This window comes from Macrotis lagotis, chromosome 5, assembly GCF_037893015.1.
Source record: "Macrotis lagotis isolate mMagLag1 chromosome 5, bilby.v1.9.chrom.fasta, whole genome shotgun sequence".
In the NCBI taxonomy this organism is placed as follows: Eukaryota; Metazoa; Chordata; class Mammalia; order Peramelemorphia; family Peramelidae; genus Macrotis; species Macrotis lagotis.
Genome location: NC_133662.1, coordinates 185,694,609 through 185,838,787, shown reverse-complemented (window position 1 = coordinate 185,838,787; position 144,179 = coordinate 185,694,609). Strand labels below are relative to the sequence as shown.

Below are 144,179 nucleotides of genomic sequence, written 5' to 3'. Positions count from 1 at the left end.
CAATTCAGTGTCTTGCCCATGTAGTCTAGACTGGACTTTGTCTATGACAGATGCAGGAGTCTAACTCTCCAAATCCTCTGTATAAGTCATTTAACCACTGTTTGCCTCAGTTTCCTATTCTGTAAAATAAAGATAAAAAGGGTTATTGTGAGGAGCAAATAAGACATTAATCATAAAACACTTGGCATAGGGTCTGGCACTGGAGACACTATATAAACATTAGCTACTACTACTATTACTATTTTTAACTATCATTAATACAATAAGATTTGCCAACAGCCAAGGCAAACAAGATCTTATCCCAAGGAAATAAATTTAGTCTTGATGGGAAGGGACACAAGAGGAATAGGGTAGTTAAGCTAGGGAAAAGGAATAGCATTGGCTGTTAGGAAGACATACTCAGCTAGGGAAATCTGAGAACTGGTGAAGGAAGTGTGTTCAAGATTCAACAGAGGAAAAGACTCAGCCTCGTATCCAAGACTCTATCTCCTGCCATTGTACTAACTCTTCCATATATTTGGAATGCTCTGCATCTTCTACATGAAGTCTTTCTTGATTTATTCACTCCAGTTGCTAGTATTCTCTCCACAATTCCCCCAAATGACCTTATATTTATTTTATATATATATCCAATTATATATTTGTCTCCCCCAGTAGAATGAAGTTGCTTGGAAGCAGAAACTATTTCATTTTAGTTTTTTATTCCCAGAATCAAGCACAAAGCATGCCTAGAACATACTTTAAATAAATTCTTACTCATTGATTAATTGTTTGATTGAAAAAAATCTGAAACAACATGGAAGTGGAAGTACACTGCAGACACCCATTCAGCATGAGATCTCAAGTTTTGAAAGAGATTCTGAGACAATATGCAAACAACTCTATCCAAATAAGCTGTGACTGCCCTGCCCCACCACTGCTTCCTAAGGTCACGTTCTTCTAGACATCACCATCTGCTTTGAATTCATGCCCAGCAGTACTCTGGCACTGCCATCTGACCTGCTTATGTAACCTACGACCCCCAAAATCTTGTCATCCTTCATGTTGCCGCACTTTTATTTAACATGACTAGGCTTTCTTTCCATCTGTCCTGCAGCTAGATTTTTTTCTTTTATGTATTGTCTTCTACAAGTGGTGTGAGTTTCTTAAAAGGAGAAAACGACTCAGGTTTCTTATTTATAGCTTCATTGATTATCACAGAGTCTGACACACATTTAATAAATAAGGGGAAGGGAATAATCATTTATATAGTTAGTACCTACTATTTGGCAAGATTTTGTGGCACTCCTTTTACAAATCATATTTGCTCCTCACAATAACCCTAAGAGGTAAGAACTGTTATCATTTTTATTGTTGAAGAAACTGAGGCAAACAGAGATTAAGTGACTTGCCCAAGGTCACACAGTTAATAAAAATGTCTGAGATGGATTTGAATTCAGGTCTTCTTGATGTCAGGCCCAGCACTGATTAATAACCACCATCTGCTTCTGAATGCTTTTTTTATTCATTCATTCATTAAGCAACTTTTTCAAGGTTACTCTGTCCTTAAGTGTCTGAGAATGGAGTAGGAACCCAGGTCTCTTGATTCCAAAACTAATATGTTCTCCATTTTGCAACAATGCTTCCCAAACAAAAGTAAATCTTTGGAAAGTTATCTAAGAGCAGACTCTTCCATTTGTTCTGGAAACTTTTCTCCCAAAGAGTTATTCCATTTCTCCTTGGTAGAAGACACTGTGCCAGGAGATTTGGCAGAAGGGCCACAAAAATATGTTAAGACAGAGTTTGTGCCTCCACGTAACTTGTAGTATAACTGGGAAGAATCACATCTTCATATGAAGAATGATGGTGGAGTAAATGAAGAATACCCAGTAGTGCAGCCCTTGGTTTCAAAGGAATTCAGTTGATTCTTATGCTTTATTTTTTCAGACTTGTTCATGAACATAGTATTCAAAAATAGCTTTGTTTGCATACCCTATACATAGATATTGGCTATCTTGCCCACTTCAGTATGAAACCCCACAATCTTCTAACTCCATAGTTCAATCACTATTAGGGCTATTCTCTCTCTCTCTCTCTCTCTCTCTCTCTCTCTCTCTCTCTCTCTCTCTCTCTCTCTCTCTCTCTCTCTCTCCCTCTCTTTCTCTCTCTTTCTCCTTCTCTATCTCACTTCTACTTCTCAATATGTTTTCAGTCTTCCTGTTTTTGTCTTTCCTCCTGTCTCTCAATCTCTGTGTATTTTCTGTCTCTCTCTGTCTCTCAATCTTTGTTTCTTCTCCTCTGTTTCTCTCTCAATCTCTGTCTCTGAATCTCTTCTCTCTCTTTATCTCTCTCTCTCTCTCTCTGTCTTGTCTTTGTCTCTGTCTCTATCTCTCTCTCTGTCTCTGTCTCTCTGTCTCTGTCTGTCTCTCTATCTCTGTGTTTCTGCATCTCTGTCTCCCTTCTTGGCTGATTTTTTGGGTTCATTCTCATGTGCATCTGTTTTCCCAGGGCTGATAGGAACCAAATGGTTGTCAGGGAAACAGCTGCACTTGCATTCTCATGTCCTCTTGTGTATGAGAAAGCATGCCCATGAAGTTTGTATATTTTTCAGTAAATATTGTGGTTAGCTTAAGGAGGCCACATCATGGTTTCTTGAAACCCCAGAATTACCCAAATAACACAAAAAGTTGAACAATAAAAAAACAATACAATGGCTGTCATGAGATAATATATGCTTTATGGTAAAAGTGTGCCTTAACCTAGAGGTATTCAAAGTTAGGACAAGGTGACCTCAGAGTGTATGTGATTAGTAGTCAGTGGATGGGATCCTAGTAATGCCCACTCCTGGGACTTACCTGCAATGTCACCACATATATCCTTTATACCTTATCACTCTGACCCCTCTCAATATTGTGCATGCTTCTAAAATCCCCTTTTTGCATCAGGTCTCAGGCCCTGAGGGAAGAGGAAGTTATGACCTAATTGCAACCCGGGTACCTATATCTGTGGCTAATCAAGTATCAGTAGGAAAATTAAACACATCCTATCTCTGACACACCTGCTTCCACCTTCCAGAATACTTCTAGCCTCAGAAGGTACCCATCATTGAGTTGGTCCTGTGCTCCAAGACAATGGCTAGTGAACAACTCTCATCTCCCCACTTTTAATGTAAGGGAAGACAGAGTGATAAATACAGAATGGTGAGGTCTCATGAACTTATCCCCCATCCCCAATCCATCACTCTTCCATACTTTCCTATCTCTCTTAAGAGCAACCACCATTCTTCGGCTCACTAAAATTTGCAACCTTGCTGCCATCCTCAACAACTTGTTATCTTTCACTTCACATAGTCAATCATTTGCAAAATCTTGTCACTCCTACCTGCATATTTTTTGTAGCAATTACTTTTCTCCACTCACCCAGGTACCACCCTATTTAGCGTCATCTTCACTTTTCACCTGGACTATGGCAATATCTCTTAATTGGTCTCTCAACCTCTAGTCTTTCCCCACTGCAATCTATTTTTCATATTCTTAACATGATGAGTTTTCAAAAACCAAAGTCTGACCAGATTTTCTTCCGGCTCAATAAATCCCAGTGTCTCCCTATGGATTCCTCTTTGGGCATTTAAAACCTTTTGTCATTTGATTCCAATCTACCTTTGCTTCCTTATTATTCCTCTCAACTCTTCAATCCATTCCAAGTTGCTCTATTTGCTATTCCCATGCTCAAAAACAGAACTAAAACATCTATATACGAAGAGGAAATTCAGATATGGAAACCATTCATTAAGCAGAATCACATAGAAAAAAGAATGGACTTACACTGAAAACTTTTTGCTGAATTGAAATCAGGACCAATTTATTTTTGCTTGCTTTTTGCATTTCATATGAATATCTATATTACTCTTAATGAAGAGCTGTCACCTTTACTGACATGAAATATTGTTATTTTATTGTTATCTTTCAAGATTCAGCTACTTGATTATTTACACTCCTCAAATTAATTGATTGAATAATTGCTAACAAACAATTAGTTTTTATCACTGTCTTTTCCTTAGGGCTTATTATTAATACTTTAACAATGTATTATTAATAATTTATATTAATTGACTAATAAGAACTTGTATTAATCATTTTAACAAGAACAGAGAGGTCATTGTGCTCTCAACAGACAGATTTAAAAACTTCTTGAAACTATATTTCATCTTTATATCATCCTTTTATTTCCTTTTTTGCATATGTTTTTAATATATGATATATGAGCATAGCAGTATGTACATGTAACAGACAAATATGCATACTGTGGCAACACATACTCAAAATTTTTAACAAACAAGGGTGTGCAAATCAAAAAAGTTTATAGACTACTGACTTAGACCATCTAAGAATTCAGAAAATATTTTAATTCACTTAACTGAGGACACCATATTAAAAAAAATTTTATAACGTATATGTCTCAGTTTGATCTAGTTTATAATAAAGATTTGATTTGGTTTGTACCTTCATGTCACACTGGCCCACATTCTACCTGCCTGCCTCCTGAAGGACATGGTATAAATAAGGTATACATAGATAAGCATAAACTTAAATACCACTCTAGTGGTAAAATGTGGTGGCATCTTTTAGGTTTCTACTGTTGGTGAGTGCAAGACTTTTCTGCTGCATTTTGATAAGAAGTCTAACTCACCATTTTTTAAATGCTTCAATGAATCTCCGATTTCACTAATATGAATATTTTTCAGTGGTACAGATTGAAACCTACTCAAGTTGTCTTATCCTTTGGAACAATTGGTAATGCAAACCAAAAAAAGTTTTCCACTTGGGAACCATTGCTTTAGATATTTTGACTTTGCATGGTTAGCAAATATTGACTGTATTGATTCTCTCTGTCTCTCTGTGTCTCTGTCTCTGTCACTCTCTCTCTCTCTCTCTCTCTCTCTCTCTCTCTCTCTCTCTCTCTCTCTCTCCCCCACACACACACGATCAATGCACCTCCTTGTCCTAATCATATCTCTTGTCATTCTTCTATGTAGTCCATCACTGATAATATGTTGCAGCCTACTGTTACACAATAGATGGATTGTTTGACTTGGAGTCAGGAAGAATCATCTTCCTGAGTTCAATCTGATCTCAGACATTTATTAACTCTGCAACCCTGGGAAAGTCACTAAACTCTGTTTGCCTCAGTTCCTCATCTGTAAAATGAGTTGGAGAAGGAAATGGCAAACCACTACAGTATCTGTTAAAAAAAAAAACCCAAATGGGGTCATGAAGACTCAAACATGACTGAACAACAACAGTAAAAACACATGCTTATCCTGAATCCCTCCACTGCCTTTTGTAGGACTTATACCTCCAATTCCTCAGTGACTGGTATACTATGATTTACAACCATATAGCATCCATCAAATATTTGAGTTAAGTAAAATTTTTTTTAGGGAGAAACATAGTATAACTAAAAGTACTAAGCAATTTCTACTGACAATCTAATTCACTCCCCTCCTATTCAATTCTGGGCCACCTTAATTACTTATCAATAGTTATCTGTTTAGCACATATGTGATCACATATGGCATTAGAAGACTTGTCAGTATCCTCAGGCTTGAGGAAATCAGTACAATATTTTCTGCAAAAAATATTTGCAGGACTTTGTGATGGACATGCTTCGTGAAAATAGAAAATATCATTGATAAGCATATGCACCATTGTTTTAAGCTTCAATTGGAATTTGAATTAAATTGAAATTGAATTAATTGGCAAATAAATTAATTTAGATTCTAAGCTTCTTGTGGGCAAGGTCTTTATTTTGCCTCTTTTTGTATCCCCACAAATCATAACAGTGCATTGCACATAGTAGATACTTAATAAATATTTATTGAATTGAATTTATAATCAAAAGATCATCTAACAAGTTTATGATATTATATGTCATCTATGCCAAGAAAACCATTTAGCAAAAGCAGTGATTTTTAGCTATAGACAAGCATCTACTAGTATGAAATGGAATAGCCATACAATTTTCTTTTCTTTCTGAAACCCTCAATTATAAATATTTGTTTGATATTTGCAAAATCCACAGATGAAGATGTGGAAGAAAAAAATCTTTTGATTTGCAGCTGCAAAGAGCTGGTATCCTCAGTTATTAATAATGTGAGGTTAAAGTCATAGACTGAGTGAGTCTTTGTATTCCCAGACCTCCCACTGACTTATTGCACTCCTTAGTGACCCAAATTGCCTAAACTTTCTATGCTTCTATTTTCCATCTGTGTGTGAATGCAAAAGTCATTTGGGTGCTACAGAATGAACATTTACTCATGAAATGGCTTTAAAGACACAGCCATGGAGTAAGCAAGATGGAGTAGGTAGTCAATTGAATGCTCAATCAATCAAGAAAAATTCATTAAAAGCACCTACTATGGGCCTGGCACTTCCTTAGTCATTGGAGGTACAAAAACAGAAAAATGAGATAATCATTGCTCTCAAGAAGCTTGCATTCCACTCAAGTAGATAGTAATTATATACATGCATGCATACATACAACCATGCACATATGTGTATATGTGTGTTTATACATGTGTATGTATAGATATATAGATATACACACACACACATTCCCCATAAACTTAAAAACAAAATAAATTCCAGGTAAGGAAGAAAGGAGGACAATGGAAGTTGTTGGGGTTAGGGGTGGGGCTTTAACAATGGTTTTATATGGAAGGCGGTACTTCAGCTTAGTCTTGAAAATCAGGAATTCTGTGAGACAGCAGCAAGGAGAGAGTTCTTGAGTATTTTGACTATTTCAGAGGTAAATATTCAGATGTGTGAGAAATAGGGAGAAAACCAGTTTAGCTGGACCGTTTGATAATAATAGAAAGGTAGGGTCAGGTAGTAAAGAAGTTTTTATGTGTGTGTTATGTCTAGTTTACATATATACATATATATATATTTATGTATTTGTGAAAAATATATGTATATATGCATACATATATATATATATATATATATATATATATGAGTATGTGTGTGAGTTCATAACTCACCTCCAAGGCAAGCACTTTTCCCTTCCTTTTTATGGTTCTGTGTTAATGCCTTTCATTTTACCAGAACCAGAAGGGATTACCTTAAGGATCACCTGACTGAATTTCTTCATTTTACAAATGGGGCCACTGATGGATGTTCAGAGACATGAGGAAAGTCGTCCAGGGTCAAACAGATTGTAAATGAGAGAAAAAAGACTAAAATTCAATTCCCAATCCTGTATTCCTTCCACAATAATATGATGTTTCTTCCAGAGATTCCACACCATCATTACCACAAGGTTATTCATTTTCCAAACTACTTTTTCTAGGAAAGACACTAAGTGGATGACTCTGAGCATTGAGTTCCTGGAAAGAAGTCACCAACAAGGAAGGAAAAGATACTGGAGAAGGAGTTTGGGAAAGGTTGTCAATAATCACCCTCTACCCTTTGGGCTAGTACAGACTCTGAAATGAAAACTGATTCATTCATTCTAGGTTCTGATCTTTCCTGCTGCTCTTGTTCTAATAAGATATTATCTGACCTATTGCCACCTTTCTAATTTGTGCTGCCCACTCAATAATTTTCCGTGGCTGCCTCACCACTTCTTTCTTCTGTTCCCTAGCAATTACTGCTTTCCTCTTTCAGATAACCCAAAATTTGCTTGGTATATATCTTATATTTATTTATATGTCTCCTTCATTCCAATGCATGCTTCTTTTGCCTATTTTGAATTCCTTTTGTTCAGCACAACTCAAACACATAAAGGAATGATCACTGATCAATTGCCTTCCTCTTAATTTTATTTGTTCTAATCTAATATACTGCACAGCTCTTCCTCTTTTTTTCATTATCTTCCTTCCTTTGGTTAACACCTTCTCCCTTTAATACATCTCTTTCTCTATTTTTTTTCATTATATTCCTTTTTTTCCATTACCTTCCTTCCTTCCTTCCTTTGGTTAACACCTTCTCTCCTATAACCATTTATTACTATATCTGAAAATAAATATTAAGAAAAAAGTAAAGAAAGTATATACTTTTAAAAACAAAGTTGTCCAATAGCTCTGACTTAGAATTTTGATGATGGTCCTTTGTAAACTTAGAGACTGTATCACCACTAATATTGTGACAGGAAAAGAAGTTGTGACCTGGACCCATGATTTTATCAGAGAGAAGGAATTCCCAGCTTAAAAATTCCCTCCAATGATATAGCTCTATACTCTACTGTTCCATTTTAAATGAATACAATTATAGCTTTTTCTTTGACATTAGAAAATTAGCTATTCTACATGTAAATTTTTCAAATAACTGAAGTTCCCCTTTTTAAGAGTTGAAACTAATGCTTTTGTAGATATTGTTTTAGTGAAAAGGGCTTTATCAAGGTGTATACACTAGAGTAGTTTTACAATTAATTTTCCCAACCTGATGTGAGTTTTGAATGCCAACATTTTTTAGTTTTTACTTCTTTCCTACTTCATGATCAGATTGTCAGATGTTAATCTAGTTCTGATCAATAAGTCTTGTCCCCATATTCCATTTCATTTGACACCTCTAATCAGTTATTGGTCATGGTACTTAAGAAATCAATCTTATTAGAATTGTTTCCCAGGAAAGAATCAATAGATTCTGTGTCAGGGTCTGAGGCTGTTACTTCCTTGAAGTGAATAAAGTATGAGTCTCAGGACATGAACAATGTCCCACCTATTTTTCCTCTGCAGATAACATGCTTTTAAAAACGTGTTCCCCGTCCCCTTTCCTACTATTTTTGGGGTTATCTTTCAGGAGTTGAAGTTTAAAGTATCCCTGTGATGAGTGAGATGTTTATATTTGGGATATTGGAAAAATAAAGTGAAAACATATGATTTTATGATGTCAGATACCATATCTAGTTTTTTCTCCCAAAATCAATTCACTCCAATGCATCAGGCAGCTATTGTCTTTTATGATCCAAATATTGTTCTAGCCTCAAGAGATTCTCACATAAGAAAAAACAATTTCTACCCTCAAGAAGCTTATACCTATGCTGGAGGTGTGGGGGAAACAACTAACACAAGATTTATCCCATGTTATTGTCACTAAAAGTTTATTAAAGGAAATAAATAAAAGATATAAATGTATGCTAGCCTTGGAAGTTGTCAAACACTCACTAGAGTAAGTAACTGTGTGTTACACAGCTGCTAAGGGACCCAACTGCTCCCTGAAAACCTAATGTGAAAATGTACTCCTATCTATTCAATTTGGTTATACTCCCTTTTACTTTTTACAAATATAGAATGCTGGTAACTGAATGATAAACTATAATGCTTAGTTCCAAAAAATGAGATCATCCCAGATGTCAGGCTTGAATGTTGGAACATAAGACCCCTCAGGAACTAGGTTTAAACGCTAAAATAATTCTTGGGTCATAGCTGCACCAGATCACCTTTGAGGCCATTCTGTAAACTTTCTAAATAAATTAAATAAGTAGCTGAAGTAACACAATGGCCATTAATGTCTCTCTAATCTTATTTATTGAAATGATTAAACTAAACTACCCATTTTTTTTGCTGCTTATTTCAGACACTTGCAAACCTTTGAGTTGATGAATTATGTTTTCTTCCATTTCAGTGGGGAGATGGAGTCTGCCATCCTAAGCATTTCTTTTTTCCAGACCTTGTAAAATTATAGCTGTATGAGTTCTCTTCAGGAGGAACAGTAACCATTTATATAGATTTATTATTACCTATGGCTATAGCACCATAGTTCCTGGGAGAAGTGAAAAGAATTCTGAACTTTAAGTCAGAAAAGACTTGGGTTTCAATCCCACTTTCAGAATTTCCTAATTTCATAAAATTGAACAAGCAATTTATCCTCATGAGCCTCAGTTTCATTAACTGTAAAGTGGAGATACTAATTGCCTATCAGAGAGGATTATTATGTGTCTAAAATAAGATGATATAAATATAGCACTGCAAACCTCAACGCACAATAAAAATGTCCATTGTTGCTGATATATTTATATATTCTCTACTATTCTCTTTTCCAGTCTACATGTCAATTCCTTCACTGCTTTTTACTATTTTTCCACATGCTATTTCATTGTTTCTGCCATTCTAACAAATTTTCATTCTTCCACAACTTGCAGCTACCACTGTGAGACTCAGGATTGTATTCAGCTTTCCTGCATTTTCTTTCTGTCTGCTTTCTGCTAGTTCCCATCTCATTCCTCTTTGAAAACTCAACCCCACTTCTGTGACTTTCCACACTTAGCCCCACTTTGAATGATCATTTCTTTATCCCACATCCCTCAACATCACTATTTTATCAAAAAATATAATTATAAAGTAATGAAACTGTATATGTGCCCCATGGACTAGTTTTTACTAATTTTTCATCATATCACAAATATATACAGATATCCATATATATATATATACATACAAACATACAAAATTGTCCTCTATGTTAATTATTTCTTTATAAATTTTCTTATTTATAAAATTCTTAAATCTAATTTAGATGCTTGATAACATGGGCCACATGTAATTTTAGATTCCTAGAATGTGGAGCCTCCAAAGAGTCTTGACTAAAGCATATAATGACAGAATCACTAGATTTGAGAGTCAGAATAAACTCCAATGGTCACCTAACCCAATCCATTTTTGAAAAAAAATCAAAAAACCCTCCCTGTGACATGCCTGTCAAGTAGTTAGCCAGCTATTACTTGAGGACTTCCAGGGATTGGAAACCCATTACCTCTCAAGGGAATTCATTTCACTTTTGAATAGCAAACTTAGTGATAATTTATTCCAAATTAATTTTATAAGGTGGAAAAGGTCAAGTGACTTACCAGTTGATGAGCAAGAAAGTCGTAATTGGAATCTGAGTCTTTTGCTTCCCAATTCAGTATTCTATCTATAACATGCTGTCACTTTGGTGATAGATGGATAGGTAGATAGATAGATAGATAGATAGATAGATAGATAGATAGATAGACAGACAGACAGAGAGATACATGGATAGGTAGACAGACATAGCTATAGATAGAAATATAAACATATATATATATACATACATATCCTTTATCATAAATATATACACAAAAATATAGAGATAGAGAGATATATGCATATAAATATCACCCTCCCTAAAAATGCCTAATAATAGACTAGATAATAAAGATCACTGGATGACTGATATATTTCAAGTTACAAATTTGCATGATATATTTTGCCCCCAAAATGAAGATTTTAGAATAATATAGTCCAAAAACTGTCCCATGAGGAAAAAGGAGTAAAGAAGTACTACTTACCAATAAAGAATACAATCTTTAAGTCTGTAACTTGCTTCCACAGAGATCTTCTTTTAAAATTTCAGATTTTTCTCAAACAGTGTTAACATAATAATAACTGTTTTTTTAGCTAATTAAACTTTTACATTGATGCTAGGAAAGTAATAACTTTACTTGGGACATTCTGGGGCTCCTTTCTCACCTAAAGCTTCATGTGATTTCTCTCTCATTTTTACACCCAGAAAACAAGATAGTGTGGTGAACTACCTCACCACAAGTTTTATTCCTTCAAGTCTCATACCTCTGATCATAAAAAGGTAACAAATAAGGTGGGGGAGGAAAAGATAGACATGTAACTAGGTCAACTTCACAATTTCAATTTCAGATGCAAATATTTTTCATCTTAATATTTCATTTCAGTTTGAGGGATAGGTCTTGATTCTTCTTGGAAGTCATATGTCAAATAAAATGATTCTAAAATTCTTTGAAAAGCTTCCTATATTACTTAGTGACAATGATTATTACAGTCTGCTCATCTTCTTAATGTTAGGGAACACAAATAACTCAATTCTTCTGTGCGCAAATATTCTTAAAATAGTAGGTCCATTCAATTCAATTCAACAAAAATTTGAGAATAGGTGGTACGAGCCATTGAGGAAGCTAAAATAAGAATGAATGATTAGTAAAGAGAAAGGGGAACGAGGGAGTAGGCACATTAAAGCAAGATGGGAAGTAAGTCATTGAAGTGTAACTGAATGATCATTGACTTTAATTTCAGAAGATTTGGGTTCAAATCTTGTCTCTGTCACATGTCCTTTTATGATTGTAGACAAGACTTTTAGCCATGTTGTACTTTCCTCAGTTTCTTCATGTATAAAATGAGCTGGAGAAGGAAATACCCAAGAATCCTAGTATCTTTGCCAAGAAAACCTCAAATGAGATGACAAAGTATCAGATCTGACTGAAACAACTCAACAACAACAAAATTGTGTCAAAGTTCTTGACAGCTACATATTAAGTGCTACATAAATAACAGTTATTATTCTTGTTTTTGTTCTTACTACCTTTATAAATCTGAAACCAGAATTCTCCCAAGTTTTATGATAAGTGGGACTGGAATAAGGAGGCTAACCTCTTAGAACATCCTCAGATGGGGGAATTCAGGAATATATATATCCCCACAATCTGATTCTCTTTACCCTATCCTCCAGTCAATCAACAAATATTTATTAATCACTTACTATTTGTCAGACCTTCTTATATTATCTGATAATACAAAGACAAAAGTGAAACAATTCTTTCCTTCAAGGTCCATAATTTTATTGATAGAGAATTCATTCATACTTCATCAGCTCTTATCTGAAGATGAAGAGCATTTTTCATCATAAGTTCTTCAGAGTTGTCTTGAATCATTGTAATGCTGAGAAAAAATGAATTTATTTATAATTGATCATCATACAATATTGCTATTGTTATGTACACTATTGTCCTGGGTGTGCACATTTCACTTTGCATAAGTTCATGTAAGTTTTTTCAGTTTCTTCAGAGAGTATCATTTCTTATAGTACAATATTATTCCATCCCAATCATATCCCACAATGTGTACATTCATTTCCCAATTGATGAGCATCCCCTTAATTTCCAAGTATTTGCCACTACTAAAAGAGCTGATATAAATTATTTTTGTACATACAAGTTCTTTTCCTCTTTGTTTTTCATCTCTTTGGGATATAGGCCTAGTAGTAATATTGCTGGAATAAAGGGTAAGGCACTGTTTTATGGCCCCTTGGGTATAGTTTCAAATTGCTCTCCAGAATGGTTGAATTAGTTCAGTAGTCCATTAGTGTCCCAATTTTCCCACTTCCTCTCAACATTTGTCATTTTCTTTTTCTGTCATACTGGCCAATCTGATATGTATGAAGTGGTATCTCAGAGGCATTTTAATTTGATTTCTCTAATCAATAGTGATTTAGAGAATTTTTTCATATGATTATAGATAATTTTTGATTAGGTCATCTGAAAACTTTCTGTTCATATTTTTGACTACTCATCAACTGGAAAATGATTCTTATTTTTATAAATTTGACTTGGTTCTTTTCTATTTTAGAATTGAGGCTTTATCAGAGAAGCTGTAAAATTCTTTTAAAAATTATGTTTAATGTGTATTTCCATCCTCTTTTCCCCATTTATTCTTCTGTCACTTTCCTGTCTCTGCCCCTCTGTCTCTCCCTTTCTCTGCTTATCTCTCTCTCTCTCTCTCTCTCCCTCTCTCTTCTTTTACCCTATCTATCCTTAAAAGTGTTTTGTTTCTGGCTATCACCTCCTCCAATCTACCTTCCCATTTTTTATCCACTTCCTCTTCTACTTTTCCATAGGGCAAGATAGAGTACTATCCTCAAGTGTGTATGTTATTCCCTCTTTGAGCCTATTCCAATAAGTAAGGTTCAAGTGCTCCTTCCCATATCCCCCATCTACCCGGGCCGCTGTAAAACCGCTTTTGTGCTTCTTTTATATAAGATAATTTGCCTCATTCTACCTCTCCTCTTTTCCCAGTGCACTCCTAAATGTTATCAATATATTTGTACATCATTCCATCATATTTAATTTAAACCTGTGCCTTTTGTCTCATAATGAGAAAATTCTTAGGAGTTATAAATATCATTTTTCCAAGTAGAAATGTAAATAGTTTAACTTTATTGAACTCCTTATATTTCTTTTTCCTTTTACATTTTTATACTTTCTCTTTAGTTTTGTATTTGAAAGTCAAATTTTCTATTCTACTCTGGTCTTTTCATCAGGACTGGTCAGAAGTGCTCTGTTTCATTAAATATCTATTTTCTCCTGAAAGATAAAACTTAATTTTGTTGTATAGATGATTCTTAGTTTTACTCTTAGCTCCTTTACCCTCCATAATATCTTATTCTAATTCCTCTGATTCTTTAATGTAGAAGCTATAAAATCTTGTGTTATCCTAATTGTGACTCCACAATATTAAATTGTTTCTTTCTGACTGTTTACCATATTTTCTCTTTGACATGAAAGCACTGGAATTTGATTAGAATATTCCTGGGAGTTTTCATCTGAGGATCTCTTTCAGAGAATAGTAGATTCTTTCAATTTCTATTTTAGCCACTGATTCTAGAGTATCAGGTCAGTTTTCCTTGATGATATCTGGACTCTTTTGTTGAATTTCACTATTCAAACATTTCAATAATTCTTGAAATATCTCTCCTCCATCTATTTTGTGGGACAGTTGTTTTTTTAATGAGATATTTCATATTTTCTTTATTTTTTTTAGTCTTTTGATTTATTGTTTCTTGAAGTCTTATAGAATCAAGAATTTTTATTCTAATTTTTAAGAAATTAGAATTTTCTTCAGTAAGCTTTCACATATCTTTTCCCATTTAACCAATTATGTTTTTTAAGAGTTCTTTACTTCAATGGATTTTTGTAATTCTATAACCATTTGGTCTATTCTGGTTTTTAAGGTATTATTTTCTCTGGTATTTATGTATCTCTTTTACCAAGTTGTTGACTCTTTCCATGATTTTCTTGCCTCATTCTCATTTCTTTTCCCAATTTTCCCTCTAACTCTCTTATTTGGTTTTTAAAATCCTTTTTAATATCTTCCAAAAAGTCTTTTTAGGCCTAAGATCAGTTTACATTTTTTTCAAAACTTTGGATATAGTTGTTTTGACTTTATAGTCTTTTGAATTTCTGTTTTCATGTTCTGTTATATAATAACTTTCTATGGTCAAGTTCTTTTTATTGTTTTTTCATTTTCCAGTCTTTTTCTTGATTTTAAATGATGTTAAAGCTGGGTTCTGCTCCTGAGATGGAGGGGAAATGATTCAGTTATTTGTAGAGATAACTATGAGAGTTTTTAGGTCTTCCTCTGCCCTGAAGTGGTGATCACAGTCCTGCTGCCCTGAAAACTCTGGTATGCATCTCCTAGCCAAGGACTATAATGCGTAATATGACCCAAATCTGCATAGGGACAATGCAACAGAGTTCTGTGCCAAAGGAACTCCTGTAATCGTAATCTTCTGACCAGTTCCCCCTTACTATCTGTGGAATGAGAGGTCTGATAGCTGCTACAGCTAAATTAATCATCCCTACAGACTATTGCTGGTTTCTGGGACCCAACCTGTGCTGGACTGCACCCCATTCTAAGCCAGCAGTATCATGGTCACAGCTCCAGGGCAGAAAGGGGTATTTATGGTCACTCACAGAACACAGACCAGGAGAGTGATAATATCATATTGGAAGAACTAAAAATTCCCATAACTAGCTCTAACAGCATTCTAAGTTGTCTGGGTTAGAAACTGTTTTACCCACCCTTTTGTAGGTAGGTTTTACAACTTCAGAATTCATTTTGAGTCATTGTTTAAAGTTGTTTGGAGGAGAATTTAGAACTCAAGCAAATCCCTGCCTTTTCTCTACCATTTTATCTCTGCCTTCTTGAGTTGATTCTTTTTTTTTTTTCTTTTCCTTTTTTGGCGGGGAGGTACAAGACTATTGTCTTAACTGACTTGCCCAAGGTCACACAGCTAGATAAAAGTGTCTCACTGGATTTGAACTCAGGTCCTCCTGACACCAGGGCCAGTGCTCTTGCCCCTCTTGAGTTGATTCTTAAAAGAAATAAGGGATTCTAAGAGGCAAAGGAGAGAAAGAAGAGACTTACAGGGATGAGAACACTTTTAGATGTTTATGATGGCTTTGGAGGAATAAGGATAATGATGATAGTGATATAATGATGATGAAGATGATTCATATGTACATGGACCTTATTAAGTATACAAATCAGTATAATATCTTTGTTATTTGGAGAATTAGGAAACTAGAATCAAAATCCAGAGAGTGACAGAATCTCAGTTAGAAGGATCTTAAGAAGTGATCAAGTCAAATCCATGCTATCAATAGAGTCACAATTTTGTTGTTCAATTGTTTTTAGCTGTATCCAACTCTTTGTGACTCCTTTTGGGGTTTTTCTTGGAAAAGATAAAGAGGTGGTTTACCATTTCCTTCTCCAGATCACTTTACAGATGAGGAAACTGAATCAGACAGAGCTAAATGATTTGCCCAGAATCTACTAGTAAGTTCTGCCTAGACCAGATTTGAACTCAGAAAAATAAGTCTCCTAGAAGAGCTTTAATGGGTTAAATCTTCAATAAGACTTGAAATATCCTATATAGTTAATGTTATAAACCCAAGTTTAGGACATTATAATTTTTGCTATTATGTTTAATCTTATGAGAGTTGACTCACATTTCTGGTCTTTTGAGATCTCTGTGAATTTGAAATCTACCATTCAACACATTAGCTTTCTTTGCTAACTCTATGTTACCTACAAATTTGATACATGACACCCATATTTTCATATAATTCATTGATAAAACAATGTTGGATACAAGACATAAAGCCATTCTTCTAGAGACTTCCCTTCCAGGTTAGCATCAATCTGTTAGTAACTGTTCTTTGGGTCCAGTCATTCAAGCAGATCAACTTTTCTTGGTCTCATTTCCTCATCTAAAAAAATGACAGATTTTACAGAAGGAGGTTGGACAAGATGCTCTTTAAGGTCCCTTCTCCTTCTAAATCTGTCATTCTATGAAATTCTCCAACTAGCTGATTATCTATTTCCATATTTCCATCTTGTCTATGGGGATAGCAGGAGAGATAGTTAAATACTTTGTAACACCCAGAAATACAATATCCACCATATTCCTACCAGTCTAGCAACTCTGCCCCACCCCCCCAAAAAAAGGAAATGAGGTTAGTCTAGCACAACCTGTTCTTGATGAAACCCTGTTTAACTGGGTCTTGGTGATTACCACTTCCTTTTCTAAATATTCACAAACCATCATGTGAATGATAGGTTTTAGAATTTTGCCAGGAATCAAAGTCAAGTTTATTGCCTAATGGTCTAAAGCAGAAGTGACAAACACAGGGCTCACAATACCTCCAAATGTGTCCAAAAGCAGATTAAAATGTAATTGGAAAATATTTAACAAAATAAATAAATAGTCAATAAAACATAGATACTATCACATTTTAAACTAAGTCAAGCTGTGGCCTACAGGGATTCTTATCTACAGTTTAGTGAACCTCATTTCTTTTTGAATTTGACATCATTGGTCTGAAGAATCTACTGTTATTCTTCTCAACCTCTTCCTTTTTTGTTTATTTTGGGTTTTTTTGTTTTGTTTTGTTTTAGGGGGTTTTTGGAAAAATTCACATAACATTTCTTTCTCTCATTCACACATCCAATTCTCCTTTTCCTTCTTAGGAATCATAACTACTATTTTATTTGCAAGAAACCTGGACTTGGAATACAAACACCTTATAGCTTCAAATCCTTGTTTCAACATTTTCCATCTTCTCCTTGGATAAGTTATTCACCTCATTAAGCCTCACTTTCCCCAGCTGTTAAAAAAAAGGCATAAACATCCCTGGGCTATCCCCTTCACAGGGTGATTGGGAGGCAAGTACTTTGTAAAATGGAAAGCATTTATAAACAGGAGTTTGGTGTTATTTTTACCCTAGGATCATTCAGACCATTCCCTCCCTTACCATTTTTTGCTCTAGTCTTCCATTATGAAGATGATTTTTCCTTGGTGGAGAAAAGAGAAACAAAAAAGGGTTAATTTGTTCTGCCTTCTCTCTAGCATCTTATCATTCTTTCATCTACCCTGAAATCTGTGCTATCTATAGTTGGATCTTCTTTTTGACCCCATTACAAGTGTTTAAAAAAACCACTTGTTGTGATTCGTGGCATTCATTGCCAGGTTTCCGAGCTTTGTTACTCCTAGACCTAGTTGCACAGGACCACACTGTTTTGCACTTGATTATGATATCTTTAAATGGGCTTTTAAAATTCTGTTAGTGAATAATTTTCCTGTATATCTGGTCAACATCTTGAAATTCCATCTTTTTTCTTCTTCTGACACTTGCCAGCTCTGTGGTAAGAATAACAACATTGATGATGACAATAAAAATAACAGCTTTAAATTTTGCAAAGCACTTTACAAATATTATCTCATTTGATCCACAACAAACCCTGAGATAATAAGTATTATTATTATAATTATTATTTTTCCCATTTTAGAGATGAGAAAATAGAGGCAGCAAGATATAAAGTGGCTTACCCAGGACACAATGTTGCTCTCTGAATCTAAATTTTATATCAGGTCTTCCTGAACAAGGTCCAGTGCTCTGTCCATTTTGCCACTTATCCATCTCAAGTCACTGAACCCCTCCAAGCCTCAGCTTTATCATATATGAAATTGGAATCGTGATGTCTATGAATCTCAAATGAGATAAAGGATATAAACTTTTCAAATTGATAGATGTGTATGTATATGTGTGTGTATAAAAAACATTGTTATTCCTCAGAATCAATTGTGCCACTATAAGTTCATTCTTAAAATGACATAAATTTAATACATCTATAAATATAAGATAAAAATTTTAAAGGAATTCATTCTTAAGAACAAATCATCCATTGTATATACTATAGAATGTTAGAGCATGGGATTTTGTCTGTTCTTTCTGTGAAAACTTAGAAATCTGCCCTTTACCTAAATCTAGAGCAGTTATCAAATGATACTCAGATTTCACCTCTTTTGTCATAAATTCTAAAATAAAGTGGTTACTTCCTCCCAAGACACTCATCATTTCTCCTTCAGTTCCTCTTTATTTGTCACAATCAGAAATGGAATGGAAATTTCCTTTTTTTAACTGCTTTACCTCTGGAAGAATGAATTTATTATTATAGAAAGTCAAGAATTTACCAACTGTTCTACACACACACACACACACACACACACACACACACACACTCACACACACACACACACACACACACAATCAGATATAAACAAATTCTGGAAACAATAGGATGAAAAGTAGGCATAGACACGTTCTTTCTCAGAAGGCATTATACTCAATTTACTATAAATTTTGTGAACAAATCACTCATTTTAATGACTTCTGCAAATGCTAGTTTGTCATTGTTGGAAAAGTAGTAATAACCAAACCAGAGAACTAAGAATGAAAGTCAACCAAAGTGTTAAGTGGGTTGTCTTTCTAAAATCATTCATGTGTGCCTCTCAAGGTCTGTGGTGGGAAATTTCAGATTCATTGTCAACAAGGCATGACTATGGCAAAGTGTACTTATTAGGAGAAAATGAATGTTTAATAAGATAAATGAAAAAATATATTTTTGGTTTTTTGCAAGGCAGTGGGGTTAAGTGACCTGTTCAAGGTCACACAAAATAAGTGTCTGAGGCAAAAATAATAAATTTTTAAAATATTCATCCAACTCATTCTTTCACTTTTCATTCACATATAAAAGTATGTCAGAGTTTTGAGTGACCTTTTTAACCATCCCATTTCTGAAAAGGAATCTTCAACAAAACCTGACAAGTGACTATCCAGTGAACTTCTCTGTGGTGGGGAGGAAATATAGTACTTCTTGCAAAATGAAGACTGACAGTAAATAGCCTAAAAGATTCCTGTGAAATTTTACAGGGAAAATTATTTGATTCCCTTTTTTCCTGCTACATGTGGCACATCTGGAATTTTCTGGGATAGTTTCAATTCATTTAATAATTGATAATAATATAATGAGTATTTGTAAAATGAACATCCCTCTTCAGTGTGTTTTAAGTATTTTAACAGTAAAATGAAGAAATTAAACTAGATGATTTTTAGTATCTTTCCCAGTTCTAAATCTTATGATCTAATGCTTCATTTAGGGATTCTGATAATACAGTCTACATATGTATACATCAATTCTTTTATTAAAAAAAAGCAACATGCTCTTTTTAAAATGAGAATCTCATTCTTATTGTCATCTCTGAAGTATTTGATCCTGCTGATCACCTTCTCCTTGATAACACTCTCTTCTCTAGATTTTCCTGACACTTCTCTCCCTTGGTTCTCCTATCTCCCCCTTCCTCTCCCCGCCTCCCCAATATGTCCACTCCTTCTCAATTTCCTTTTGTTGAATCTTCACACAGGTTACTTCTACCAACCCTGAGCATCACACTAGTCTCTGTCCTGGGGTTTCTTCCCTTTTCCCTCTATACTATTTCACTTGCTTATCTCATCAATCCCCTTGGATTTAATTATCAGCTCTATGATGATTCTCTAACCTGTTTATCCAACCCTAATGTCTCTTCTGACCTCCAGTCTCACATCTCCAACCGCCTTTCAGATATCGCAAACTGGAAGTCCCACTTATATCTTCAACCCAACATGTCCAAAACTGAACTTTTTCTGTTTCCCCTCAGACCTTCATCATTTCCTAATTACTATACTGCTGTTGAGGGCATTCTTTCAAACCATCATCTTAAGTCTTATTCTCAATTTTTTACTTTCACTTCCCCATCATCACGTCCAATCTATTATAAAGGTCTGTCCACTTTAAACTACATAACATCTCTCACATATTCTCCCTTTTCTCCCCAACACTAACCCTCCCTCAATGTCAACTCTCTTTACCTCTCCTCTAAATTATTGAAATAACCTTCCGGTTGGACTCCCAACCACAAATCTTGTCCCACCTCAGTCCAAACTCAGTGTTCTGCCTAAAATAGAAAACTAACCATTTCACTCTTCTATTAAATCACCTCCAGTAGCTCCCTATAAACTCCATTATCAAATACTAAATCTCTGATTGGCATTCAGAGTCCTTTATAGACTTTCCCTCCCTACCTTTTCAGTCTTCCTCTACCTCACCTCACCTCTCAATAATCAACCTACATAATCTCCAATCCAGGGGCAGCTAGGTGATGCAGTGGATAGAGTACTGACCTTGGAGTCAGGAAGTTTGAATCTGGTCTCAGACATTTGACTCAATAGCTATGTGACCTTGGCAAGTCATTTAACCCTTATTGTCTCACATCCAGGACCATCTCAACTCATCCCAATTCATATCTGGTCAATGGACTAGATGGCTCTAGAAGAGAAAGTGAGGCTAGTGACTTAACCCAACATCCCCTCACTCAAATCCACTTCATTTGCTTGTCATGGCCTTGGTGTCATGGTCTTCTTTGAGAATGAAGGACAAACCTCAATCTCCAATCATATAACACTGGCCTTTCTTTATAAGCTCCTCAAACTTCATCTACTTGACTTGGTTCATTTTCACTGACTTTCCTCCATTTCTGGAATTCTCTACCTTCTTATCTCCACCTTCTTGTTTTCCTGACTTTCTTCAAATCTCAACTAAGATCTTATCTTCTACTGGAAGCCTTCCATAACTCCTCTTAATTCTGGAGCTTCCCTCTTTTGATTATTTACAATTTATCCTGTACATAACTTGCTTGTACATAGTTATCACCCTCATTAAACTGTGAGCTCCTGGAGTAAATGGATTGCTCTTTACTTTTCTTTGTATCATCAGAGCTTAGCACAATGTCCAATGTTTTGTAGGTGCTTAATGCATGTTAATTGATGAATTGTGAAATGGAGAGTTATTTACCAGGAAAATGTATGTCTGTAGATGGAACATTTTTCTAATTCAAACTTGACTCAGATTTTTAAAAATTTCCTTTTGAGAATAATGATTTTTGAAATGAAAAAAGGAAGCCAGACTTTATCACCAGATTTGATATTTGAGTAAAAAACAGCATGAGGTCAAGTGTTAGAACCAAAATGAAAAAGAGAGCTGTGATATTCTTACTTTTAATTTTTTTAAATATTCTTATGGGAGCTATCAATTACTAGGTGCATTTGAACTCACTGAGTTGAGAATTGTTTTCCCAAGCACCCATTCTACTTGCTTTTAGTAATCAGGATTAGTCTTGACAATTCTTCTATAATGTGCAATAAGCTAATCTTTTTTGGACTATTACTATTCTGGCATCCATTAATTGACACTGAAATTTCAGAATTTGTAAAAAGAATTGATATTCCAATGTTAGAACATGAATTTATTATATTACTCACTCTTAATCCTTTTCCTTGAATTTATTTAATGAATGATCCTGACAGACAATGATTAGGTAAGTTTTGAAATAATCAATAATTAGGAATATATTATTCCAATCTAAATATTCCATTTCATATTTTAACTTGTAGGAAAATCTCATAAATCTATTACATTAAGCCATCTACATAATTGTTGTCGCTTTTGGCTTATTTAAAAGTTTTGTCTTTGAACCAAGGAAAACCAATCAAAAAAACTGTAGGGTTGAAAAAGTTTTCCTGAATATTAGTTTTACTTTAATAACATTGGATTGTCTTCAGAAAGAATGTGAATAATGACATGGAGGTTGGATATGTTGGGCCATGTTCTCAAACTACCAAGTATTTTCATTTGTTTGCCACATTTGCTACATAAAGGGAAACAATGGGAGAAAAGTCTGAAAAGGCAGATGTAGGTTAAATTGTAAAATTTGTCAGTTAGAGAAGATTATATTTTTTTCAATGGGAAGAGGAAGTGATCAAAATTTTTGAGAACTGGAATGAAAGATTCATTGACTTATGGACTTAAATCTTTGGCAGCAAGAATACGTTTAGACTAATAGACCAAAAAAATGACCATACCAAGTAGGTTAAATCCCTAAGCTTATGATAGTAAAGAGTTATAGAAAATCAGAATTGAGAGCAACTTTTGAGACAATTTCTGTCTGAAGCAGAAATCTTTCATACAAATTAACCTGACAAGATTTGTATGTATGTCTGACCATGTTTCACTTTCCTCTGCTTTATTACTATAAAATTTTTAATTAATTTTTCTTCAATCAACAGGCAGTTATTTCCTTTCTCTCCCCCTTTAATTAAATGGAAAAAAAATAAAGGGGAGCTACATGGTTCAGTTGTTAGAATACCAACCCTGGAGTCAGGAGAATCTGAGTTCAAATTTGGCCTCAGATACTTAATACTTACTTATTTGTGTGATCTTGGGCAAGTCCCTAACCCCATTGCCTTGCCCCCCCCCCCCAAAAAAAAGGAAAAAGGAAGAAAAATCAAACTCTCATACCAAATATGCAAAGTCAAACAAAGAAATCTACTGCCTTGTCCATTCACACAAATATGTCTCATTCTGCATCTCAAGTCCTTAACCTCTGTCAGAGGGTAAATAGCAAGCTTCATCTTCATTTTTCTAGAACTGTGGCTTATCATTGCACTATTTAGTCAATAATATTTATATTTATTTATATCCCCACCCTCAAGGAGCTCACAATCAGTCTAATGGGAGAAGAGAACACATAAAAAGTGTAATAAATAGGCTAGAGTAAAGAGTGGACAATGTTGAAGGGGCTTGATAATAAAGTCAGAGGATCACAGCAGAAAGGGAAATTCCCTGGGGATCTTCTTTTAAGCAGGAAGAGTTCAAAGCTGCTCACCCTCCACCCTCTTCAAGGAGAAGAAGAGAAGAATCACAGGGGTTCTAAAGAGGTGTGAGTTCCAGAAGAGCATGAGGAGATGACTATGAAGTCAAAAAGTGCTCCAGAATTCTCAAGTCTTTCAAAGTTTTTCTTCATGTTGTTGTGATGTAAGTTGCTCTCCTGGTTCTACTTATTTCACTTTGCATCAGATCATATAGGTCTTCCTAATTTTCTCTGAAACTATTCATTTCTTAGGGTACAGTTTATAGTCATAATTTCCATAATTTGTTCAGCCTTTTTCCCAAAGTTTTCAAGGTTTTTTTTTTTTTTTTGATGCTGCTATATTTTTGTAAAGATGGATCCTTTTCCTCTTTTAGCTCTTTGGAGTATAGGTCTACTAATAAAATTATGGTGCCAAAGACTTGTATAGTTTAATAAATTCCAAGTTTCTTAACAGAGTGGATGGACTGATTCACAGTTTTGTCACCAAAGAATTCAAAGATGGCATGGACATTTGTCTCCAGAATTCCCATTATTTATTCTTTATCAGTTAGCAGCAAAAATTTTCTTTAAAGCACAGATTGTGACCCCTGCTCACCTACGATAACTCTGTTTAGTTTTCTAAAGCATTATACAAGCTGGCCCCAACCTATCTTTTCAGCTTCTTGGGCATGACTCCCCTGTTCTCTCCATTCTTGACATATGACAGACCCTCTCCTGAGGACGCCTCACCTGTCTAGATGGTACTTCCTTCTTACCTTCACTTCAGAGTCATCTTCCTTTAAGATGCCACCCAAGATCTATATTCTACATGGAGACTTTGCTCCATCTCTTCAAAACTCCTTTGTATTATAATTCTTTGAATGTACAGTCCCAAAAGGCTAAGTGAAGTTTTGAGCCAGTAAGATTTAAATACACTGACTTTCTAGACACCTTGTATTTATACTTATTCACTTTGCATTTATGGGGGGTATATACATCATTTCATATATATTTATCTCCATCATTAGAATATGCAGGTAAGTGGCACAGTGGTTAGAGTACTGGACCTGGAGTTGGGAAGATTCATCTTCCTGAGTTCAAATCCAGTCTCAGTCATTTACTGTGTGACCCTGGGCAAGTCACTAAACCCTGTTTGCCTCAGTTTCCTCATCTTTAAAAATGAACTGGAGAAGCAAATGGCAAACAAAACCTCAAAGTTACAAAGAATTAGAGTGAAATAACTAAATAACAAATATCAGAATATAACTCATTGTGCATAGGAATTCTTTGTACTTTCATCTCCAGCACATAGAAAAGTATCCACCACATAATAGGTTCTTTTGTTAACTGACTGATTACTCTATCATGATGCAAAGTCAGGTTCTGAATCTGTTTCCTGAATTCTTCATCCAGTTCTTCCTTCTGTTTCAGTAGTCTGCCAGATCTGGGCCATATCAAAATGCTCTCCTACCATAGTTAGAGGCAATGCTTCACAGCTGTTAGTGGTATACTCAAAAGTAGGGTTTGTGCATTTAATTTATTTTAAACTTATTGTCTGTGTCATCGTGGGCAAATTACCTCAGGGACTCAGTTTCCTTTTCTATAAAAATGGGTCAATAATGTTTAATATATTGGATACTATTTCCCACATTGATTCTTTTTTTTATTTATTATTAAAAAGAGATGGTTTATTAGTCTGAAGAAAATGTCCTCCTGTGGCCTGGAGTGTTGGCAAGGAAAAGTTGGCAGGAGATATCTGAAAATGAAGAGGATATTAACAAGGCATATTTTTAAAGTTTTAAAGAGAAAATAAAAAAGAAAAATAACCATTCAACAGTCTTGTTTTGTTGATCCATAATTATGTTCATTTTCTTTTACATTGAGGTTTGATTTTTTTTTCCATTTTTTTTTTCCTCATCACATTCTAGCATTTCTTGCTGGGGCAATAAACCATAAAATAGAAACTGAGTATTTTGATTGGAACCAGTCATGGGACACAACTAGAGACAGTCATTAAAATAGTCATTCTTTATTTCTCCATCTCAGACATCAAGAACAAATGCCTAACAAGAATTTGTGAAGTATTCAGGGGGGGATTCAATGCTTACAAATGAAGATTTAGGATTCAGTTTCATAGGGCTGTTATTGGCAGTGTGGTATAGTAAAAGATGTGAGTCAAAGATATGGGTTCAAATTCTGTTTTAATACTTTCTGTATGACCTTTGCTACATCACTGTACCCCATGTGGGCCATAGATTGCTCATCTTAAAAATGAGAAGGTTAGACTCATTGGTGTATAAGATCTTGTCTAGTCTAGGTCTGTAATGTTTTTGACAGCAGAGTAGCTGGTGATTTCTCTGAAAGAAAAAGAGTGTCGAGTGAGAAAAGACTTGGTAAATTTATTCAGTGACTAAAAATTAGTAGGAAAAAAAGCTTCACATTATTTTGTTTAGTCTAGTAGAGATAAAAACAAAATTTCCCGGTCTGAATATGTAGGTTGATAAACGTGTTTCACTTCAAGATTCAATGATAAAATGTCTCCATGCTCCAGTTTTCAGCACAATAAATTACCTTTTGATTAGAAATGTTTCAGTGGAGTGTTTTTTTGGTGGCAAGGTACTCTATAATATAAAAATATTTTTAGCATTAGAGCCATACAATGATGAGCTTAGGGTGTGTCTACTCCGCTCTTTTTAGAAGGGAGCTTCTGTCTTTATAAAAACTTGATTTTAAAATAAATTACCAAGAAAACTATATAATAAGGTTTTCATGGACCCATGTGAGGCATATGCATGTGACCCATATCGAGGAAGAAAGATTTAGAATAATTCAGAGAAGAGGTCCTTCTGTATTTGTTGATTGTCTACTCTTCAGATATTCCAGGCATTCCCCCTCTATCTACTTTATTGTCATATGTGCAATTCTTAGCTAATTTCATATCTTCAACCATAAGAAGAAGGTAACCACACTATTATTGCTCACAATTCTTTCATAAGAAGTATTATGATTTAAAATATTGAACTGGGCAAAGCTGAAATAACTATCTAAATTTAGATTATTATTGTAGTCCACTCAACCACTGGAATTACCATTCTGTACAGTGATTTAATCAATAGGTCAAAGAGTAAATTTTCTCTTATCAATAGTACTAGGAACATTATTCATCAGATGTTCCAAGAAAAAGATTTATACCATGAAGGCTTTACCTCATGCCTACACTACTCATAGTCATTCAACATACTAGAAACATATAAAACTTCATTTTCAGAGAGTTTTTAACACCATTCTATAGCAGATACACAGAAGTTAGAATATTTCAAGCAACCTGCTTTCACACCACAGTAATATACGTCCAAAAAAAAATTTATCTTGGATCAGAACTCTGTTTCCATGTATTTTATGTGAGAGAAAGTCCTTTATAGAAGTCTCTGATCATAATAAAAATAAAATAGAGAAAAGAGAGAATTTTCAAAGAAATGATATATAAATAATTTTAATAGAAGCAGTAGATAAAATTGATAAAATAGATAATTCTCATAAAATCAATAATTTTAAGGATGATTTTCTCTGCTATTCATTGAAGTTTAAATAGCTATTTTTAATAGCAATTCGTTGTGTTAACACAAATAAAACAGAATGGAATCTTGATACTGTCTTTACATTTCATAAAGTCCTGGTTTTTGAAACCTCAGATAGAATAACTTTCTCAAAATTAATTACTAAATATTAAAAATAGAAAAAGTAAAATAATACTCACTTTGTATTAAATATGCAAAATAAATCAAAATTATAATTTAAGAAAGCTAATTTAGATAGAACTTATGCTTTGATTATTGACACACAAACTTAAAAATATTTTCATATTAAAGATGGTACTATATCTTTTTTGCATTGTTTTTATAATACCAGTAATCATACACAAAATATCAAATGTACAAATGAAAATATCTCAGTCTACATACAAACTTTCCATCTTCTAAGTTAATATTTTATATAAGGCATTGTCCTACACAATATGATGAGCTAGTTCATGTGAGCCCTGCAATTTACTAACAATTTATCCCTTTTTTAAATGGGAGAAGTTTAAAATTTAAGTATGCTATAATTATAATAATAGGATTGATAATAATAATAATCAACATCTATATGGTGCTTATGACGCTTGGCAGGAATGGCTTTACAATTATCAACTCCTTTGATCCTCACAATAGCTCTGGGGGAGAGGTTCTATTATTATCCCCATCTTACGGTGGAGAAAACTGAGGCAAATAGGGTTAAGGTCACACAACTAATAAGCATCTCAGGGCAAATTTGAACTTAGATCTTTCTGACTTCAGGTCCAGTCCTCTATCTACTGTACCACCTACTACCTATATTATTGTAGTATTTTTAAAGCAACAAATAGTAATTTATTTTGTGAATTATTAAAAAAATTTAATCAGTGTGACACAGAAACTTTGGTAAGCAAATTTAGGGCATAAAATTATTAACTATATAGAGAGCATCCTATTAATATCAATATATAAAAACTAAAATTTTCAAATTGCACTGCAATATATTTTGTGTCAAAAAGTATACAAAAGATGTACAGGGACGGCTAGGTGGCATAGTGGATAAAGCACTGGCCTTGGAGTCAGGAGTACCTGGGTTCAAATCCGGTCTCAGACACTTAATAATTACCTAGCTGCGTGGCCCTGGGCAAGCCACTTAACCCCGTTTGCCTTGCAAAAATCTAAAAAAAAAGATGTACAAAAGAAAAAATTCAGCACTAATGTTTTTATATTCACTTCAGAAAACCAGCACATTATTGTCAATAATGTTCACACAACCAAGATTGCACTGAGGATTATTAGAAGCAGTGATCACAGTGCATTTCTTTTATAAAGTTCCATGTTTAACAGTGGCTAAGGTTCTTGGTTACACATTATATATATTATACATGTTAATGTGCATTTATGGTATTATTAAATCAGTCATCCAAAACAATGTATACAGTCAATAATACAAGTTGTATTTTCAAGTGAGTCATGACACTTAACAATATATTAAATTTACAAGCACTTGGTAATTCAGTGCAAATGTAGGGCAAAAAAATTTTCCAAAGGAAATTGCTTTGGGCAACAGCAGTATATTTTCTGGGACTCTTTGTTAAATCAGGATCCAGGACTAATGTAATAGGAAACTCTCTACTCTAATCTAGAATAATTGGTTAGTTTAAGAGTGCTGTCATTGCTATATTCCATACAACATATCCCATATAAATAAGGTAACATTTACTTGGTTATTCAAATCATTCATAAATTTTATTATTTTTCACATGTCATTTTTATATTAATAATTTTTGCACCTTTAATGAGAGTTGTCTTCCAAAGTCTAGGATTCCATAAAGATTAGAGCTCAAAGGAAGGGTTCTATTTGTCCAAATTTAAGATTGGTATTGCTCCCTTTCATTACCATTGCCTTCCCACACTGCCTGGTCATACAAGTTGACTTTCTCATTGTGAGTCCATAAGTCATAATAGTGTAATGTCTTAGCCAGGAATAGCATAGGTTAGACCCAGGAAAAGCTGACTGTGGTCTAGACCAGGGGAAATTTAGAAAGAGAGGCTGACATTATAAACTAGAAGCATTCAAGTTGAGTAAAATCATTTTATATGCATCTTTTTTCATACTTTTTTAAAATTTTGAAGTTTTCTACTCATTCTATATAAGAACTTTTGCTAAAAATTGTTTTCCATAAAGGCAGTAGTGAATTTTCAGGACATTTTCTATTCCCCTCACCACCACCAATTAAACAATAAATCACAGTCTAAGCTATTTTGTTCTGTTGTTATCAAATTAGATTGGAATGGTCAAATATTTTTTTATTCCCCATAAACCTATAGCTTACAAACAGTTACAGGAATGATTTCATTATTTTCATTAAAATTCTACCAGGGGTATGACAATATTAATTTCAGTGATTTAATATTGATATTTCTTCATAAAGTAGTCTCTTTATCCCTTTTGAGTAATCCCCAGGTTTTATAACCTGATGGCAGTAAAAAAGGGAGTAGGTACAAGATTTAGACCTGACTTGAACCTGATAACTCTCTTTGGTGAGCTTTTTGTTGTCTCCACTTGAAGCTGAGCCTTCTGGGTTCTTTTTTTTCCCCTCAATATCCGGAACCCCAATGTAGACAATGAAGCAGCAGACTGTCTCTGGTCATTCTGATTCATTTTTCCAACCTACATAGCTCTGAACAACACTCCTTTCTCCATAGGACAGCTGAGGTCCTCTGGCACCACATCCCTGAATCCAAACATATGTCTTACAGAATTTCAGTTCTGGGAACTCCAATCAGATACCATGAGAACAGGAGCCAGATGACAAACCCCTATAAATAAATAAAATGTAAAAAGTAGATATTATCAGGTGAATTCTCAATTCGTAAAACAACTGTACAAAATCAATACTCATTAATGGAGCTCTCTCTGTTAGGTGGCACAGTGGATAGAGTACGGTACTTGAAGTCAAGAAAACATCTTCCTGAGTTCAAATCCAGTCTCAGAGACTTACTAGCTGTGTGACCTGGGAAAGTCACTTAATCCTGTTTGCCTCAGTTTCCTCATCTGTAAAATGAGCTAAGGAAGGAAATCGCAAACAAGATGGTTCTTTATGTGGCACATTTACATGAAGTTTTATTTACAGTTGCGTGACTTCTCTTCAAACTTCTCCTTATTCTAGACCACATTTGATTATTTTGAAATCTACCTACAAGCTTTGGTGACTCTCCAGTATCTCTGTCAAGAAAACCTCAAATTGGGGTCACAAAGTGTCAGACTTTACTGAAAAACAACTGAACAAGAGCTATTGGTCTGTCAATAAATACTTACCAAGTTTACCTATTATGTCAGACACTGTTAAGTACTGAAGTTCCCAAAAAAGGAAAAGAGATGGTCCCCCTGCCCTTCAGGAACTCAGTTTTAATGGGGAAGATAAAACTGCATGCAATTATGCACAAAGAAGATTCCATCTTCCATGAATGTAGCCACGACGTACAATTTTCAAAGACACACCAGATCCAAAGAACCTTGTTTCCAGGAAAAATTATTAGTTTGCCTTATAACTACAAAGTAGCCTAGCCAAATGCCAGCCCAGTGAAAAATCATCCTTGCTGTTGCAGAATACATGGAAAGGAATCACCTCTACCATAAGAACAAATCTATCAGGTGGAGTCAAGATGGCGGAGTAAAGGAAGAATGAATCTGTCAGGGTCACTGTGGTTCAGAGCTGGGAAATTTAAACAATGGGGCCTTGGATTTCCTAAAAGTTCTTAAGAAAAAAAAACCTGAAGAAAGGATGTTGATTAGAATAACAAGTGTGCCTCTGAAACTCTCTTTGCAATCATCCTTCGAGGATTTATTGCATTTCCCTTTAAAGACTCAGAAAGAAGGCCCAGAATTAAAGACTACAAATTTTGAGCAGTCTCAATTATTAATGAAAACAATTGCAAGGAAGATGAAATATGATGGGGTGGGGAGATAGGGAAAATGTTGTTTGATTTTTGTTTTGTAACCACAGAACTGAGCTCTGATATTAACTTTTAGTTGATGAATAGAGGCAAGTACATATCTGGGGCAAACCAATTGTGGAACTTATCATCTTAAAGCTTGAAAAGGGGAAGAGGTTTTTAGACTTGAAAGAAAAAACAAACAAGATGGTTCTTGCTGTGGAACACTTATATGAAGTTTTATTAACAGCTGGGTGACTTCCTCTCAAACTTCTCCTTATTCTAGACCACATTTGAGTATGTTTGAAATTTAGCTACAAGCTTTGATGACTATCCAAATTTCTTGTTTAAGAAAAACAGCCTCTTAATTTGATTGGCAAATACAATTCCATGTTTGAAGATGAGGCGGCCCCCTGATCAGCAAAAGAACTAAAATATTTAAAGGGAAGCTATTTCACATTATTTAAAAGTAAAAGCTTCACCAACAATAAGATTTTAAAAAATAAGATTCTTAAAGATATGTGAAGACAGAGTGCAAGGAGAGCTGTCAGGCAATGATTTAGAAGAAGAAAAAAACATGGTTTACTAAAGCAGGAAGAGAAGTATATTAGAGTTAGAAGGAATCTTAGAAAACATCTGGTTCAATTTTCTCATTTCATTGATGGAGAAAATAAGACACATTTTTTTTTTCCACTTCCTGTGGTGATGTGGCTTGCCCAAGGGACTTGAATTCAGGTTTCTTGAATACAAGTCTGGTGCTCCTTCCACTAGAACAATCTGCTTTTCTCTAATCTCACAAAATAACCATACATAATATGTCTTGAAAGTAATGTCCTTCATATACTAAAGACCTTCCTTACCAAATTCCCTTTGTGAACGGATTCAGTGGTTAACCTGAACACTAGTAAATTACGTTGCCTAAAGAACCAGCTTTGTAAGTGGAAAAGATGGAGACCTCTTTCACAGATTACTTCTAGACACTTTCCTAATATGACTGCCTTAGGCAATATCTCCATTTCAATGAAAATTCCAGGTTAAATGTTCTAAATGATCTCAAAGAGATAACTGACCAGAAATCAGTTCTAAAAAAAAAAAAGAATAGAAGACAACTATTTGGAAAACAATTCATCATGCCCTCCAAGTATATATAAACTTGTAATTTTTGTCTCAATTGCATTTATATGTGGGATTGTATCCATATAAAGGCAGAAAGATGGTGAAGTGGATAGAGCTTTAGACCTAGAATCAGCAAGATGTGAGCTCAAATCCAATCTCAGATATTTACTGTGTGTCCCTATTTGCCTCAATTTCCTCATCTGTAAAATAAACTAGAGAAGGAAATACCAAACTACTCCAAAATCTTTCTCAAGAAAACCCCAGATTGGATCAGTCAGACATAATGAAATGACAAAACAACAAAATGTCTATATTTATTCTTGTCACGTATATAAATATATATATATATACATACATATAGAAATATGTATAAATGCATGTTGAAATTTATTTCAGATACTTTACATTCTACAATTGGAATCTCCAAATGTAGAATGTAGGTTCTGGGTGATAAAATTTAAGTCAAAATAAGCAAAACATTAACCACAAAAAGAGATGTGGCTTCTCATCTTTAATTTGATTGGCAAATACAATTATATGTTTGAAGATGTCATGTCACCTGGAAGAAAAATTGGCTAACTGGGGAGGCTTCTATATTTCTGTTATTTAAATATATATTCACACCACATATCAGAGCACAACATATCATCCTCTAGAATGTGCAGGATGATGGTGGTAACAACAGCATTTATATAGGTTTTTCAAGTCTCTTCTGAGGAGGAAGATTAAAAATTAGAAAACCATGTCATGTAATTGAAGCAATTCAATTTTGATCCACAAGTTTTTGAAATCAGTTTTTAGTCTATGCAAAATGTATACAAAATAAAACACAGTCAGAAATGATGATAATTCCATATAGAAGTTTGATTGATATAAATCAGTTGTATAACAAGAACAGGAGAGCCTCCCCGCAAAGAAAACTCAGACAGGAGATACCTTGTCAGGAATTTCTTCAAAGTTCAGTCCAAGAACTATATCTTTTTTTTTGCAAGGCAAATGGGGTTAAGTGGCTTGCCCAAGGCCACACAGCTAGGTAATTATTAAGTGTCTGAGACCGGATTTGAACCCAGGTACTCCTGACTCCAGGACTTTATCCACTGTGCCACCTAGCCGCCCTTAAGAACTATATCTTATAGAGGAGAAACTCCCCAACAGAAACATGGTTTGTGCTTAATTTCTATACCAATATTGCCTTCCACTCTCCATTGAGAGCATTAACTCCATGAGAGTAGGAAATGGGTCATTTTTATCCTTATGTTTCAAAGTATGGCACAAAAGAGTAGGTACTTGAGCAAATTCTTGTTCCATAAATAAAGGGGGGGGGGGAAACATAAATAATGGAACAAACCATTCAAATATGTCACTATGTAGTAGGAAGAAGCATAGAATTTTAGACTTGGAAGAGATCTTAGTCCAATCATTTTATAAATTAGGAAAATGAAATGAAATTAATTGTCTCACTCAAGTTCAGTTTATAACCCTCCAAGGCAGAATCTGGGTCCATGTTCTCTACTCAAGACTCTGGCTGTCCCAAGTGGATTGGCTCATGTTCACTAGTATACCTTTCAATTCATTCTGTTTGTTGAGGCATAACTGTGTTCAGAAGATGTCCACATCTACAGCAAAAGAGTTTTGCAGGAATACATGTAAAATGGGTAGGAGGCTCCAGGCTGCCTTTCCCAGGCTCCTTGGAAGAAATGGAAATCAGTCTCTCTCATCACAATCAATTTGAATCAATGTACACCATGGAAACAAGACTGACAGATTGCGTAAGATTTGGGGAAAATTGTAAAACTCAAGTAAAATCTTTAATTTTTTAAAAAAAGGAAATTAGTTCTCTCAAAGTAGAATAGACTTTCTGGGGTTAGTGAGTTCTAAGTCTGAAAGCAAAAGCTTCACTTTTCAGGGATAATGTAGAGGAGATCTCCATTCAGGGAGGGGTTGGACCAATTTACAATTCAATAAATGCAAAGAAGGATGAAACATTTTTTTAAAAAAAAAAATGTCCATTGGAGTCAACATCTAAAACAACACTGAAGACCTTGGAGAGAGGTTTCACTTGAGTGATGAAATTGCAGGCCAGATTGCTAAGGGTTGAGGAGAGGAACAAAAATCATTTTTTCAACAATTTGTTCTGGAAATGTGTCATAAATCAAAACCTAATTCACCAGCCTATACTTTCCAAGCTACAATCCTTTCTTAAAAAAAAAAAAAACAAAAACAGTGCATGCATGCATGCATGGGGGGAGGATAATTATATTTCATTTTCATTTTTTCCCAAGATCTTTCAGAAATCAATAACAGCAGCTGAGCAATCATAGATATTAGCTCTTCAGTCCCCTAGGATGTCCAGATTATTTGAATTTGTTGAAGGCAATTTGGCTCTATCTCCACACTTATGAATTTCAACACTTCATTTTTGTTTTATCTGGGTTGGTCCCATTTCAAAAATAATTCTCCTTGGGATAGAAAGAGAAATAAATGGAAGTTTCTCACTGATTTATCATTACCATTGCCTCCATTCCAAAAAGTAGTACTCTCTCTCTTTCTTTCTCCCTGCCCCCACATTTTTGGGGTATCTTTTTTGTTATTTTTGATATTCATAACTGAAGTAATTTAATTCTGATTTTAGCATTCTTATATTATTCTTAATTTTTTTTACTTAAAAATTTTTTTTATTTTAGGCAATAGGGTTAAGTGACTTACCCAAGGTCACATAGCTAGGCAATCATTAAATGTCTGAGGTCACATTTGAACTCAGATCATCCTACCTCCAGGGCCAGTGCTCTATCCACTGCCCAGCTGCCCCCATTCCTATATTTTTTGTTTTAGGTTTTCTGCAAGGCAATAGGGTTAAGTGGCTTGTCCAAGGCCACACAGCCAGGTAATTATTACGTGTCTGAGGCCAGATTTGAACTCAGGTCCTCCTGACTCCAGGCCAGTGCTCTATCCACTGTGCCACCTAGCTGCCCCCCTCCTATATTATTCTTAAAAGATTTTGACACTCTTTTTCTGGTCAACTAGTTATCTGTTTCTCCAGAGCTTCCATATATGCATTTCAAAAATCTAAGTTAAAAGATTTTCAAAAATACAAGCTAGATGGGGAGGTTCCCATGAATCCATACTATTCCTTTAGAAAATTTCCCATTTTTTTCCTCAATGGGATTATTTCTGTTTGCATTTTCGGAATTTTGGTTCTGAGAACTTCTTTGAGACCTAACACTTCCCCCCCACCCCCAATACAATTTTATGTCTTGGTATCTCATTTACCTTTCCCACTGAAACCTTTGAAATACATTCTTCCCAATTCAGGATGCATAAAAAGCAGCACTAAAAAACCTCAGATAAGTGGTCAGTCCACCCCAGGCTCCCATCACCTCTATTTCAACAACCATTCTTTCCTTCTTAGTCAATATCAAACATAGAATAATAGTTCCTCTTGTTAATTCCTTCATGTTTTTGAGAATGAAAATTATCACTAAAATAAACCAAGAATTTTCAGTTGGTATGTTTTTCTTGGCAGAAAGAAAACTATAATAGTAGCCCACTTAGCTGAAGTCCTACATGATTTCTATAGCACATCTTTGTGACAGGTCTATGATATTTCCCCATAACTATTCATTTATGTTTTCCTTCTGTTCAGGTGATCTATAGTATATTCCCATGACAATATTTCTCAGTTGAGCTTCACTCAAAGGCTTTCAACCATGACTTTTTTTTATTATGAGGATCTGTTCTAAATATGCAAAGATACTCTTCCTCCCCAAACCCTTTTGAATATGGTATACCTATATGATCACGGGTTGGCTGGCAAGCATTTAGCAACCAGCATGGTGAGTGGGGTGAAAATGGTGCCTGGGACAAGTTTTTAAATATATTTTGCATTTATGAACATTTCCCCATCATTTTCTGAAGTTTAAATAATCAATAAAACAAGAAATCAAGAAATTCGAAGCACTGAAATATTAAGGTTTTTTTAAATCTTAGGTGTAAATGCTCATACTGAAATTTGAACCTCTTACCATGGTACAAGCTCATTCCAGAACAGCAACACAAAATGCCATATTCCAGTCCATAACCCTTAACCTCCAAGCTTCAGCTCACTATTTATAAAGTAAAATTGCCTTTGTGTTTCAGGAGCTTAGTTTTTTTTAATATCTATATTTCAGAGAGAAGAGAGGAGAGAGAGAGAGAAGACTTTTTTTGTTTTATTTAGCAGAAATATTTAGGTAGTTTTCTGCCTGCCTCTCACTTTTCCACTTAAAGACACTTTGGTTAGATTTGCAAGACTCCAGGAAAAAAATATTTTCCCTTGCCTTCATTAGGTGATCTGGTAGATAGGTGTAATGGATCAGAATTCAAATCCCATTCCATCTTCCATCCTAGCTGCCCACTTCCCAAATCCACCTTTACCTACTGAATCCCCTCCCTTCTAATCTCTGAGGAGATAACAGCAGCAGGTTCAATTTGAAGAGAGCTGGCATTTGGTTGGGATGAGTGATTGTCTCTTCAATCATAAAGGAATAGTAGAACATTCAGCTTCCTCTGGTATAACCACAGCACTTATATTGCTCTCTTCTCATTGGATGATTATCATTGTTTTTGTTATTATTGTTGTTATATTCTTGAGTTCTGGGGCTGATAATGATTATTCAAAAAGCATATGAGTAGAGACACATACTCTGAACATTAACCCATTCACTGGAAGTTCCCAACAGACAATACAAATTAGTGAGGCACAAGGTTACTGTATAAAATGGGAGCATGCAAAGAGGTCTCTAGAATTCCTCTTTCCCCCATTCTTTGCCTTTGGAAAATACATCTGGTAGGTCTTTCCAGTTGAAATGGAGCAAAGGGATATGGGTCTGAAAAGAGATCCAACCTGAGAGCCACAAAGATAATTAGGGACTCACATGCAAAAAGGTAGGTCCAGACTGGGGTGGAAAGCTAGGCCTGCAGCTGAAAACATCAGATGTAAGGATAATAGATTAAATTACCTCCTCACCTCATCCCTAATTATTAGTTACTGTTTTACTAGGTCCTTTAATTCTTGTAGAGCCAATCCCAAGCCTGAGAGCTGCACAGGTCCCAGAACCCAATCCCATGCCTACATCTTTCCCTGGGGGGGGAAGTTGAATATATAGTCTGAAATACGGTCTGCATTTATGAACATTTTTCCATCTCTTTCTGAAGTCTAGGTAATTAATAAAGCAATAAATTCAAAGAACTGAAATATGAAGTTTTTTTATTCTGAGGTGTAAATACTCATACTGAAATTTCAACAGTCACCTCTTAAGATGGTATACCTGGGGGCGGCTAGATGGTGTAGTGGATAGAGCACCGGCCCTGGAGTCAGGAGCACCTGAGTTCAAATCCAGTCTCAGACACTTAATAATTACCTAGCTGTGTGGCCTTGGGCAAGCCACTTAACCCCATTGCCTTGCAAAAAAAAAAATAAAAGAAAGAAAGAAAAGATGGTATAACTGAGGGGCAAGAGAGGATAGATAATAAAAAGGATTGGGGGTGAGTTAGAAATTGTCCCTAAACTCACTGGGAGAAAATGCTGAGAAGAGGCCTTAGTCTCTTTGAGTTGCTGATGAGAAAACACTCAGGAAGGGGGTGATTTAACGTTTTCTTAGCAATTTAACTAGCTTTAATGACACCTAAGTGGTACAGTTTATAGAGGGCAGGGCCTAGAGCAGGAAGGCTCATCTTCCTAGGTTTGAATCTGGCCTCAGATACTTACCAGCTGTGTGACTTTGGGAAAGTCACTTTAACCCTGTTTGTCTGTTTCCTCGTCTGTAAAATAGCAAACCATCTCAGTATCTTTGCTAAGAAAACCCCAAATGGGGAAGAGTCAGCTGTGACTGACCAATAACTAAATAAACTAGGTGGCTACAAAAACTAAATAGAGAGGGTCAAGATCAAATCAAGATATTTCCTAGATGGGTAGGAAGAATGAAGACTCTGAAGCCCAGGCATTTCTTTTGTTGTGATTATGAGTCTGTGAAAGTTTCTTTTAGGTCCAGCCCTTGTGAAATGATACAGCTAAGTGTGATGTGGGGTTTGTACATATGAGTACATAAGTTCTTTTACTTATGTAACATAATGTGACAAAAGATGGTGCCAATGGACTAGTGTCTTGAATATATCCCCACCTGGTGAGAAAATTATGTATTACACTTCCCTCTGGTGAATTCATTGTAAAGGTTCATCCAGTCTTATTGGGAGCTCAAAATAAGAAGGGCACAAAAAGAGGGAGATAATGCTGATCTGGAAGGTCCTCAAGCATATGGGACATTCTGACCACAGTCACATGTGGACTATAGCTATGCAAAAGCATGGAAAAGTATGTCCAAAGTAGAGAAATTAACCACATTTGAATTTGAAATATGTGTTGGTTGCAACTATGTGAAGATTATGCTTGATCAGAACTTCAGATTAATATACAATCTTCTTTTCTATTTTATATTGAAATGTTGATGTTTAATGGATTATAGACTTTGAGGGATAGAAGAGACCTCAGCAAACCTCTGGTTACATCTAAGCAACTGTTACATACCTCACAGACCTCTGCCTTGTAATCTATTAGAACTAGAGAACCCATCACCTTAAGAGGTGGAACATTTGCCTCTTGGTAGTAATGATTCAATAGATAGAACACTGGGCCTGGAATCAAGAAGACCTGAGTTCACATATGATCTCAGACACTTTAGTTAAGTGACCCTATTTGCTATGTGACCCTATTTGCCTTAGCTTCCCGAACTCTAAAATGAAGATAATAGTAACACCTACCTCACAGAGGTGTTGGAAAAGTGCCTATCATTAGTGCCTGACCCATAATCAATGCTATATAAATGATTATTTCCTTGTTCTCATCTCCTTCTTGGATAGCTCCATTTGTTAGGAAGTTTTTGCCAACATTGAGCTTAAATATGGTACTTTGCCATTTTCACCCATTGTTCTAAGTTTTGCTTCTTGGGAGTTAAACTGAACAAGTCTATTTTCTCCTCTCCTGAACTGTCTTTCCCCACCTGCACCCCAATCTTCCTTCTTCCATCTCCTTTACACAATCTTCATCTGTCATGGACTGAAGAACCTTATGGTTGACCTCATCTCAGCATTCTCCATATTATCAGTATTCTCAAATTGTAGTCTCCAGAAATGAAGACCATACTCCAGAGAAGACCTAACTAGGGCAACATGTAGTGGGCTTATCACCTCCCTATTACTGGAAGATATACCTCTCTTAGTGCAAACCAAGATAACATTATTTTTCTTGGTTGCCACATCCTAGTGCTGATTCATTGAACCTTCAGTTCAGTAAAACCCCCAGATCCTTTATCTGATGTCTAACAATGCCTTCTTTATCCGACATCTGTGAGACTGAGTCCCAACTTGACAGTTATTCCTACTGAATTTCATGACATTAGAGTCAATCCAATGCTAGTCTGTCAGGATCTACTTGGATCCTGATTCCTTCTTCCATTGTGACTAAATGTATAATAAAATGTATAATGTATGACTAAATGTATAATAAATGTATGATAAATGACTAAACATATAATAAATGGGGTTTTTAAAGTTACATGGCTGCTTTTAATTTTAATTTTTATTATTTTTTATATCTTTTTAGTATTAAACTGATTAAGTATATTAAAAGAAAAGTTATTACTACAAACAATGAGGCTTTTTTACTTCCTTTTTTGTGCTTGGCAATTGCTCCATGGGCAAATAAATACACGGGAACTACAAAACTTGAAAGAAAAAGGTAAATAAATTCCTTCAAATAAGTATTTTTTAGTTTCATTCTTGTGAAGCTCTCTTCATTAGTAAATGTTACATTTCTCGTTCTTGAACAGTTTACAAAATCAAACATCAGTCTTGTGTCTTGAGATACTGTGAGGTGTACCTTTTAAAACAAAAATGGAGGAACTACCACCTATGCTTTTGATGGAATGAAAAAGATGTAAGTTCAAATCCTGCCTCAGAAATTTACTAGCTATAAGAGATTAGACAAATCACTTAATACCTCTCAAGGGGAAGCTTCCTTATCTGCAAAAGGGAAATAAGAGTAGCATCTACCTCCCAGGGCTGTTGTAGGCACCAAGTGAATCAATATTCATAAAGTGCTTTCGCAATACAATTGCTAGCTATTCTCATTATTCATGTCAAGAAGCAAATGATCAATTTTCCCAAGTCTTCAAGTCAACAACAATTTGCTTTGATAAGGGCTGGGGATACAAAGAAAGATAAAAAAACAAACCAAACCTGTCCTTGCAGGAGACAACATGCAAGCAACAGTGTATGCACAAGGTACATACAGGATAAATTGGAGGTGATCTCAGAGGGAAGGAACTAGAATTAAGGGGCTTCCTATACAAAGTGAGCTGGGACATGACAGAAACTGGAGAATCCAGGAGGTGGAGATGAGGAGGGTGAGAATTTTAGGCATGGTGGGGACAGTGAAAATGCAATTGAATCTTGAGATGGAGCATCTTGTGTGAGGAATAGCAGCGAGCCCCATGTCTCTGGATCACAGACTATATGGAGGAGGGGAGTGAAGGGGAAGAATGGAAAGATGGAAGGAGTCAGATTAGGAAGTTTTAAAAATTCCAAATAGAGAATTTTACATTTAGTCCTGGAGATAATAGAGTTCATTGATTGAGGAGGTGGGGAGGGGAGAGAGACTTGTTCAGATTTTTGATTTAAAAGATCAATCTGACAACTGAGTAAGAAAGTGGACTGACTTGGGAAGAAGACCAACTAAGACTATGCTAAGAGTTGAGGTGTGAGAGGTAAAGGGCAAGCTCCAGAGTAGTGGCAGAGTCAGGAGACAGATTGGGGAGTGTATGAGAGATGTGACCAAAGTAGAAACGAGACAGAGAGACAGAGGGAGGAAGAAACAAAGAGAGAGAGAGAGAGAGAGAGAGAGAGAGAGAGAGAGAGAGAGAGAGAGAGAGAGAGTAGTGAGGAGTGAGGGTGGGGAGGGAGAGGGAGGGAGAGCAGTTGAGGATGATGTCCAAGTTGAAAGCCTGGGTGACTGGAAGTGTTTTCTTCAGCATATATCAAGGTAGATGTCTCTCCAGGAAATATATTTTGTGTAAGGCGACAGCTACAGAAATGAGAGCCCACAATTGGAAACTTTTTAAGCTGACTAAAAAAGATGCTACAACCCAAAGAGGACATGAAACTCTGACCTTTAGATCTCACTACAGAGGAAGACTGGGATTCCCCATGTTTCCAGACAGACAAAAAAAAATGAAGAAAAGTAAATGTACCAACTCTACAAAATCAAGATGGAAATAATTGTTGGATGTCTGTGTTCGTGGATTCATGTATTATATTCATCATTGGTTCTGGTCATCATTTCCAACTTTGTAATGACTAAAGTATTGTAATTTTATTTTTCCCATTCCATAGTTCTATTGCTTATTTTTGTCCTCTCCCCCAAAATATGTTAGACAACAGAATTTCTCCACATTCTTCCCAAAACCTACTATTCTTTTTTAAGTCTTCTCTAAGTCTTCCATGATCTTAAATAGAAGAGGCAAGAGTCCAAGTATCTGACTGGTAATGAGAGGGCTGGGTAATTAGTGGTGCAGCAGACAGCCTACTGGGTCTGTAGTCATCTTCCTAAGTCCAAATTCGGCCTCAGACACTTATCCACTGTGTGATCCTAGACAAGTCACTTAACCCTATTTGCCTCAGTTTCCTCAACTGCAAAATGAGCTAGAGAAGGAAATGGCAAACCATTCAAGTATTTTTGCCAAGAAAACCTCAAATAGGGTCAAGAAGAATTGGACTTGATTGAATAAATAAGGAGAGGCTAATAGGGAAAGGAAATGGCAAGAGTGCCATTTCATTTTCTCTTCTGGCAGAGTTGTTAGACTGCTTAGACACAGTGATGTAAAGTCTAGTGCCAGGTTTGGGAATTAGGAAGATCTGTGTTAAAAATCCTGCCTCTGGCACTTCCTCAGCTATGTAGCTATGAACTTCAACCAGCTCTCTATGAGGATCTGCAAAAGGATAATATACTGTAGTCTGCATTGGTGGATGGAAATTCCTTATATGCTAATTAATGACAGATGGAGAAAGGTATGACCAGGACTAGCAAAGGATTTGATAAAGTGCCCCATGATATCACTGCAGATAAGATAGAGATGTGGCCTGAATAATAATATGGTGGATTTGGAATTACCTGAATGAGCAGATCCAGTCTAGATGTTCAATGTCAAGTTGGAGAACAAGATCCTGTGAAGCCCTAGTTTTGTTCTTTCTAATTAAGCATTTGAAGAACACAAGTGGTGTGCTTAATGAGTCTGAGGCTGATACAAAGTTGGGAAGTATAGCTAATATAATGGACAATAATCAGGATCTAAAATCATCTTGCCAGGTTAAAGACTGTCCAAGACTAATAAAATGAAAATTCAATAGGCATGAGGGCAAAGTTCTACCCATTTGCTCATGTGAAAAAGATCTGGAGGTTTTAGTGAACCATAAACTCAATGAGATCAGCAGCATGGCCTACTTCTTGGGTTTGTGATATTGATCCCTCCACTGGCACAGATTGCAAACTATTCATATGTTCTCATCTGGTGATGCGGATTCCTTGAGAGCAAGAGCTGAATTTTTGCCTTTCTTTGAATCTCCAGTACTTAGAAGGTGATTGATAAGTAATTATTGACTGATTGTTGCTATTTTATCTATGTTTCCCCCCACTCCATTATTCTTCAATAATGGAATTAACTTGTCCGAAGTCTTCCTCTAGGTCAAGGGTTCTTAACTTGTGTCATGAACCCTTTGGCAGTCTGGTGAACCTTCTTAGAATGAAATTTTTAAATGCATAAAATAAAATACAAAGAGCCTGAAAGGAAAATAATTTTATTGAAATCCAATCGATAAAAAAAAGAAAAAAGTCATCAAAAAAAATTTTTGTTCATAGACTCCAAGCTTAGAATTCCTGTTTTAAGTTTTAACATGTAACCACTGCCTCATTCAGGCTGTTCCATCATTTCTCAATTTCTCTGTATGGTAGACCACCTCATTTTCCAATTAATTATTTCTTCTTAATATTTATCATGCCCAAATGGTGCAGTGGATAGAGTGCCGGTCCCGAAATCAGGAAGATCTGAGTTCAAATCTGACCTCAGCCACTTACTAGCTGTGGGACCTTGGGCAAGTCACTTAACCCTGATTCTTTGCATCCAGGACCATCTCCAGTCCTCCTGATTCCTATCTGGCCCCTGGACCCAGATGCTCCGGAGGAGAAAGTAAGGCTAGTGACTCAGCACAGCCCCACCTCACTCAAATTCATGTGCTTGTTGTGGCATCACCTCCCTGATGTCATGGTCTTCATTGAAAATGAAAGATTTCAAACATCATCATCACAAGTCAGTGGGGTTAACATGTTGTAGACTAATGTCTTAGGCCAGGAACAGGCTGACCCCAAATTCAAGTTTACTTACCTGGGTCAATGAAGCAACTAATAATGATTTTTTAAAAAACCTTTTTGCTAAATATAAATATAATAATGAATCTAAAACTACATATATTGCTAAAAATAAATTCTATCTATCTAAATCTAAAAATAAAGATCTATGACAGCATTTGCCAAGTATCCACAGATGCAGCTCTCCAGGATTCTCTCTGCCCATTGGGACCCCTAAGGATCAATTGACTCAGTTCAGTAATAACCACAACCTTCAGAGAAATAAAGTTTGTCAAATATGGAGACCTAAAACCCTTCTAGATATTGGTTTATATAAGATATCACTCTACTTCTTAATATAAGATTCCCAAAAAAGGGCAGGATTGAGTGCATTTAACTTATCCTATTCAGGATCTCCATGATGGACAATATATGTTTTATTATTATCTTGGAATCTAATCTGCCTAAGGCCTGAGCAGAAGGAATATACTTATATTCCACATTCTTGAATTCTGCAAGGAATATAAATGAAACTCGCCACATTTGGCAAACTCTTCTTTTCCCTTTTCAGGATATTTACTTTGGTCCTTCACTTGTATTCTTCCCTTTCTCAACAACTATGGATGATCATGGATAGTCTCAGTAATCATATCAGTAAGTTTTTCTTTTTTCTAGAAGCTTTGGATATGGCATAGAAAATTACAAACATCAAAGGAAGCAAGATATAGGAGGTGGAGGTAGACAAGGGGAGGTAGGGAGAGGAGGGGTCTATGTGAAAGTTCTTGGCAACATTTTACTTTTTTTTTGTTGTTTTTAGGCTTTGGATTAGGTGACCTCTAAGGTCCCTTCTAACTCAATTTCTATATTTATTTCTTATTTCTTCTTTAACTTCCTTTTGCCTGTTATTGTTGAAATTAAAGGGATTGTTCTTCTTGACAAAGAATAGTTGTTCCTTCTCTCTACTGTGAATTATAATCCGATCTGCTCTGAGCTATGACCTGTACATTCTTCAATTCTCTTATTCTGAACATAGCTTTAAAAAGTACTTTCTCTTGTCCTTGGGATTCAGAAGATTAAAGACCTTAGTTTTGGTATTTGCTCAGGGAAGACATACTTTTTTCAGAGTTCCCTTGCTTCCAGTCAAATTGTTTCAGTAAAATGTGTTACTTCTTGTACATAAAATTTCATCTCCCACCTCTGTCCCTTTGCACAAACTATTCCATGTGGTTTTCACTTTTCACTCTTGTTTTCCAACAGAAGATAGTACAACACCAATACTTGTTGGTGGAGCTGTGAACTCATCCAACCTTTCTGGAGAGCAGTCTGGAACTATGCCCAAAGGGCAACAAAAAATGTGCATACCCTTTGATCCAGCCATGCCACTACTGGGTCTATACCCTGAAGAGATGATGAAAAAGGGTAAAAACAATCACTTACACAAAAGTATTCCTAGCAGCCCTGTTTGTGGTGGCAAAGAATTGGAAATCAAGTAAATGTCCTTCAATTGGGGAATGGCTTAGCAAACTGTGGTACATGTATGTCATGGAACACTATTGTTCTATTAGCAACCAGGAGGGATGGGAATTCAGGGAAGCCTGGAGGGATTTGCATGAACTGATGCTGAGTGAGATGAGCAGAACCAGAAAAACACTGTACACCCTAACAGCACCATGGGGATGATGATCAACCCTGATGGACTTACTCATTCCATCAGTGCAATAATCTAGGACTATTTGGGGCTATGTGTAATGGAGAATACCACCTGTATCCAGAGAAAGAACTGTGGAGTTTGAACAAAGACAAAGAAGTTATTACCTTTAATTTAGAAAAAAACCTGATATCTATTGTCTGATCTTGCTATCTCTTTTACTTTGTTTCTTCCTTAAGAATGTGATTTCTCTCTCAATAGATTTGGATCAATGTATATCATAGAAACAATGTAGAGACTGGCAGATTGCCTTCTGTGGGGGGTGGGGGGAGGGAAGTAGGATTGGGGGAAAATTGTAAAACTCAAAATGAATAAAATCTTAAAGAAAGCAGTCCAAATTGCCATTCCTGTTTCCCCAAGGGTCATTGACCTCCTACCACATGTAAATAAAATTTTGTATGTTTTTCCTTGTTCATGAATAGAATTTGTTGTCATTTTCTAATAAGGATGGAGATTTTTCTCAACTTGTATTTGCATCTTTAATACCTTACATGTCTGATATTTATAAATGTCTGTTATCATTGATTTGCTCCAATGACTTGAATTTGTCAAGGGTGTTGGGTAAGAAGCAGTATGGTAGACATGGAGGACATCATCCCTCTAGAGTTAGAAGATCTGAGTTCAACTGCTGTCTCTGATAAATTGTTTTTTTTTTTATGTCTTCAGAATTTCATGAGAATTTTGCTTACTTCTAAGGTGACTTCCTGTCTAGAATTTCACACCATGAGATCCTATCTTTTACTGCACCCATTGGAATACTTTCTTAAAATCTTAAAGGCATATTGGACTAAGCCTCATTTTTATTTCCTCTAGCACAAATGTTAAGATTAGCTATCACTTTTCTCCAAAATTTCTATTTTAGCCTTTAGTTCCTTCTCAGTAGTCAGAATCAGGACCAGAACAGGAGTTTCCCTTTGTTACTTCCTCCAAACTTTATTTCAAACATGTTAGGGGTTACCCCTAGGCCATAACACAAACATCTAATATATATTTAGGAAATGAGGGAAACGTAGCATGGAAAGTCAATAATCTGAAGTAATATATATCAAATCTTAAGTTGCAGACCTGCCAATGTAGAAACCAAAAACATAACTTCATTTAATACTTCAGATATAATATTGTATGATATAAATTCCCTGTTCTTTGCTTGCAAGGTTTATCATTATTACCATCGTTATTTTAATTTCTTAACAAGTTTTTAAAACAATTCCTATTACCAACAATTTTTTTTGAGCTCAGTCAGAAAGATCCAAATTCTGGGTCTACCAATTCAAAAATGCCTTTAAATAGTAATTTTTAGAATTCTCTTGAGTGCTATGTCCCATTTTTTAAATTTATTAAACCAATCTTTATGGTGATTATATTATTCATATTTTAAAGGACATGAATTAGCTGGAGTGGAGGAAGTTCTAGTAGGTCTTATTTTTTTTAAAAGGTCAAAGAAGAAATCAGAATCACAATCTCAGAGATGAAAGTGTCTTCACAGATTATCTAATCTAGCATATATCTAAACAAGAAACAATTTTAGAACATACTTAAAAGTGGTTATCTAGTCATAGCTTAAAGACCTCTAATGTCTTTTGATGCAATCTAGTCTACTTTTGGAAAGCTCTAAGAGTTGGGTTTTTTTTTTAATAAAAGGAAGGTTAAGGATTGATTTCACAACTATCTACAAATTCATGTGTTTATAGGCCGAGTATATCATTATTACTACCAAATATTAGAGTTCTGTAGAATAGATTCTAAAGATCTCTGAAATTCCTCCAAAGGTTCCAATTCACAATTGTTCTAAAAGATTTCATGGAAAATAGAAAAACTTCAAGGGATAAGTGTACTGAAACAGTATTACAGATAGAAAACTGGAACCTGAGTCAGGAACTAATTAGAATCTTGAATCTGTTACTATGTAACACCTTAAATCTCTTTGGGACTCAATTTCCTTATTTTTAAAATGAGAGGGTTGGATTACATTATTTATATTACTTCTTTGTGATCCTCTGATCTCCATTAATAAAGACTACCTTGTTCATCTGTTTTAAGTGTCCAATTATTCATATAATCAAGGAAGGCTTACTTATTTTTCATCACAATTCAATCTTATTTCCTCTTCTGTTTGGAGGTTTTTACAACATACACTGGTAACTCCTCACTCCTTGAAGCCTTAATGAAATGAGATTAATAAAAAAATTGGAGAACCAGTGATGTTAACTAATAGTGTCAGGCACTGATATTTTTCCATCATTCTTAAAGACCACCACATCAGGGAGGTGATACCGTATGAATCTGAGTGAGTGTGGGCTGTGCCAAGTCATCAGCCTTCCTCTTCTGCAGCCATCTGGGTCCAGTGGCAAGAAATAAATCAGGACTGGAGATGGTCATGGATGCAAGGCAATCTGGATTAAGTGACTTGCCCAAGGTCATACAGCTAGTAGGTGTCTGAGGTTGGATTTGAACTCTTATCCTCTATTCACCTAATGTCATTATGAATGGGGTAAAGGAAATTGTCCTCAGTATAATATTTGTTGCAACTCTGATTGATTTCTTGTTGGCTGATCATTGTAAGACTATGATGGGCTCTATTTCAAAATGGGACCCCTTAGGTTCTCAGAGCTATTTTTGATAAGGAAACATTATTTTTAATTGCTACCAGAATATTGGGACATTATCCCTACTGATAGATTACCAAATTTTTTCATTTCATTTCTCACCAATGAAGAACTATTCTTATCATTCTTTTATGCTGTACAGTTTTTATCCCTTATGGTAAAATTATGATTTACTTGTCTGCATTTCACCTGAGAAGAAAGTAACGAAGACTCCACCCCCCCCCCAAAAAATAACTCTTCGGTATTAGTTTTCAAAAAAGCAATTTCTAACATTGTTTGGAGTTCATCCATCTTCAGTCCAATTTCCTATGTCTTCTGCATCTATAACACTATGCAATAATTAATTCTAATAATAAAAAATTCTATGGTGCTGAAGAACCATAAGATCATGCATGAGTCCTTAAAGAAACAAGAACCATCATTAAAAAGAAAAGCAAATTACTCAAATATCCCATTGCTCAATTAATTTGGTTAAGTGAAATTTTACTCTGGAGTCTGGCCTAAGGGAAAAATGACAAGACAAACATATTTGGAGAGTAATCTCAATTATATAACTATACACTCTGTCAGGATACACGTTATTTCTAAAACCACAACTAACAAACCACAGTGGAAAATTCAGCTACTAGGGAGAGAGAATTGGTAAGATAATATTCTGCAAGGTTTCCTATTCTGCTATGCATGCTCAAGTGGCCTATATTTGTAATGCCTTTTTAAGGTCTAAAGCTATGAAAGAGAAGCTCATTCTTTGGGCAAAAGTGCTAGCATCATATTAAGCAGAAAATGTAGGAATATTTGTGTATAGATTTTATGCAAAAATGTAGAACAGGAAATGTTGATATCTGGAATAAAAATCTAATTTTGAATCTTTGATCCATCAATATCTCCTAAAGACCTTAGACCACTTATGTAGAGACCAGTGTATATTTTCTGTTGACATTAAAGGGAGCTTTCTGATCTTGTGGAATAAAAATTGTACATTTCATTCTTTCTGTAGTTTCACACATCAAATTTTTCCTTAAGGATGATAGGAATTTCATTAAGAGCTGTATCTTCTAGAACTTGGCTAGACTGGCCTTCTGACGATAGGATCATACTTGAAGCCTCTCCAACTTCATACGAACTTCCATCAGCCTGACCTCTCTTAGTTTGCCCTGTGAAAACTTATGGCTTACTACCACTGCATCATGAGACAAGTCTTATTTAATTAAAGGAAAATAGCAATTAGAATAGAAAATAGTCCTGAGACATTCTAAGAATCTAATAGGTCTGATTTCTTTATATTTTTTAATACAAATGTCTGCCATCCTATCTTTACAAATTCTGTGCTCACCTCTGGAATAGCTTTCCTCATACCCACCTCCTGGTATCCTTCAAAGCTTATCTCAGGTACTTTCTAAATGAGCATTCTGAGTTGCTACTCACTCTACCCCACCTTCTATGTATGGCTGTATCACTCCAGTGGAATGGAAGATTCTTGAGAGCACAAACTTTCATTTTTGTCTTTATATTCCCAACCTAGTTCTTTAAATGTAGTAGGGACTAAATCAAGACTTGTTGAATTTAAAGGAGAAATTATAATCAGTGAAAACTTATTCTGATGAACAGGGACCAAGTGAACTTAATTCAAAAACTTTCTAACAGTCTATACATATTTTATATATTCTCACTAGACTATGGTCTGCATGAGGACAGGTATTTAATAGTTCCTATCTATTCTTTATAACTTTTCCCGTTTATTAACATAGCACTCTTCTGTATAATTCAGATGTCTAATGACTTGCTTATTTTTATCAAAAAGTTTAGCTTCATTTACACACTCATCTCAGAACCTAGCTTCCTGCTTCTTTCTTATTTCTTCTATCTTTTTTGTTGTCTCATTGTCCTCTTCCCTTTCATTTTTCACTTTCCTCCAAATCTCTTTTCCTTTCCCCCAAATGATTTTTCTACCTCAAATGGTAATATGGATGATATATTTCAATTTCTGTTTCAATAAAATTTTGTCCCACTTTTTTTTTAAGTTAAAACATTTTTTCCTCCTTAAAAACTCTTGTCTTGGCCGGCTAGGTGGCATAGTGGATAAAGCACCAGCCCTGGAGTCAGGAGTACCTGGGTTCAAATCCGGTCTCGGACACTTAATAATTGCCTTAGCTGTGTGGCCTTGGGCAAGCCACTTAACCCCGTTTGCCTTGCAAAAAAAAAACAAAACTAAAAAAACCCCTCCTTTATTTGGCCACAACCCACACCTGACATTTGTGTGTGTGTATATATCACAATGGCTTTTGTTTGAAAAAAAAAAAATTTCCCTACCCTTGTCTCCAGTGATACATTGTCAAATGGTTTATAAACCCAAGGCAATGATGCCTTTTTTTTTTTAAGTGGCAATAGCAGCAGATAAACTGTCCCCATTACTTGTGTGGCATATCTTTAGAAAAGCTGAAATGAGTAAATGACCTAATTTCATCTGTTGCTATCTCTCTAGTATATTCTTTGTTAAGAAATGTTATTCAAATAACTAAATACAATTTCCCCCCCAAAAGCAGTCACCTTTGTTTTGATCAGAAGAACGCTTTAAGCATTTTGTGTTATCTAAAGTTTAAAAGAATCATAGCTCTAAATTTTCAGTAGCTTCTTGAAAAGTAACTGCTTGTACTTTGGACAAGAACTATTTGTGTGCCTTCCTAGTTTTCTAGATTCTTTGCCCCAAAGAAACTGATGTTTTCTTGGGGGAATCTAATTGGTCAACTTGGAAAGCTCATTTCCCCTGCCTTACACAGCTTAGTTTGCATTTCCAAGTAACAAAATATACAGGTTTAGCCATTTAAAGTACATTCTTCTAGGTAGGATAGATCCGAATTAGCCAATTGAACCCATATAAGATGGTACCTAAGAGATTATCTAGTTCAAATCTCCCATTTAACAGAGGAGAAAACAGAGGCTCAGGGAAATCATTTCCCAAAATCACACAACTGTTTAGTGTCAGTTAGGACTAGAAGTCCAGTCTCCTGATTCAAGAGTTATTTACTTATACTGGTGTCCAGGGAAGTTAGCTGGCACAGTATTCAAAGTGCCAGACCTGGAATTTGAGTTTTTCATGATTTGAGAACAGGGGACTAATATGAGGAAAGTGAACTCTTGAGAAAACCAGTATTTTGTCCTGTGCAAGAAGATTCCCAGTATCAGCTGAGAGACCATGTTCTGGAAGCTTTGAAAATCTTGCCAGGTGCCAAACGGCCATAATTAGTGAGTGAGTAAATGTTAATTAATAAATCCAAGATCAGGGGCGGCTAGGTGACACGGTGGATAAGAGCACTGGTCTTGGAGTCGGGAGTACCTGAGTTCAAATCCGGCCTCAGACACTTAATAATTACCTAGCTGTGTGGCATTGGGCAAGCCACTTAACCCCGATGCCTTGAAAAATCTAAATAATAATAATAAAAATAATCATAAATCCAAGATAAACCCTTCATTTGAAATTTAAAGCCATTCATAATCTGCCACTCTCCCACCTTTGTTGTTCAGTCTTACCTGTTTTCCTATTTGGAATTTTCTTGGCAAAGATACTGGAATGGTTTGCCATTTCCTTCTTCAACTCATTTCACAGGTGAAGAAACTGAGGCAAACAAGGTTAAGTGACTTGCCCAGGGTCATACAGTGAGTTAAGTGTCTGAGGTCAAATTTGAAATCAGGTTTTCCTGACTTAGCCATCTAGTTTTTTTACATCCTAGAGATACAGACAATGACATAATTTCTGATTCTTGTTTTTTCCCAGTAATTTCTTTTCTAGAATATCTATTAAATACTAACCAAAACATTTAGGCTTTTTGAAAATTTACTACAAACTTACTACACTACTCTTTCCCCCTTCCAACTTCTGAACCATGTCTCATATTTTACTATTTGATGTAAAGCTTCCCTTTTTCTTTCCTTCTTTTCATCTTAAAGCTCCTTTACATTATCTCCCTCTTCTTTTTAATTATAGTCTCTGATGAAAAATTGTCCTTCTCCAGATCAATACTAATCCCTGTCTTACCCTCTTTTTATTCCTTTCTTTTTTTTGTCTTCTCCAGAAGATTGTCTCCAAAAACCATACCCTCTTTCTTAATATTCAGTCTCTCTCCATATCACTTGGTTCATTCCCTGCTGCCTACATACTCAGGGAACATTCATTTTTCAAAAAACAATAAAATCTTCTCATTTGGCACTAGTATCCTCTCAAACAATCATTAAACTTCTAAAACAGGAGTTCTTAACTTTTTTTTTGTGTCAGTGGCAACCTTAGGAAACCTATGAACCCCTTCTCAGAACAATGGTTTCAAATACATAAAAAATAAATAGGTTACAAATGAAACCAATTATTATTTTATTGAAACACATATTAATATGAATATAAGTAATATAATTATATGTAATATATATTAATATATTCATATTCACAAGTTATTTGAAATTCAAATGAAACCAATTATAAGTTATTGAAATTCATATATATAATATACATATATTTTAAGTAAACAAAAAATGGGTTCCAAGTTAAGCACCCCATCCTATCATTTACATATTAGTGTTCTATCATATTCATATTGCCCAAATTATATAGTCAGATGAATGACCCAACATAGAAATGTAGGTCAAGAATTGGGGAGTAGGCTAGGTTGCAACTGGAAAAAATCTCAGTGCTTTCAATAATCTTAAATGCCACCCTTAACACACAAAAAGTTTTATCTTCTGTATACTCTTTTAGAGAAAACAACAAGGTGGTACAATGGGTAGAAAGTCAGACCTGGTGTCAGGAAACTCATCTTCCTGAGTTCAGATCTGGCCTCAGACTAGTTGTGTGACACTGGGCAAGTCACTTCAATCTTTTTCAGTTTCTTCATCTCTAAAATGATTTGGAGAAGGAAATGGCAAAACACTCCAGTGTCTTTGCCAAGAAACACCCCCAAACAGGATCATGAAGAGTCAGATACAACTGAACAAAATTCTCTTAGTGATTAGAGAACAGCCATGGTGTCTAACAGTGGTATCAAATTCAAATATAAAAAGGGATTTCAGCAGTCAACTTCATATTGAGTTAGAAAACCACGAATTAACATTTTCTATGTTGTACCAAATTTTTATTAATTTAAATATCTCCTAGTTAAATTTTAATTTGGTTCTGGCCTCCAGAATTTTCCAACAGCTTATGGCAGTGAACTAGGAGTATGACACCTCTGATGCAGTGGATAGACAGCTTTTGAGAATCTCTAGGTCAGCAAATAGGCTCCCATATATTATCAAAAATGAGCATAAAAGCTATCAAGATCATGTCTGATCACAAAACAAAGTAAGCCAAAACTGTCTCACTTTTGTCCTAGTCTTCTCAACACAAAACTTTGCTTTTAGGGAGGGTTTAATAAAGGCTTGTTAGAATAGTGATCAAAGCCAATTCCAAAAGACTTGTGATGGAAAATGCCAATCACACATTCAGAGAAAGAACGATGGAGTCTGAATAGACCAAGGCACATTATTTTCATTTTTAAAATGTTTTTTTCTTTCTTGTGGTTTTTTCCCTTTTGCTCTGATTTTCACAATATGACTAATAGAAATGTTTTTTTTAAAAAATGCTTGCTAATAGATCAACTGATAATGTGAAGGACTGTTGGACAATCTGAACTGGATAGAATGTTAAAAGACCTACGAGGTTCCTAGAACTTTGGGTATATTAGGACATGTCAAGAATCAAACAGATTTAAGAAGACCCATATGTTTTGCTGTTTCCACATTATGCCATCCACTCTTGGGTCATCAGATCGTCTCCCTCACACCTCATCAGAGATGTCCAAGCTACTTTCCATAAGTCTCTTTACTCTACTGATGTTGTTCACCTTTATATATTTCCCCTCCCCAATCCCCTTCTTTTCCACCCCACCCCTACTTGAGGACAGGTACTGTCTTGCTTGCTGTTATTTATATACCTGATGATGCCATTCCCAGTTGGTATTAATATCCCAGTGAAGAATATCTGGCAAACAGCAAGTTCTTCATAAATGCTCATCTATCCATTTATTTATCTCTGCATAAAGTAACCAAATTGTTGAGATCTTTGCTAAACAAATGTGTTGAATTTTATAAGTCAATTACGACATCTGAACTTTCCCTCTTCATCAATATTAATATCATCAATAACTCAATAGTAATGTTTGGATATCTATGACTGTGAGAGAGGCGGGGATGGATAGAATTGTTATGAGAACTACTACTGATGGTAGTAAAAGCAGATAAGCCTCAGAATATTTTTGAAAGTACTAATGATTAATTGAACTCTAAAGAATGCTAATATGAAAAAAATTCACTATTTCAGAAGACTGGTGATTTCACTGAAGTGAACAGTCCCTTCCACTGCTACAGAGATAGTTTTATGAGTTGCTAAAACTAAAAAGTTATCAAGTTAGATAAGGTGGCAGTCTGGTTAAAGATACCCATCTTGTTGCAAAACTCATAAAAGCTTTTCCAACTTTGTAAGGCCTTTACAGGCTTTGTACTTTGCTGGCATAATCTTCTAAAACTCAAGGTCACTTCAAAGCTATCATAAAACAGTAGATTTTAGTGAAAGGAGTCTAATAATGCTGAAGAAAGATGAAAATTAGGGAATCAGCTAAAAACATGTACTGGGTGAAAGTGGGTGAACTTAAAAGGTGTTTGAAATTTCTGAGTATATTCTAAAGGTCTAGCTTGGAATCGGTAGCTCTGCTATGACTCTACCTTTGATAGAATTTACCTAAAAACAAAAATTAAAAAAAAAATCTAAGTTGAAATATAGAAACCCAGAACATGTGGTTTGGATGTAGCAACATCCAGGGTAAAGACCAATCAAGATAAGGAAGTTAGAATGTTTATGGAACCACAAGGCCATTATTTATAGTAAGATTCTTAGATCAAATGTCTGGAGGGATGAGGTTAATTAGGATGGAAAGTCCCAAGGTACCCAACTAAATAGTGGGGAATGATTCTCAGATTTTGTCCAAGGGAAGAGTCAGGCAATTCTTCAATAAGAAAGTAAAGAACGAGACACCAGGCCTTCTTAACTGATGAAATATAAATTAATGTAAAACATACAAGGGAGAAAACACAAACTTCCTAACTTTACTACCAACAGCATGTCCCATGAAAAGTTCTTTATTACCAAACATAGATTTCTGAATTTTCCTGTTTTGGATGCAGCCATTCCCCAAAATAAAGTGAAGCACATTGGTTGGGCTCCTTGCAGTAAATTTTTGGGAGGCAAAGAAGAGAATCACACAATTTGGTCAGGCACAGTTGGGCTGTAATCTGCATCACTGTAAGAAATTCCTGAATCAGTAAGATAAAATTCACTTGAGTATTTGAGAGTAAAAATCTATTTTTCATTTTATTTCTTTAAAAATCATCTAAACATGGTCTAAATGGTTCTTAAGTGAAGTCTCAAAGCTACAATTTGAAATTCTGACACTAGATAAAGAAACCAATATATGTGATACAACAACAGCTCCAAAAAATAAAACCTGCTACAGGAAAATATGCCTGAAAATACCCCATTTCTCCTATATTCGAAATGAAAAAATTAAAATTAGGATATAAAATTTAAAAACACTGTAATAAAAATACTTTTAAATCTTCATTGAATTAAATTGAACTTCAAATTGAAACCAAATCCCAGGTGGAATTTTATAAGGAAGTTTATTCACAAGGCCAGAAGAAGCATTTTGATATCATAATGGAGTTAATGACTAATTCTGCCCATTCTCATCAAGTATATGCAGAGCAATCTCATGAAGAAGCTGTTTCTTCCTTATCAGTTTCAGTGATATATGAGATCTGCTATCTGAAATTCATTGAGAATAAAATTTTCATTGTCAGTGATCATAATGGGCCTGGAAAATATATAAAATTATTTAGTTGTCTACAAAGACCTAACCCAAACTCACATACCCATACCCAATTAGTTCCAAAGTCTTGCAATTTCTACCTTCTTAACACATCTCCCATTTATAGCCCCTTTTCTAGCCTGATATTGCCACTTTCCTGATACAGACAAATCATTATCATCACTTCATGCCTGACTATTGCAAAGATTTTAGTCAACATGCCTTAAAGTAGGGGTCTCCCCAGTCCAATTCATCCTCTTAATCAAATACCAAAGTGATTTTACTAAAGCAGATGTCTGACCACTTTACCCCCTCCTTTCCATTAAATAAATTCCACTGGCTCTAATTTATCTCCAGGATAAAATATAAAGTCTTGTTTGGCTTTGAAAGCTCTTCAAAAAAGACTGTTTTTGCAGTTATCTTCTTCCCCTCATCTGCTATTACTCAGGAACACTGGGAATTTTGTTGCTCTGCTCTTAAGATGCTCCATTTTCCAACTCCAAGCATTTTTCATATGCTCCTTTTTCCAACTCCAAGCATTTTTCATACCTCCCATACCTGAAATGTTTTTCTTCTTGGGTTCTTTTACTGGTTTCCCTGACTTCCAAGTCTTAGCAAAAAGTCTGCCTTCTGATGCCTTCCTTGGTCCTTTCTAATGCCAGTGCCTTCTCTACATTATTGCCAATTTATTCTTCTTTGTCTGTACTTAGTTCTGCACAAGTCTGTGAGCCCCTTGAGAGCAGAGGCTTTTTTTTTTCTTTGAAATTTCTTTGTAATTTTCATGGTAATCTCAATGCTTTAGTAATGCCTTGAATTTGACAGGGAGAACAAGGAGCTCAACATTCATGAGACACAAATGGCTTAAGTGATACTGCTTTATTTAACATTTTGTCTACTGATAAATGGAGTTATCACAGGAAGGGTGTGACTCAGACAGCCTACTGATAAAAGTAATGGACTCTGATGTAGAGCATGGTATCTCTTATCTTCATTGATGTTTATACTGTTTGATGCCCCCTGAAATTTCTTCTAAAACCAAAATCAGTTCATATACCTGTATAAAATCTGACCTTCCATCATTACTAGTTCCACAGTGATTTATACTGGCCCCTGAACCACAAGCCCTACCTCATATAGGTACCCATGATTCATACAGGAGAGGAAGCTTTTCACCAAGGGAGTGTCCCACAGTCTGCACTTGAATTGGCCTTTCACTTGTAGACCATTCTCAAACATACTCTCAAGGCTCACCTTCCACAGTCACCTCTTCTTATTCATTCTGTTGTTCTCATGTCCACTGCACACCTAAAACAGAAAATCATAACTACTGTCACATTCACAGCAACTATGCTATTTCTCAAATTCTTTAAAGCAACAAGTAGGGACAGATAGGTAATGCAATGGCTAGATCACCAGCCCTGGAGGCACGAGGACCTGGATTCAAATGCAACCTCAGATACTTAATAATTAACTAGCTGTGTGACCTTGGGCAAGTCACTTAACCCCACTGCCTTGCAAAAACAACAAAAAAATAGAATCTCAAAAATAAAATGCTATTGTCTTGGAGTTCAGCCTCATTAAAAAAAAAAGTACCAGGTTTTTACTATTTCCCAAAGTTCCTAAATGCTCTTCCAACAAACTGCAAACATTGTTCCTCCCAATTGCAGGCATGATCAACAAGAGATAGAGAAATCCTTTGCTGAATCACGGTCCTTAAATCTTTCTTTCCTGCAGTATCTCAAATACCAGGGATGTTTTCCACACTCTCTTGGTCTGCTTTGGGCCTCCAAGCCTATAACCCAGAAAATAATTTTGGGGTCTACCCCGACCCAAAGCTAGTCAATTTTGGACAAGCCTGGAAACATGAGGCTTTTGACTTAAAACTGTCCTGACTGAGGCCTTGAATAAGCAGAAGACGTTTTAAAAATATATCATCCTCAAATGCTGAGACACAATCCATTCCACAGCACAAGTCAGAGGATAATACTCATCTGGTCACACAAGGCTAAGAGCAGCATTAGAGCCACCAAATTCCTTACTAAGATTTGTTGTGGAAAAACAAAAGCCTGACTTCATTACCCAGGACATTTGAGGGGATTAAAAAAAACTCAGGAGAAAGAGGTTAAAGAGTATCCATGGACTGAACCAGAGACTACATTACTGGGTTTAAACTCCAATAAAGCTATTGATAAAAAGAAAGTCCTTCTATACATCAAAATATTTAGAACAATTTTTTTGTGATAGCAAATAATTGAAAACAAAGTTGATATCCATCAGTTGGAGAAAGACTAAACAAACTGTGGTATGTCAATATAATGGAACATTATTGTGCTATTAAGATAATATGGATATATGATGAATATGGAGAAGCATGGAAAGATCTAAAGGAACTGATGCAGATTTGGGCAAGCAGAGTCAAGAAGATACACATAATAACTTCAACAATGTAAATGATAAAAAAACAACCACATATCAAGAGTCAAGTAGAGCAGCTAGGTGGGGCAGTGAAGAGGGCACCAGTTCTAGAGTCAGAAGGACCTGAGTCCAAATTTGGCCTCAGACACTTAATAATTACCTAGCTGTTCGACCTTAGGCAGGTCACTTAAACCCATTGCCTTGCCAAAAAAAAAAATGTTAAGTCAAAGTATGTATCAATTGTAAATACCAAACATGACTTAAGATGAAGAGATGTAAGATGACAGACAGAAGCAAGATGGAGGGGTACAATATTCCCTAATGAACAACTTTAAAATAGTTTGTCAAATCAAATTTTAGAGTAGCTCAAACAAAAGGTGAGAGTGAGACATTTTTCTGGAACTAGATAATACAAGATTTTCAGAAGGAGAAACCTGTGACACTGAGGTGGGGATCACTCCCACCCCAGTGCAAAAGCACCATCAGCTGTGGGCACTATTTGATAACTCCACTTCTAATTACCCAGCTCCAGGTTGTGATTCCAGGACAGAGAGAAGTGTTTTCAGGAGCATGAGAGCTACTTCTCAGTGAGGAGCGAAAAACCAAGAGTAGAGTGATCACATTTTTCCTGGTTCACAGACGCCTTTTGGAAGCAGTGAAAATTTAAAGAGTCCCAGAATCAGCTATGAAAACAGCAATGGGGAAAAAACTTGAAGCTTCAGTCAGTGCCCCACAATGAAGAAATAAGGGGGTAAACAAGCAAACAAAAAAGAACTGATCATAAAAATTTACTATGTTCACCAGGAAGATCCAGGGACAAATTCAGAAGATGACAATAATGTGGAAATATTTTACAAGCTAAGTCTCAAAGCAAAAAGTTGGCATAAGTCAAACAAGATTTCCTGGAAAAGCTAAAGAAAGTTATTCTAAAAAAAATTATTTTTAAATCTAATAACAGTGAAAGAGGAAGAATTGGAGAAAAAAAACCCTGAAAACAAGACACAATAGTAAAAGAAGTAAAGAAGGTACCAAAAAAAATTGTGAAGAAAATAACAGACCAACTGGTAAAAAAAGGCACAAAAATCCACTGAAGAGAAAAATTCCTTTAAAAAGGGATGGCTAAGTGGCGCAGTGGGTAGAGCACTGCCTTGCAAAAAAAAAAGCAAAAAAAAACCTCAAAAAAAAGTACAATTGGCCAACTGGAAATCTAGGAACAAAAGCTCACTAAAGAAAATAATTTTTTTAAAAATTAGAATTGGGGACAGCTAGATGGTACAGTGGATACAGCACTGGCCCTGGAGTCAAGAGTACCTGAGTTCAGATCTGGACTCAGACAATAATTATCTAGCTGTGTGACCTTGGGCAAGTCACTTAACCCCATCTGCCTTGCACACAAAAAAAAACCCCTAAAAAAACTAGAATTGATTAAGTGGTACCTAATGAGTCTATAAGACATCAAGAAATAAGAAAGTCAAAAGAATGAAAAATAAAGGGGAAAAAGTTCAAAAGTTCAAAAAGAAAAACAACTAACTTGGAAAATCAATTGGGAAGAGATAATTTAAGAATTATTAGACTACCTGAAAAACATGACCAAAAAAAGAGCCTTAAGATTTTGATCACTAAACCCACTGAGGGCAAAAATAGAGAAAGAAAATTACAGCCCAATTTCCCTAGTCAATATTAATGAAAACTCTTTTGAATAAAATACTAGTAAGGAGACTACCTTCTGACTATCATGCACAATGATGAAGAATGGAGAACTGGTTCATTATCTGGAAAACTATAAAGACAATTGACCATATCAATAAGAAAAATAAAGAAATCATGAGTATAACAGAGGCAGAAAAAGCTTTTGACCAAATACAATTATTCCAATTAAAAAAAATTGACAAAAAATAGGAATATGGAGCACAGTGGACAGAACACTGGCCCTGGAGTCAGGAGGACCTGAGTTCAATTGTGGCCTCAGATATTTACTTAGCTGTGTGACTTTGGGCAAGCCACTTAACTCCTTTCAAAAATAAAAATGAAATCAGGGGAAAAAAAAAGGCACAAATGGAGGTTTTCTCAAAAGAAAAGTACAAGAGCAAGAGGCACACATATATATATATATTATATATAATATATATTATATATAATATATACATATATACACACACATATATATGTAAGGGATAAACTAGATGTCCATTATTTGCTATTCAATACTGTATTATAAATGCTACCTAAAGCAATAACTCAAGAAAAAAATTACTATTTGCAAATGATATACTTAAGGGTACCTTAAAGAATCAACTAAAAACTAATTGAAAACTAGCAAACTTTAAGGATATAAAACAAAACCACATAAATCACAAGTATTTCTATAAATTACCAGCAAAACCCAACAGCAAGAAACAGAAATAGAATTCCACTCAAAAAAAATATTAAATACTTGAAAGTCTACCAGTCAAGATAAACCCAGGAACTATATGAACCCAAGTACAAAGCATTTTTCACACAAAAATAGAAATGGAGAAACGGTCATAGCTCATGAGTAGACCAAGCTAATATGATAAAAATTATTCTGCCTAAATTTACTTATTCAGTGCCATACCAGACTACTAAAAAATTGTTTTATAAAGGTTTAAAAAATAACCATTCATCTAAGTACAAAAGATCAAGGAAATCAATGAAAAAAATGTGAAAGAAGATGGCATTGAAGTACCAGATTTCAAACTATATTACAATGTGGTAATCATCAAAACAATCTGGTACTGGCTAAGAAACAGCAAACTGGTTCATTGCAAAAGATCATAGTAGAAAATGATCACAGTAATTTAGTGGGTAAGAAACCCAGAAATCCAAGCTTTTAGGGCAAGAACTCAGCATTTGAAAAAAAAAAATTGCTGTGAAAACTGGAAAGCAATTTGGAAGGGCAGAGCACTTAAAACATTCCAAGCACAGCACTAACGTTTTTTTTATTTCAAACAAAGATTGTCTCATTTGCTCCTCACAAACCTGGGAAGCAGGTAATATTATGTCATTTTACAAATAAAGGAAATGAGGTAGGTTAACTATTGACTTGCTAAGATCCTAATAAAGGGTCTGAGACCAGATCTGAGCTCAAGTCTTCCTGACTTTCAAAATAGTCCTCTATCCACTGCCCCACCACCTGCCTCTTCTGTTACAGCAGATAACCCCTTAATTTCTCTTTAAACATCAATTTAAATCCTATAAAGTATAAATATATCTTAAAAATGACTAAATAATTCAAAGAATCTTTTAAAAATCATACATCTGCAGAGAAAATTCTCTCCCCAAAATGCAAAAATTTAGTGATTTATAAATGTAAACTACATGAACATATTAGCTGCTGCAAATAGAAATGTTCTAGGGTCAAGCACAACATACAGCACAGCCCCAGGAGAAGAACAACTTACCAACTGGAGCCAGGCAGAGGTACTGACCAGGGACTTTTGTATGGATTAACTTTGTGCACATGAGTACCTGATTCACTCTTTCTTCTTTGTTCCCAAATGCTCCAGCTCTGAGGTTGTGGCTTCAAAGCAATTCAACATCTCCCAGCCCCAATTTCAATGACTCTCATGTGGATTTCTTTTTGCTCCTAAGAAAATCAAAACATGAAGTGGGGGGAAGATCTTATCATAGTCCTACTGTAGTGCATTTTGCTGATGGTGGTGGCAAAGGAAAAGAAACAGCATCTAAATATACTGTCACTGATAACAGTCACATGCTGCCACTACCTCTAAGAAGGTAGGGGTACTGGCAATATCTGGTTCTAGTTTATGAGCAACCAAGGTCTGGGTGCCTCCATGGCCTTTCCCAGCAACGTTCTCACATTCTTGCTGGCATCAGCCTTTTTTTAGATCCTCAGATATTCAAGGATAATGTGTGGTGCTTCCCTAGGACTTGCCTCAGGAGCAAGAGCTTTATCAATGGAGGTAAGATGGAAGCCATGATCAGGTAGTGATGAGATGGACAATATTAAATATTCTTCTACCTGAAAATTTCAGTACTAGAGGAAAGAAAAACAAGAGATGAGAGGATGAAAGGAAGGTATACTGGTACAACAGACAATAGAATATTGTATTAGGGAATAGATGACCCAAATTCAATGATCAAATCACCTTTTTTTTTTGGACAGATTCCTCAACTGTAAAATGATAAAATTGGAAGATCCCCAAGATCCTTTTCTAGGCTTTCAATCTAGGATCATATGGTGGAAGCATTCAAACATACAAAATAAGCAGAATAACATTATTTTCTGGAATCTAACCCAGGGTCCAGCAGAATACTTTGCATAAAAGTTGCACTAGAAAAAAAGAGATCTGATTCTTTGTCTTCCTTCTTAAAAGTAAAATGCAAGTGTTAATAGCACATTGGAACAATCTCATCTACATAAATAGCTACTATGAATGCAAGGAGCCATGAATTTTGCCTAGTGTAGTAGTTTTTAGTTTGGTTTTACAGGAAATATGATCAGGATGGGAAGGGGAGTGTTACTTGTTCATGAAAGGAGAGAAATATGTGAAATACAGTCTTAATTCAGTTATGTAAAAATTGTTTAATATAAAGGACAGATATGTCTACACTCTCTACCTTTGTCTGATGGGTAAATATGATTGTACATACCCAATTAGTGACATAACTGTAAAGTATAAAGATGAGAGAACATGAAGTAAAGAAGAAAAAAGCATTTTTATTTTTTTTGTCAATTAATGAAGGACCTGAAATATGAAAACTTCCACTGCAGAATACTGGTTTCACTCCATAAAAATATATTCCAAAAAGTATGTTACCTGGGATAATATTTTTATATACATGCATCTAATTAAAAAACCCCCTTCACACTCAAAATCTTTTGGCCTTCTACCATTCTAAACTTTAAAGCTTAATAATTATTTAGATTAGCAAATCTATTTCAAAACAGGGTGAATGACTCCATCTAGCACCATACTTTATCATATAATTAAATTTTTTTAACTTACTAACTTACTTTTTGAGGCCTAAACGCATACAGTACAAGCATCATAAAACAATCTTATATCTGGTATTTTTCTACCACATTTTCCCAAATATCACCTGAAATTCAGATTCTCTGATAGAAAAATATCACATTTCAGATGCTACTATTCAACAATTTATAATTGGTTTTGGAATTTTTATAACGGTCACATTCTGCAATTTAAAATTTTAGAACATTTCATTGAAATCTCATTACCTTCAATAAGGGTTAAAAATACATTTGATACAATTCACAGGTGGGCAAAACAAAAATGTTACACTTTACAACAGCCATTTTAAATTTCACATTGTTTCATGGATGTTACACAAAGTCTAAAAGGCATTTTGTAATAAGTAACTTGTACAGTTTTTTGCAGTAGAGTACTTCTTCATACAAGATGTTCTTTACTATTTAAAGGTCCTCATGACAGGAGTCAAATACACAAAAATATAAAGGCCTTCACTATCTTGAGAAACTGCTTTATAAATCTAGAGCAGACCTGAACATCATCAGTGGTTCCCCCCCCCCCCTTTTAATTTCTTCTTGATATTCTTGCTTGGCTTTATTTTCAGTTAATCAAAAAAGGATCAATTCCAAATATTAATATTGTGAAAAGTCCTTAAGTATTTATCACCTATACTAAAAACCCAACAAATTATTACTTTGAAATATTTGGGTCAATATAAGAGTACCAGTTAGTTTTATGTAAACTATGTATTATCTCCTCTTTTCATTATGTTAATGAATTTGGTTTAGCATGCTGCTTCTACTAAGGTGACAAAATTAATCATAACTTAATTGAAATAAAAAAAGTATAAAAAGTTAACATAAATGTATAGCTACTTATATTTACCTGAATTTATCATTTCCAATTATTTTTAACAATGTTCAAGTGTAATTTAAAAGGCTTTAGTATTACAAATGTCAATGATCTATAAATAGCAGCATTATGCATGACAGTATAAATGAAACTGTCAGCATTTCCATTATTGACCCTGTTTTTATAGAGTTATAATGAAAATATGCAGAGTTTAAGCTTCTGTCTGAAACTGAGTATTCATGTGGTCTTAGGCCATCACTAATTTTTTTCCAATTTGGATTTAAACTTAGATGTCAACTTACAGGTCTGAAGCAAAAGAGAAAGACTGTTTAGTGGTTTCAGACTTGTTTGGGTATCTAAGAAGGCAAATTTTTAAAAATGCAATTGTAGTGAACATTTTTCTGTTTATAAATCAAAGATTCTCACACTGACAAGAACTCATCAACAGTAACTTGACTGTGATACTGTCCATCTCTAGGAACTCCCAAGTTTCAACCACTTATTAGATGTCTATAAAATAAAATTAATTAGCAGACAGAAGAGTAATTTAAGGTAACCTTAATGGTCTAACGAACCTTCCAAAAGGAAGGAAATATAAAGTTAAAGCTGATATACCAAACTTAACTTATACTGATGAATCTCAGTACTAAAGATTTATCATCACATAACTCTTAACTAATCTCAGAATAACTTCACCAATTACAAAGTATAACTGAGTGGATAAGCCTTAACTCCAGATGTCCTTGCTTTTTGAGGCCTAAAGCCATGATTTGAAAAGTATCATAATGCCACACACACTCATTCATACACGATTTTGTGTGAAGGTATAGATTTGCTGACTTCTTCTATTATATTCTTCTTAACACTGGTAATTAATTCCATGTGTCCACTGCCTGCAATGGACGAGTGCTGAGAAAATCCAACTTCCACAGTGAAAGGTATATTTTAACCAAATGAAGAATAAATAGTAAATCCTCCACACAGGCTCAAATTGGAACTATTTCATTTAGTATAATGCTGTGAAATGATCAGTTTTCTTTTTTATCTGCAGTCTTTTTGAAACACAAGGCACAAACAGGAAGCAGACATTCCAAAGAGTGATTGTCTGAAAGAAATGTAACTGTTCAGAGTCCTTAGTCCATTTTTATTAGAATATCTCCTTTTTTTCATGTCTATGCAACATCTTCTAGGTAATCTGCAACATCACTAAGTTGAGAAACAGTAAGGTCCTGTGTGAGTTCTTCAAGCTTTTTGCAGAAAGAAAGAGGAAACAAATAATCAGTTATCTAATACAACTGTAATACATTAAAATTATTATCATTTACAAAATGCTTAATAAAGCCCATTCAAATGCATTTCATCATTTGATTTTTTACAATTCTAAAAACTTATTAGCTATTTGATAGATGAAAAAATGTGAGGCTGAAAAATTTGGCTCAGGTTCACATGGTTCCTAAGAAGCTAAGCTGAGAGTAAAAAAATTGATCAGTTTCAAATAAACTTCAAGTGAAAAATCTAGGAAAATTTGGCTAAGCATTACTTTAATAAGATGAACAAAAAGAGAAAATGGTCCCCAAAATATTGTAAATTGGTATTATTTTTATCTATTGTATACTTTACTTGGTATAAACACATCTTTCTGATCCTCTACCGGTAGCCTAAATTTTACTGAAACTTATTAAAATCAGGGGAAAAGTGGACATTTTAAAACTTCTATGAATGATTTAAGATCAAAGAATCTAAGAATTAAGAAACCTAAGAAGTTATCTAATCAGTCAATAAGAATTATTTTTTGAATTGTTCAATCCATACCTTAAACAAGAATCCCCTTTAAAGTGGGCATCTAGATTTTGTGGGACAAACCTCCAGTGATGGCAAGATCAAAGTCAAAATTGAACCTAAGGAATCTTTATCTAGAAACTTTTGTAGTTATCAAATATAGTCAAAAAAATTAAATCCAGAGTCATACAAAAGAAAATATGATTGTCTAAGTGAAACAGAACCATTCATAATATCCCCATTTCCAAATCATTTTATCTGTACTCTGGTTATTGTCTTCCTAAGGGGAACCTTAAATCTGGAACTTCAGAGACAGAGCCAAGATAGCAGCATCAAGTTAGCATGCTCCTGGAACTATGCCTTACAAAACTTCACATGAACCCTCTACACAGACATTAAAGCTACAGATTCCACCAAAAGAAGAGCAAAACAAATTCTCAATTTAAGATTTCATGGGGGGGGGGGGGGGGGCAGCTAGGTGGTGCAGTGGATAGAGCACTGGCCCTGGAGTCAGGAGTACCCGAGTTCAAATCTAACTTCAGACACTTAATAAATTGCCTGTGTGTCCCTGGGCAAGTCACAACCCCACTGCCTAAAATTAAAAAAAAAAATGAAAAAGAAAGATTTCATGGAATATCTTCAGTAAAGATCTGTCTCTTCAGGGATAAAGGGGAAGCAAAGCCCTTAGGCAAGAGAGCAAGAAATATGCTAAAATTCGAAACCTCACATAAGAGTTTAAAAAGAAATTTTAAAAACCAAGAAAAAGAGGAAGATAAAAAAGAATAAAAGAAATGAGAGCTATGCAGAACTATGAAAAATTGACTAAAGAAATTAACTTCTTTAAAAGTAAAAATGACCAAGGGAACCTAGACTCACCTCTGCCTCTGAGACCCAGGGCTCTGATAAAGTGAATTTTCATCTTATCTTTTTTGAAGCCATGATACCATGCCACTTTTTGGTAATTTTTAAACAAGACAACCTGGTATTTAGCCATTCTCTTATCTCCCTCCTAACATAACCCAAACTCGGTCGCTTCTGCCTTTCTCTGTCCCCACTGTACTACTCTTTCTCCATTAGATAATTTCCTGGAGGGCAGGGATGGTCCCCAGCACTTACCACACAATGTCTGGCATAGAGCAATGCGAATTCATTCATGTAAGATAGGACAACATCTCTTAGATGTCATGATTAACTTTTTCTTCAGACATCATTGGAGTATGCTAAGATTAACATGATTATACTTTACCAAATAAAAAGTCTCACATATTTGGAATAGTACATAATGAAGACAACAGAAGATTTTGGGTGATCAAGAAGGAACTGTGTTTTTATACAAGTAGAAAACAAAGATCCAAGAGAAGAATAAGGCAACAAGCAAAACAATATAAGGGAAGAGATATAGAAGTTCACAAATGAGATGTGGCATCAAGAAATACTAGGTGGTAAAAATAAGTTCAGAAAAATGTTAATAAATGATATTTGAAGAGGTTGCTTAAATGGGAAATTTTTTGAACTAGAATTCAAAGTGTATACTTGAAACTGAAATTAGTTAGAATGCAACAAAAAGAGTCAACCTATCTTCAGAAAATAAAATGAGTTTGTTCACAAATTGAATGTGTAAGATGTTCAGAATATATAACACATATAGTTTGTATTGTATTTCTAAATTTAACTAGCTTCATTATTGAAGTACTCCATAAATATTTAACCTTTGAACTACATTATATAATCTCCCTGACAGAGGTATTCATCTATTTTGTTTATATTTTCCTCAGTAAATAATGCATGCTTTACAAAACTGACCCTGAAAAAAGTTGCCAGATCATATGCCCCTCAGAAGTATCTTCTAGGGGCAGCTAGGTGGCGCAGTGGATAAAGCACCGGCCCTGGAGTCAGGAGTACCTGGGTTCAAATCCGGTCTCAGAAACTTACTAATTACCAAGCCACTTAACCCCATTGCCTTGCAAAAACCTAAAAAAAAAAAAAATCTTCTAAAAATTGATTGATATATACAGTACAGGACAAACACATTGGTTTAAAGTATTTCCGTGGTATTTCCTCCTCCATTCAAGTCCTATTCTGATAGGACTGTTAATATGAAATGATCTTTTTTGTGTGTTCTCAAATATACCAAAAAAAAAAAAAAAACCCCAAAAACCAAACATGGCAAGAACAGAGGTTTATCTATCAAGGACCAGTTCAAATGCCATTTTTTTCTATTAGAGCTTATAGGATTCCCATTGTCCAAAGTCATCTCTTTTCCCTTGAATACTTTAGCACCCTGAATCCCTCAAACTGTGCTTTTATATGCCATTTCATGACAATTTATACTCAGATCAGATCATAAGTTTCTACAGGACATGGACCATGTTTTATTCTTTCACCCTGAACCCCTCAATAACTGCTATAGTTAGGCCCTTGAACACAGTGTGTTTGTATACACACAAACATACAGTCACATCTAATTTAATGAATGGAATGACTGCTTCAACTAGGTTGGTCAAAGAAAAGTCCAGGATTCTATACAATGGACATATCTGGAGATGGAGTATTCTATTATTCTAAAAGGATAGTACATGAAGAAACATTCTGTGAGTATGTATGTGTGTGTGTATACATATACACACACACACATATATGTATGTCCTCACACATAAATTACCAGATGACCTCTGGACCATTTATGAACTATGAATTTGTTAAGGAAATAGTCCATTTCCATTAAGTAATCATGTTTTCCATAATTCTATTATAAAATATTCTTTTTAAGTTCTATTGAGATTGTTCTGTAATTCTTAAAAGTTAGAAAATCCTGGAGGCAGCTAGGTGGTGCATTGAATAAAGCACCAGTCCTGGAGTCAGGAAGATCCGAGTTCAAATCCAGTCTCAGACAAATAATAATTACCTAGCTGTCTAACCTTGGGCAAGCCACTTAACCCCAGAGCCTTGTAAAAAAAATGCCTCAAAAGTTAGAAAATCCTTAGGATTCTTCAAGTACAAATTGTATTGCAAAAAGAAATCCCCTCTACAGTCATTTATTCTCTGGTCAAAGAGATCCAATGACCGAGACCTAACTTAAGCTATAATAAACATATAATTAACAGTCACAAACATTTGCCCTAATTCTGGAAAATAACACTACCTAAACAATTTTTATTGTTCTAGTTCAGATTGAAAAAAACAACAAAACAAAACCCAGTATAGGCATGTTTTAGAATCAAAGTCATCCCCTAAAGTTGCACTTTTGAACAGAACCATCCATCCAGACCAGATTCTCAGTCATGGCTCCTGTTTTCTATTTAGATTCTAGTCTCTGCCTGATCTAAATCTTTGAACTAATTACTGTATACCTAATTAGACTTAATGTGTTTTCCTGCTCAGGGTGGATATCTCTATAGACTGACCTCAAATTGCCTTCTTGAATTTCACACCAGACCTATGTAGCTCAACACTCTACAACACTCAGCAAAGTACACTATACTATATGCCTTTCTATCCTAGAGGGATGGAAGGAATAGAGAAAGGGATTGGACTTGGGATTTTATTGGTACAAGAAACTCTCTAGATTAAGGAAACCCCTTAAGAATGCCACCCAAAATCTTCTCTTTAATTTTAGTCCTTAAAGTGCTGCCTAATGCAGGGAAGTCTGGAAGGAATGGCATGAACTGATGCTGAGTGAGATGAGCAGAACCAGAGGAACATTGTACTCCCTAATGGTAACATGGGGGTGATGATCAACCTTGATGGACTTGCTCATTCCATCAGTGAACAATCAGGGACAATGTTGGGCTATCTGCGATGGAGAATTCCACCTGTTTCCATGTTACTGGATTCAAATCCAAAGTCCAATGCTTACCAGCTGTGCTCACAGACAACCATCTTGAGCTGAACTTTAATCAGAAGCTGTAAAATGTTAACACGAGCATTTTTTACTTTACAATATTGCTGTGGGACTAGGCTTTGTAAACTCTAAAGTATAACACGAATGGAATTCATGAATGGCAATGTCATCCATGACTTCAACTATCAATCACTAAGCAATTATTAAGCTTCTACTATGTGCAAGGAGTTTAGGGATAAATAAAAAGACAGAAGTGAGAAAATTACTGTTCCCAATAACCTTAACTTGAGTAGAGAGTTAAATCATGTTCTAGTACATAAACACACAAAAATATGTAAAAAATAAATTCACAATGAAGGGGAGGGGTACACTACAAACTGTGGGAATCCCAAAAGGGCTCTTGAAGGAGGCTGGCATTTAAGCTGAACACTACTAGCTCTCAAAAAAGGTGAAAATGAGAATGTCTCCTCAAGGCCCAAAGATGGGAGAACAAACATCCTCAAGTTACACAGAGGATAAACCAGCTGACTAAAAGACACATATGTGAGCATCTACACTGGGGTCTTCTGGTGTGACAAAGCAAATGGAATGAATCTATAATACATCAAGAAACAAAGGAGAGAGGCAGCTAGGTGGCACAGTGGATAGAGCACTGGGTCCTGGAGTCAGGAGCACCTGAGTTCAAATCCGGCCTCAGACACTTAATAATTACCTAGCCGTGTGGCCTTGGATAAGCCACTTAACCCCACTGCCTTGTGAAAACCTAACCCCCCGCCCCCAAACAAACAAAGAAGAAAGGAGAAGCATTGGGATCCGGAATCTTTGTAACTTGAGTTCAGAATCGGTCTCCAATATTTCCTAGATGTCTGATTCTGGGAAAGTCACCTAATGTCTTTCAAGCTCAGTTTCCTCACCTATAAAATAAGGATAATAATATACAAAGCACTTTGCAAACTTTGCAAATAATTATCATAATTGAAATTTGGCTTGTATATGAAGGATGAGAAGGAAAAATCAACAACAACTTAGACAATATAAGTGCTGAAAGAAAGGTAGAGCCCTCACTAGAAACAGGGATGTTAAAAGGAAGAATGGGTTTAGGAGAAATGCTGAGTTTGAGATTCTTTTGAAGTGTCAAGGTAGAATTAATCTGGAGATGCAGGACAGGAGGCAGATGAAAGCTGGATATATATCTGTCTATAGAGATAAACCCATAAAAACTGATGAGATCAGCAAGAGAGAATAAAACACAAATAAAAGAAGGGGCCAAGAGCAAAGTTCCCACATAGAAGGTATAATATGGAAGATGAATCTACAAAGACAACCAAAAAGGACTGGTTCAAATGGCAAGGAGAGAACCATGACAGAGCAATGCCATAAAAATCCATGGAGAAGAAAGAGAGAATGATTTACATTAAAAGAGCTAAACATGTAACATGGTTCACCATTCTCCAGAGTGTGGTCCAAGCCAAATTAAAATATAATTGAGAATCACCTAATAAAATAATAATAATACAGTAAAAAAGACATTACATTTTGCAACTAAGTCAATATAACTTCCCAAGAAATGATCCATATATATGTATGTATTAATGACCCCCCCCACCCCAAGTTTGATATTACTACATTGTCATGATGAAAAGAGGTCAAGAGAGAGAGGACTCAGAAAAGGTCAGTGAAAGGGAAAACTCAAGTAGCATTTATCTGAGAGGGAAAAAAGGGAGAAAACTTGATATGCTAAATTTTTCTATTACAGATACTCTTAAAATTGTATTTGCCTGGCTGAAATTCAATTTACTTAAAGTAAAATTTATTTTCCTATTTTTTGACATTAGACATAAACACAGAATCAGAGAGTAGAAAGGAATTTTAATGTCCACCTAAGTACAACTCGTATCTGACAATAATTTCCACTGTAGCATACCTGTCAACTGCTCACCTTATTTATATCTGAAGACCTCTAAAAAGATAGAAACCATTTCCTTCCTTGAAGCAGCTCATTCTACTTTTGAACAGCTACAATTTTCATGAGTTTTTCCTGATTATTAGGGTTTAATTGATCTTCTGGCAACTTCTATACACTGTTCCTGGTTCTATGCTCTAGGGTCAAATAGAACAAAACTAATCCATTCTTCTTCATGAGAAGACCTTTAAATCCCTAAACACAGTATACATATTGCCTCTTAATTCTTCTTTTCTACATGCTAAAATAATGCCCGGTTCCTTCAAATGGTCCTAATGTGGCATGGGTTCAAGTTTCAACATAGTTGCCCTCTTATAGTCATTACAGACATTCAATATCATGCCTAAATCAGTGTTCCCAGAACTCCATACCAAACTTCAGGTGAATTCTGACAAAGGCAGAATGGAGTAGGATTATCATCTCCCAATTCATGAAAACTATGATCCCTCATAATACAATCCAAAACTTTAAAAGCTACGTGCTAATAAAAATTGAGCCTGAAAACAGTTAAACCCCTTGATACTTGTCAGAACATCTATTCACTTACACACAATTCTTTATCTAGAGTTGCATTATTCTAAAGCAAACATTCCTGAGAGGTGACATGGTGAAGTAAGTCAGAAAATTTTCACTTCTCCAAATTTCCTTCTTTTTTCTTAAATTCATCATTCTTTTACTACACAGTTGTGCAATTAATTTTCTGTACTCAAGTATATCCCTATTGAATTTCACCTTATCAATTTAGACCAAAGGCTCTAGGCACTCAAGATCTTTTTGGATCTTGACCAACTCATTCAATATACTTACTATCATTTACTCTATCATCAGAAAACTGAATGAGCTTATCATTCTCTATATCTAAGTCATTTATATATAAACATTATTGAACAGCACAGTAGCAAGATAAATATCACTGAGAAACTCCACTACAGACCTACTGCAACATTAACATTGAACTGTTAATAAGTACTCTTAAAGTCTAGCTATCTAGTAATTTCTAAATGCTTCTAGCTATATTATTGTCCAATCCTTATCTTTTAATCTCTCCATAAAAAGAGCATGAGATATTTTATCAAAAGCCTTGCTAAACTCTAGATAAACCATATCTACAGCATTCCATTCATCCATTAGTTTAGCAATCCTGTCCAAAAAGGAAAAGAGGTTAACTGGGTAGAACTTGCTCTTGAAGTCATGCTATCTTTCTGTAATCACAATTTCCCTGTCAAAGTATCTCCCAATAAGTCCTCCTAGAGTTTTCCAAAATTCAGTCAAATTCACTAGCCTATACCTTAAAAGACTGAATTCTCTTCTCTTCTTTGAATATTGGTACTTTTGATCTTTTCCAATCTTGTGATATGTCTTCTATTTTCAGTGATCTGACAGTGGCTCAGCAATCACATGCTAGTTCTAGGAAAAGTGACTTGAATTCATGAAGGACAGCTAACACTCCACTATCTCTTTACTTAGCTATGAATTTTGTCATTTTTGCTTTGTTATTTCCAATATAAAAATCATTCTTTGCAGAGAAAACAGAAATAAAATTTCAATAGCTATACAGTTTCTCTGGTATCAGTTATTGCATCTCATCTACACCAAACAAGGGTCTGATCTTGTTTGTGATCCTTCTTTTTTTACCCCCCATAAGTAAAAAAAGTCCTTTCAGGTTGCCTTTAGTTTACTTAGCTGACTTTAGTTCATTATATGATTTAGCATTCTCAATACAATATTTATAGAATTGTGTGACACTCTGAAACCTTTTGTTCTCTAGTTATGATTTCATCTTCTGTACAGTCTTTTTTAAAATTCTTAAGATGGCTGGTATTTTTCACTATATAATCACATCAATTTTCTCAGACAGATCAAATTTTTTTCCTCTTTATTGGAATTTTTTCGTGTGTCATCAGAATTTTACTCTAGAATACCTCTACCTTACCTTAGAAAAACTTTCCCTGAAGCAGTATAAGTCATCCAGTGTAAACTTCTTTCTCAACTCAGTTGTTTTTCTCTTTTTCTGTTTCTTCATACTGACATTACTCCAAGAATACAAATTAGCAAATTCCAACTGTATATAAAGTTTCCCTAGTCTACTAACTTATCAAATACATTTCTTAAGGGGCTGCTAGGTGGCACAGTGGATCAAACACTGGCCTTGTAGTCAGGAGTACCTGAGTTCAAATCCAGCCTCAGAAACTTAGTAATTACCTAGCTGTGTGGCCTTGGGCAAGCCACTTAACCCCATTACCTTGCAAAAACTAAAATAAATAAAAAAGTACATTTCTTAAGAAAGCAAGAGATTATTTAATAAAAACATGCATGAATAAAAGCATACTTTATCATTGATATTGATGTCATCTAGTTCCACAGAAATGTCTTCTTCTATCTCTTCACCAATACTTATTTCACTTTTTTCTGAGCGATGACTTATAGTACTATTTCCAGAAAGGAAAAAGAAAAGAGCATTGTGAGGATGTTACACCACTGTAATAATTACCCTGTATAAAATTTTAATTAAGAAAATTAAACCATCTAAGTTAAAAATCAGAGTAATATACATGAGCAGTGTTAAGATACTAAATATTCTTTGAAAAGTAAAGTGGTATAATGGGTCATGTGAGATATGGATGACCCGAGTTCAAGTTTTCCTGACATATAGGATATGAGACACAGGATAACTCACTTAACTTCTCATGCACCCCTCTAAAACTACAAATTGCAAAAGAAAAAAACCAAAAGAAATTAGAACCAAACAATTATGCTCAATTAGATAGATCAATAGCTCAAATTCTTGATATATTTTCTTTAAAATGTACTTTCTCATAAGAAAAATGTACTTTTCAACTAAATTTCTAAAATAGCTCATCTAGATTTGTTTTAATGGATTATATGTTTATGTGACAAACATGTAAGATTAAGAAAAGATTATATTTCAATTTATTTCTAACAAATATAGTTTTCACATTAGCCAACTCAACACAAATACCTGCTTAATGTTACTTTATCATAGCAACCATCTTAATGTTACATTATTTACATTTACTTTGAGAGTGACAAAAACTTTTTGAAAACTCTAAAACGGACTATACCCTTTTGACCAGACTATAAACTTTTGAAGGAAGGTTTAAAAGGATTTGTTGGGGCAGCTGGATGGCAGAGTGGATAGAGCACCAGTCTCGTGATCAGGAGGACTCAAGTTCAAATCTGACCTAAGACACTTAATGGTTACCTCGTTGTGTGACCCTGGGCAAGTCACTTAACCCAATTACCTTGCAAAAATAAAAAAAAAATGTTGCTATTCCCTGGAATACTAAAAGGAAAAAAAGGCTGTGCTGTCAAAGAGCTCACATTCTACTTGGGAGAGGAGGAACCCCAAATAAAAGAGTTCAGTTCCAGGGGAGATGACAAGTCCCAGAAATCCATAGGGTTTAGAGTAGGTATGTGTCTGGGCTGGAGGGAAAATTCAACAATTGGAGGGAAAAGTAAAATAGAAATGATAGGGTAACTTTATCATTTTTGAGTTTATTCATGTGTTAGATCTTCACAATAACCAGTCTTGCTTTGGTTATTCTATTATAATGAATTTCTATATTCTATACTACCCTATAAACCTATAAATAGGGACTGACTATAATTATTAAATTCTAAATAGGATTTATGTTTTTATTTTAGAAAATGCCTTCAGAATTATTTACGTGTATATTTTACTTAAATAGATTTGTCTACGTGGAAATTGTCTCTTACCTATTAAAATCATCCATGTAATCCTCTTCATCTCCAGCTCCTGAATTTTAAAAAACATATAGCATTATATATATGCATATATATATACATGTGTGTGTGTATACACACACACACACACACACACACACACACGTATATATGCACATAAACGTCTATTCACATACACACAATTCTTTATCTAGAGCTACATTATTCTAAAGCAAACATTCCTGAGAGGCAAGATGGTGAAGTAGGTCAGAAAATTTTCACTTCTCCAAATTTCCTTTATAAAAGAAAACAGAAGATCACCTTTTGTGCAACAGAAATGAATTCTACTGAAGTAATTATCAGTTTCTAACCTAAGACAATTTGAGAAGATCTCAGGGAAGTTAGGATTTCTAGGAGCAGGGATTTGGCCTGAGTAAAGTACAAACTTTTCCAAGGCCATCTCTTCCAAATCAAACAAACAAGTCCTGGGGGCAGGTAGGCTGAGAGGCAGCCTCAGTCTTAGAAACTTTCACCTCCAGGCAGTAGAGGGGTCTGCAAGCTGGACACCTTCCAGTGTGAAGGCACACCAAGCACAGACAAGTCCTGGACTGTGGCTGAGCTGAGGGGAGGAGATAGCACACACCTAGGTAGTACAGTAAAGAGGGGCAGGGACCCTGTTGACTGTGGAAACTTTCAGGACAGCAGAATTCCTGGTTTCAGTTCCTGGGCAGAAAGGACACCTATAGCCACCTAAAGGAGCAAGATCATTTGCAGGGCATTTTGGTTGGGTCCTAGCTGTGGCTTAGAAGTGGAGAGTCCTCTGAAAGTAACAGTAAGAAGGACCTGACACTTGAAGCATCATTTCCCTTACTTTGGGACCCTAACTTGATTACATTAATAGCTGCTAAAAGAGAAAGTAAAAATAAATAAACATAAATAAACTAAGGAGAAAAAACTCAACCCTAGATAGTTTCTATGGGGATAGAAAAGATTGGGTTCATTAAAAGGAAGAAATGGAGCTAAAAAGGCCACTCCTTTTTCAATGAGAAATGTCAAATTGTCCCAAGCACTTGGGACTTTAAAGACTTTAAAAATCAAGTGAAAAAACAAAACAAAACAAAAATAAATAAAGTGAGATCGAAAACAAAAAAGCAATCCAAGAAAATCAAAAAAAGCATCAACAGAAAGTGAAAATAAGAGAATCAAAAACTTAAGGAAGAAAATAATTCTTTGAAAACGATATAGGCAAAGGGAAGATAGTAACTTTCCAAGACACCTACATTAATCTATCCCTAAAGGCAAAATTGCTGGTGCAGTTTCACTAGTATTAAACTAATCATTATAAATTTAAATTCTATTTTAAAAGATACATACCAAAAAAATTCCATTAATTCAACATTATGTTGAAAGAGAATTTAGTTACCTAATCCAAGTGATCCAATTTTATCACTGACCATTTTCAGATCTCGCAATACTGAACTGCCCCTTGAATCTGAGGGGGGAAAAAATCAATTAACAAGCAAAATTAACTTTCTTTATAATACTATTAATTACTAGGACTTGATCTTTAAAATTAATTTTTTTAAAAATTGCATAGGAGCTTCTTTACATGATACAAGCATAATGATATAAAAAAAGACTGGCTAAAGATCATTAGGGACCAGGTCTAATTATATTAGATGACATTTTTATCAAAGGCTTAAATAAGACCAATAAAATGTTTTGTCCACACTACTCTAACTACATTACTCACTTCTACAAAACATTGCAGTTAATTTCTTGTTGGACACAAACGAACAAATTAAAAGTCCACTTTACTCCATTTTCTTCCCTCTATCCTTTTCATTCCTTTCTACAATCTGAATCTTATCTTCCATATTTGCTCACTAATATGAAAATTCTTTATTTCTTAAGCATTTTCCTTCAGTGACTCACACTCCCATCCCAAATAATCTACCTTTACTGTAACTAAATATCACTACCACCAAATCAATAAACTATTATCATAATCCAGATGGGAGAGGGATAAGAAGCAGGCACATGTGTGTAGGGTATGACTGTGGTATGTTTGCAGGCAGTTCATCTATCTATGACTGAGCATTCAACAGAACCCTAAAAGTGTGCATACTAAGTTCATAATTTAGTAATAAACTGAAGTGAGGAAACATTGTACCAGATTACTCATAACTGAATTATATATATTCTCCATCACTCCTGAGAAAAGATGGTGCAATGGCAATCCTTGAAGGATATATAGACTTGGAAAAACACAAATGAACATTATTGATGTGGCACTGTATTTTCATTTATTCTCTTAAACATTTTCCAATTACATTTAATCTGGTTCTGTGTACTAGAGAGTATTGCCTGCCAGACCCGAGTTAGACACTTCAGGTCAACTCTCTAAACTGAAAGCTGCAAAAAAAGCAACAAACAGCATTGGAAGGTTTCCTCATCCATGGGTTCCCCATACCAATGAAATCACAAGTTCATTCTCTAACCTTATTCTTCCTTCCTTTCTTTTTTTTTTAAAGTTTTTACTAGGCAATGGTTAAGTGGCTTGCCCCAAGGCCACACAGCTAGGTAATGATTACATTTCTGAGGCCGGATTTGAACTCAGGTACTCCTGACTCCAGGGCCAGTGCTCTATCACTGCGCCACCTAGCCACCCTTAACCCTATTCTTTCTTACATACAGAGAATATGTATAACGTCTATCATGTCATGTTAGCTCTTTCTTTACAACTACCATTTCAGCATGAACATTATGTTCATGCACTCTCTGTATAGTCATCAGGCCTCAAATTTGACAATGGTTCTGGAGAATCATGGTCAAGTAATTAATTTTTGTCTGCCTCAGTGTCCTCATCTGTAAATGGAGAAAACAGTACCTTTTGGGTGGTTGTGAAGGTCAAATAAGACAATTTATGTAAAATGCTTTTGCAACCTTAAAAGACCATATAAATGTTAACTATTAATGACCTTCTTATAAATGAGTAGTAACTAGAATTATATAAATCCTAAAATAAGAACTGAAATCTAAACCTAATAAGGACTTGATTGCAATAGAAAAAAACAAATGAGTAGCTCCACTTTCCAACGCTTTTAAAAATCCTTGTATTACAAATGATGAAAGTGACATTCACTATTTAGTTCACTTAGTCACAGACACAGGTCAAGGCAAGATGCAAATCTAAATCCTTTAACTAAATCTAGCACTCCTTCCGCTGTCAAACCAAACCAAAGTCATATAATAGGGATTTGTGTGTTTTGATACTTTTGGGGTACTTACGTTCAGATTCTTTCAGTAAACGTGTTCCAGTCAGGGAGTTAAGTCCACTTTTTAATGGTGGTGCATCAGAAAGTGATGCAAGACTTCCTCCTTGCTTGTTAGATTCACTTTTCCTAATTAATAAAACATATAACTTATAGTTCTTTCACCAACTATTCAAATCATATTTATATAAAGAAAATACAGAAAATTTACTATGCAAACTACACACTCAAAAGCTTTGGTATGCCTACTAGGAAAATTAAAAGGAAATAACAATCACAAATTCATGCACCAAAATATTTAACAAGAAATTATTTCCTCACCTCTTTTTAGAGGTTTGTTTGACATCTGTTATATCAAACAAATCTTCTAAGTCATCTTCAGTGTCACTGTTTCTATCAGAAGCCCTTTTTCACCCCACATTAAGAAATGGCAGCCAGGAGAAAAATATTTACATATGAATAAGTATAGCTACTGGCAAATAGCTAACAGAATAAAGTGAGTTGAACTCTCTGAAAAACTAATGAACAAAAAATACTGAAGAAGAAATTGAACATGGAGAAAGCAGTATAACTTTTCCTCTAATTAGAATTTTTTTCCTAATTCATTAGAATTTTTTTTTCTAAGAACTGTTTTGCTTCTCAGTGTCACTGCTAGCACTAAAAATCTACATGTCTTTTTTCCTGTAATGTTGCACCTTTTTAGGTCAGTGAAAAACAAGAGACTTGTCCTCTAGATGCAGCAATACAAATATTAAGTAAAAAAAAATTCTTTACACTGACAGAATGCTGAAATGGTTAACAACATGCTCTATGGTTTACACAAGGAAAATAATTTAAGATATATAGTTTATCGTTCCTTATAAGCTGTAATAACTATAAAGAAGTGAATGGAATGGAAGAGTTCAGGTTTTTTTCTCCCAATATAATTTTACCAATTTCTCATGAAGGCCTAAAAAAAAAATATTCTTTCAAAGCAATAATGATCTTCACAAATACAATCTTTGTTTTTATTAGTTTTCACAAGGCAGTGGGATTGAGTAGCTTGCTAGGTAATTATTATGTGTCTGAGATTGGATTTGAACTAAGGTCCTCCTGACTCCAGGGCCAGTGCTCTATCTACTGCACCACCTACCTGCCTTCTCACCAATACAATCTTTTTTTTTAAGTTTTTTACAAGGCAAATGGGGTTAAGTGGCTTGCCCAAGGCCACACTGCTAGGTAATTATTAAGTGTCTGAGACCAGATTTGAACCCAGGTACTCCTGGCTCCAGGGCCGGTGCTTTATCCACTACGCCACCTAGCCACCCCCTCACCAATACAATCTTAAAAAAGTTATATGCCAGTTTGGAGGGTCCCCATTTCTCATCTACTAAGACAAGTCACTTTATTATTTATTGTTACCAAAAAAAAAGTTGTCGAGACAATTTTGTATAAACAAAACTTGGTGGTACTTAAATGGGAAATGGAAAAGGGAGCATTCTTTTCACCCATTCTCCTCAAGAGCAGTGGGGTGATGAAAGCATACCCATTCCTCTGCAGTTTCTCAAAGGACAGAGTATGTCAGAGTACTAACCAACCTGTTCCCACCCCCACACACACACCAGGGCTGCCAATTCCTGAGTTAAAGTGGCTAAGGCCTAAAAATTTTGGCATTGTCCTTCAGTATCAATTTAAAATATACAAAAAGCATGAGAAAGTAATGGTTAATATAAATTTAAAATGGTTAAAATACATGTGGGACAAAAATTCTGTCAATAATACTTTCAGAGGGGGGCGAATAGGAAGTGCAAGGGATAGAGCACTGGCCTGGTAGTCAGGACAACCTGAGTTCAAATACGATCTCAGACACAGAATAATTACCTAGCTGTGTGACCTTGGGCAAGTCCCTTAACCCCATTGCCTTGCAAAATACCCCCAAAATGATAATAATACTTTCAGAGATTAATATTTATTATATATCAATCTGTTTTGTGGCTGGGGGGGGTACTAGCTACTGATCTATAACTAGTAAGAATGAAAGGGTAAAGATGAAATTATGAAACATATAGACAAATGAGAAATTAAGCTGAAGAGCTAAGTATACTCTTGGTCCATTGCTAATTTAAAATTTTAATTTCTATATTTAGACATGTTCCCTCCATAAAAGTTATTTTCTAAATCCCTAAAATTAAGGAATTTCCTTATACCAAAAACTAAATATCTAGAAGATATACTTTGAAATCATCAAGTAATTTATATGCAAGGCATATAATTCACTTACCAACCGTAATTTTTTTCTGGCTTAGGAACAGGATCATCAAAAAAGGAATCTCCATCCAGGTCATCTTCGTGAGAACATCGACCAGCTTTGTCTTTGCCATCCAAAGCTCTATTGTTTAAGGAAGAACCAAGTTTTGTTTCATTGGCTAATAGATGAAGGCTTTTGCTCCTCATTTCTGATGAGGAAATACTTGTATCACTCTGATTTGTTTCAGTGGTCTTCTAAGAAGAAGAAAAAAACATTTATATACCTCTTCCTCCTAGGTGAAATCAAGCATTTTCAGATATTTTAAATTCAGTTAAGATTTATGAATATATATATATGTATATAAAAACTTACTTTTAAGTCAATACATTGTATATAACAGCTGCTTAATAAATATTTATTTGAACCAATTGCAAGAAAAGCATTGAACAGGATTTAAAAATATTTAATTTATTTCTCCTTGAATCTAGATAGGATTGCAAATAGGACAAAAATACTTTTCTCAAAATACCTAAAACATTTTCAGGGAAAGAGGCTCATTATAACTTTTTATGTATGTATGTATGTATGTATGTATGTATGTATGTATGTATGTATATAAACAACAAACACAAATATATTCAGTTATATTTTGAGACTTCCATCTTAAAACTTTCTAAATATTTTTAGTTCAATTATATAACGTATATACTGAATAATAAACATAGAAAAAGGAATCTCCTCCACATAAATGACTTTTCATAAATAAAAATAAACAACTCTTCATAAGCATAATTAGTGACTCTCATCCATTATCTAAATACCATAATAGAGAATCCCAAAATTCTTTAGTATAGTTTCCAACTTTGAAGCTTTGGGATACCATACATAAGAGAAAGGCATTCCATTTGTTCTACCACCTCACAACTAAAACTGATTAAAACTGGGAGAAAAGAAATTTAAGTAGGTTTCACATTTATTTGAACATTCTTCCCATATTTACCAACATAATAGTTAGGAGTTTACAGTTGGCACAAAGCATCAGTAGACTGATGTAAAGTACAAGACAGACGCTAAGGAATGTATTTTCAATTATTATTTTTATTTCAATTATTATTTAAAAAAATAATTACATACAGCTTTAACTTTCCTATTCATGAATAATATTCCGTTATATCATTTCCCTGTTTCAGTACTGAGAAAGCAGTATACTGTTGTAGTAAAACACTGAACTTTAGTTCAGGAAACCTGGATTCTAATTCCCTTTCTGCACTTAACCATAACTTAAAATTCTTATGTCATTAACTTTATCTTCTATAATAGAAAGAGTTAGACAAGCTAACCATCAAGATTCTATATAAATGTTGTAATATGTCAGTTTGGAAATACTTGGATTTTGACACATTATACAGGGACTTTTAAAAAACAACAAAAGAGGATTTGTATCTAACTGCATCAATTGTCTTTTCCTATAGATTATAAATTACTTTAGGTAAGAGAATTTATATTCTGAACTATCAGCACTTTGTAAAGAAATAACTGAATGGATATCAGACAAAAGATATAATGGGATAAAACACAACGAAAGTTATGTTTTTCCACCACAATTTCCAAAAAAAATTAAAGCTCATTTCATAAACTCTTTACAATATACAGTTGGTATTGAAAATGAAATATTTCCATACTTCTGAAGAGAAATTCATGTTGCCATTTTTAAAAACAGGTTTAAATACTAAAAGGGTACAGAATTCCTCATCAACCTTTAAGAGATTTGGAACATAAGACTTTTTTTCATGAATTTGAATGAACGTTTTGTGAAACCATAAACAATACATTCATTTTATAAAACAGAATGCAACTAAACAGCTAATGAAGTAATAACACTATTGGAAACAGTTGATCCCATAGAAAGAGGATAAAAAATTTAAAAGAAAAAGTTATTAATGTAAGGAAATAATAAAAGCAATAATAAATCATTAAATCCCTTCCCCTCCTTGAATTCCTTTCATTAAAATCTAAACCAAAGAAAAAATAAATGATATGAAGTTAATATTTAGCAAACAGAAGCATTTTTGATTTAGAGGGAAGAGGATGTGTGGTAAAGGGCTAGCATTGGCAATTTTTCAATGAAAGGATAAAAAAGTCTAACAATACTGCAGAAATATTTTGCATTAAAATAAAACAGAAATGTTTTTTAGTGATATTTTATTATTAAATCAACCTTAATCTTCCAGGATTCTCAAGCTTGTCAACATGAGATGAAAATAAATTTCCCAATCTGTAGTACATAAAACTCAGATTATAAATATGATTTACTGAATTATCAATTCTCTACGGCTAAGAAAAAGTAACTCATCCAAAATGAAAACTTATTCATCATTAATATGATAAATACTTGTTTGTTATGGTTATATGACTATTTCAGATAAAGAGCTACACCAAATTCAACTATTAAAAAAATAAGTGGTTAAAAACATGCACATAATACACAAAATGTGTACGTACATTTCAAAAGAATCATATTGATAGCTCAATATTTTGATGAATCTCTAATAATCATATGCAATTCTTTCAATTGAACAAGTATACTGGTACAGCGAAAAGAACATTGGAACATATACACAAAGTTGTATGTGTGTGCACATGAGTCTATGCATGTAAAGAGACTGGAAAAGAGAGTGAAAAGGAAATCAATTAAGAGCAGTAGTCCAACACAGAGGTGGGAAAATCCTGTACCAGGTTAATGACTGCAGAGAAGTAAACATGTTAAAGGAGATAGAATTTTAAGACTGGGAAAGTGATCAGAAGTGGAACTTAAAAAGAACAAATAATATAGGAAAGAAAAATCTTAACCTGGCGTCTATCTATGGTTTTATTTGTAATACTAGACAGTTGGTGGCCCAGCAGGTTAGAGCAGTGGGCCTGAAGTCAGGAAGACCCTAGAGTTCAAATCTGATCTCAGGACACTTACTAGCTGTGAGATCCTGGGCAAAGTATTCAACTTCTACTTGACTCAGTTACATCAATAATAGTAGGAGGGTATTGTTATGTGGGAAATCCTGAGAAGTGCTATCATGGGCAGCTAGGTGGCACAGTGGATAAATCACCGGCCTTGGAGTCAGGAGTACCGGGATTCAAATCTGGTCTCAGACACTTAATAATTACCTAGCTGTGTGGCCTTGGGCAAGCCACTTAACCCCATTTGCCTTGCAAAAACCTTAAAAAAAAAAGTGCTATCATGAGGATCAAAAATGATTAAATGCAATGACTGGCTCTGCATAAATGCTTATTTCTGATTTATTTTATTTTATACATTCTAAGAAAAAGTCCAAGTCTAAGAATGATTCAAAAAAGATTAAGAACAATCACTCCAGTAGAGCAAACCAGAATAAATGGAAGGATGGTGGCACCCAATATCAATATAAGTTTAAAAGAGGGTGGGTTTTAGAGAAAAGATAATGAATTCCTTGTTGACAATATTTAGTTTAAGTTCCTTATGAGAGCAGCAAACTATGATGTCCAACAGGTAGTAGTTGATGTGAGACTGAGTTTAGGAAGAAAATGAGGACTAGAGATAACACACACACACACACACACACACACACACACACACACACACACACACACAGAATGATAAAAGAACTAGTGCAAACTGATAAAAAAAAAATTAATGAAATCATGAAGTGAGAACACCAAAATGGAAAAAGATCCTCACCGTCTCTCTTCAAACCTCCCTACATTAACTACTTTGTCTATACTTGAATTTATTCATTTTATATGAGTATTATAGTTATCAGTGTGTGTACTCTTTTCCATGAGAATGTAAGCTCCATGCCTGCAAGTTTTATTCTTTATACTCCTATCTCCTAACATAATATTCAGCACATAATTGCTCAATATAATGTTTATTATTTGAGAGCAATGTTAAGAAAACCCAGGGAAAAGATAATATCCAGGAAAAAAAGCATTATGCCAGTGTAAGGTAAAGAGGTAAAGAAGGATAAGAGGGCTTAGGAGTCTCAGGACTTAATGATTAAAAGATTTCTAGTAACCTCAGAGAAAACAGTTTACACTCACTAATAAGATCAGTAGTCAGACAATGAAGGGTTAAATGAGTTTATAAAGATAAATAAAAACTTTTCCAGGAGGTAAAAGCAACCCTGTTGATTGTTGGCTTTCAGTGATATATTTGTCAGAGCTAAGTTCAACATTTAGCCATCTATATAAGCACTCCAATGCATTTTATTAAAATTTTCCTAAAATACATTTCTGTTCCATTTATATCTAAACTGGACATCAGTTATGTCTGTGTGTGAGAAAAATGGACAAAACATAATAAAGTGATAGTTTGAGGGGATAGTAACTGCTTTAATTTGAAATGATTACCACTCATTTGAATAACATAGCATTTTTAAATCAATTACTGTATATGAATAATCCCCAAATCTCTTCTATCCTTAACAATTTATGAATCAATTTTAGTCATAGTCAATCTTTCAAAGAATCCAAATGGTATACAAAAACAAACTATAATATTTCTTTAATGATGCTGACACATTATTTTAAAATTCTGTAGTGCATCAGAAATCACCATTCTGATTTTATCCATTCACCATAATACCAATCTCTCCCTTATAATCCTAAATGCAATGTTGACATCATAGTGTGGCGACTGAGGATTATGTCAATAGAACACAAACTCTAATAGAATCAACATTATTTGAAAAGGTGGACTACATGCCTGCTAATTTTGACCATTATCTATTGAGTTGAGGAACAGTAGAGAGAATGCCTAGACTAACAAAAAAAACCACATATTTTTGAAATCTTGAAATAAGATAATAATACTGACATAAAGTATAATGCAATTAGGCTAGATCTATATTGACTTTATGATATTTCCTAGAAACTGTTTTTAAAAATAAATGGACATTTCTTCTTATTTGTCATTTATTCTCCTCAAAGCAGTGAGAAAGGAAAAATTTCCCTTCTAGGGGACAAGGAAGGAAGGGATAGATTCCCAATTGTTTGGTAATAAATTCACAGTGACATTTCAGGATATATTATTTATTACACTGATGGATTTTAACCAATAACTGGTTATTATGTAGATATTATGTCTTATTAAAATAAAATGCTTTAAGACTTACACCCTAAAACTAGACTTTAGGTAAAATAACATAATTAGGTCCATTCTTCAGGAAATAAACTCCTTCTGATAAGGCCCAATAACTTCAATCTGATTATCAATTTACAGTAAATAACTCCATCAGTACTCTAAGATATATAGACATTTACACAAATAATATAACTCCGGATTTAACCAACAATTCTATTAGTGAATTTTTACTGATACTACCTTAACTGCCCAAATGTGCATCTCATTTTTCAGTAGGGAATTGTATTATTATAGCCAGAATTAGAATTAGCCTAATATAGGATAAATCAAGTTTTATTATTAACTTAATTTCTTAATCTGCACTATGACAAGGCATTTCAGATTAAAGAAACAATACTCTTGTTATCAGAAATCATGCAGTACTTATGACATATTTTTCACTTTTCTCAGAGCCCCCAAAAATTAACTTCTTGCCCATCATATGTAAAGATATCCTTATTCTTCATCTTCATGAGATAAACTATTACTTGGTTTAATATTTATTACTCTGAAAGTCATAGCCAAATATATCTACAAAGAACAGTACAAGTGGAAAAATATTTTTATGTGAAAATCTACTACAAAAGGGAAAAAAAATTACACCCAGGAAACATCTTGCTCTAAATAAAAAAATAAACAACAACTAGAAAGAAACCCACGTAAATTTTTTCTGAAATTTGAGAGAAAACATGATGCAAACCTTAAAAAAAAAAGATTCTACTCATGTGCATAGCTTTTTTAAGAATACTAAAGGCGGGGCAGCTAGGTGGCGCAGTGGATAGAGCACTAGCGCTGGAGTCAGGCATACCAGAGTTCAAATCCAACTTCAGACACTTAATAATTACTTAGCTGTGTGGCCTTGGACAAGCCACTTAACCCATTGCCTAGCAAAAAAAAAAACAAAACACACACACACACACACACACACACACACACACTAAAGGCGCCTTTAAACAATTTATTCCAAAGGAAATCTCTATGGTCTTTAAAAGTAATGTGCCTTTCAAAATGTTTAACTTAATCAGTCAAGGTTATTCAATAAACTCAAAGTATCAACAAGATGTCAATTTCCTTAGTGAATGACTATCTCTCTAATGGTTAAGATACTCCAAAAATTAAGTCCTGCCCCAAAAAGATTTCCTTGCAGAAAAAGAGAATGTGTCCTTGTTACATCAAAAAATCCAGAGTAGGGTTCTACAAAGTACTTATCTGTTATAATTACAGATCAGTACACACAATCAATACATGCACACTTCTAATTTGAAATTTCCTAAGTGAACAAAACAGTATTTCCCCGTATTTGTGAGCTGACTCTCCAACTTTACCTTTTCTTTTCCCATTCAATACTACCTTCAATTTGTCCTTATTCTTTATAATTCTTAAAATCAGTAATGTTTCTGGTACTATGTGAAGTTCTGAGGATACAGAGACAAAAATGTCTGCCCTCAAGGAACAGGGGGGTGAGGGGGTAAATGAACTCAAGAGAGACCAAGAATAAATTATATCGATGTGGGTAACATCTGTATGAAGATAACAACTCATGGGAAATGAGTTATTTACCAAAGAGCAAACAGAAAAGAACAAAGAGACCCAGGACAGAATCTTGGAATAAACCCACAGAAAGAAAGCAGGACATGTGATGATGATGATTCAAAAAAGGAGAATGAGAAGATGAAGTCAAACAGGTATTAACAGAATTAGGGGAAATAAGCATTATATAAATCCAAAGGGGGGAAAAAGTACCCAAAAGCTTCTGAGGTCAATAAAGATAAGGATTAAGAAAAGGCCATTAGATTTGGCAATTAAGAAATCATTGGCTGTGTAGGGTTAAAGCCTAATCCAGACTCTCAAAAAACAAACAAACAAACCAAAGAGTAACTAAGCACCAGTAAAGCAACTACTGCAAAATCCATACATGTAAAAAGAAAAGGACAATGTAAAAATAAAATTTAGAAATTAACACCAGAGAGCACTAATCCTTTGGGGGGGGGGGGGGGTTCACTAAAGTCCCCCTGCCACCCAGGCTTCACACTTCCATCAGGACTTAAGGCCTAGAAAACCATACTGGAATCTCCTCTTGCCATATTTGAATCCTCCCCTGCTACCAAGAGTTTGCTAACACACCTGAATTTTCCTTCCTCTCCCCTCAGCCAATAACAACCAGACAGTTGACTATGTAAGAAGTTAAGAGGTTGTTCCCTATCTGCTGTTAACCCCTAGATTAGAGGATATGCTAAGCCCCACCTCAAAGACTACAGAAACTATTCAAAACACCCTTGCCTCCCTCTCTCTCAAACCTATAAAATGTGGCTAGTGATCAAGCCAAATAGAAAAGGAAAACCAAGGAAAAACAGGGAAAGAATATCATTATTGCACCAGACCTGAAAGAAAAGAGCCTGAAATCTGGAACCAGTCCTTTCCTCCCAGATATTACTTAAAAAGCAAGGACTAGGCTGATGAATGACAAAACCCCTAAAGTAGGAGGAGGCTGAAATCACTTTAAACCTAGCTCTGGGGAAGTTACTCATCAACAAGGAGAAACAGCTAAGAAACAAATGTGACAGTGAAAGGGCTGAAACACCAGATATTTCAAAAAGAAGACAATTCAATAAATATCCAAAGTACAAACAAGTAAATTTATGGATCTCAAAATTATAAATACAAAATCTGCAGAGAATACAAAGATCTCTTAAATGTTACAAGACAAAGGAAAATGGAGCAATGAAATATAACTATGCAAATACCAAGAGTATACTTCAACAAGAAATTCTAGCCATTAAAAAAGAAATGAATAAGAGAAGAAATTAAGAATGAATATATGTCAGAAATTATAGCTCAAAAAAAACTAATAAAAAACTCAATTAGCAAGTTAGAAAAAAAGACGCAGTGGTGAAGAATTTCAACAAAGAAGGAAAGGAGTAATTAAAAGATTTGTAATACAAAATATTTAGGTAGAGAAAGTTGACAGAAAAGCAAAAGCAATTGTTTAACAGTTAAAATAATCAAGTCTGGACTCTCAAGAGATAAGAAGACCACCCCCCTATATTTCTACAGAGATATGAATGTAGATATAGAAAACTGAATATGATGACTTTTTTCTATGTATTGGTTAGTTTTGACAAAACTTCTTAAAACCTTTTTTAAAAATTCATTATTCTAAGGTATGATTTTCTGGTAGGGAACAGGGATGAATAATATACAAAATGTAAAAGCAGATGTCAATAAAAATTTATTTTTTATAAGAGATCTTTGTAAAAAAATTTTAAATGCTTAATAAAGCATACTATATGATTCTGAAATGGGTTCAATTTTTCCTATTGCATTTTCCTATCTCTTACAGAAAGCTCAGGGACAAAGAGTTGTATATTCAGAAAATAGCAATAAGGTAAGCAATAACAGTGTAAGCCTAAACAATGAAATTGCCTATAGTTTTAAAGAAAGACAACACTGGTTACACTAATTGTGATTATGGCAAAGGTCACTTGCATGTCTATGGAAATAAAATTTAGAAACTAGTAGCAGATCATGTTCAAAAATGCAAGAAATTGAATGACAGACCAGGACCCCAAACTATTATGTATTAGTTACCATGCTTAACACTGTGCTGGCTAAGCTGACAAAAGATCAAGTGTAAGGGCCTGTTTAAGTGTCTGATTCATCTTAGCCAGAAGTACTGTGAACCCTAACATGCTTCTTAAGGATGTGTTCATAAACTACACCCCTAAGTAGGTGGAGTTTTTTTTTGGGGGGGGTTCTTTTAATGTAGAGACAAGAAATTCACCTCTTATATCCTATGAGTTATATTTGCCGACTGATTTAATAAGTTAATTCCTTTTCTCCATACTTGTAAAATCAATTTGACTAAGAGACTTTTTGCTCCCGGAAAGTTATTATCTTGAAAAAGAATGTGTAAATCGGTATAAAAATATTTAATCAATAAGATTGTAGTATAAAGATGATGAGTTTGGCGAATTGTAATTTTTTAAAAATCTACTTGCAATTTTTAAATTCAAAAACAAACAACAAAAAAAAATTGGCAAATAACCTAAAAGTCTAATAAGTATCTGTGATTTTGAAGGGAATGAAATATAGCAATTAAGTTACTCGTGTCACCAGCTCATCTCCAATCACATGCTACTAATCAGGGGTTTTAATGAATAAATAGCAATGTGGCCTATGATGAAAAAAACTACATAAAACTAAGTTCTTGAAGAGGAAAAATTAAATGCTTATATATATATATATATATATATATATATATATATGTTTAATGCACTTACAAGTGCACATATACATGTAATTGTATATTTAAATACATGTTTATATATACATGTGGGAATATATATACATGTCCATGTATATTTCTCTGTATGTATGTATATATGTATAAATACTTTGTTACATGGAATGGATCGTAGGGAAGAAGAAAGGACAGTGAGATACATATGATAAAAAACTAAGAATAATTTAAATTTTAAATTTTATATACAAATAGGATACAAATATCCCAAATATCTGCATAACAGAAGTCATATATTCTTCAAGGATTCTATTTATTTAAAAAAAACAGGAACAATTCTAAATCTTTAATGACATGCTAATTAAAAACCTAAAAACAGGGGTGTTTAGTTTATCTTCAACATGACCTTTGTTATTTTCCCTTCAGTAAAAACTGAATTTTAAAATAATTGTCAACTCAAACTTGTGTTTGTCTTACACAGACCATCATCTAAGTTCTTAGGTTCTTTAATTATATGTGAATAATTCTGACAATTTTCAAAGAAAATAAAAAGTTTGTGTTCAAACTCCTAATCAAAGCACATCATGATGCCAATGCGAACCCACTACTAGAATTTTTCAGCGTAGGCTGCTTTTCCCTAAAGAATCTAAAAGCACTTGACGGCCTTTTTGCTCTCATGCATTTTACCTTTTCACCAGCCTTCTCCCCGCTTTTCTTCTTTTTACCTTGTCCTTTATACCTTGGTATCTGAGCATGAGAATAAAATGACATCTTTTACCACAAAATACATATCTTTCTATGTATAATATTAAGAAATAATGGATGGCTCATAAACCATTCTTATGAAGACTAATAGAAATTCTCAATAAATGGAAAATCTCCAAGAGTAATTTCTTGTCTCCCTTCCTATTCTCACTATGGTATAGATCATTCTTAGCAATTGTTTTCCAATAAGTGGCTTAAGTCAAATTTGGATATTGTATCACCTTAATTTGTGATGATGGGGCGGCTAGGTGGCACAGTGGATAGAGCACCAGCCCTGGAGTCAGGAGTTTTCGAGTTCAAATCCGGCCTCAGACACTTAATAATTAAGTGTGTGGCCTTGGGCAAGTCATTTAACCCCATTTGCCTTGCAAAAATCTAAAATAAATAAAATGATTTAGTCCAACCATCCCATTTAAAAAAATTTGTGATGACCCAAAAATAGCCATGCTTCTCCTGGACAAGTCAAAAGATAAACAGGATGGTCATTAATCATCCTTTTTAATTTCAGGAGCTGCATTTAAGATGATAAATTTATGGTTCAAAGAGTCTGATTTGGGGATCATAGACCACTCCAACCTAAATAGATTCATGTTTTTGATTATTTGAATAGTCTTAAGATTGGGGGGAAAAGATAAAAAAAAAAGGAAAAAAAGAGAAAGTGTTAACTAACATTTTCAAAGACCAGGCTATAACTAATTGGAATTGGGCTTGAATGAAAGTAAATCCCTTAGTCATTAGGGAATTTCTAGGCTTACCACAGGACTTTTAGATTTGCAATGTGTATTTAGAAGCCCTTATACACCAGAACCAAAGGGTAAATCAGAAGTATAACTTCCTTTTGGCAAACAGATAGGGGAAAGGAAAACATAATGCTCCTCAGAATATAGTTTACAAGTTTATCTGTAATTGAGTCAAGACAATATTATTTCTATGAAAATAATATTTTAGGTGTATTTCCTAGGTGACTAAAATAAAAATCAAAATTCTCACATCTTTAATTTCTCAAGTTTCAAGAAGCAAAGAGAAAGAACATTGTTTCATTTTAATGATATAGTAAATTTGAGAGATTTAAAGACTGAATTCTACAAAAGTCCCCAGAAGTCTCATTGGTAGTATGCAGATTACTATGAATCTCAAAGCCTATCCTAGGAAACAGGAGCTTAGTTAAGTCTTATCCTTATTCCATCTTTGGAATGGGTTTCCAAAAAAGTCATTCAAGGACCAGTCTAGCTAAGTTTGGAGAGGGGTTCACTACTAGGTTGTCTGCAAGATGACTGCTTTTGAAGCCACATAACTCTTAAAGATAATTTACTAAATTGCAAAAGTGTTGTAATCTGCACTTTAGCCCATACAGATGATATCACAGTCCTTTAAATTATCGAAGTAAGAGGGAGATTTACACTTAGGATTCTGTTCACAGAAATAAAATAACTATTAAAAAGTTATAAACTTAAGAGCAGATATATTTCAAAATCTTTGTATCTCAACTCTTCTGTGAGTACATCTCTAAACTACTTTTTCTATATTGAAGGAAACATATTTTATATAGAAGACATTTGATTTTAGGACATTATTTTTAAAAGAGGTTCATTTTATGTTGCCTACAGTTTCTTTAAATGAATTTCTCTATCTCACTGCTGGATTTTGTTGGTGATATATAGAAATGCTGATGAATTATATGGGTTTGTATCCTATAACTTAATTATTTCAATTTCTTTTTCTTCTCTTATTGCTAAATTTAGCTAACATTTCAAAAACAATAATGAATAATAGTGGTGATAATGGGTATCCTTGTTTCACTCTTGATCTTAATGGGAATGCTTCTGGATTATCCCCACTATATATAATGGTTTTAGATAAAATATTGCTTAATATTTGAAGGAAAACTACAAATGGGTTTCATTTTAAGATTAAAAAGTAATCTATGCATTTTGCTTAACTTCTATTATCTACAAATATTTTGATTAATATAAAAAATTAAGTTTAAAGAAAGATCTAATAAGTCAGAAATCTAACAAAGGGAATCTCTCATCCTACTACTTCCTGCCTCATTGAAATAGAGAATGACAAAATAAAATAGACGAAGAGTGAGGTTTTCTGTCTATTTAGAAATAAAAATATTGCAATATTCTCATTCTCACCTCAAAATTCAAAAAATCCTACTAAATCACCCCAAAGTAATGGTTTCTTTTTCTCCAAATTTTTATGCATAGAATAGTCAAGGAATGATTACTTTTAACTGATTGATAAACTACATTAGTGACTCATCAGGAAATCAATTTGCTTTTCTCATTGGATAAACTCTACAAAGAAAATGGAAAAGAAAATAGTGAAAAATGCAGTGATGTAAGTAGATACAACTTATCATGGCTAGAGTGTTATTACTTCCCTCAACTGTAGCTGAAACCTAAGTATAAAGAATCAACACTCAATCATCAATAACCCTAACATATGCTGCCCTGAATTTAAACTCCAGTGTTCATATAAATCTTTTCTTCTATTAGTAAAAAGCATTATAACCTGCCCTCTCTCTGCAGAGTACAGTAGAAAGAACACTGGTTCTGACTGCTGGATTAAAATTAAATTTATGATACTGACTGTGAGATCCTGAGTAAATCACTTATCTTCCCTTAACTCATTTTTTAAAATACAACATAAAAAAAACCACAACCAATGATTTTAAAAGCAAAATGCAAAGCAAGCTTCAACAAGATAATAAATCAAATGTTGTTCTTAACTCCAAATCTGAGCATCTCTCTGCAGTGAAAGCTAAAAGAAACCCAAGCTAATTTCAAAGGAAAAAAAATAGCACCACAAACTACATCAAGTGAAATACACAAAATAGTAATAAATCTAGTTTTAACTATCACAATAAATTCATGTCCACAAAATAGAATTTGAAGAACTGATAAATCATAGAAACAGTCACAAGATCCCTTCATATCTGATAAAGAAAAAATATACTTTTTCAGCCAAATACAGAACACAGTTGTATCTGACACTTATTTCAATAAAAATGAAAAATCAACAGCAGGCTTTATGTAATTTCTTAAAAGCAGAAATGCTTTCATTGAGGCAATGTAAATGACTTACCTTACTTGGTACTGTATGAGAACTTGTAATCTTTCCTTCGGGGGATTTTGATGGAGAATGTATGTCAGATAGGTCCAGTCCTCCCTAAATATAAATATACCATTTAAAACATTACATGCTTTATGAAAACAAAAGTATATTTAAAACTTTCTACTTTGGATAGTATATACATATATATATAGATATAGATATATATAGATATATATATATATAGATATAACACTCAAGAGCAATCTTAATAATTGCACTTATTTTGATGCAAATATTAATTCATTTCCTCTCTGATAGTAATAAAAAGGCTTTAATTTTAACAGTTAATCATCTCTCAAAAATGAATCAACATACATTAAATTTCTATTTTTGTGGTAGGCACTAAAGTTACAAAGACAAAAAATGAAACAGTCCTTGATCTCAAGAAATTTACATTTGCTGTAGGGAATATAAGTTAATGTGAAAACAATATGATAAATGAGAAAAGATAGGGGGAGATGAAGGATGTTATTCTCCAATTAATGGACATTCCCTCATTTCTAATTCTTTACTACTACAAAAAGATTCACCATAATCTTGTACATTTAGGTTGGGTTTGTTTTTTTTTAAATCACTTTGGAATACAGACCTAGTAGTGGCATGCTGGATCAAAGAGTATGCAACTGATTTATAGCCTCCTTGGGCAATATTTCCAAATTGCTCTATAGAATAGTTCCATTAGTTCACAACTCCAACAGTGCATTAGTGCCCCAATTTTTTCACATCTCCAACATTTATTATTTTCCTTTTCTGTCATTTTAGCCAATCTGATAAGATAGCTCAGTTGTTTTAATTTACATCTCTCTGATAGTGATTTTGAACATTTTTTCATGACTTCAGATAGCTTTGATGATTTCTTCTGAAAACTGCCTGTTCATATTCTTTGACCATTTATCAACTGAGGAATGACTTTTATATTGACTCAGTTCTCTATTATATGTAAAAAATGAGGTCTTAATTAAAAAAAAAAACACCTGGTACAAAGATTTTCCCCCCAGTTTTCTCCTTTCCTTCTAATCTTAGTTGCATTAGTTTTGTGAATGCAAAACCTTTTTAATTTAATGTTATCAAAATTATCCATTTTATAGCTGTATAAATGTTATCACACATTCGGTCAAAAATTTTTGCCTATCCATAGATTTAACAGAGAAACTAAACTATTCCATGCTCCCCTAATTCACTAATGGTATAGCCTATATTCCATTTTTAAAGGAGTCAGAGCACTGAACGTGTTAGAGTAGAATTCCTATTATAGAAATAGTTAAAACAACAAGTAACTTAAAAGTCTATATGATGTCTGAGTATACTGAGGAGCTAAAATGGCTGCGCTCTACTTAGGGTGTATTAGACAGAACTGACATCAACATCCCCAAGCAATGTTGCCTTTCCTTCTAGATTAACTAAAAATAAAATGTTGCTTCATGTTATGGAGGTGAATGTAGTGATCTAATAAGTATCCTTGAGATTGCATGTTGTAGTTTTCTTTTTTCAAAATTTTGTATGTTTTAAACTTGATAACCATAGTTAAGAATATAAAACACAGGACTTCCAGCTAAGATGGCAGAAAGAAATCAGGCATTGTTTTAGGCACTCCTGGCTTTCCCTCTGAAGTCTCTTAACAGATTTTTGGAGCAACACAACTCAAAAAAGAACAGAGGGAAACATCTTCTAGCAAGGTCTGTCACAGGGGGAACGTGGGCATGCAAGAGTGTCAGGGTGAGGCAGGGGATTGACAACTGCAGTAGTGAGAGCAGAATCCTTTGCACAGTGGGCAGAAAGCAAGAACTGGAGTGGGGCTGCCCAAGATACCCATTCAGCCAAATGGTCAGCCTGAGCCCTCTGTGTTCTCAGAGGAGCCCCAGCATACCTGTGGGAGGGCCTGGCTTTCTCCAGTACAAACACAGAAATAGCCTGCTCCCGAGACCTAGGTATGGGCAGCAGGACTTCCCCAGCACAGGTCATCCAGAGAGAGCTTCTGGTATTTCTAAGCCCCGACACTCTAGCCCAACAACTGGGTGTCCAGTTCCAGTTCCAGTCCCAGTCCCAGACCCATGGAGTGGGCCGCTGACACCTCAAATAGAATACAGAGAAAGCTTCCTGTGTTCCTTACCGGTTGGTTCACAGAGTGACCTTCTAGGGTTCCCAATCCCAGTAAGCAAGGCCCCTAGGGTTCTCAACAAGAAGATCTGCGAACCAGCCCCTCCCCCTCCCCAAGACCCTACAGATAAAATTTCCCAAGTGAAGAAAGGCCAGAGCAAAGCAGGGTCTACTGACTGTTGTTACCTTGGAGATAAGGATACTAGATCAGAATAGGAGGATACAAAGGATGCTATATATGAAGTTTTTGAGGAAAATATGACTTGATCACCAGTCAGAAAGACTTCTTAGAAGAGATAAGGAGATTAAAAATCAAAATGGAAAAATTGGGGAAAAAAATGCAAGAAAAATTAACATCTAACAACAAAAAATGACAAAGAAAACAAATCCTTTAAAAATAAAATTGGACAAATGCAAAAAGAAAATAATTCCCTCAAAAACACAAATAGGAAAATGGAAAAAAGATACAAGAGCTAAATGAAGAAAATATCTAAAACATAGATTGGAATCAGTGGCAGCTAATGACTTCATGACAATCTGTTAAACAAAATCAAAAGAAAATATAAAATACCTCATTGATAAAATAACTGACCTGGAGAAAACTGAAAGGAAATAGAAAGGAATATATCTTTTTTTTCCCTGCAGTACAAGACATAAAAACCTCTAAATCAAATGCAGAAAAGGCAGAAATATTAAATGCATCCTTTTCAGAACATGATGTAATAAAAATCAGAGTCAATAAGGATCACAGATAGACCTAAACCAATTGGAAACTAAATAACCTAATTTTTAAAAATCAGTGGATCAAACAACAAATTATAGAAAAAATTAATGAATTCATCCAAGACAAGAACAATAACAAGACAACAATGAAAACTTTTGGAATAAAGCAAAAGCATTTATTAGGGGATATATTATATTTTTAAATGCTTACTTGAATAAAATAAGAGTGAATCAATGAACTGAGCATGCAACTAAAAAAATTAGGGAAAGGACAAATTAAAAATCCCCAATTAAACACCAAATTAAAAATTCTGAAAATTAAAGGTGAAATTAATAAAATCGGAAGCAAGAAAGCAAACTAATAAAACTAAGAATTGGTTTTATGAAAAAAAACCAATAAAACAGATAAACCTTTGGTTAATTTGATTTAAAAAAAGATGACATCCAAATTATTAGTATCAAAAATGGAAAAAAAGGTGAATTCACCACCAATGACAAGGAAATTAAAGCAATAATTTGGAATTATTTTGCCCACCTGAATGCCAATAAATTTATTAGAATTTGTTTTTATTAATATTTCACTTTAAAATTTTACCCCAGCTACATGAAAAAAATCAAGCTTCAACATTTACTTTCAAAAACCTTGAGTTTCAAATTCTCTCTCCCTTGTCACTACACTCCCCTCCATTGAGAAAGCAAGCTACTTGGTGTAGGTTAAAAATTTATATCCATGAAACACATTACAATAGTCATGATGTAAAAGTAAACATAACCACCCCCACCAATCAAAGAGAAACCTAGAGGAAATAAAGTGAGGAAAAAAGTGTTTCCTTCTGTATTCAGACAACATCAGTTCTTTCTTTGGGATGGATAGCATTCTTTATCATAAATCCATTAGAGAAATTGCAAAAATATTTTTTCCCAAAGTGGCTACTGTTAGTTTTATTTCTCTCCAACCCCATTTATTCTACTCTCTCTTTTCACTCTGTTCCCTCCTCAAGTGTGTTGTATCTGACTACTCTCTCCCACCATCTTCCCTCTTTGATCACTTACACCCACACCATTCCCTCCCTCTCCCATCCCTTTCCTCTCCTAGCTTCCTCTAGGGTAAAATAGATTTCTATACCCAATTAAGTTTATTATTTCCTCTCTGAACCACTTCCAATAAGAGTAAAGACTCACTCTCCCTCACCTTCCTGCCTTAGACCATTGCAAAAGTTTTTCCTTGCCTCTTTTTATGTGAAATAACTTATCCCATTCTCCTACTCACTCATTAATTCCAACTTTTTATTATACCTTCAAATTCAACTCCCTCTTGTGTGTTGTCTAAAGTATGCTCTAACTGCTCTAATAAATAAGGTTCATTATCAGTATCTTCCCTTACAGGAATACATAGTTCATCATCATTAAATCCCTCATGATTTGCCCTTTCCATCCTCCTTCTCCTATGCTTCACCTGAGGTCTGTATTTAGAGATCAAACTTTCAGGAGAAAAGATGGGCATTCAGTGAAATAGGGGACTTTGAAACTTTCAGAGTACTTTACAAACCTTTAAAAGCACTGTATTTTGGGGGATAAGTACTTTATCCATTTTTTCTCTCCATATAAACTAAGAATAATAATCAATCATCATGCTATTCAAGAATGTAATTTATTCAAATTTTTGTCTTAGTTATTATTGCATTCCATTATTAGGATTTTAAAATTTGATTATTATAGATTGATCTAATTATTTTTGCAACTCGATCTTTACTTTATAAATTTAGTTGTTATGCTATTATAGAAGCTAAGAAATTAGGACTTGAAACTAAAGCCAAGTTCCACTAAAGTTTATGCTGGTAAAAGGGGTAGGGAGAGATGATTAAACAGGAACTGAAAGAATTTTCCCTTGAAAACGTTAATAATAAAGACACTTATAAATTTTTAACTGTTAAATTCTCACATATAAGTAGGATACATGAATTTATATTCCATGTCCTGGCTTCACAACCTTCAAAAAAATGGTCTTTGATTTGGTTTCACTGAGATAAAATGATTCTATCTAGAAATACCTAAAAAGAACTACTTAATGTATAAATGCTACTTGAGCAAGTCTGTTATTAAGAGTTCTTAGAAATGGATAAAAGATACCATGCCAATTTGACAACTCGAAAAATTACACGAAATCTAAAAAAAAAGGTACCTAAATAGATCTGATTCATAACAGTTTTTTTTATACTAACATCATTAAATGAAAGATTTTCTTATTGTCCATAGGTCACTGAAACACAGACCACATCCCACTTTGAAAATCTGTGAACTTCAGATTAAGAACCCTTACTCAAAAAAAGTTTTTATATTTCACATACAAAATTTTAAATTGTTTTAACTGAAAATAGAACACCCAAAACTTCCCTCATTTCCCCCTCAATTTTACTCTGCAATTGCTCCCTTTGATTATAATTTTTAGTCAATCAATAAACAAGCATTTCTTAATCAATTAGTACAGCAAATAAATGCAATTTCTGCCCTAAAATTTAGAGATTCCATTCTAATTGGAGGAGACGCGATACTGGGGGGAAAAGTATACATGTAACATGTGTACCTTTGTTTTATAGATACATCTGCATAAACACACACACACACACAAAACAATAAAAGGAAGATAATTTAAAGAAGGGAAGGAATTGTATTAGACTTCTTGCAGAAGGTGGAATTTGAGTTGTACCTTGAAGAAAGTCAGGAAATTGAGATGAAGATAAAGGACATTCCAAGCACCAGGGACTACCAATGAAAAAGCAGATACAAGAGACAGAACATTCTGGGATGGCTAGGTGGCGCAGTGGATAGAGCACCAGCCCTGGAGTCAGGAGGACCCGAGTTCAAATCCAACCTCAGACATTTAATAATTACCTAGTTGTGTGGCCTTGGGCCAACCATTTAACCCCACTGTCTTGTAAAAACCTAAAAAAAAAAATCTATTATAATAGTCCAAGCATAAGGTGATAAAAGCTTGCCCCAATATGGTGGTTTTGTTAGTAGAAAGACAAATATATGAGAGAGGTTGTAAAGGAAGAAATGACAAGATGTGTCAATGATTGCTATATAGAATGTATCAGTGAGAAATTAGAATGACCCTGACATTATGAGCTCTGATGACTAGGATAATGGTAATGTCTTCAACAGTTAATAGGGATTGTGTTCTAAATAGGGGAAGATGATAGGGAAAAAATAATGATTTATTAAGTTTAAGATGTTTATGAGTTTTCTGATATGAGATGACCAGAAAGAAAGTTGGTCACTCAAGCCTAGAACTCCATCTCAGATGAGATCATCAAGCAAGAAAGGATTAGAAGAGAAGGAGGTTCCAGGATAGAGCCTTGAGGAAATATAAGATTTTTTTTCCTTATTTTATTTGTGCTATCCCAAATTAATTTATTCATCCAGTCTTTCAAGTCTCTTCATTCAGCGTTTAACCAAAATATTCCTTTCATAGTTAATGCCACAATGATAATTGCATTGAGAAAATTTTCAGTTATAAACACAGTTGGATATATTTTAAAAGTATTCTGATCTGAAGGCTCTATGTTCTTGTAGGTTTTTGCACATCAAAAGCTTCCTTAATGTTAGCTTTCCCAGAATAAAGCTCTCGATTTCATGCAGTTTTGGGTTTTCTTTTTCTTTTTTTTGGAGTCAAGTGGTTTGCCCAAGGTCACACAGCTAGGTAATTATTAAGTGTATGAGGCCAGGTTTGAACTCAGGTACTCCTGACTCCAGGGCTGATGCTCTATCCACTGTGCCACCTTGTTGCCCCCATACAGTTTTTAAATGATTTTTTCTCTTTTGAAAATGATGCTTACAGGGGTGGCTAGGTTTAAATCTACTTTCTTGGCTACTTGCAAAATCATTTATTAGCCATTGCATTTACAAGGCTTGGTAAAAGTTGTTTGAGGAACTGTTAGAGTCTACCCTCATTATCCCCAAAATTCTATTACTAATGAGTAGAATATTCCCTCTTAAGAGCTAACATTCCTAGTAAAGTCCTCTCAGGGTTTAAAATCATTAAAACAAAGACAGACTATTACCCTTAAACTATTCTGAGAAGAGGGAGAAAGACCTTGCATTCCCAGTCAGACACCCTCCTGATTCGGCTAGGGAGTGAAACAGTGGACTACTTCCAGAAAGACCTTGCATTGATTCTGTTAGGGAGGGAAATAATGGAATACTTCCAGAGAAGAGACCTTGCAGTCTTAGTTAGCCACCTATTTGATAATAGACTGGGAGAACAGTAGACTGCCTTCTCTTACTGGATAAGTACAAAGGAGACCTTGCATACTCAGACATTAATTCATTTAACAGAAGGTCATTAGAAATCTTCTGAAATCCTCATCATCTGGATGCTGAGGTAATATTCTATGAAAATATTTTATTCTTCTCTTTGCTGCTGGGTAGATTTTTTGTGTAAAGATTGTAACTCTGAAAACCTTAACCAATCAGGTTGAAAGAGAGGGGGAGCTAGGGAGGGGGGGAAATATGCTAGGCCATATAATCTTGCTTGACTGTCACCTAGGGGCAAGCTCCTTGATCTTCACTACCTTTGTGAGACTGGAGTATGCCCTTTTCTCAAAAAAAAAGTCAGAATAAACTTTCCTTTTTGCTCAGAGGAGTCTCTATATTTTTTTAAGTGGATTCTTATCCCACACACTAACAACAATAATGATCAAGACAACACTTCCAAGTTTCATAATATTTTCAAGTTGATAAAAGCTCTTTACAAATATGTAAAGGTCTTCGTGATATGGTTCCAATTTCTTTTTCTAGCCCTGGTAAATACCCCTGAGGGTGCTTAATAAAAATGCTTGTTGATTGGATGATGTCATTTAAGCTTTACAACAACCTTGTGAGGTAAGACTACCATAATATCACAATTTCTTATTTTCAACCTTTCTGGGAAAATTTGTTATATGGTTTGTTGAAATTTAAATGTTTTCAATTTTAATGAAGATTAGTAATTTTCAAAATTTTCCTCCACCTTACCTATCTGCCTAATTTATCACTAATGTACACAATTATTAATTTGGGGGCCAAAGGAGGGGGGAGATTTTCAGCTTATGTTGTTTGCTCCATTCTGTGCTCAAATAAAATAGTTGTTTTCATCAGATATATCATTTTGTTTATATACTTTCCATAGACTCTTAAATGGTTATATTTCATTATCATCTTGTCCTAAAATTCTTCAAGCCACAATCAGTACCTTCTTTAGATTTCCACGTAGTATTTTTGTTATAGAATCACAGAATTGTATAGGTGGGAGGTACTTCAGTGGCCATAACAAGAAGAAATCCTCATTATAACATACATATCAAATAATTTATCATTCAGCATCTGTGTAATATCTCTAAACTTGCAGAGGGAAGGGGGAGACTCTCCACTTTTGGACAACTCTATTTAAAGATTTTTTTTCCTTGATAATAAGTCTAAATTGTTCTCTTGGCAATTTCTGTGCATCATTTAAGGCCAAACAGAATAATCCCCTCCACATCACAGTTTTTCAAATATTTGAACAAAACTATAATGAGCTCTAGGAGTTTTTTATAAAGTCAAAACAAACCCATTTCTTTCAAGTAAAGTCAATTTCATCACTTCCTTCAATTTCCTGGATTGTGTTTCCTGTATTCTGGCTTGAAAAAATTATTTTTTTTCTGATGTTACTGTTGGTATCATCTCCCTCTATTTTGAGAGGTGCTTCTGCACCTCAGTTTCTTTCATTATGTGGAACCTATTCTTTTGTTTCTCTATGGTTTAAAAAATTTTTTTGAGAATTTCTGAAAGTATTAGCTTCTTTTTTATATTTTTACTGTTGTTTTTAAGAGGGAATAATGAGGAGATATATTCCTAGGAATATCTCATTCCTTCTTCTCCTCAGAGCCATGAGCATTATAATGCATTTTCAAATATCATCAAAACTGCTAATTACATATAATCTAATTCTTTCAAAAACTCTAGTCCTAGGAGCATGTACTAACTTAACTTACATCTTGACCTAACTTATAATTAGGATAAAAGCTGAGAAATTCAATAGCTCATTTCTGTCACACACACACACAAACATGCCAAAAATAAAAATCTTACTTACTTCCCCACTAAGTGAACCTTTTTCTTTCTGCTGACATCGTCTGATTACCTCTAATAGTAATGGTCCACCTACAGTGCCTTCTGCTTCAATAATTCCTAAATCTCGGGCTAAATTCTCTCGAGGGTCAAGCCCATGAATCTGGAAAAAACAAGATTAAATGCATTATAATTTAATAAAATAATATTTGCATCATAAAAGAAAATGAACAAAAAGTCATCTTAAAATATGCAACTTTCTTTTTGATATATTATGCTAATTATATTTAAAATGTTATATAGGATTTCAAAAACCGTTAGAAGTTTAAATCATCTAGTAAGACAAAAATTAAAGAGGGAATAGAACTCATGTGACAGCAACCCATTCAACTGTCAATTTTCGACCAGACAACCTATATTGGAAAGAAAGATTAATTCACAACAATTTATCCAGATTATTTAACTCTTGACAGTTTTCACAAGTTGCTTTAATGAAAGTGGCTTTTTCTCTAAATTAGAACACTGATAACTGAGTAACAGAAGGTCTAGTAAGACATTAAGAACCTGTCCCATTAATGTACCATTTATATCTGAAGAAGTGACAATTCCAAAACTATTCTTAAAATCTGAGTCTCAATTTTCTTATTTGTTTAAAAAAAAAAGAAAATATATTACTTCTCAAAACTATTGAGAAAAATTGAGTAAACCTTGAAATTCTATGAGTTTTTATTGTAACTCACATAACATCAGAATAGATGTATATACATGTGGTAGGCACATGCATATACTAATAAATACAAGATGCCCTAAAAATCTCCATGCTGTTTTAAGCTTTAGTAGCTTAAAAAATAGCTCTAAATTACATAAAGACTCTTGGGACACCCTAAGCACTGATATGAGGCAGGGAGTGTGATACAGTAGAGAGAACTGAAATTAATTAAAAATTATAGGTTCAGATGATGATTCTGTCAGTTGCTAGATACACAACTTGCTAGCTGCAAGTCACTTCAAATGTAGGACTTCTGTTCTTATCTGTAAAAACAGAGAACCAGACCCTTTAAGTACTAAACATTCTAAACACAGCTCTATGTTACAATGAATAAATAAGTATTTGCTAAGCACCCACCATGTTCCAGACACTGCAGCAAGTACAGGAGACATACAAAGGCAAAAGTCAGACCCTGCTCTCAAGAAGGTCACAATTTAATGGGGGAGACAAGCAGACAATTATCTACAAATAAATAATATATTTATAACTTGAAGAAAGCCATGGCAGTTTGGAAGCAGAGTTAAAAGAATTCCAGGTAGTTAAGAGAATTCCAGATATGGAGAATGGTTGGGGACATTTATTTCTATAGAAGCTGAAATGGTAGAGAAACTAAGAAAAAAATTAATGCAATATTAAGATTTAAAGAGATAAGGAGAATAAATGCCAAACAAAATATAACATTTACCACAATATTAGGAAAGATGACCCAATCAATTCCATAAATATATTCTATAAACAAATAAATATCAATTCCATAAAATACAAAACCCTACTATGGGCAAGGTACCATGGATGGAAAGACAAAAATAAGAAGGAATTATATTCTCCTGAAATTGAATTAGTAAGCTCTAAAGCAAAAAAAAAAAAAATTCTGATGTAATCACAAATGATTTTAATAAGCAGCTAGGTGGGCACAGGGGATACTGTACTAGTCCTGGAGTCAAAAGAATCTGAGTTCAAAAAATACGACCACAGAAACTTACTACATCCTGGCTAAGTCACTTAACCCAGGATGACTCCACAAGAAAGAAAAAGAAAGCAAGAAATGGGGAAGGTATCTAAAGAATGCTGAAGCTACAATAACTACTCAAAGATAGCCTTGAGAAATACTGTTCATGGAGCTGTGAATTAGTCCAGTCATTCTAGATAGCAATTTGGAACCCTGCCCCAAAAGTTACCAAACTGTACATACCCTGATCCAGCTGTACCATCTAGTCTATATGCTAGTGATTTCTTTAAAAAAAAAGACCTAAATATACAAAAATATTTTTAACAGCTGTTTTAATACTAGTCAAAAATCAGAACTAAGAAATTGTCCTTTTTTCAGAAATGACTTAAGCAAACTATGCTATATGAATGTAAAAGGAACATTAGTGTACCATAAATGACAAAATGGAGCTTCACAGGAAATTGGGAAGATCTAAGAAATGATACAGAGATGGGAGAAATAGGAGAATGACTTATAAAATAACACAATAAAGAAAAATAATTAGAACTCTGATCAACATGATAGTTAACCATGAGATTAGATAACTAAAGATGAATAGTATTACTAATCTTCTGTTAGACAGATGAATCAACTTAAAATGCAGAGAGGCACAGGGAATTTGATTTCCTAGACTCTGCATGTTTAGGATGAAGGATGCTATTTTGTTTTGTTTTGTTTTTTAATTGAGGATAGAAAGAAATAGGAGAGGGGGAGGAAAAAAGGGCATATTAAAAATGTATGTAAAATAAACAATTTTTTAATAATACATGCAGAACTTGGCAGTAAGTACAGGTGACAAATACAAAAGAATTGCACAAATCTGCAAAAACCATATCAACAATTGAAGCCCAAGAAAAAGCTCTGCTTGAAGAAATTTCTATTGACAACAATAATGCAAACTAAGTGGAAGAAATTCAAAACCTATTTTGCTTCTATAGCCTAGTTAATAAAAGAAATTTCACTTAGATTACAACTGGTGTTACCAAAAAAACTCTTAATAGTTGGCACATTTTATATAAATGTAAATACTAATGAATTGCTTACAATGCTTTAAAATAAGTCATTTTCTTTCAGTATGTGGTTAAAAATCTAATAAAAACAAAATAAGTCCCTTGATCTAACCAAGTCTATGGATTTTGAGAGAATTGAAGGAATTAGAATAGTAAATTATTAACTGTAAGAAATGAGTAAATCATACTAACTCCATCATGTGATACAATGATCTAGCTTAGCTCCTAGTCAATTCAATTCTAGTCCAATTTTTGTCCTTTAAGAAAACTTTATTCAATTGTGAGAAAATATAATTGCATTGTTTGAACCTAGCTACACAGATGGGAAGGTAGACTACCTCTACCTGCTGCTTTAGAGAACTTTAAGGAACTAGAGGTAGGTTATACTAACAAAAACCCACTCAGACCCTAGGATTGATGCAAGTTTTCTCAGAATTATACATCTCAAGCAACTCCTATTTCTTATCTGAAATTTCACTTGACATTGATCAATCATTTATGGTTTCCATGTTTGTTTACAGACACTTGGGGGGAGTGGGACACCTCTTCTGCATTCAGGGAATTTGCTCCTGTTGATTCTCTCCCCACTAACTTGGCAAGTCCCTAATTTTTTCCGGTAAAAAAACAGAAAAAAAAATTAAACTTCCAAATGTTGCATTGTTCTCTTTTAATTAACTGATTTTACATGACTGTTTTTAAAGTATAAAATAGAAAGGACTGTTTTCCCCTGTATTCAAATGTCAGTTAAGCTAAGGAAGGGGCCTGGTCCTGGTTTGTTAGGCAACTGGAATGCATTGCTTAATAAATCAATAAGCTTGAAGGAGTGAACCTCTATTTCCTTAGTCATTTCATCTTTCAATTGTCAGTTTCCAAGCAACTCTTGATATTTCAGCCCTTAACTTTAAGTTTGTAGATGATTAATTTCCCTTTTATAATGCCAACTTTCGAATCATTTCATTGTTCATTACCCACTGTTGTTTTTTGTTTTGTATTACAAACCTGCTTTGCTATTTGTATGGGAAACTCCCAGTATAGAATTTCGTCAATGAAAATCAACAATATATCTATAACTTAATCTCACTTACTCAATGAAAGATTAAGTGAGCCTCTTATCAATCAGTTATGTGACAGATATCAGATATGAATCTAGACCTCCCCAAATCTAAGGTTAGCCCTAAAAGATTAACCATGTCTTAATACTTCTCTGAGAAAATTTAAGAAAATAAGTATAAAAGTGCACTTAGATCATATAAAAACATTCTCTTCTAGGCTACTCACTGATGAGGTCTATTTTATGGTATCTCAAGGGATCTGTAAAATTAGATGGGAAAATTTATTAACTTTATTTTCACTAACTTCTAACTGAAACGTAGAATTTCCTTCGATTATAAATGGAGACATCAAACATTATTCTAAGAAAGGTTTCATAGACTTTCCAGATTGTCAAAGGGATCCATGACCCCAAAACTCCCTTTTTAGATGAAGGAACCCTTTATTTTACAAAAGAAAAGTCTAGGGGCGGCTAGGTGATGCAGTGAATAAAGCACCAGCCCTGGAGTCAGGAGTACCTGGGTTCAAATCCGGTCTCAGACACTTAATAATTACCTAGCTGTGTGGCCTTGGGCAAGCCACTTAACCCCATTGCCTTGCAAAATCCTAAAAAAAAAGTCTAGTAAGGGAGGTAACTGACTCAAAGTCACTAATAGTGACAAGAGTTCAATTCTCCTCTTATAGAAAATATAATCAATGTTAACTAGTATCAATTTGAAATTTATGGAGACCATCAATTTGAAAAGTGTTCAAGGAAATAAAGACAAAGGTTAGAATCTAAATCCAAAAAAATAAAATAAAAACTAAAGGAATCAGTTAAAGAGCTAATATTGTTCATTGAAACAGTAGTAGTATATCAAAATGATCAAATGGAACATTTGAAGATGGTTTGCCCCTTTCAGTTCTGTGGTTTTATTATTTTAAACAACTTAATCTATAACCCATAACCAGAAATTCCTAAAATACTGATTGAGGCCCCATCAATTGCAGATAGGTGACCCTGGATTCTTGAAGGCAATGTCATATTATATGAATGTTCTGAACATGAAAAGGTTTCAAATAAAGACTTGGCAAGAGTCTATATTAGTAATAAGACTAGTCTAGAAAACTTTAAAAATATTGATCACCAGATGATAGTTTATTTTCCTCAGAATCATAAAGACTTAAATCCACTAAGGCACAGAGAAATTGCAATCTCCTTTCAGCAGAGAGAGAAAACCCACATCAATGAAATAAAAGATCTTTAAAAAGAGTGGTGTTCTGAAGATGAGAAAAAATAATTGACTAGGAAAATAGTAGAATATATTTTTTCTATTTCTATTTTTCACTTAAAAAACAAAAACTCAAATGCTCCACTCAAAATCAGAAAGACAAGGAATAAATTTCTTTCCTATGATATAATGTTGTCAAAGCAATATTTTAAGCCATATGTTTTAACTATATATATATATATATATATATATATATATATATATATATATATATATATATATATATAGTTTAACCAGGCTCTAATTTAAACAAATACAATCTTATTGCTTACTATGCTGTTTTTGTAACTGAATGTAAACAGTCTTGACTCTTAGTACTTGTTGAAAATTAAGTTGAGGAATAGACTGTGATGTCTTATCCTGCTCTAGGTTTAATTTATTTGTGGCAGCAGAACTAATCCCCCTCCCCCCCCCAAAAAACAAACTCTAGAGAAAAACTAAAAGCAAAGCAAGAAAAATTCTTTTCTGTCCTTTGTTATTACAGAAAAGTCAATACCTTCATTTCTATTATGATTTCACAGCTAATAAAAATAGAATTAAAGGAAATTCATGTATGACACAAAAATCAACAAACCCTTCAATTCTAAACAAAAAAATAATCATATAAAACAAATCAAAAATAACAAAGTTCAGTTATCACTTTACATACTATTGAAGCACCCAGTCAAACTACAAGATTCAAATACAACTGGTCTGGCTGTCCTGGTCTTCTGCCAACTCTTCTTTTGTTACTTTACCCAAAGGTTTCAGTCCTCCTCTCTGGCAGTCCTCAATGTTTCATAGGATTCTCTTACCTGTCACAAACTGCTACCTGTAATGATTCCCTGACCAGGAATTTCAATGAAACTCAAATTATTTTCCCTTCACTGACCTTCTATCAAAATTCTGGAAAGATCCTTTACAACTATATAGAGGCTGTTAGATGGCATAGTGGATAAAACACCCAAGTCTGAAAGGCAGGAATTTAAAGCCAGTCCCAGATACTTATTAAGCTGTGTGATCCTGGGCAAGTCATTCATCTTGTCTGTCTCAAAAGGGAGATTCTAATAACACTCACTGAACACAGTTACTGTGTTCAAATCAAATAGTGTCTATTCCCAAGTATAATAATACTGGGGGCAGAACAAGCATTCTAATAAAAAAAAAAAAAACTTGTCCCCTTCCTTTTTTAATTTTGGTGATTTTTTTTTGCTTTTTACTTGTGAAAATTTAAACCCATTTTTAAAAATTAATTTGATCTGGAAGAGCTCCACTATTTTATCAACTAATACTGAAGGATGCTCTGGAAAGGAGTAAGAGTTTGCCTTACACAAAAGTAAAATCTTCGTCTCCAATGCCTCCATTCTGACAAAATCTAGATATTCTCAAACAGAGATCACTGCTTTCCCTTCTCCTCTATCAGATTCCTTCTCAAGCCCTTTATCCCCCTTATCCTGTCATCTTCCCCACTTACCATTTATAGCTTCTAAAAAGATGTTTCCTGTTTCAGAGCCTCCACTTCCCTTCCTCCACACCTTACACTGATTTCTGTCCATGTTGCTGTGCTAGATGAGGGCACACTCACCTACCCCACTCTCTAGGGGGCCCAGCTGAGACCATTTTTCCTATCCCATGACCATGTACCCAGGCATCTTGTCCTCTGCTAAGTTACTGTTTGGTTTAACCTTGAGATCTTCAGAACCAGTTGCTGCCACCGGCACTTTCCACCTCTTGCTTTGGGCTGAGTTATCAACTCAATACTGCCTCTACTTCGAGAAAGGATGTTAATTGACTCTCCTATGGATCAATTCATCTTTTCTGTGACTCTCCTCTTCCTTAGTTGTCACTCCTCCTTAGAAGGTAGAGACTGTATCATTTAGCACTCTGCTCACACATTACAAATGCTTAATAAGTGTTTTTTAATTATATATGTTTTTCAATTATATACAATAGTAGTTTCTACCTACCATTTTTGTAAGATTTTGAATTTTACAATTTCCCCCCACCCTCCCTTCCCTCCTCCCTCCCCCCAAAGAAAGCAATATAATAATCTTTACACTGCTTCCATGCTATGCATTGACTAAAATTGCCCCCAATATTAGAGATAGCAAAATTATGTAGCACTTAGGACAACTTTTTTTTAAAAAATGAAGGTAATAGTCTCTGGTCTTTGTTTAAACTCAATTCCTTCTCTGGATACAGATGGTATTCTCCAATGCAGATACCATAAAACTGCCCCTGATTATTGCACTACTGGAATGAGCAGGTCCATTAGAGTTGATCATCACCCTCATGTTGCTGTTAGGGTTAATAACTGGTTTTTGATTAATTCTTTGCATACTACTCAATTAAATTGTCTTTCATGAAGGATTTCATGACCTCTGTGAGCTAGACCCAAGCTATCTTGCTTGTCTTATGTACCATTTCTTAATTACCTAATATGTGCAAAGTAATGAAGAAACCTGCATTTATGGAGGGAGGGGCAAAGTAGAGTACAACATTAAATGTCTCCTCTTTGAGATTTCATTTTCTTGGGATGGCTAGGTAGTGCAGTGGATAGAGCACTGGCCCTGGAGTCAAGAGTACCTGAGTTCAAATCCAGCCTCAAACACTTAATAATCAGTTGTGTGGCCTTGGGCAAGCCACTTAACCCCGTTTGCCTTGCAAAAAAATTAAAAAATAAATAAAAATAAATTCACTTTCTTGACTGCTAGATGACTTGGCCCTGTAGAAAACAGTCTTTCTGGCTAGTTGTTGACTTATGTGAACAGTCATCTTGGAAACAGACCATTCAGATTGTCTCTTTTGCACAAATAATAAAAAATGAACATTAAAAACACATGTGAGATTAATTATATTTAGTTAACTTCATATTTTAAGTCACAAAAATGATACACAATCAGAGTGGTCAAATTCACATTCTTACTGTGCTAGTTTCGGGTTGAAAGACGGCCAAGGTGAAGTCGAGATTAAAAAACTGAAGGAATTCTGCAACAAGACTTGCCACTAAACGACCTGCAAAAGTAAATGGGAAAAGACTCAAACGTTTATTATTTCACAAAACTTTTTCCCTATATTTTGTGAAATGGTAACATTCTATAGGAGAATAAAGTTACTGAATTTTTAAAACAAAGTTTATAGGAAAAATTCTGAAAGATTTCCCTGTAATATACTTAAAACTAAAATGTGAAAAACAGAAGAAATATTAATGAGTCACCAAGAAACTACAATTAACTCTGAACTACATTTAAATTACCCACACACAATTTTCAATCTTGATGTCAGAATGACTTTCTCTATTAAGTTTCCTTGTCCTGGTAAGTATGGTTAGCGTCAAAGATGATACAATCTATAAAACTCCATTATATGACACAACTAAGAGGTTTGATTCTATAATAAAGTTCTTATAATATCTACATTTATTTTGGGGGCCTGGAAAGAAGCCCTCGAGGCAACTGGGTTAAGATGCCTAGGGAGATCACACCACTAGTGTCAAGTGTCTGAGGTCACATTTGAACATAGGTCCTCCTAACCTCCAGGGTCAGTACTCTATTCTGAACCATCTAACTTTCCCTGTTAACTTATCTTTAAAAACAGAAACAGAATAATTTTATTTTACAATATCAAATAGGGGGCAGCTAAGTGGCACAGCGGATAGAGAACCAGCCCTGGAGTTGGGAGGACCTGAGAACAAATCTGACCTCAGACACATAATACTTACCTAGCTGTGTGACCTTAGGCAAGCACTTAATCTCACTGCCTAGCAAAAACAAACAAACAAAAAAATAATATCAAATAGAATTCTTGATATCTCCCAAATTTATAACTGAAGATTTAGCTTAAGCAAATAAAAACCAAAAAGTAGATAAAAAAAGATACTTACCATCTTTAGTATTTAAAAACTTTTTCAGGCTTTCATTCACTAAAGGTGTTTTGTTCTATCAAAATAAAATAATTCAAAAATTCAAAAATTAATATCAGTCTTAAATGATTTTCTTTCAAAACCTGTAAAAGTTTACCTCTATGTCATAGTCACAAAGCAGTACAGTGTCATTTTTAACATTATATCATTATATTCTAAACTTTATCAATAGAGAAATTCTATTGTTAGCCCTCAAAACTGAATTCTGTCCATCAAAGGTTTCTCCAAATGATTAATTTGCAGATTTTCATTAATCTATGTTTTGCTTTTTAAAATAAATAATTATATGGGGTGGCTAGGTGGTGCAGTGGATAGAGCACTGGCCCTGGAATCAGGAGTACCCAAGTTCAAATCTGGCCTCAGACACTTAATAACTAGCTGTGTGGTCTTGGGCTTAACCCCATTATGGCCTTGCAAAAACCTTAAAAAAAAATTATGAATTTATTTTAAAAGATTAGATGTGTTTGAAAGTATTGAAGAGTTTTGGGATGCTTCAAGACGTTTGAAACTAAATTAGAAGATTTACTTTATAAATAAATAAATCTAGCTTATTGTACTCAAGTCCTATCTTTCAACTACTCTCAGAAATTTGACTTTTGTGCTAATTATCCAACCTTAAAATTCACTATTCAGAGAGGACTAATTGAAAATACATTTATTTTAGCTTTAACATTTATACCATTTAAAGCAAAGCTCTTACCCTGTGATTTGTAAACATTTAAAAAATATTTTGATAGTTATATCTCAATAAATTGGTATATTTTTATGTACTTTTGTGCATTAAAAGAAAACTCTTTTAAAAAGGGAATCCAAAGAGGTTCACAGGCTTCATCAGACTACCAAAGGATTTCATAACAGAAAAAAAGCTTAAGATCCCATGATTTAAAGTAAAAGATTTTTTAAAACTAAAGAATACAACCCAATACTTAATGATTGACCTAAGGGGAAGAAACTATATTTAACTATATTAATATATTAATATATTAACTATATATAACTATATATATTATATATATTATATATTATAACTATATGTATTAACTATACTAATATATTAACTATATTTTCTGTAGATAGAACTTTTGCTTTAGGAACAAATTTGGAATCAAGGGTATGATTTTTTAAATGACAGAAAAATTCAAAAACATTGAGACCAAATGGCTTCACATAATACTACTAATAAGTCATTTAATAAATTGCCTACCATGAGAGGCAAAGGTTGGAGATAAGGAGTAAGTACATGCCAGTCAGTGGAGATGACTTGTGCAGAGGCATGGGGACATCAAGGCTCAGACATCCTGCTCCAGGGCTTAGGTGATTACTTTCAGATTGTCTATACTGAGATCAACTTATATTGAAATCAAATAAGATTCAATGAAAATCTTTACTTCTTAATTTCCCCTGTCTACTGCAGAAAGGTGCTAGCACCCACCCCCATGTATCTGATTTGAATTCAGATCTTTCTGACTCTAAGACCAGTTGCTGTCCAACTGAAATACCTCTATCTTGTTGATCCAAAGTACAGAAATATCCCTCAAAAGGAATGTTTTTCTCCCTCTAATGTCTATTTAAAGAAAACTAGCTACGTCACAGTATAGATCAACAGAAAAAAAGGATATGAATTTTCCTAAGCCATTTTACTGAAATATTAAAAAGATACAATAAAGATTTTAAAATTCTATTTGCATACCTCTATTTTTTCTTGTTCTTCAAGTGCTAAAAACACAGCTGCCCGTAGTTCAGCCTAGAAAATTTTTAGAAAGAAGGCGTTCAAAAAAAGATTTTTCTGACAGTTTAAGATAGACATACCGTTCAATCAGAATTTTTTAAAAAAATGTCAGCTAGCTAACTTCACCTAAATACTTATTCTATAGGTACTACTTTACTCAAAACAGAAAAGCATAAATGTTCCAGGGTAAAGTGCAAATAAAGTAGAAATCTGTCTTAACAACCCCCTGGCAAAAATTAATAAAACCACCTAAAATCCCATCTCAGTTCTATGACTAAGCTTGTTCAAGTCATATTAACCTCTTTAGGACCCAACAACAAAAAGAAGAATGGGGTTAGACTACAAGACCTATTCAAGATGTAATGGTGAAATGTTCACTATAGAAAGCTTCAAGTAAAAGCTGTTTTTCTACCAATAGTAGACTCCATGGTGTAAAACTACAAGTAAAAGCTGTTTTCTACCAATAGTAGACTCTATGGTGTAAAGCTACAAATAAAAGCTGTTTTTCTACTAATTTTAGACTCTATGGTATAAAGATACAAGTAAAAGCCGTTTTCTACCAATAGTAGACTCTATGGTGTAAAGCTACAAGTAAAAGCAGTTTTCTACCAATAGTAGACTCTATGGTGTAAAACTACAAGTAAAAGCCGTTTTCTACCAATAGTAGACTCTATGGTGTAAAGCTACAAGTAAAAGCTGTTTTTCTACCAATAGTAGACTCCATGGTGTAAAACTACAAGTAAAAGCCGTTTTCTACCAATAGTAGACTCTATGGTGTAAAGCTACAAATAAAAGCTGTTTTTCTACTAATTTTAGACTCTATAGTATAAAGATACAAGTAAAAGCAGTTTTCTACCAATAGTAGACTCCATGGTGTAAAACTACAAGTAAAAGCCGTTTTCTACCAATAGTAGACTCTATGGTGTAAAGCTACAAATAAAAGCTGTTTTTCTACTAATTTTAGACTCTATGGTATAAAGATACAAGTAAAAGCTGTTTTCTACCAATAGTAGACTCTATGGTGTAAAGCTACAAATAAAAGCTGTTTTTCTACTAATTTTAGACTCTATGGTGTAAAGCTACAAATAAAAGCTGTTTTTCTACCAATAGTAGACTCTATGGTATAAAGCTACAAGTAAAAGCTGTTTTCTACCAATAGTAGACTCTATGGTGTAAAGCTACAAGTAAAAGCTGTTTTCTACCAATAGTAGACTCCATGGTGTAAAACTACAAGTAAAAGCTGTTTTCTACTAATTTTAGACTCTATGGTGTAAAGCTACAAGTAAAAGCTGTTTTCTACCAATAGTAGACTCTATGGTATAAAGCTACAAGTAAAAGCTGCTTTCTACCAATAGTAGACTCCATGGCGTAAAGCTACAGGTAAAAGCAGTGTTCCTATTAATCGCAGAGCCAGAGCCATCCCAAGGTTGGTTTTTGACAACTCTGGGGGAAGCCACTTCCGGCTGCTGCTGGCTGCGGCCAAGTTCATGCGGGCTGGCGCCAGGCTGCGCTCCCGCAGGTGACCCTGGGGGCCCTCCGGGGCAGGGGCTGCGCCCCGACAGCTGCTTCCTCGCCTCCTCTGAAGCTACACAAGACCTCTCGGGGTCCCTCCCGGATGCTAAGATCCCCGGCATTTATCCGTGGGGCGTGTCAGAAACTCCGGCAGAGGCTGGGGGGGCGACTGTCCCATCCCGCCCCCCAGGCCAGCAGGGCAAGCCGGGGATGGCATGGGAGCCGCAGGCTGCCCACCCCGCGGGCGCCACGCCGGCCGGCGGCCCCGGGGGCGGGGGGGGGTCCGCGGCGGGTGCCAGCCGCACTAGCGACGCGGGGCGGCGGAGGAAGCTCCATTGTGAGCTCAGGCCGCGCCGCCCGCACGCGGCTCCCTCCGCCGCCGGCCCGGGGCACCCGGGGCACCCGGGGCTCGCGGGCCGCGCCGAGTCGGGCGCCCAGGCCCCGGCGAGGCGCCCGCGCCCGCCCCCGGCCCGGCCGCCCGACCTTGATCCTGTTGAGCACCCCGGTGTTCTCCAGCGTCTGCACCAGCAGGTCCCGCAGCTCCGTGTCCTCCTCCGCCGCCGCCGCTGCCGCTGCCGCCGCGGCCGCCGTCGCCGCCGCCATCTTGCTTCTCCAAGACAACCGCCCAAACCGCGCTAACGGCCCGACGGCCGCCGCTGATTCGACGAGAGGCGACGAGGAGGGGCGGCGCCGGATGAGGCTCGGCCCCGCCCCCGGCCGGCCGCGACGCGCCGGGGCGGGGCGGGGCGGGGTCCCGTGTTTCCGGGGGCGGCGGGGCGCCCGGCCCGGTTCGATGCGGAATGAGCGGCCCGGAACCAGTCCGCCCCCCCCCCCCCCGCGAGCGGAGGCAGGCGCGCAGGCGCGGGCAGGAAGCGCCGGGTGGTCCCGAGCCGCCGGCACCTGCAGGGCCCTGGAAGCCTTCCCGGCCCGGGCTCTGCGCGGCTCCTCGCAGTGCGCGTGCGCCGCCGCTCTGCCCTGCAGGTGCTCAGCATCCTGCTGCCTCCCCAACAACATGCCGAGTTCACTTTTTTGCCCCTTTGCTTTTTTTTTTTTACTCACGTTCAGTAACTATTAACCAGTTACCCTAAATGGCATATTACCTCCTTGATAACGAATGGAAATGCTAGATTAGTTTTATTTTCTAGTTCATGTATGTGTAAAAGAATATTTTTTCGCTATTTTTTCCCCTTTAGAATGTTTTTTTTACATCTCACGTTCTCTCATTTACAGAAGGTTAGACGATCTGCCAGTCAGAACAGTCTCTTGACTCCCCCTTAGCTAACAAATGTTAGACTCACAGGATTATTTAGAATTGTAGAATTTTAGCCATTTTAGGATTTAGAGCTATAGGGAATCTTAGAAATAGTTTCAGACTTTTTGGTCTCAGAACCCCTTTGCGCTATTAAAAATATTGAAACGTGTTCGTTCTAATTTGAATTATGTGTAAATTAGGTACAAAAGGAGCTTATTATATTTAAAATATACATAATTACATCTATTATGTATACTAGCTATAATAAATGGATTACATATTTATATTACATATCATTTATATGATACTTTTATTTATGATTTATTTGTGATATATATAATTTACATGTGAACTTAGATGCTGTAGCTAACCTATATAATAAAAAATATAAAAATGCATATTTGTATATAGATTAAATTATAATTTATTTATTTATTATATATCATTTACATATGAACTTAGATGCTGTAGCTAACCTATATAATAAAAATTTTATATAAAATATGCATATTTGGATATAGATAAAATTATTTATAATTTATTTATGATATATATAACTTACATGTGAACTTAGATGCTGTAGTTTATATAATAAAATTTTATATAAAATATGCATATTTGGATATAGATAAAAATTATATAAAAGCATGAATCAGAAAACATAATTATGTGTAAATTATGCATGATTTCTATATAGTTATATACAATGCATTTTAACATACTATCATAAAATTATATATAAATTGTGTTTGTAAATGTATGTATATATGTAAAATTATGTTGTGTAAATATAGCATACACTATTGCATATATAATAAAATTATACATGTAATTATATGCAATTGTATAAATTATAATAAAGAGGTTTTTTTTTTACCTGGATTCTCCCTTATCAGTAGGGGCACTAGGTATTGAAGTGGAAGACTCCCCTGTGTGAGTTCAAATGCAGCCTCAGACACATATTAGCTGGGCAAGCCTCTTAACCCAGTTTCCTCATCTGTAGAAATGAGCTGAAGAAGGAAATGGCAAACCTGCCTTATTTTCTCTGCCAAGAAAACAACCAAACAGGGCCATGGAAAGTCAGATACAAAGGAACAACAACAAAATCTAAGTAGAGGGGCAGCTAAATGGCACAGTAGTTAGAACATGAGTCAGGAGTACCTGAGTTCGAATGCTGCCTCAAACAATAATTACCTAGCTGTGTGGCCTTGGGCAACCAACTTAACCCTGTTGCCTTACAAAAACAAACAAAAAAAAAGATTAAGTAGAAATAAAAGTCTCAGTATCATTTCTTTTTTTTAAAATTAGGTTTTTTGCAAGGCAAATGGGGTTAAGTGGCTTGCCCAAGGCCACACAACTAGGTAATTATTAAGTGTCTGAGACTGAATTTGAATCCAGGTACTCCTGACTCCAAGGCCGGTGCTTTATCCACTATGCCACCTAGCCACCCCTCAGTATCATTTCTAAAAGAGTTTTGACATCATGGTCTCCTGAGAGGGTCTAGGGACCCCTGGATCACGATTTGAGAATCTCTAACCTCCTCTAACCCTCATCCCTCATTTAACAACTGAGGAAAATAAAAGACAGTATAACTGAACTGCCCCAGGCCAGGCCCCATCCATGGGACTTAGATCCTAGCTTTCAAATCCAGGATTCGTTCAACTTTACAAAACTATGATTTAGATTTGTTATGTTATCATAAATTATTATTATTTTATAATGTATTACATAATTTATAATAGTGATGCTTATTATAAAGCCTTCCAAAATATTGTCTTTTCACGTTAATGCTTTGGTTAGCTTATATATCATCTTGTGCGGAAACTCAGGAAACTCAGGCCTGCAGGGAGACTGATTTGCCCCTTACCTGCAGGTGCTCTACCCAAAGGATTGTAAGCTTTGATCCCTGAAATCTGTAAGAGAGCTTGAGGTTTACAGAGTCCAAATCACTCTGGCTCTCCTCTATTGGCCAACAATAGGTTCCAGGCCAAGCCCAACTTAGTCATTGTTTGGGTCCTCATTGGCTCAGAGTAAATGAGTTGTGCAAGTTTAGCGTACCCACACCAGGTGTTATCTTGAATTATTTGTGTTACACCTGTAGCAGAGCATTCTGAGCTCATATTGGTCTGATCAGAAACATTAAGAATTACTAACTTGTCTCAAACATAATGATGTTTTGGTCTTCAATAATGAAGGACAAGAACCAACCAACCAAGTAGCAAGTGTTTCTTTTTTGGCCAGAAACCATGGTCTTTCCTTACCAGATTGATTTTTTTTGACTAGGTAAAAGTGGCCATTCTTGGCCTCCTGTCTTTCTTACCTAGCCTTAATCACTGAATGGGTGTTACCTCAGTCAAACTGAAACCTGTTCAAGCTCTAGCTCAAAACGGCCAAAGGTCTCCTGCTGCATCCCTGGCCATCTCCAGTCACACTAATCTAAATCTGGCCCCTGGATTCACACAGCTCTGGAAAAGTGAGACTGGTGACTTTGTACAGTGCTCCCTCGCTTAAATCCTTTTCACATGCATGTCACAGCATCACCTCTCCTATGTCAAGGTCCTCTTCAAGAACAGAGAGGAAACAGCCATAATAGAACCGATGAGTTGTGTGAAACTATTTTTCTAGACAATTGAGAGAAGAAAAATAGTGATTTTAGGTATAATAATCTTAAGAACCCACGTTTCTGTAACACCTAAATTATCACAAAACTTTTTTTTAAGCAGGACTTTGTAAAGTCAAGTGAAAATGTAGTTATCCCCAAAGCACAAATGAAAGAGGGCTGGGGGTGGGAGACAGGAATAAATAGCCTTCTAATTAGACCCCTGCCTCAAGCCTTTCCCCAATCTCATCCATCCACACAATTGCTAAGGTAATTTTCCTAAAGCATAGGTCTTACCATGTTACCCCTCTCCCTCAATAAACTGCAATGGCGCCCTATTATCTATAAGATCAACTATAAGGCTCTTAACTAGACCCCTTTCTATCTTTCTAGGTGTCATTTTGTTTTGTTTTGTTTTTAACCTATTACTTCATTCTCTGGCTATAGTCCCTCCATACAGTTCTACTTGCTGCTTTTCACACATAAAGTGCCATCTCCATTCTCCATTCCTTTGACCCCCAGACCTGGAATAATTTACTTTCCAAACTCAACCTCTGAGAAACCCTAAACTTTCTTTAATGCCATCTCTTCCAGAATATCTTTCCTGTAGCCACCCCCCACATATAGATGTTAGGGTCTTCCCCTTTAAAATTACCTTCTACCTCTCTATATTTAGGAAGTCCTGAGTTCAAATTCATCCTCAGACATTTACTAGCTGTGTGACCCTGAGTAAGTCACTTAACTTTTGTTTGCCTCAGTTTCCTCATCTGTAAAATGGGAAGGATAATAATAGAGCCTATCTCTGAGAGTCATTTCAAGAATCAAATGAAATTAAAAAGCATCTGACCCATTGTAAGTAAGCATTATACAAATCATATTATCATTACTAATCTTACATGTATCCCTTTCTATCCATCTTTCCCATTACATTATTTTCTTTGTATTCCCAGTGCTTAATACATTAATAAATGCCTAAATAAATGATTTTGTGACTTAATAATCTGACTCATTATAACTGGTAACAATTGGATTTTGCATCTTCAATGAATTATATGGCAGACTGAGCGTAGGGGAGAAGAGAAGGTCAGTGACTGTTCAATTGAATTCTCAGTCCTGTTCCTTATCCTTTATGCTGACAGAATCAGACCAGTGTTGTATGAGACCTGGACCAAACCACATTAAATATCATTCCAAGGTACTAAGGTACACAGCTTGGCTATGTACTTAGAAGACTAGTAATCATCTACCACTTAGGAGTTGTGTGACCCTGGATAATTCACTCAACCCTTCTGAGTGCCAGTAATGGCAAGAGTAATGCTTGATCATTGTGGTTGTGAGACTATAAATGTGAATCCCCATTAAGAGTCCAAGGACGGGGGCAGCTAGGTGGCACAGTGGATAAAGCACTGGCCCTAGAGTCAGGAGTACCTGAGTTCAAATCCTGCCTCAGACACTTAATAATTACCTAGCTGTGTGGCCTTGGGCAAGCCACTTAACCCCATTGCCTAGAAAAAACCTAAAAAAAAAGAGTCTTAGGATAGCTAAGTAGATAAGTGGATAGAGCATCAACCCAAGAGTCAGGAGGATTGACATTAAAATCCAACCTCAGATGCTTACTAGATGTGTGAACCTGGACAAGTCACTTGGCCCTGACTACTTCAAAAAAAAAAATTCAAATCCTAGAAACCCTTGGTTTTGACCTGGTTTTTTCCAAGATTCTCATGACCAGTCTAAGATTCCTTAACTGTTAGAGTTAAACAACACTAGAAAGAACAGGTTCTTGGCTACCTTTCAGGTTATTTTTTCATATTACTCCCTCTCAAATATTTTCTGTTCAACTAAAATTGACATATAAAATTTTCCATTTTCCAACAAGTCTACACTCAGGTTGTACCCTTTGTCTGGAAAGCATTTCCTCCTCTCTGTCTTTTGGAATCTCTAGCTTTCTTCAAAGTACAACTCAGGTACCATTACTATATATGGTCTTTGGTGATCTCAGAGCTGTTAAAGGCCAAGGTCTCCCACTGCATCCAAGGCCATCTCCAATCGTCCTGATCCATATCTGGCCGCTGGACACAGAAACTTCTGGAGGAGACAGTGAGACTGGTGACTTAGCACAGCCCCCTCACTCAGATCCAATTCATTCACTTGACATGGCATCACCACCCCGATGTCATGGTCTTCTTCTAGATGGAAAGATAAACAATGCCTGTTGACTTGAAATTACTTTGAATTTACTTGTTTAAATATGATACTCTACCCTCCCTGCCCCCTGCCCCTGAAGAATATAAATTTCTTGAGAGCAGCTATTTTTTCCATTACCCTGCACATATTAGGCAATTAATAAATCTTTGAACTAAATTGTTCCTGTAAAATGAAAGAGGTTATCCCAAATTACCTTTCAGCTCTCTTCCATGCCTTATATTCTATGATTCTGTGGTAATGTCTGGAAGTATGAACTTAGATTTAAATCCCAATTAGTTTACTACTTTTGGTGAGTTAAATTAAAAAAAATTTAAATACTTTAAATACTTTGATGGTGTCTCCAATTTAGAAAACAAAACTATTTATGACTTGAAATCATCAAATCCAATTTCCTCCCTTCTCATTTCCTGTCCCCTACCCCCACCCCAGTTTATATTAAAGGAAACTAGAATGAAACTAAGAGGGCTTGCTCAGGGTCACTCAGGACACATGCTGCAGACCCAGAATAGTCTTAGGGTCTCTGAATGTGAAGTCAATTGACTTCTCACCACACCACCAGCTCTCGGCTATTACATTTATTTTCCTTGTTGCTAGGCTCATTTCTAAGAAACATAGACATCCAACAGCTATAATCCAGGATTGATATTAACCTATTTGGAAGTCTTTTCATTTTCTACCCATGTTACTAAATACCGTCAAGTCATACTTTGTCATAAGGTAAAATGTATCAGCTATCCAAATTTGCAAAATTATTTTACATTTTTTCTCTTTTGTAAAATGAGGTTGTTTGAGCTAGAAGACCTTGAATCCTTCCAGCTTTAAGTTTATGTAAAAACTGAAGAACAAAGGGTGATAAACTTTATAAAAAGAGGTACAGCATTATTATACAAATAACTCCCTCCCCACCTCCCAGTAAAACAAAAACTAACCTGGAAACAGTTCGTGTATCCAATGAATTGGGAATGGCAAATCAAATTATGATATGTGAATATAATGGAATATACTTTGCCAAACTTGAATAGCTCCTTGATTCTGAGAATTCACAGATTATGTCAACATGAAGATTAGAGTTGATCCAGGTGTAACTTTTTCGTTTCTGTGCTTAAAGGAGCCCACTAGCATGGGAATGTTGAGGGAAGATAATGGTGGCAGTGATTTAAAAAAAATAAAACCCTTGTTTTTAATTTGCTTTACTGCCTCTGTCCTTCAGGACAACTGAGTCCAATTATACAAATTGCCCTGCCAAGCTTCTAGAAAAGGAGAAGAGTAAAAGGAGGACCCCAAGAACTTAGCTCAGTCTTCTGTGCTTCTTCCCTCTGCCTAGTCTGCCTGTATCCTTCAAGTGCCACACTAGTCCATTGAGTTCTCTCACTGCTTCTCATGTTCTCTCCACTTACATTGCCACAACAGAAATTCAGACTCCCACTGGTCCTTTAAAAACCAAGTAGCCATCTGTTACACAGAGTATCCTGGGTCTGGAGTCTGGAATTCCTGAGTTCAAATCCAGCCTCAGATATTTACTCGCTATGTGATCCTGAACAATCACTTTAGTTTTGTCTGCCTCATTTCTCTCAACTGTAAAATGGGGGGTGATAATAACCTCCACCTCACAGGGCTGTTATGAGGATGAAATGGGATTATATTTGTAAAACCTCACTGCTTGGCCAGTGCCTATTTAATAACTACTAATTCCTTTTCTTCCCTCCTATTGTTGGATTGTTGGAATAGCCTCCTATTTAGTCTTCTTACCTCACGCAACTCCTTATTCAATCTAACCTTTATAGAATTTCCAAAATTATCCCCTGAAGTCCCATGTCTTACAATGTCACTCTACAGTATTGTTGAAAACCTTTCCAAGGTCTTCCACAGTTTGTCTCTGATAAATTCAACATTCCATCTCCTGCTTCCCTACATTCTCACAAGTCACTCCCCTGGAATACCTGGGAATACTCATTTCCACCTCTCAGATTTCTCCTCCCCCTTCAAGAGTGACTCCACATAGACTTCTAGAATTCCAAATCTGGGAGCTTTCTCCTTCTAATATCCCTAGACCACTTTATCTAGATTTTGCCTTTGCTTTTCATTTCCAGCTCTGCATTGTTCTTAACTGTATATGTCATATCTATCCAGTTGAATGTAGCTCTTGGAAGAAAGGATTGTGTCACTTTTATCTTTGTGTTACCATTACCAAGTACAGTTCTTCATATATAATTGACACTTGTTAAGCATTTACTCAATTTTGTTTAATTGAGCTACATTTTGCTATTAACAAAGGGCAAGAAATCTTTTACTTAGGAGCTCAGAATTTGTTTATTGTATTGAATAAATGGCAAACCTTTAGTGTTTTTATATATGTATGTGTATAAATATGCATCTATAAAATATATAAATTATATATATATATATATATATATATATATATATATATACACTCACCTTGCCTCATCCCCTTATCATTTGGAATATATAAAAGAATTCCCTCACATTTCTTCACATAAGAAACTTTGGGGCTCTTGCCCCATCCCTATCAATGGAAATATATAAAAGATCCCATCAGTTCCTCACATTTCTTTGAATAGGAATCTTTGGAGCCCTTGCCTTGTTCCATTATAAGTTGGAACATATAAAAAGAATCCTTTAACCCCTCACATTTCTTCAAAGAGGAATCTTCCATCAAGATCCCTTGCTCTCCCTACCTCAGCAGCAGTTTAAAGGAAAGAGGGTAAAGGCAGAATAGAATATTATGACTCAAAGATATAAATTCCAAACTCTAGAGATGGATATAAACAGATTTTTAATTCTCCAATTTAGAAAACAAAACTATTTATGACTTGAAATCATCAAATCCAATTTCCTCCCTTCTCATTTCCCTGCCCCCTACCCCCACCCCAGTTTATATTAAAGGAAACTAGAATGAAACTAAGAGGGCTTGCTCAGAGTCACTCAGGACACATGTTGCAGACCCAGAATAGTCTTAGGGTCTCTGAATGTGAAGTCAATGGACTTCTCACCACACCACCAGCTCTCGGCTATTACATTTATTTTCCTTGTTGCTAGGCTCATTTCTAAGAAACATAGACATCCAACAGCTATAAGAGCAGGCTAAGAAACCTAGAAAGTAAAAACTGCTAGTATTTTTAGTCATTGTTTACACAGCAACTCATGTGCTTAGCTTAGAAGTATGGTGCTGCTTGTAATAGAAAATATGAATCTATGTACTTCTTTTAACCAGGAAAAGCCACTTAAAAAGAATACTATTCAAAATTTCCTCCTTTTCTCCTTCTTTCCCTTTTCCTCAATCACTCACCTCACTTTTAAATTTCCTTACTTTTTTGTATCGTGAAACCCCTCTGGCGTCTGGTAAAGACTAGACTCTTTTTCTGAATAATATTTTTAAATGTATAAAATAAACCATATAAGATGATAAAAACCAATTATATTAAAATCAAGTTATCAAAATTGAAAAGAATATTTATAGATTCCAAGTTAAAAATCTGCCCCAAAACTAATTTAAGACTAGATATGTAGAACCAAGAGCAATAGAGAATAAAGAGAAAGAGAGTAGGAGGGCAATTTCCCACTTATTCTAGCAAAATTGCATTTTCATCTTCATATTATCTCTCCTTCCATTTTAGGGACTAATCTGGCTCCCTATACTCCTTGGTCCTACCCTACCTTAGACAGCCTGAGATGATAATGCATCTTTGTCCACAAAGGTACTAAAATGAGATAATCAAATCCCAAATATCTGAGTAGTTTTAAGCTATCAAATTACTAATTGCTTATTAAGCTTAATAATAGATTAATAATTATTAACCTACTGATAACTTAAAACTGCACTGAGATATTAGGGACACTCAGTATAGATATCACTTTAGATCTTTTGTGGAGGAAAGATGCACTAATTAGTAAATCTTATAGGATGGATATATAGTGGTATAGGAATTATTTAGGACAAAGTAAAATAAATATAAATTTTCAAAAAGCTACAATATGAAATTAATATTCCTCTTGCTTCAAATACTTGTTTTGCATAATTTGGCATTGAGGTCACAGTTGAGGTTTCCAATGGGATTTAAATCATATGAGTTCCCAGGACACTGAAGCATATTTATATCTATCTTTTGGATACATTTCTAAATCTTTCATGACATAGTATGATGTGAAGCCTTGTTATGGCATTCCATCTCCATTTGGGAATTTGTTGTACTGAAACAATTCTCAATATTTCAGTATAAGTATGTAAGTATGTGTGTGTGTTCATAATTCCTTTAATAAGACAAGACTTTCAGACCTACTAGAACTAAAGCATCCTCAAAACATTTTTTGGTGATAGATGTTTTTTGACTAATGAAGATACCCAAATTTTATCTAGTAGGCTGGACTTCTGACAAGTTTTGATATAAGCTTAAATTAAAAAGGTAAGTTTCATCAGTGAAAATAATCTTTTTCCCCAATATTCTAAAAATAATAATTTTTGTATTGCCTTATGCATTGACAAGCTTTTTTTTTAATTTGTAGCAACAGTTAAATGTTTTTTTTTCTTTACTGGAATTGCCTCTGTTCTTCCACTTCAGTAAATCTTCATTCCCTGGAAAAGAATTAGTAGCAACCCTCTCTAGCTGCCAGGTGCCTCTAAAAGTCTTTATTTACATTTGGCATTGTTTTGTTTTTCCATTTAGGCAAATAGATAATATAGTGGATAGAGTATTGTACAAAAATAGGAAGATTTGATTTCTAATCCTACTTCAGACGCTAATTAACTGTGGCTCTGGGAAAATCACTTTGAAGTTACCTATTTTCAGCAATACTAAAATCCAAGACAGTGCCAAAGAACACATGATGAGTCCTTGATGTTCATGTTGAGCCTTGATATCCACTTGAGAAAGAACTGAGGAATCTGTTTATGGAAGACTAACCTCATTTCTGCTTTTTTTCTTTTCCCCAGACAGGGTAACTAAATCAATATAGATCAAGGGAAAATTGTAGATAGTGTGTACTTAAAATTCAGCAAATCAGCAAAAACCTACAATAGTCTCTCTCAAATTTGTGATCCAGATGGAAAAAGACTAAGTGAGGGTATAGTTAAGGGTGCTATGGAAATAATTAAATAAGTGAGCCCATGAGTAGACTCATTAATGGATCCATGTTAACCTGGAAGGAGTCAAAACTAGAGTACCTAAGATTTGTCCTTGGACCTGAGCAATCCATTCAATTAATCAGTTATATATATGGATGATGGCATAATTAGCATACTTGCCAAGGTTTCAGACAGCATAAACCCATGTGGGTAACAAACTTAATAAATGATAAAACCTGTATCCAGAAAAATGTTGCCATGCTAACAATAATGAGTCAAATCACATACAATGTACTTTAATAGGGCAGTTACCATGTTCTATCCATAGGATCAGAAACAGCCTCACAACTATAGAATTAGGGGAAAATAACAAGGCAAAAATTTCCTTCGAAAAATATATGGGGATTTTCTGACCTGTAATCTCAGTATGTCAGTAGTAGCACATGACAGGCAAAAATCTCCTAATGGTAATCTTTACTCAGAATTGATACCGGTTCATTGTGAAAGTCTCTCTTAAGAACTGTGGGATAGATTGTGCAGCATGGAAGACACTGGCATAGGACCACCCAACATAGTGTGCCATCATCAGAGAGGATGCTGTATATTATGAGTGGGGCAGAATTGAAATAGTTCAAAGGAAACATGAAATGTGTAAGTTTAGAATAATCACTCCAGGTGTTCACATGGTCTATTTCTGCCTGACCTGTGGTAGAGCATTCCAAGCCAGTATTGATCTGATCCACCACAGTTGGACACACTGCAACTTGTCTCTAACATAGTGATGCCATTTTGGTCTCTTCAATAACAAAGGACAAGAACCAACTGAGAAGCATAGTGTGCATGATAAGAAATGCAATAATTCCATTCTTTACTTTCTTCCTATGAATCATTTATGAATTATTGTGTTTATTTCCAAACCACATCTTAAGAAAAGCATAAGGGGCGGCTAGGTGGCGCAGTGGATAGAGCACTGGCCCTGGAATCAGGACTACCTGAGTTCAAATCTGGCCTCAGACACTTAATAATTATGTAGCTGTGTGGCCTTGGGCAAGCCACTTAATCCCATTACTTTGCAAAAAGAAAAGAAAAGAAAAGCATAGACAAATTAAAGTCTAAAAACTGGCAACCAGAATGTTAAGAGGGCTATGAAAAAATATCATGAGAAAATATATTGATGAACTAGCGATGCTTGCCCTCAAGAAGAGGCTTGGAGGCAGGAAGAGTCATGATACCTGTCTTCAAATATATGAAGAACTATCACAAAAGAAGATGAATTTGGATTATTCTACTTTGCCTTAATGGACAGAAAAAAAAGAGTGCTTGGGAGGAAGGTGTAGAGGCAGATTTTAATCTTATGTAATCAACCAATTGGTGAAAAAATTTGCAAACAACTTCAGTATCTTTGTCAAGAAAACCCAAAATAGATTCATGAAGAGTCAGATATTACTGAAATGATTGAATAACAATAGTAGATCAGTAAACATTTTATTAAGTACAACTTTAGGCCAAGTCCTTGCTAAGCCTGGATTTCAAAAAGAGAAGACCATTAGAACTGTCCAAACTTCAAGGAATTAATAGTTTAGGAAGTAATAGATTTCTCCTCTTTAAAGGTCTTTAATCAGAGGTTAAAGGACCATTTGTCAAGCATAAAGTAGAAGATATCTTTCTTCAGGATGAATTAATCTAGATGGTCCCTTAGCTCCTTTCATGTTCCTAGATAGTGTGTATTTCTGAGAGCCCAATTGAGCACCTAACCTGCCTTCATTGTTTCCAAGAAAATGCATACCTATTCTAAACAACCAATTTAATAACTCACATTTATACAGTTTTTTAAGATTTACAAAGTACTTAATTTTTATTATCTTACTAGATCTTTATAATCAGCAATTTGATTATTTATTGAGCCTTTACTATATCAGACTCTGGAGATACAAAGAAAGGCAAACTTAGTCCTTGCCCTCAAGCAGCTCACCTACTAAAATTAAGTCAATATTTTTATTGGTATTATTATTATTCCCATTTTTTAGATAAGGAAACTGAAGATAGGAAAGTTTACATGACTTGCATAAGATCTTACATATATCTAGTAAGTACATGAAACTGTATTTGAATCCTACACTTCCTAAATCAAAGTCCAACTATCATTAATGTTGTTTGTTCTTCATTTTCAAAGAAGACCATAGTGTCAAGGAGGTGATGCCATGACATGCAAGTGAATTAGCATTGAGTCCCCTAAACCAGGACACAGTAAATTCCTTGTTCACTTCCTTTGTGCCTTTACCTCCCAGTCACTCACAGAAGTGGCCTTGCCTCCTGAGAGTACTTCACTCCTTTCAACAAGTTTCTTCCTCCTTTCACCCCCATTCAATTTTACTTCAGCCCGTTAAGTTCTTTCCACCACTGATCTCTGATCATTGCTCCTTCTCCCCAGGAGATGGTGCCAGCTATCAAGCATCAAGTTACCAGTTCTAGGGAACTGATGCTCAGTATTACACCAATCCTTCACAGCTATTTCATGGTAAGGGCTCAACTGACTCCTGCCTGTGGACTCCTTCTGTCCCTTTGCCCAGAGTCATATAGTTCCACTATTCAAAGAAGCTCTTCAAGGATTGTAGAAATCCCTCTTTCACTTGGCCTACTCAATTACTGAGTTTCCAATTTCTATTTCTCTAAGTTAATATGAGTCAATTTCATATGTTCTCTTTCTAACTCCTAGAGATCCTCTTACTCACTAAGCAGGGTGTACCTACCACTGAGTTTGAGGGTTCAAGGAGATTTTCTGTTTCTTCACCTAATTTGGATTCTTATCCCCCAAATTCCTCCCAAATGCTGGGTTTGGCCATGCAGAATAGTCTAGGACTGGCTACCCTGGAAGAAAAGATAGAAAGGGGCAGAATAGGCCAGAGCAAAGATAATGGTGTAGAGGCATAAGTTCTTCCCCCAAAAAACTCCAAATGCCATAAAATTATGACTCTAACCAAGTTCTGGAGGGGTAGAACCCAGGGAAAGACTGAGTGAAACAATTTTCCAGCCCAAAACAACTTGCTAAATCAGTGGGAAAAGTCTATTCCACTGGCACCAGGGTTACAAAGAACTACAATGCATCCTAGGCCACAGCCATTCCACACCAGAGCAAACCAGCTCCAGTCTTCCAGGAACAGTCCTGGGGCCACCTGGGGCCATGACAGCAGGCATGGTTTCCAGATTTCTTGACCCAGGGATCACTGGGGATGGCGTGGATGGTCAGCAGGAATATTCTGCCACAGCAGAGTGAGCATGGAGCCCAGGCCAGCACCAACCTTGGGGCAGCCTCAGGAACCTATAGAATCACCCAGCAGTTGCTTCTAGAGTGCTTAGCCCACAGACAGTAAAGAGGGAGGGGAGAGACCGAAGACGTCTCTCTGCTATCGTTGGAGTAACACTCTGCTGCTTTGTCCATACACAGATCCAGGGCCCAATCTGGGAACCCATATTACCACAGAGGAGCAGGGATCCTCCTCATAGCTCCAGGGAATAAGGGAGGTTCTGTGGTCACACACACAGCCCTTAGCACAGGCCAGGAGAGTTGTCAGAGTCTCTCAGAAGACATTGGAGGAATTAAGGTCCCTGGGGGATTGTATCAAAACCCCCCAATAGCTTTGGAAGTGCAGTAAATCGGGTCATAGGCTGAGGAAATGAGCTAACAGTAGAAAAAAAAGCATCTGATCATAGAGAATTACTTTGGTCTCATGGAGGATCAAAATAAATACTCAGAAGATGACAAAGTCAAAGCTTCTAAATCCGAAGCCTCCAAGAAAAATAGGAATTAGTCTCAGGCTATGGAAGAGCTCAAAAAAGACTTTAAAAGGCAAGGTAATGGAGGTAGAGGGAAAAAATGGGGGAAAAAATAAGAGCAATGCAGGAAAATCATGAAAACCAAGTCAACAGTTTGGTGAAGTAATTACCAAAGGAACACTGAAGGTGTTTAGGTCAAATGGAAAAAGCAACCCAAAAGACCTATGAGGAGAAAAATGCCTGAAAAACCAGAACTGGCCATTTGGAAAAGGAGATAAAAAAATCTCTCTGAAGAAAATAACTACTTGAAATGTAGAACGGAGTGAAAGGAAGCTGATGACTTTGTGGGAAATCAAGAAACAATAAAGCAAAACCAAAAGAAGAAAAATTGGAAGAAAATATGAAATATCTCATTGGAAAAAACAACTGACCTGGAAAACAGACTCAAGAGACATAATTTAAAAATTATTGAACTACCTGAAAGTCATAACCAGGAAAAGAGCCTAGACTTCATTTTTCAAGAAATAATTCAGCAAAATTACCCTGAGATCCTAGAAGCAGAGGACTCTATCCTAGAAGCAAGGGACTCTATCCATCATCTCCTGAAAGTGATCCCCCCCACCAAAAAACTATGCTACAGCCAAATTCCAGAACTCCCAAGTCAAACTGAAAATACTACATGCTACCAGAAAGAAACAATTCAATTGCTATGGTACTACAATCAGGATTACACAGGATTTGACAGCATCTACATTAAGGCCTCATAGGTTTTGGAATATGATATTCCAGAAGGCAAAAGAGCTTAGATTACAACTGAGAATCAACTACCTAGCAAAACCAACATCCTCTTTCAGGGGAAAAGATGGACATTTAATGAAACAGGAGACTTTCAAACTTTTCTGTTGAAACAACCAGAGCTGAACAGAAAATTTGATCCCCAAGTACAGGACTCAGGTGAAACATAGAGAGGGTGGATGGGAAGGGCTAATTATGAGGGATTTAAAGATGTTGAATCACATGATTTCCTGCATGAGAAGAAGATACTGATAACCTATATGAACCTTTTCATATGCATATTTAGACAAGGCACAGGAGGGAGCTGAATATAATGGTATAATACAATATATATATATATTATATGTATGTATTGAATATACTGAATATACTGAATATAATGCTATAATAGGATAAAGATGGAGTCAATGGGTGAAAAAGGAATGAGCTGGGAGAATGGGAAGGGAGAAGTATAATGGGCTAAGATATTTCATATGGAAGAGTCAAGAAAAAGCAATGGAGTAAAAGGGGGAAAGGTGAGGGGGGATAAGTCTCCATTCTCATCAGAAATAGCTCATAGAGGAAATAACATACACTCTCAATAGGGTATAGAAATCTATCTTACCCTAGAGGAAAAAGGAGAGGAAAGGGATGGTAGAAGGATGAAAGGGGGAGGGGAGGGGGGTGTAAGTGAGAACAGAAGGAAGATTGTGGGAGAGAATAGTCAGATACAACACACTTCTGAGGAAGGACATGGTGAAAGGAGAGAGAGAATAGAATAAGTGGGAGGTAGGGAGGAATAGGATGTAGGGGAAATATAGCTAGCAATAACAAATGTGGGAAAAAATATTGCATCAACTTCTCTGATAGACTTATGATAAAGAATGCAACCCATCCCAGAGACAGAGTTGATGGTATCTGAATACAGACTGAAGTACATTTTTTTCTTCTCACTTCATTTCTCTTGAGGTTCCTCTATCTTTTTTGGAGGAGGGGGTTTATGTTTACTATCCCAACAATATTAGTGTAGTAATGTGAAAATAAATAAATAAATAATTTTTCTTTTAAAAAAGAAAATCTCAGGGAGTAGACACCAGCAGTTGATTGGTTGTTGTCCTTCATTTGGTTTTTTTGCAAGGCAAATGGGGTTAAGTGGCTTGTACCAAGGCCACACAGCTAGATAATTATTAAGTGTCTGAGGCTGGATTTGAACTCAGGTACTCCTGACTCCAGGGCCAGTGCTCTATCCACTGCACCACCAAGCTATCCCAGTTGTCCTTCATTCTTGAAGGGAACCAAAAATGTTATTACTTTGCTTGGGTAAAGGTACTGTGACTTATTAGATGTATCGAAGCTCAGAAGGCTCTATTTCCCCAACAAAGGAGATTAGGAAAGTCCTCTTATAGGAGGTAGAATATGAGCTCTCTTGAAGGAAGCCAGGAGAGAGAGAGAGGTAAGAAGGGAAAGAAATCTGGACAAAGAGGAATGGCCAATGAAAATATACACAGTCAAAAGAAGCAGAAAGGATGCCAGTGCTACTTGACTGCAGAGTATAAAAGGAGTGTAAAAAGTACAAAAAGATTGAAAAGGTAGGAGGGGTCTAGGTTTGAAGGGTTTCAAAAGACAAAGAATTTTATATTTGATTTATATTTGATCTTAGACATAATATGGAAAGACTGGAGATTTTTGAGGTGGAGGCTGGAAGGTGGATAAGTTTATAAATCCTAGATAATTGCTTGAAACGATTGGCCCAGGACCATAAATCTAGTAAGTATGGGGGGGGGTGGGATTTGAACAAGTCTTCCTCCAACTCTTGCATTATTTATTATACCACTACCTCTATCAACAGTGTTACTTTGGGATGGGGGCAGGGAGGAACATCTACAAATGTTAATAAAGATGATATTTGTAACCTAAACCAAAAAAAGGGGGGCAGAGTGATTAAGCAGCTGTTCCCAGTAGAGATGCCTTTCATAGAAGAAAGGGGAGCAACACTTTGCTTTCTTAGTGTTGCACAGTCATGTCTTGTTTTTGTAAATTTAAGGTATGTATTGTGCTTACTAACTACACTGAAATTTTCATTCTAGGCCAGCCTCTTCTTTTTCAAGGTCACCTGCCCCAACCCTCACTTTGCCTAATTGCTTTCAACCTTTTTGTGTCATCCTAAAAAGACCATAAAAAGACTTTGAAACCATAAAACCTAGAAGAGAACAAGAATCAGTAACACCTTATATTGAACAGGTCAAGTAAAAGCCATGTACATTCCAATTTTGTTTTTTAATCAATGGAAAAATTCCTTCAAGGCATTTGCTTTCTTTGCTCTGTTAACTGGTAAGGGTCTCCCATCTAAGATTTCATTCACTCAACTGACCAGTTGTCTAAATAAAGATATTCTATAAGATTTAAATATGTCTGCCAATCAGGGTACTTTAGAATTTGAAAGAGCCAATTTGGGCTTGCCAACCATGGAACTGAAATCTGTAGCAGTTAATTCCAGTGATTACTGGAATATGTGATACCTGCATTTGAAGCCTAGCTGAAGTAAAACCAATAGCACCTCCTGGGACTGGTAAAAAACAAAACAAAACAGGGTGGCTATACCCCCCCAAAAAATCCATTTAAGGACTTTCTGAGCATCATCATACCAAAATGAGTTTGCCTCTAACTTCTCTGAAAGAGACATAGAAAGTAGAATTGATCTGAGGCTGAAAAGAAGTTCCAAAATAGATCAAAATCTAGCCTTTAGCCTGGTAAGTGCACCTTCAGAAAGGTATGGAGCAAGTAACTTCTTCCCACTTTCCCTTTTTAGGTGGTGAGCCTAAAAAATGGATTGAATACTCCTTCCCCATTGATTTTCATGAGCCTTGGATGAACATAATAGTTGTTTTGATCTATGACCATACTGAAGTTAGAATCCTCTATGGTAATGGTGGGGAACTCTTTTTCTGCAAATATTTAACCTTAAAAATTAACCTGCTATATTTGGTTAAACATTTAATCAATTCACTCAAAAAGCTCTTAGGTTTATCGAATTCCAAGTCCTGCCTCTGGTGGCCTGTACAGCACTAGAACAAACGATGTTGGCCTTTTATTGCCTGTGGGCTGGATACAGATGTGGGGGTTCTATGGCAAATACAACCAACTCATTTTACATTTTAATATTTGATGGATATTTCATTTCACCTCCAAAACTAAATTGAACATGGATGGAAAGCAGCTAAAAGAAAGTTTTGAGAACATGAGTAAAGTCCCTTCTACTCTGAGTCTCAGTTTCCCCACCTGTAAAATGGAAATAATAATACTTGTACTTTGTATTCCATAGATTCTTCTGAATAAAAGACTGTAGAAATGAGAGCTTTATGTATATGTAGGTTATTTTTATTGTCATTATTTTATCTCCCTATAAAATTTGCATTACTTATTAATACTATAAAATGCATATTATAAAATTATACCCCCAAGTAGCCTGTCTGGGATAGGATGTAAAGTTTTGAAGGTTTTATCATCCTCTACTGGCTGGCAGGGATGCTACAGGTTATTAGAAAGTGGTTTTTTCCTTCCTTGCACAAGCACTTCAGCGACTAACACAAGCAGAGCGCCATCTGTAGGTTAACTCAGACACTTCTCTTGGTTATTTAAACTTACTTCTCTGGATAATTAACAGAGCAACAGGGGGTTGATCCTCCTGATCTATGTCTTAACACTGGAGCAAGATAAATGGAGGAGAAAGTGAGGCTGGTGACTTTGCACATCCCTTCATCACTTATTCCCAAGTCACTTGCATATCATGGTATCACATCCCTGACATCATGGTCAAATAACATCATCCCAAACAAGAGAGTAGCTACCTTAAAGTGCTATTGGAGAAATATATTTTCAATACTACATGGCCTGTTTACTTTTTCTTTTAGTGTAAGCTTAGGAAGATAGATTATATAGATTAGATATGTATATATATATATATGTATATTATATGTATATATATATATATTCTATTATATGTATATTTGCTTTGGTTTCAACCTTGTCTGGTTCCTATTAATGCTTTGGGGATTTAAAGGTGAGTGTATGTTACTTTAAGTATCAGAAGTCTAAAGGAGAATGAACAAACCAAGACATGCAATTCTAAAAACCAGTGAAATATGCCCGATGATAATTATTTTAAAGACATGAAACACAAAAGTTCACAAAATAAAACTGTAAGTGATGCATCAAATGTTTCCATTTCCTTACCACCCACTTTCCTCAGTCTCTTACAATCTGCCTTCTGTGCCAAAACTACTGAAACTTCTCTTTCAGAGGTCACTGTTAATTTCCAAATTAAATGTCAAGGATGTTTTTCAGCCCTCAATCTTCCATGGCTTCCCTATAGCATCTGGTACTGTTCATTACATTCTCCTTTGGCTACAGAGACATCCTAGTTTTCCTCTTCCATCCCAAACTATTCATTTTTTTCCTCCTTCACTGCAATGCTCCTTGTTCTCATCCTTAGTTCTCCTTTATCTCTTTCTATACGTTTCCCTCCACCATGCCAGTCATTCTATGCAGACGATCTCCAGTTCTAAATCTCCAGTTCATCTATCTTTGGAACTTCAGAGCTGTATCTCATGATATCTTACCAGGCATTTTTACTTGTATGTCCCACAATCACTTCAAAATCAACATTTCCAAAATGAAATGTATTATAGTTTCTGCATTTGTCAAATCAATAAGTATTTATTAAACATATACCAGATATTTTGCTAATCACCGAAGATATACAAACAGAAAAGTCAGTGATATCACCATTCAATCAATCAAATCTGAAATGTTGGAGTTTTCCTTGACTGTTCCATTTTCCTTCCCTCTCATATTCAGTCATATACCAAATTTTGTCATTTTTAATGCAAAATATCTTACCATCCATCCTTTATTCCCAATGCCACTGACCACATCTATTATCATAGAATCGCAGAATTTCAGAGTTGGAAGAGACTTCTGTGGACACCTAGTCTTAACTCATATCTTAGAAGAATCCTCCCCCCCAATATAATATACACAATACATGGAAATGCAACCTCTACTTGAAAGCCCTCCAATGAGAAGGAACCCATCATCTTCCAAAGTAAATTATTCTAACTTTGAATTACTCTCATTGTTAGGTCATTTTTCTTTAAATCAAGATTAAATTAGCCTTTACAGCTTCCTTTTATTGCACTGAACTCTATCTTCTGAGGCCAAGAACAAGTCTAATTAGCAGATACCCTTCCACATAATAATCCTTCAAACAATTGAAGTTAACTATCATGTATCCCATGAATATCTAACCAGCCTTCATACATGATATTAGCTCAACTCTTTTCACTATCCTGATTAACTATCTGTGGACAATTTCTAGCTTATCAATATCCTTCTCGGAGTGGGTTGAATATTAAAATTGAATACAATTCTTCCATTTGTTAAAGGAAAGACTGATATAACTTTATTACTAAAGGTTCTGTCTCTCTTAATGGATCCCGAGATCACATTAATTTAGAATAACTTCCTAACAACCCTTCCTGCCTTTTATTTCCCCTCCCCAAATTTATCCTTTACATTTTTCTCTGACCAATCTTTATTCATACCATTCCTTTGCTCTAAAGGTTTCTAAATACTAATAGTTAATTAACACTAAATACTAAATACTAATGACCTTTACCACCATCATATCTTCCTAACCTTATCTCATTCACTTCCACATACCCCATGCTTTAGCTACATAAACACACACACACACACACACACACACACACACACACACACACACACATCCTGGACAATAATTCAAATTATTTGCTGAGCTTGGAAAAGACCTACTTCTTTCTTTGTCTCCAATCTTTCTTGGTTTTTTCTTTATTCTTTTATCATTCAGTCAGATGAGTAAGTAATAGTGAAGATGTATGCTTTAGTTTAGAATATGTTCTCATCTTATACCTTCTTCAAGATTGATGAACATAGATAATTTTTGTAAAGATGGTATAGAGATTGTAATCACTTTATGATAATTGCTTTAGAGCTGAAAGGGATTTTAGAGGTGGTTTTTAATGGATGAGGAAAATGAGACCCAGGATAAGTTACTTTACGAAGGTTAAACAAGTAATTGGTAGAACCAGAATTCAAACCCAGGTCCTCAGACTTGAAATCCAACAAGTTTCATTTAATACAAGCTTCTCCCACAAGACAGATGGAGATGCCAAAGATCACACCTTGAGTTCAGATGTGCAAAGATTGCATCCTACTAATAAGCAGGATAATGGATAAATCAATATATTTGGGAGAAGAGGCAACAGTAGACCAGAGACAACATTAGGCCAGATATTGCTGAATTTTCTAGGTCCTAGCGTCCTGAGGATTTACCACTCTAAGCTTTCTGTAGGTCTTCAGATTATCTATCTTTTTTTCTGAGGAAAGAACCTCAGTTGCTCCCTTTTAGAAGTAATACCAAACCTTGCTTTTCCCCAAAAAAACTTTAGTCCAAATATGTTGAGATGCAAAGCATCACATGGTTAACTGGATTAAATTTTCATAGCAAGTTTTTTCTGATAAAGGTCCCATTTCCAAGGATTAATGCAAAGCTATAAAAATCATTCCACAACTAATACATATCAAATGATATGAACAGGCAGCTAATGGCATAGTGGACTCGTTGTATGACCTTGAGCAATACTTAATCTCTTTGCCTCAGTTTCTTCATTTGTAAAATGAAGATAAGTTTTCATTTCACAGGGTTGTTGTAAGGATCAAATGAAATAATATATGTAAATCATTTAGCATGTAGCAAGGACAAGATAGTCACTATAGAAATGCTTATTTTTCTCCTTTCCCCTTTAAAAGAAAGAAATCTAAGCTAGAAAGAGCTATTTTTTTAAAAAAAAAGTATTTTTGCAAAGGTTTCCATATCACTAAGGAGAAAAATGCAAATTAAAGTAACTCTAAGGTTCTATTCATACCCATCAAATTTACAAAGATAACCAAAAAGAAAAAAGAAAAAAGAAAATGACATGTTAGAGGAGTTTTAAGAAAACAAGCCCATTAGTGACTTAGTAGAACTCTAAAGCAAGTCAGAACAATACCCCAAACCAATAAACTCTTTAAACCTTTAATACTGCCTATTTTCCCAAAAGTCAAAGAAAGAGAAGAAAGATGCAACAAATGCAAGAATATATTTATGGACACATCATAGCAACTCTTTTTGTGAGGACAAAGAACTGGAAAGTCTGGGTGTGCTCATATATAGAAGATTGACAACAAATTATCATCGATGACTATAATAGAATACATTGTCCTATAAGAAATGACAAAAGATATGGTTTCAGAGATAAGTGGAAGTTATACATACTGATGAAAAAAATCAAGGAGAACCAGGGAAACGATTTATATAATAACAACAGTGTTTTAAAGACAATTCTGAAAGATTCTTAAGAAGTCTTCCTAAGTATGATGAACAACAATTTCATACCAGTGATGAAGCTGGGATACTTATTTCTTGAAAAAGATGTGAACTAAACATATAGAAGGATATAGACTTTTTTTAGAAATGATCAATGTAGGAAATTGTTTTGCTTCATTTAAAGTTTGACTTTCTTTTCTTTTTTCTCAGTGATGGGATGAGATGGCAGAAAAAAAATAAGGGCTTGTTAATCAAAATATTAAATTAAAAGAATAAAGGTATATAGGTCCTAAAAGATTGTTCAGTGAGTGAATAAATGAAAATGATGGCTTTTTTCTCCAAATCTTATTTAAGATATTTTAAGTAATCGGTATTTTAAAAATTATTTTAGAATTATTCCCTAATGATCCAAGTACAGATTGAATTCTAATGGTGACAGCACAGCTTCAGTTATTTCAGTGCAAATGGAGTCCTTTAACTTCTCTGCTGAAGCATATCTCAGGCCACTCCTTTCATCTTACTCCATGCTCCTCTATCCCCAGGAGGCCAATCAAGAAGTAAAGAATGTAAAGTCCTTTAAGGATTCTATGGAGTTAGTGAAGAGCTACTGCAACTTCAGAATGGATGTTATTGCCAGTAAGACAGAATACTGCCTTCCCTTGTTGTAACAGCTGCTGTAGCTTCAGAAAACAATATTCCTGGAGGCAGCCTCTGCTATAGAAATCCTTTCTTCTCCAACCCTTTTTATGTTCTACCCCACATTTTGAGAATGGAAGGTATTGTGCACTAGGCACTGTGCTAAGCACTTGGAGATTCAAATATGAGCAAAAAAGAAACACAGTTTTCTTCCCAAGACAAACCCTGAAACTTTATGAACACAATTACAAAGCACTTTTCACACAAATAAAATCAGATTTAGACAAATGGAAAAATGCCAATTGTTAGGTCAGGCTATTATAATTAAAATGACAATTCCACCCAAATTAAATTATTTAGTGCCATACCAATCAAACTACCAAATAACTATTTTAACAAGCTAGAAAAAAATAGTATGGAACAACAAAAAGTCAAGAATATCAAGAGAACGGATTAAAACAAAAAGGTAAAGAAATGCAGATCTAAAACTGTACTATAAAGGTGCAGTCTTCATAACTGCCTAATATTGGTTAAGAATTAGAGTAATGGACTAGCGGATTAGGATAGGTTCAAAAGACACAGTAGTAAATGACCACAGTAATCTTTGGCAAGCCCAATGACATTAGTTTCTAGGAGAAGAACTCACTATTTGACAAAAATTGTTGGGGCAAATTGGAAAATGAGATGGCTAAAACTAAGCATAGACTTACATCTCACATCCTATACCAAAATAAGGTCAAAATGGGTACAGAATTTAGACATAAAGGGTGATATCATAGACCAATTAAGAGATCAAGAAAGACTTTTTCAAATCTATGGAAAAAGGAAAAATTTATGACCAAACAAAAAAGAATTAAAATTATAAAATGAATAATTTTGACTATATTAAATTTAAAAGTTTTTGCATTAATAAAAACAAAGCTGACAAAATTAGAAGGGAAAACAGAAAGTTGGGAAATAATTTTCACAGCTAGGGGTTCTGATAAATAAAATGAAGGCTTCCAAAATATAAAGAGGATCAAATCAAATTTATATGGTTACAAGTCATATCCTAATTGATAAATGGTCAAAGGATATGAATAGGCAGTTTTCAAATGAAGTAATTAAAGCTATATATAATATAATTATATTATATTTTCAAATGAAGTAATTAAAGATTATATATATGCATATATATGGACAAGATGTTCCAAATCATTACTGATTAGAGAAATGCAAATTAAAACAACTATGAGGTACCACCTCACACCTATCAGATTGGCTAAGATGACAAAAAGCGAAAAACAATCATTGTTGGACAGATTGTGGGAAGATTGGGCTATTAAAGCACTGTTGGTGGAGTTGTAAACTGATCCAACCATTCTGGAGAGCCATTTGGAACTATGCCCAAAGAGCAATAAAACTGATTATACACTTTGACCCAACAATACCAACACTAAGCCTATATACAGATGAAATCATAACAAATGGGGAAAGTCCCACATGTTCCAAAATATTCTTAGCAACTCTTTTTGTAGCAGCAAAGAATTGGAAATTGAGGGGATGCCCCTCCATTGGGGAATAACTGCACAAGTTATGGTCTATGAATGTTATGGAGTTCTATTGTTCTATAAGAACAATTCTATAAGAAACCATAAATAGTCAGACTTTAGAGAAGCATGGAATGAATTACAGGAACAGATGTTGAATGAAGGGAGCAGAACCAAGAGAACATTGTATACATTAACAACAACATTGTGAGTTGATCAGCCTTGATGTACAAAACTTCTCTCAGCACTTTAGAGACCTAGGACAACCCTGGGATATCTGTTATGGACAATACTATCCATTTTCGGAAAAAGAAGAAAAAAAGAAAAACCTATCGAATCTGAATGAATACTACATTCACTTTTTTAAAATATCTCTTTTGTTTTTCTTTTCTATCTCATGTTTTCTTTCTTTTCTCTTAGTCCTAATTCCTTACACACAAAAAAAATGACTAATCTGTAAACCTGTTAAACACAGATGTATATGTACAATGTTCATCTGTTCACTGTTAAGGAGAGGGGGGTGGGAAGGGAATATGGAAGGAAATTATGTAAATTATAAAAATGAATATGCATGTGAATGAATGTTGTAAAACTTTGATAACATGTAATTGAAAAGATAAAATAAAAATCAATTGTGGGGAAAAAAAGAAAGACAGTTTTTAATTAAGAAGCACTATTTTCTCTCTCTCCCAATCCCCAACTTTACCCATAGACACTGGGGGGTAGGGTGGAGGGAGAAAGAGAAAAACAAAATCCTTGCAACTAGCATACACAGTCAAGTAAAATAAATCCTCACATTGGCTGGGTACAAAAAATATATATCGCATTCTGCACCCTGAGTCCTTCACCTTCTCCATCAGAAGTGGGTAGCCTACTTCATCATACACCATGCTTACCTAAATTTTCTTCGTTCATTAGGACCAAATGGTTTTCATCATTACTGCCTTATTGTTTAGTTTGAGGTCTTGCACTGATGATGACCTGTTCTTTTTTTTTTTTTTTTTTTTTTAGTTTTTGCAAGGCAATGGGGTTAAGTGGCTTGCCCAAGGCCACATGGCTAGGTAATTATTAAGTGTCTGAGGCCGGATTTGAACTCAGGTACACCTGACTCCAAGTCCGGTGCTCTATCCACTGTGCCATCTAGCCACCCAGATGACCTGTTCTTGATAGAGCCACACTAACCTTTTGTGCTCAACACTTCCTTTTGTAGATGTTCACTTGAACTATTTTTCTTCTTTTGGCTTTTGCAAGGCAGTGGGGTTAACTGACTTGCCCAAGGCCACACAGCTAGGTAATTATTAAGTGTCTGAGGTTGGATTTGAACTCAGGTACTCCTGACTCCAAGACTGGTACTCTATCCATTGCGTCACCTAGCTGCCACCACTTGATCTATGTTTAATGATCTCTTTCTTAGGTATCAAAGTCAAGTCCACAGGCAGAAGAATTGTAGACTCTCTTCTTTGACCTTTATTCAAAAACCAGGATCAAAAGGTATACTTTGTTGAGGTGCACACTGAAATGAACACAAGCAAGAAAACAATTACTACTACAATAACAACTTTATTGCAATGACCAACTATGATTCCAGAGGACATATGAAACATGCCATCCACCTCCTTCCAGAGAAGTGATAGATAAAATACGTAGAACAAGGCATATATTTTTTAACATGCCAATGAAAAAATTTGTTTTGCTCAACTATAAACATATGATCTGAGGTTCCCCATCCCTGAAAAAAAGTGAAAGGAAGGAGGGGAGAAAATAAATGCTTGTTAATTTTAAAAATAATAATAATAATAATAATAAAATTTAATTTTAAAAATAGCATACTTTTAAATAAAAATAAAAAAGTAAATAGGATAACACTCACCCTTCTCCAGAACTTCAATGCCTCTCCATTCTCCATGAACTTCCAGTCACTCAGTAAACACACTTACCAGTTCTTTCAACATACAGAAATTTGTTCATCTGGGCCAGTTGACTTGAATTCACCAAAGTTCTTTCTTAAACTATTTTTTTGTGTATTAAACATCACTGTTACCCATTTTTTTCTAGTTGCAGGACTTTATGCAAGACTTCCTCTAATTTTATAGGAAAAATGTCCATTGAGACAAAGTGAGTTACCCCAGATCACATGGTAAGGAAATAACAGAATGAGGCTGCAAAGACAGGTTCCCTGGCTCCAAATTCAGTGCTTGTAAGAGTAACACAACAGCATTTCATCTAAACATATTTGATGCAATCCTATCACATTCATAATAGTCCTGATAAAGTACAGTAACAATGAATATGAAAGTTAAAAGACTTTGGCTACTAAAAGAAAAATGGTCACAAATTCCAGAAGAACGAAAGCTATATTTTTTTCCAGAATATATATTACAATGTTGGCTCACATTTTTCAATTAATCCTGCTATATGATATGCTAACTGCTTCAAAGAAATCAATCATTTGAAGGATAGTAGCCACCCAATAAGACACACCCTTCTTGTTTTCCTTACATTATTTCTGATACAATTTCAAGAAGGTAGTCAGACTATAATTTAATGTGGGACTTCTGCCAATCCTGATGAGAAACACTGTGATTAAGAGACAGCAATAGCTTCTGACAGAATCAGCATCCAAGTACCACTGACTGTATCACCCTGCAAAATCTATGAAGCAATTCTCTTTGATATGGTGACCTTAAGTAAGTTTTACATCCCTAATTATAAGTGTGGGAAGCAGACCTGTAAATTTCACAAATTATCATAAATCATCCTGTGTAAAAAAAAATCTTACCTGCTTAGTGAGCAGATAAAAATATACATGAGAACATAGACCCCTTGTATTATTTATTAATTACATCACATTTTTTTCATTTTGTCAAGAATAATAAGCCAATGAAGTCCTATTAAAATGGAGAGCAGAAAGGAAAATCATATATGCTTTCAAATAACACACTAAAATCAATGACTTGTGTGCAAGGAAATGAAATTGAGATCATCCATAAAATGTAGAATTGGAAAATAAGGTAGGTGAGCCAGGTAGCAAGAGTAGATGAATGGGCAACCTTAGTTCTACATCCAGGGATTTGTTGGTCAATGTTAAAAAAATCCCCATTCCTTTCCCCAACCCCAGCCCAAAATTAATCTACATTATTAGTATCTCTTCCATCACTTTCTTAAATTTAGACAATCAGATACAGAACAACAACAATTCGTAGCTTGCTGATTTCTGAGATGTAAATGGTCATGAAGAAAATTAAACAATCTGATCCACTCAGTCAACTAGTTTTAGCATACCTCTGAATGTCATGGGATCCACAGGATGTTAAAGCCTCTAGGACATATGGAGGGTTTATGAGAGATCCTGGATAAAGTCCCAAAGGATGAAAAGGAGTGGGTAGGTGGATTGCAATCTGAACCTTTTAAGAAGTACCCATCTGAGTGAGACCATGGATTCTCGAAGGTAGGAAGGGCTAAACTCAAACAGCCTACCAAAATAAGAAGGCCAAGTAAATCCTGTTCCTTACTATTAGCTTTAGGATATTAACATCAAGTATTCTTTACAGTTTCAAACTTTTGTTATTATTTTTAATGTATAAATTTTCAACATTTTCCTGGAACACTTAAGAATTTACTAGAGTTAAATAATC

The 144,179-nt window shown here is 35.0% G+C and overlaps 1 protein-coding gene across 12 annotated transcripts; it reads right to left on the bottom strand.

Annotated features, from left to right (window-relative positions):
- Positions 1 to 55,189: 55,189 nt before the first annotated feature.
- Positions 55,190 to 116,182, bottom strand: CEP43 (centrosomal protein 43). 12 transcript variants are annotated; one of them, XR_012468603.1, is made up of 15 exons: positions 115,125 to 115,572; positions 113,737 to 113,790; positions 112,008 to 112,062; positions 111,846 to 111,884; positions 111,051 to 111,139; positions 103,083 to 103,220; positions 94,118 to 94,201; positions 90,947 to 91,006; positions 80,898 to 81,118; positions 78,654 to 78,766; positions 76,786 to 76,854; positions 75,396 to 75,435; positions 73,987 to 74,086; positions 61,736 to 65,321; positions 55,190 to 57,136 (listed from the first exon to the last, which is right to left on the bottom strand). XR_012468603.1 is itself a non-coding variant. In XM_074188023.1 (15 exons), the coding sequence occupies exons 1-14, from the start codon at positions 115,407 to 115,409 to the stop codon at positions 57,092 to 57,094; spliced, it is 1,392 nt and encodes a 463-aa protein (XP_074044124.1). In that variant the 5' UTR covers positions 115,410 to 115,572; the 3' UTR covers positions 55,688 to 55,788; positions 57,083 to 57,091. The 12 variants fall into 12 exon arrangements, 6 of the variants coding, with proteins under 6 accessions (XP_074044123.1, XP_074044124.1, XP_074044122.1 ...); XM_074188023.1 differs by lacking the exon at positions 61,736 to 65,321 and having other exon boundaries at positions 55,688 to 55,788; positions 57,083 to 57,136; XR_012468602.1 differs by having other exon boundaries at positions 57,098 to 57,136; positions 61,669 to 65,321.
- Positions 116,183 to 144,179: the final 27,997 nt, after the last annotated feature.

Coding starts and splice junctions, on each gene's coding strand:
- CEP43 (XM_074188021.1), bottom strand. CDS start 115,409: ATGCCGGGGATCTTAGCATCCGGGAGGGACCCCGAGAGGTCTTGTGTA. Junction 112,063..113,736: donor AAGAACAAGAAAAAATAGAG/GTATGCAAATAG, acceptor TTATTTTGATAG/AACAAAACACCTTTAGTGAA. Junction 111,885..112,007: donor GTTTTTAAATACTAAAGATG/GTAAGTATCTTT, acceptor TGTTTTTGCTAG/GCAGTGAGATTAAGTGCTTG.